This window comes from Saccostrea echinata, unplaced genomic scaffold, assembly GCF_033153115.1.
Source record: "Saccostrea echinata isolate AGI-Se365-2 ecotype Australia unplaced genomic scaffold, CSIRO_AGI_Sech_v1 ptg000016l, whole genome shotgun sequence".
Taxonomy (NCBI): Eukaryota; Metazoa; Mollusca; class Bivalvia; order Ostreida; family Ostreidae; genus Saccostrea; species Saccostrea echinata.
Window position 1 is genome coordinate 7491056 of NW_026889765.1, and position 144179 is coordinate 7635234.

Sequence of the window (144179 nt, forward strand, 5' to 3'; positions counted from 1 at the left end):
ATTACTATAGAAAACAGAAATTGCTTCCTACCCTACGGGCCTGTGTACATGTATTTTGAGTAAAGGATGACTGCTCTTAACGCCTGTTTTGGGGTCTTTTTCGGTTGCTTCTGTTGCTTTTATATCTACGCCTTATTTCACTTTTGTATGTTTATGAAAGAATCCTGTCAATTTGGAACCAAATTTAAATTTTAAAATCATTTTAGACTGTGATATAACAAAATGATTCAATGTTTTTTGTCCTTACTGCTTTCCAAATATAGTGAATTTACACTTACCTGCCCTTGATTGAACATTAGATATGCATGAGAAGTGGAGCTAACATTGTAAGAATTGGTCTAAAATTAGACTTGATAAGTAACAATGAAATGTTTGAAAAAAGAACGTGAGCACTCTTTCCAATCTCCCTCTCCATTCTGTATGGCACAAATACACTTCTGACAAAGGTTTCAAAACGAAATTAATGATATGAGCACGTCAATTTAATTAAAGCAGATTTTATTTCAATGCCAGATGACTTAACGTGTTCGAACACAATGTCCTAGTGAGCACAAAACATGCTACCTTACAAGTCACGTGACGGAATTTAGTATTCAGAAAGTTACCTGAGGTAAGAAATCACGTGGTGAATTATAATATTCAACATGTCACATTGGTTACAACACATGGATGTAAGAAGAAGCAGTTTTTTTCTCTTTTTAACCATAAGCACAAGTTTGTCTATCAATCTCCTTTTGACACATTATTATTTATGCAAATATACAACTACTGTTAAACATAGAACAATAGACAAACATGCGCTGACTATGCATGAAGTCAGTAAAAAAGTGGGCGTCCTCATTATCGAACGGAGATTCAAGAAATTGTGATGACCCCTGCCTTTGAAAACAGATTCAAACTTCGTAAATACACACTTTTATTAAACGTAATTAAATAAAGTTGTAGATTGGATGTTGGCCATTCTTGCAATGAAAAGAAAAATGCTTGTTTTGAAAGTTTATTTTGTCGCAAATTTCCCATGTCCTTAAGTGCAGTCATCCTTTCAGAGGCGATACGCTGATTGGCTAATTAAGATAAGTTCATGTGAACATGACCCCTGGTCGGGTTATGTCCTTCTTAGGCATAGTGATCACGCACGGATCATACGGCTCTGATCTAAGGAGTCTGATTTTAATTAGATTGAGAAATTTTTATCTAAAAATCCGGGAAAATACACCGGTATAAACTAGAGTAATAAACATCGCTACGCTCATGAATCGCACTACCGGTATACTCATATACGGGTACAGCGGTATATGTAAGCTGACAGATACTGGTGCCCCACAAAACCTTTGGCAGATAACATAACAAAATCTGTTTCTTGTTAAACCCTTTGAACCAATGAGAAGACAGCTTTCATGTCACATTACGTCATTATAATAAAAACAATAAACGAACAATCATTTATAAACATTTTGTTCCTGTACACATTATATTCTCACTTCGTATCTATTTTTCGTTGATAAACCTTTAATTACCTCATGTACTTCTTCTACCTCTGGCTTTCGTGTACATCTTCATTTCTTGTTTACAGTGTATACCAAACAACAATTTGAAAACGGCTATCTGATTGGCTGGAATGCAGAGTATAATGTAGTGCGTCCAACAGCTGACCAAAAGATGTCGCTTATGTCCGCCACAGTTTCAGTGGTGTAATCTGCCAAACGGTTTGGGGAGCGAAACGGAAACGGAAAATCCTTGGCTTGCGAAGATGATGTAGAGAGTGCTCGAACGGAATTGTAGGAAGGGTACCAGATTAATATTACGTAAGAATTAGGCAGGTTGCACAAATTAGGCGGTATTACGGGTAGATATATAATGAAAATCTGCAAATTCATTAAAACTGTATTTGATGCATTCATTTGGGTCTAAAATGAATGATATGTAATGATTTTGTTATAATTCTTTTATCAAACAGTTGAGGATTAGTTTCTCTAAGGGGGTATGTTGTACATTTAAATCATGGAAATTGTATGTTAATAGTGCATAATATCATGAAATAATTTCCTAAAATCCCAAGAGAATTTGGGAGAAATAAATATATACTTAAGGTAAAGATGGAACATGGAAAACATATTTTTGTGTAAATTTAAAGGGTAATCATGGAATTTGCTACTTGTTAGGAGTTATCTCCCTTAAGATGTTTATATAGGTGGCGCAAGTAAAAAAAAAATGGCAGCCTCCATGGCAGACTGTACTTCGCGTTTTGATGCCACATATATCGTTCATCGCGCATATCTTAGTGAAGTGACATAAATTGCATTAAAGATTGTACAAGAACAAAAGTTGTGCATACGTTCACGTGTAAACTAAGTAAGCCTGAGAGGTGAGCTTGCACAGCAATTTGTTTATGGCCATGGAAGTACTGTCCTAGTGATGATCAAGGTATTGACAATTTGTCCATACCACTTAATGTCGGAAGTTAAGTTTGCAAGGCCAAGCAGAATCCAAGAGTAACCCCCCAAAGAGGGATGGCTGTCCGAATGTAACCACTATGACCCCTTACTCAACTTGGAGAGGGAGAGTTTTAAGAGCTCTAGGTAAGATTTAATTTACAGTGTACAGTGACAGTTATAAATGATTATTGATTACATTTCAAACAGTAAAGTATATTTATTGGGGATGGCCAGTTGCTACCTGGCATAACATTGTCTAATTTGAAAAGTGACGTCATAAGCTCAGTGATTGCTCATAAACATTATTCATGTAAAATCATTATGAAACTTGACCAGATTAAAGGGATTATTGGGGAAGGTGTTAAGTATTTGTACATGCAATTAATTTTTATAAGTTGTATTTAGTATAAAAGTGAATAACTGAAGCAAATTTTGTTTATTAAAAGTGATAAATATCATAGGTTTTCATTTTTTTTTTTTAATTTAGTATCTAAACTTTTCTTTGGTAGAATCCCAGGCATATGCAAGCAATGTGTGATGAAGTTTCTGAAACAGAAGAGCTTGTATCTCATAATTTCTGTCTCAGCTGACATGAACCAGAAGATGCCAAAACAGATCAGGGTAAGGATAAGTCTATTTTGTATGCAAAGATACTGTATGTGTACTTAATTGACATATTCAAAATTTATCGCAATCACTGGGTATGGAGTGGTTGACATTATCTTGAATTAGTGCTAACAGTGTGCACCAAAAATTTTTTCAGCACCAGCCCAGTCGGGCTAGCAATTAACAGTCAGGGGTGAGACTGAAATCTGTCATTTCTGAAAAATGATGGATAATCGTCATATTTACTAACTACGTATTTTTGTCATTTTTGTCAATATGACTTACTATCGTCATATTTTCTTTTTCAACATAATTCTTCTATCCTGGTTACATAAAAGCGAAATTTCAATTTACCGCTGAAAGGAGAGTGTTTACGCAAGTTTCATTTCATCCGGGTCACTAATTACGGCCGACCACGTGCGTTAGAACATCAACATGGAAGGTGAAAGTTATTATTTAGCGGTAAAATGTCGAATTTTGGTAGAACTAATTCGCCATTTTTACATGGCTTTTAGCCCTATAAAAACATATAGTACACCGTCTGGAAGAATACGTACTTGTAGAGAAAAGTCTCGACAAAAAGTGTAAGTCATAAAAAAGTAGTGCGCCCCGTAAAACAAGCGAGATATTTCAGTGCGCCCAGACCCTCCAATTTGAAAAAAGACGGAATATCATCATTTTCGTCTTCTTTCCTATTTAATGCAAATAAATTGACAAATAACTCTTCCACTCTTATTTTTGCTTGGGAAATTTGTACTGTCAACATAACCAGTATTGTAGTCAACTGTATTAGAGAAATGAAGTTTGTTTACGATGTTTTTTGTCCTTTTTTCGGTTGGTGGATCTAACATTTTTCAAGGAGAGGTAACTTGGTATTCTAGAAACACTCTAAATTTTAATGACTGTTTTTCGTCATTTTCTTAAAAATGACGAGTTTAAGTCATAATAAAAATTTTATTTTATGACTAAAAATCGTCATTTTAAAAATGACGGATTTCAGTCTCACCCCTGACTGATTAATGGCAAAATTCTATTAGCCTGAAACACTTATAGTGATAAATATAAGCAAACTAGCATGGTGCAGTACCGTGCCCTTTTTTCCAGCACCTAGCTGGCCTTTTTTTGCTTGTCAAAAATATATGAAATATGCCCAACAGTGGCGAGATTTAATAGCTGCTCCTGGGTATTATTTAAACAAACTAAGTGCATGGTTATGATAAGCAAGGATGTTTCTTCCAAAATTGTGAGATTCATGGGCCCAGGGTCAGGGGTTCTAGTGAAAGGGAGGGGGGTTCATTGATTATTTAGTGAAAAAGCATAATTTCTTTCAAAATATTCTTTCTGCTCCTGGTTATAAAGCAAAGAAACTTGAAGTGTATAGTTATGATGAGCAAGGGTGCTTCTTCCAGAATCGTGAGTTTCATGGCCTCTGGGTCAGATGTTCTTGTGTAAGGGTTGGGCTCTACTTATATTTGTCCAAAAGTATATTCATTGACACTTGTGCTGTGATGCAATAACTCAAAACGGTTTTCAACATAAAATTTTCAAATTTTGTACAGAAGCTCTTTACTATAAGAGAAAGAAACCTATATATTTTAGGGTTACATCACATAGCCTGTTTGTCTGTATGTACAATCGAATTATATCTATTGACACTTTTTGTTATGATGCAATAACTCAAATAGTTTTCATTGTAATGTTTTCAAATATTGTACTGATTCAGAAGTACATGTAGTTAACTGTACGAGAAAAACACCTAGTACTTGGTCATGCAGGTCTGTCTATATATGTATGTTTGAATGTATATCTGTTGTGACATGATAAGTCAAACAGTCATTTTTATTTAAAATTGTTTTTAATTATACTTAATTGATTCAGATGTGATAAAAGATTTGCAAGCTAAATATTAGTCTCATAATTAACGAATACTGACTATCTGATACTTCAATTTTGATTGGGGAGATTGCATGTTTAAAGTTATTTATAAATTCAAAATGAACCTTTAATTAACCTTTATATCAATTCTTTGGTGATAATTGATTTCATTATTATTTTAGGAATATCAGGAAATGAAATCATCACAGCTGTCACAAAACAAAGACTGGAGTTCAGAGATTGGGTTCAACACTTTGGATAAAATAACGTTGATTGATCTTGATCCACCCCTCAACCCAGACAAAGCACTTTGGAGACTATGATGCAAATAAGCATGTGTGTGAACACGCATTTAACAACAAGACAGATTCCGGTTTTTCACTGTACAGATCGAGAAATCCGGTGGTTACATCTATTTAACGAAGTTAAATAATACAGAGTGTTGAAGCCAAAGCTCAAATTTTCTCTTTGTGTAACAAGTATACAGCAGTATGCTAATTTAGAACAGATTTTTAATTTTGATATGTCTCGTATGAATAAAAAATGTCGACATAAAATCAACATGACACTCAATGTGTATGGAGTTAAAGGGTTAAGAAGGAAAGTATGGCATTGTTAAATGGTAACAGCTAGGTGGTTAGTGTATGTCATGGAAGCCTCAATGTTGCCTTTAGTTTTGAGGCTTATGGGGATAAGATTCATGATGTGATGATACTTTGCCATTATATGCCAATACATCGTCATATTACTGTAAACGTATTACAAATGGCAGTGTATTCTATTTAGCCCTTTTGGAGGAAGGCAGCTTCCGCTTAATCAAGTACGTTGCTAGATGTCTTGCCAGTGTATACATATACTTACATCTAGCACATTCATAATGCTCTAAATCTAATCTACACTAGCTTACTGTAAAATCAATTTCTTCTGAATATTGCTAAATATGGTATATGCTAAGTGTAAACTGTATAATTCACTGTATACCATGTACAGTATGTTGATACTCTGTATTTATACACAGATTCTTCTCCATTATATGCTGATACTTTGTCTTTATATCTTTTTTTTTTATTGCATGTACATGATGATACCTTCATATTACCTGCTGTCAGCAAATATGTTTATTAACTTCATTCCATGCATTTCAGATATAAAAGATACAACATGAAGTACTGCAAAGACTTGAATTTCACTCAGACTTGGGTAAACAAGGGACTGAATCCATGTTTCATCAATACTGTCACCTCCAGCGTATTATTCCTTCAGATTTTGATATGCAGTTGTATTCAATGTCCACTGTATAGAAAATATGCCACCAGACTGCCCAAGAAAAACCGTCCAAATTCCTGTGGCTTCACGCTGCAGGTCATTCTGAGCTTTATTCTCATGCTGGAGGCCCTGATTCACACAATTCTCTCCGACACCTCTATACGTGATCAGAATGTAGCGGGATACCAAGTGTTTACTGCCATTGCCCTTGTTTTCTGCTGGATAGCATCCATCAGGCTTTTGTTTTACGAGAGGAGACGGATGCTGCCCTCAATACCGACTCGAGGTCATGGCTTAGTTTTACTGGTCTTCTGGAGCCTTGCTTTCATAAAGGAGAACCTGCCCTTTATATCTTGGGAGAGTCCAAGTTACTGGTGGTCTTTGAACGGGTTAGTTTTGACAAATAAGATCACATTTAATGATTAAAACATCGAGAAATGTTTGTCTCTTACAGTATGGTTTTGAGATTTGTTAACTCGTGTAGAACTGCTGCATGTAGCTCATTGACTGTAACATCAAAAATGAACAAAAGATTTTATGAGACATGTACATGTATATGAGCTTCAGTTTGGCATTTTTTAATATAATAATTAGCAACTTGATTATTTCAACTTTGACTTTACAGTAAATATTGGTTAATAGCCACTTACTTATAAAGATACATGATACATGATACATGTATCTCAGCCATAAGGAATTCAAATGAATCCTGAAGAATATGTAAAGAATCTCTCAGTTGTTATATGACAGCAAAATTTGAAGTCCCTGTGATTTCCTTTTAACTGTCATTATTCAGACGTAAAGAATCTCTCAGTTGTTATATGACAGCAAAATTTGAAGTCCCTGTGATTTCCTTTTAACTGTCATTATTCAGACGTAAAGAATCTCTCAGTTGTTATATGACAGCAAAATTTGAAGTCCCTGTGATTTCCTTTTAACTGTCATTATTCAGACGTAAAAAATCTCTCAGTTGTTATATGACAGCAAAATTTGAAGTCCCTGTGATTTCCTTTTAACTGTCATTATTCAGACGTAAAGAATCTCTCAGTTGTTATATGACAGCAAAATTTGAAGTCCCTGTGATTTCCTTTTAACTGAGTTTTACTGTATAATAAGTATAAAAAGAAAATATTAGTTAGTGGTATTTTGATAATTGTCTATTTTACAGGTACTCAGATCACATAGAGTTTGGTCTGTGGATTGTTCGATACAGCTGTTCTTTGATGCTTCTGATTTGTGGATTTTTGGCTCTGGGTCTGAAAAGGAACCGGTACCATCTTCCAACTGATATGCAGAATGTAAGTTGTAACACAGACATTAAAGTGATAGCATGTCAGAAAGAGAGTGTGAAAGAGAGATCAATAAGAGTTTTGAAATGATATTAATGGGGACTGTACAGAACAAATACATATTTAAAACTATCCTTTTTAGGACAGGGTATGCACTCAGGGCATGCAAGTGGCCTGTCCCTAAAGCTACATCCCAATTCTCCATTTCCAGTTACATGTAGGACACCTGGTGTCAAATTTCAACAAAACTATTTTTTTTAATTGTTGATTTATTTGATTTTTTCCATAGCATGTTTATTTGATTCAGTGCTTTATTTTACTGTTTACCCGGTACATAAAATTTTGAATATACATGTAGTTACAATGTAACAAGGAAATTGAAAAAAATATGTAATACTGTTACTCATAAAGACAATTCTTTTTAATACTGTAGCCATTATGACGGTTGGTAGAGTTTGTTCACCTGTGGCTGGTTGGTAGAATTCATGTTTAGAGTTCAAGAAGCTATGGTTCAAATCTTGGCTGGTTCACTGCAGTTTGTTCATTCCTGTAACACTCTTATAAACTTATTTTTTTCCCTTTACAGGGCCCCACACCAGAGCTACCACAAAACCAATCCGCTTGGAAGAATGTGTGGCGAAAGCTTAAGATAATGATTCCATTTGTATGGCCTAAAGGGAGCTATTGGAGGCAGGGGCTGGTCCTTGTCTGTCTGCTTCTTCTAGGGGCAGGGAGGGGGATAAATGTACTGGTCCCCCTCTACAGCAAATATATCAGTAAGATCTTTTAGAGAAAAATAATAATTACAGTCCCTGAAATGTTCTACTTTTTTGAATGGTGAGCGAACACTGAACAAAGTGAACGGTGTGTGAATGAGTCTGTCATGAGGTTTTCCTTGCATTGTTAACAAAAAAAGTTAAATAAATCTCATAAATAAATAATTTTTGTTGTGCTGACATTACCAGACCAGATAAAAATTGTTTGAATAATTTTTTTTATTTATTTACTGTATACAGGGTTATTTTCGCCCTTTCACACTTGCTAACAATTTTGCCCCATTTTAAATTCGCCCAGTCACGGCTCTGTTTAAGAAATTATACTGTTTTCTTTGAATTCGCCCTGTCTTAAATTCGCCCACTTGTGTCTAGGGCGAAAATAAAACGGAAGCGAGAAATTTCCCTGCATACCGTATTTATTTTTGTTCCTAACACTTCCAGAATAAATAAAAAGGTGTAACAGGATGGCACTCAGTGACTATGTCACTTGGAGGTATAAATGGTTTTTTGAATACCCAAAAGTTTACTGTAAGTTGTATACCAAAAGATTTAAATTAAATGTTGGACTCGTATAAATATGAAAAAAATAAGATTCAAATAGCTTGAGATGATGGTTTATTCTGGCTTAACCTCTATTGAACAAGTTAAATTCAATTTAATCAGTGATAAAGATAAATAAAGAAAATAACGAATAAAAAAAATTATATTATGATAAAATTATAATAATGGCTGCAGTCGTCTTGACTCTAAATTCCCAAAAATGTAACATTTCCTTGAGACTAATTTATGAAATGACTCTAATAAATAAATATAGGCCTAGCTTTCCACAAGTTACTGTGCGATAGAAATTAAGAAAATATCCCAAAAACTCTTTAAAAGCTTAGTATATACATGTACCTACATCTTAACCAAACAACCAAAAAATCTGGAGATCCTGGCCGTTGTACAATGGGTGCTCCCTTATATATACTTATATATATACAAATGGCCCTTTCGTTCGAGATCTTCGAGGAGTAGTCAACCCCACCCTCAACCACGAGGATTGTTCAACAAGGGTGGATCAAAACCACAGCAAAAAGGCAGTGGAGAAAGCTTCAAGACCAACAAAAACAGGCACTTGCATGCTAACAGAGAATTTACATGTGGTATCAATCAAATTCCTATGATCAAATGGAAAAGATGAGACTGGTTCACTGCAATCTCCACTCTGCAATTCTGAATTTGAATTTTGTTTCAATAGATCAAGCTCATATCCCATTAGGGGGAAAGACTAGAATTTTTCATAAAAAATTGGGAAAAGGTTTCTTCAGATCAAAACATTCTGAATCAAGTAAAAGGATTCAAAATAGATTTTGTAGAAGGACCAATTCCAAATTTCAAGCCAAAAGAAATCAAATTATCTTGAAAGGAAGCAGATATTTTGGATGTAGAAATCGATATTAAAATATTAATAACATAAATTTAAATTCCAAAACCTGTAGACCCTTGCCGATACATTAATTCTGTTTTCCTTTCACTTTGGAGTTCTGAATGACAGCTAGTGAATAAACAAGACTGAATGCAAGGTGAACACAAAGTGAACAATGGCAAGGGAATGCTGCATGAATGCTGAATGCAAAACTGTGAACACTGAGCGCAAGCTGGACGAATGGTGAAGACATGCTGAATGAACAGAGAGCAAACCAAAAAATGGGGAAGTAGAACATTTTAGGGACTGTAATGAACTCGATGGGACTGAGGAAAATCTTTGAAATATCAGAGGCTTCGAGAAAATGAGGTTAAAATACATAGAACAAAGGTGGCTAGGACTTCCAACTTACTTCAACAAATTCATGATGTTCATTTAAGATACTGATGTTCAAGATACCAAAGTTCAAAAGTATTTTATAAATACCAAAGTAGAGATGTTTTGAAAATCATGAAAAAAAGATTGTAGCATTAGAAACATATCCTAAATGTCATTTTTGTCATTACATGGTTAATGCTAAATATAACTTTTCTTATGTATAGTAAACAGTCTGAATGAACAACCCAAAATTCGTGGAGACGACCTTGCTGAACTGAAGGTCAGCGGGCCAGAGTTTCCCTATGATTATATACTTATTTATTGCTTACTTATTTTCCTCAAGGGAGGAGGGTCAGGTAAGTATTTACATTTATTTATTTTATATATATATATATATATATATATATACAGTAAAGCTCAGTTTTAAAGAACTCACCTTAAAGATAATTATTTAAATTATAAGGAAACTTTTACAAATCCTTAGAAAACTTTGCACTGAGTCACTCAGGTGACCTATTGCGATCTGTTTTTGTCGTGCTTTGTGCATCATCCATTAACATTTGAACATTTTCAGCTTCTTCTCTGGAACCGCTGAACCATTTTCAACCAATTTTGGCATAAAGCATATATGAGTGAAGGGGAACAAAAATCGTGAATTTCATGGTCCCTGCCCCTCTGGGGCCTGAGGGGTGGGGCTAAAACCATCAAAATTAGTGCTATCCTAAAACTTCTTCTTTATGGGAAGTCTAGTGACTTAGTTATAACTGAGTTTTATACTCTACTTGTAAAAAGTGTACTAGCTGTCTTCATCAATATATATTTATACATGTAGGGAAAGAATGATATTGTACCTTTCATTCCTGAAATCTCTGGCAACTTTTTATTTAAGTTTTAAGTTGCGCATTTGTAGGAGTCACAGGGTTTTTAAACAATGCCAGATCGTTCCTATGGATACCAGTTCAACAGTACACAACCAGGAGAATCCAAGTTCGCTTGTTCAGTCATTTACACAGGTATAGTTATTGTGTTATTGCCATGTTACATGTTGGTTTGATTTTAATCAGGATCAAGTAAAAATGTTTTTTTAAAAAACTTAATGGAAAAATATGATCTCTTGATTCAAATTGACAAGAAGATTTTTAAAAAAACAAGTTCTGCACACATCTCAAAAGTTATAATTCATGTTCTCTAATAATAATAATGAGTTAGTTTCTAAGCTTTTTTACTGTTATAATGTACATCTCCTCTTTAACAGATTGTCTCTGAAATGGCATCTTCAAAAAAAGACGGGGGAAGTGTTACGAGTGATGGACCGAGGGACGAATAGTATCAACAATCTACTCAGGTATTCTTTACTTAAAATCATATGTATACAGTCAAAGCTCATTATCTCAGACTTTCTGAGGCTGACAAAAAAAAAACTTTGAGATATTCACTGATTCTAGATATTGATGTTAAAATCATAAAGAAAATGTGTTTTTGATTCCCAAAACACTTTTTATAACATATCCATGGTATTTGAGATATTGATGTTTAAGATACCAATTAAAGTTTAGCTGCATTAAAGTGATCTAAATAAAGGATTAACTGATAATCAAATATTTACACATTCCATAAAAGCACTGATTTTACTATAGATTCTAAGATGTAGGACAATGACTGTGACAGTGTATGTAAAATTCTAAAAATAATCAACATTCTATGGCTTATCTCAAGAGAAATAAAATCTGCTATGATAGGATTAATTTATAATGTCACCTGAAAATGTTGTGAAGTGTGGTGCCGCCCGTCCTGATTTTGTTACTTGTTTCTCATAAATTCAGAAGTTACCTCCCATTTTACACATATTTAGCATGTGAAGATGTAGAAAATAATTATTTTAGCATAATCTGACCATTCAACTAAAACAGAAAAACTTTCAGAAGTCATGTTTAATCACACTAGTCTGAAAATTAGTTGGCAGGATTGACATTGAAATAGCGCTATAATTTATGGCTTTCTGAGGAATTAAACTTCCAAAATTGACAAAAAATAATAATTTTACCATCAATTATATCATCACACATAATTTTTGATATTTTCTACAGACAATTTTGAATTAATAAAGCTGATTTACATGTTGAAATATCTGTATTTTCATTTACACCTGCTTTTGCCTGGAGTATTTCTTTACAGAAATTTCCAATCTGAATTGTGTTACTTAATAAGTTTGAAAATTCTATTTTATTATGAATCCAGTGATATATAATTCATAACGTGAATGAAATATTTGGATCCCTGATAGTTTAATTTTAAATTGCACTCCAATTCTTCTGAAATGGTCTAAGGGTTAGCCAGGCAAACACTCTAAGGATACAGACAGTGCGTCAAATCGTGGGATTAAGGAATTAATTTGTTCAACAAAATGTATTTTTTACAGACATATTGTGGATAATCTAACCTTACAGTATTTTCGAAGAAAGTCAACACCTCCTCTTTATAACAAACAAATAAGTAGAATAAGAATGTCTTCACCTAACCTTGAAATTGAAACTGGGCGTCATAGAAATATTGTAAAGGAACAAAGATTTTGTGGATATTGTCAAACAAAATAGAAGATAAATTTCATTTTTCAAAAAGAATTAATCGGTAAATATATAAAAAATTAATACTGAAAAAAAAAACCCAGCCGTATTTAAATTAGTACAATTACTGAGTGTCCAAAACTTTTCTGAGCTTTGTCATTTTGGAAAATTTTTGCATTTAGCAGAGTATATTGTTATAAAGAAACAGGAATTTATAAACTGAATTATATTTATTACCAAATTTTTGATCTTCTCTACTTAGTTACGTGGTATTCCAGATCTTGCCAACAATCGTCGACATTATCATCGCTACCGTCTATTTCGTCACTGTTTTCAACTACATCTTTGGGCTTGTTGTCTTTCTCAGCATGGTTCTCTATCTAGGTCAGCAATAATTGATAATTAATTAATATAAAAAAGTAGTATAGGTTACATCATAGACGTTGAGTAGTATTGAATATACAGTTTCTTTGAGCGTGGAAATCAAGGGCCAAGAGTGCCCGAGCTTTCAATGCCCCATGAAACTGATATCCAGTAATACGAGAGTTCTATGATGTAAGCAACTTGTCACATATCTGATGACGTGTGTGTCAGGAGTAAAAAAATCTAGCCATTTTAGGAGTTGTGAGGGAACAGGTCGGACGTTATGGAATTGGATAAGATCAGCTTGGAATTTCTAACTCATTTCGATGATTTGTTGTGTAGCAAAGCGCTTGATAAGTATGATTTTTATGCCCCACCATGAATATGGCCGGGGCATATAGTGTTTGTCATGTCCATCTTCTGTCCTTCTGTCCTTCCGTCCTTCCGTCTGTCCTTCCGTCACACTTTGCGTTTAGCTCTGTTCAAAGCTCAGTTTCAAAGAAACTATCCAAGATATTTTTATCAAACTTCATATGCTGATAGATACTGATGAGAGCTATGCAACTGCATCAACTTTTTTTGACCTTGACCTTTCTTTTGACCTTGACCTCACTTTTCTTGAATTAGTGTTTAGCTCAGTTTTTAAAGATACCATTCAAGATAGTGTTATCAAACTTCAAATGCTGATACATACTGATGAGAACTATTCAACTGCATCAACAATTTTTGACCTTGACCTTTCCTTTGACCTTGACCTCACTTTTCTTAAATTAGTATTTAGCTCAGTTTTAAAGATATCATTCAATATAGTGTTATCAAACATCAAATGCTGATACATACTGATGAGATCAACATGTTTTGACCTTGACCTTTCCTTTGACCTTGACCTCACTTTTCTTAAATTAGTGTCAAACTTCATATGCTTATACATACTGATGAGAGCTATTCAACTGCATCAATATTTTTTGACTTTGACCTTTCCTTTGACCTTGACCTCACTTTTTTTTAAATTAGTGTTTGGCTCAGTTTTAAAGAAACCATTCATAATATTTTTATCAAACTTCATATGCTGATACATACTGATGTAACCTTTTCAACTGCATCAACAATTTTTGACCTTGACCTTTCCTTTGACCTTGAACTTACTTTTCTTAAATTAGTGTCAAACTTCCTATGCTGATACATACTGATGTAAGCTATTCAACTGCATCAATATTTTTTCACCTTGACCTTTCCTTTGACCTTGACCTCACTTTTCTCAATTTGTGTTAAAATATTGCATTACTGATATACCCTCGGCGGGGCATTCATGTCCTATGGACATATTTCTAGTTATTTGATTTTTTTCCCTTCATAAGAGATTTTGTTTTGAAATATTGAATCAAGTAGGGTTAGAATTCATTCTTACATTGTTTGTAACACTTTTTACCCCAAGTGTCTTGTGCAGTGATATATGAGGGGGCGTGGGAAGTATTATCGCATATGTGATATTGGATATATCACAACTGAAAGATCAAAGGAAAAGCCGCAGATATGTGACAATTGATAATACAGTAACAACTTTTCTTCTGTTTATAGTCTAATAAAGACTTCCTTTATCTCTAGAGACTTCCTTTATATCATGCCCTCATGTATTTATGAGTTGAAGATTCAAATTCCATTTAGCCCAGTATTTTTCATTGACATATGAGGTTGTATTTTTTTTTTTTGGTCAGAGCAACTTAATTTTCTTTTTTAATGTGCTTCAGCACTAAAACTGCTATTTTTGGAGGCTGGGTATTCTTGTAAGATTTGAAATTGAAAAGACAAAACAGGTAGAGGCATGCATATGCTTGATTAAATTGCTTCAACTTGATAAAGTCATCATTTTCAGGAATTTCAAGCAAAAACTCTTCAAAGTGCTTGTATGTGCGCTTAGTTAATTATTAATTAGTTTCTTAACCATCTCTTAACATCAGCTGTTACTTTCTGGATCACTGAGTGGAGAACTAAATACAGACGAGAGATGAATAAACTGGACAATGAGAAAAACTCCAAGGCCGTGGATTCCCTGCTCAACTTTGAGACAGTAAATAAGAGAGTTTGATTAAGGTAGCTCGCGGCTTTACTGTCTTTCTGAAAACATACTCTGAAATTTTTTTTGCTGAATCCATTTGCTTCAAAAATTTTTTTCTGAATTTTTTTTTCAGATTTTTCTATGTGATTATGTTTTAATCATATCTCAAATGCACCAATGTTGGTGAATACAGATGACACCATTTCATTGAAATATATAGTAAAATACACCTTTTACACTGGTAAATGCATTTCAAAACCATGCTCATAATTTTGAAATGAAGGACAAATTTTATCTTATTTAACACAATGAATGTGAAGATAATTTAGAATCAATTCATACAAAAAAATTAATACGTGTTCTCACTCAATTTCTTGCAAAAAACTTTAAATTTTTACAATTTTCCATCAAACATTTGATTTTTAAAATGTAGTTATATTACGTTATCCCGAAGTCATTATTTTCTTATGCCTGTATGACTAAAAATATGTGCGTTGTTAAACAACTCCTGCAAAATAAAGCATGCAATCCGACAATTAATATGTTACTGATTGATGATATTGCATAATTTTATTTAAAAATTTGCTGTAAATTGCTAGTTTGATCACAGAATGGCACTATTTCATTGAAACATAGAGGAAAATTCATGTTTTTCCCCCAAATAACTCAAACAATGCGGAGATAACTGGAAAAAATCTATATTAAAAAAAATGAGCATTTAATTGGGTTTGATTATATTTGCAAATCAATTTTAAACTATTGTAATCTGTTGCAAAAAGTGCCTATTTTTTAATTGTTAACATAACAAAGTATATATGCATGAATCTCTATATGGTTAAAGGTAGCACAATTCATATGGATGCTCATACTTCATAGAAAAAAATAACTATCACTGAATTAACAGATTTCAGCTTTCCCTTCAGTACATAATGATGACCATCTCTTCCCCTCTCTGCAGCGCCAGTGTTAAAACTCCGCCAAAATGAACTAATAATAATACATGTATTTATATTTGCAAAGAATGACAAAATATTGCAGTTTACTTTGAAGAACAGTATTCATTTCATCCATCTCATTTTCTACCATAAAGAAAGCTCATAATTTATTTGTATACATGTCCTTTACTTTTAATTAAATTTAAATAAACTTATAACTAATGTTTCATTTTATACTGCTAAAGATATTTTTTAGTTGTCTGTATTTTGATGTTGTAATAATGGTGAGCTTTTAACGTAGATACCTATTGTAACGTCAGCAACCCGCGAGCTACCTTAAGGGTGGCTGATGAAGAATAAAATATCATATTTGCATCATTCAATAAAGTCAAATCTTAAAACAATTTATTTTGGTACAAAATTACCAAGAAGTGTAAGATGGAATAATTTGTTTAGTGCCTTAATTATTGTTATCATTTAATTAATGAAACTGTACTTAAGGACATAATTTTTATAGAAAAAAAAATGTATTCAATGTAATTTAGAATACTTTGTTTAATCAAGGCAACACAGCTGGTAAACTTTAGCTGTACCCCTTATAGGGCCTCTTAATTGAGTGTGATATTGAACTAGTTGTTTTAGTTAGTAGATGTTCGGGGAATAAGCCCATGAACTATATTTCATTGCATTCTGTGATAAATGTACTTTCCATTCTAGGTTAAATATTATGGTGCTTCAGAGTTTGAGACCAGTAGATTTGATACAGCAATAGAAGATTATCAGGTATATTTATCAATTACATACATGTACATGTTTAAGCAATAAGAAATGTATTTCTATTTTATCACTCAGAAATATGAAGGCTCCTTCTGTATGGTGACGATCAGTAAGCCTTAAGTTGTTTGGTTTGAATGTATTTCTCTCATAAGTTTTTTTTTTGGGAATTATCAATCAACCAACAAATCCTTTAAATTTTGAACATCATTTGCATTTAAAATAAAAAACTAAAAAAAAAAATTCAAATTGCTGTTTACTTGCACAGGTGATGTTTGAAACAACTTTTACTAAAATTAATTTTCAGGTTGCAGAGTGGAAAACGAACGCCTCGCTTAACCTGTTGAATTCTCTCCAGAACACAGTGAGCACCTTTGGAATGATTAGCGGCTCACTGTTGTGTGCGTACGCAGTGGTGTACTCCATTAGTGACCTTCACCTCACGGTGGGGGACTACGTTTTATTCGGGACATACCTCAGCCAGCTGTATGGACCACTCAACTTTCTAGGAAATTATTACAGGTAACTATGAGTTCAGTGAATTAACTATAGTCATTGACAAATGTGATTTCTCAAACTCATCCGGATAGAACTTGCCCTAGAGATTATCAAGGTTTGAAATATAGAAGTTGAAAATGAAATCAAGAATAAATCAGGAATATAGATTTACTTTTGACATCCATGGTTTTTGACAAAAAAGTACAGTAAAACACGCTTATAACAAAGTGCTTCTGTAGTAAAGCTAGTCATGGTTGAATACTGATAACCATGGTCTTGCAGTCATCCCATAGTGGGATCCCATATTGTATAACTGCAAGCCAAAGAAATTTTACCATGGGCATGGCTGAACATCAAGCCCATTTGAAAAAAAAAACATTTTATTTATTGAAATATTTCCACACCGACTCAAAAAGTCCTTAACACAAGTTGACACAACATGTAATTAAGTCCGTTAAACAGTTGAACTGGCCAAAACGTACTTTTCAGGCATGTATACCATTATTTATGAATTGGGGGAGAGGGGCATAAAAATAATTAATGATCTATTTCAAGTCTTTGGGAAAGTTTTCCCTACCAATCCTTTCTGTGGAAGGGGGGGGGGGGGGGATTAGGTTCTATCTTCAACAAGAAAAAAAATGCAAAATACATTACCAATAAAATCTGACCAAAAAAGGGGGGGGGGGGAGCATGCCTATCAATGAACATTTTCACAGTAAGTTAAATTACACTGAAAATAGTGTTTGAAAATGACTTACAAGATATTAAAGTACAGAAGAAATTGAGAAATAAAAAAAGAAAGTGATATGAGTATAATCTACACTAAAACCAATTTTCAAAAATTTTAAAGCCTCATAATTTATGAGGCAAATTAGTGAAATTTAAAACTCACATGAATACACATACAATCTGATAGTGCTCACATAATATCAAACTTATATTTTGAACTCAGTATGACTGAGAGAAAGTCTCCCAGATAGGCATGTGTTCAAGTAATCAAAATAAAACTTGGATTTATAACAAATTATACCTGAGATTAAGACAATAATTTAAGGCACTTTTGGACTCACTTCAGAAAACCTAAGGATTTGATATATCATTGTCCAAGATGCTGATATTCAGCCATATTTTATGTCTACATTTCAGAATGATACAGCAGTCTCTCATTGATATGGAAAACATGTTTGAACTGTTGGATGAAAGCCAAGAGGTACACTTTTTATCCCATCTTTTTTTTTAGCTCTACTCAGTACTGGTTAGGGATCAGAAGAGCTTATGTGATAATTAAGGTGTCCGCCTTCCATCCGTCTAGCTGTCCTTCTGTCTGTAAACAATTTATCAAAACGCTACTCCTCCTACAGTTTTGGTCAGATTTCAGTATAACTTGGTATACAAGTAGACTACACTCATACATCTTTCTGTGTATCAGTTTTTGATTTCGATGAACGATGTTGCCATGGTTACTCAAAATAGAAATATCTTTGAAATACTTTCAAAATGCCACTCCTACAATTTTGGTCTGATTTCAATATAACTTGACACACAAGAAAACTACACTAAGATACATAATTCTGTGTATCAGGTTTTTTTAGATCTCGATGAACAGTGTTGCCATGATTACTCAAAATAGAAATATCTGTGAAATACTTTCAAAATGCTACTCCTACAATTTTGGGATGATTTCAATATAACTTAGCATTTAGTCTGATTGCAATAAATCTTGCCACAAAAAAAGAGAGACTATAAACCAAGGATCATTATTCTATTTAGTGCTGTTGCATAGTTTCATTGACAAGTTCAAGTACTACTTTTCTCTTCCTTTGTTGTAAGTACAAACCAGTAGAGCTACAGTCCACTCGGTGAATTTTGGTTTCTGCAAATAATCATTTACCATCAAAAGTACAATTTACTATTTGAGTTTTGGCCCTGATGATATAAGTTAATAAATGAATTACTCTGTATGTTGACATTGTCACAATATTAGTATCTTCCCTATCAAAATGTCAATTCTCTTACTGTCACCTCCTAATGAGATGAGAGTAAGCGAATCAGACACTTGGCTAGCAAAGATGCAATATTAGATCTGACATTGAATTCATTTTTTTCCATCATGCAGATTAAAGATATCCCAGATGCTAAGAATATTGCAGTTACCAATGGCAAAATAGAATTCAGAAATGTCAACTTCCATTATGAAGAAAGGTACGATATAAATTCAGTTGTTATTTGGAAGCTCTGATTTCTATATGATTACACAGCAGATCAAGTAGCTCACTTCAGAATTAATAGATAATGACTTAATTATGCTCTGTAAATTAGATAAAATGTACATATTACATGTACATGTAAAAATCCCAAAACATGCAGAATTTTTAAGAAAGACATTAATTACACAAGTTTACACCACAGGCGCTTGACGTTTTTAACCTTTCTTTCCATAAATAAAAAATCCCCCATACTATAATAATAACAAGGTTCGTCACGGTCGCCATCTTGAATTTTTCAGTTCAGCTACTTCGCCTCGATTTTTTAGTCTACAATGTGTTTAAAATTAACGGATACAACCATTTCCCTCAAGTACTTACTTTAACTATGCCTCCACTTTTGGGCAATTCAGCTCAAATCACATTAAATCCTCTCTAATTCTTAAAATGTCGCTTCAAACTCAGTCTACTGCTACCGATTCCGTAAAACTTAGAAAAGGGAGGCCGGAAGTTGATGTTGTTATGTAAATAGGAATTCCCTCTACATAAATTTCATTGGTTAAAAGAAATATGACGTTTCGCGGGAAAAATCATGCAAAGTCAGTTACAAACTTTTTCGACATGTTGAATGCTGATCAGGCCGATGCTTTCCATAATCATCAGATATAATATGTGAAATATTTTTTTTCTTTTATTTTGTTGAAGAAAAAATCATAAGGAAATAAAAATTATGCCTGGTCCTGGAATTCTGGTTACTAATTTCTCGTGTAAACCAGACCCCTTGCATTCTGGCATAAATATTTCTTCTTTATAATGGTACTATTTTCAGTGTTTGGAAGCGATGAAAATTATATATATATATAAAAAGAAGGATAGATATGTGTATGTTTTATTTTTCATCACAGTGGTGAGCTGGCCCAGATCACTGAACCTCCATGCCCCCTCTTTCTACAGGCGCGAAGCTGTCTTTGCAAGTACGCAAGTGCGTTACTACACATCTTTTTTTTTTTTTAAAATCTAGGTCTGAGAGAGAGAGAGAGAGAGAGATTGTTGAGAAAAAAAATATTAGCATCATCCGGCAAATATTTTTGTTTCAAATTATTAATTGTCATTATTTCGAATCAAATTTTATATTATTACGTCTATTTGAAATCTTTTATTGAATCATTGCCAAATCCAAATAAATCATTAATCTATAGTAAGTGTTCTATAACACATTAATAATTCTATAAAAACTTTGAGAAATTGAGTTTAATTATCGTCAAATGGCTTGATCAAATAGTTTACTGGCGGATTTAGAGGGGGGCAGGGGACCCGCCCCCTCCCTTTGTGTCCAAAATATACATAAGATTTAATAAAGCAATTTTTTGTGTATGGCTGTGAGCCCCTACCTTGACCCCAAACTGGTCGCCCCCCCCCCCCCCCCTTTCAAGATTCCTGGATCCGCCACTGTAGTATATGATTTTAAAATTATTTTTGCTACCAACATTTAAAATACTTGTTGCTGAACATTATTAATACATATTATAACAGAGAGCAGACGATACAAATGTAGCGGTAAAAGATTCTGCATGCCTCAAGTACATTTACAATAAGTTTCCGAGAAAGTTAAACTTCATGTTAAAAACAATATTTCTGTCTTGTCTTTCATAAGAAAAGCCAAATACCATGCTATTCCCTGCAAGAATGTGATTGAAATATTTGTACAAGCCAGGAGCTCCCCCCCCCCCCCCCCCCCCCCCCCCCCGAATCAAGGCTTCGCCTAAGACCTACGGGTGGCCTCACAGATTATATTGCCATTCATTTATTTTTAAGGGAGAACCAATTGATTCCGGAGGGGGGGGGGGGGGCTGGGCTTTCAATTTTTTTCCCAGCTTTATTTCCATGTCAGTGAAGGACAATTAAATTTATTTTCAAAATCTGCCAGACCCCCCCCCCCCCCCCCTAAATTTCAGAATTAAATTGTAAACGCTTTTATGTTTTGACAATATAATTGAATTTTTATTTGGATTTAAGCCCCCTTTACTTTCAGGTGTGTAACTACGCCTCTGTATGTAAAATACAGTGTATACTATTCAGCCTAAATATTTCACTTTTTCTTAAATAGCAGTTGAAAAAGTACACAGTTTTAGGCTAAATATATATTTATTTGCAAACAGTTGGGGACTATAGATGTATCAATATATATTACTAAGTTATTTATAAAATACGTACCAGTAGTCTAGAACTGCTCAAACTCCATTTTTAAACAGCTCTTAATATTAATATAACTCTCAAGATATCCACCAATCAGAAAAGGGCTTTCCCGTATTGTGACGTTCTAACATCAACTTCCGGCCTCCCTTTTCTAAGTTTTACGGAATCGGTAGCAGTAGACTGAGTTTGAAGCGACATTTTAAGAATTAGAGAGGATTTAATGTGATTTGAGCTGAATTGCCCAAAAGTGGAGGCATAGTTAAAGTAAGTACTTGAGGGAAACGGTTGTATCCGTTAATTTTAAACACATTGTAGACTAAAAAATCGAGGCGAAGTAGCTGAACTGAAAAATTCAAGATGGCGACCGTGACGAACCTTGTTATTATTATAGTATGGGGGATTTTTTATTTATGGAAAGAAAGGTTAAAAACGTCAGGCGCCTGTGGTTTACACCATCAGAAATTAATATATATATATAACCTTTAAATATTTTTGCTGATTATTGAAAGACTTGATTTAAAATAAAAATGATAATACACAGTACTTTTTTCTGTTTATCTTGTTAGTAAAAAGATTCTGAGGGATGTTTCCTTTGTGGTACCTGCAGGACAGACTTATGCACTAGTATGTGGCTTTTTCAATATTTCATAGCTTTCACACACTCATCTTACTATAGAAAATCAATTTTTTTCAGTTTTTTTTTCATTTCTTGTTGTTGTTGTCCCCCCCCCCCCCCCTTTAGATATTGCTGTATTTAAAACTTTCATTCCAAAAACAAATTGACTATTTTTAACTACATGTAAATCTGTCACAATGTATACACAGTGATTTTCTTTGAAAATTCACAGCAAAAATTCTTTCTCTTTGTGGATATCATACATATTGATACACTCATGAATGTTCATTATGAGATTTATAAAAATTACTTTTTAAGTTCAGTTGTTTTTATAGGTAGGTCACTCGGGCAGTGGAAAGAGCACCATTATCAGACTGCTATTCAGGTTTTATGATGTTGTTTCAGGGAAGATCCTTATTGATGGTCAAGACATTTCACTGGTTAGTTTGAATTAAAATATTCTGTTTGTTTAATTTGTCATAATGGTGCAGAGAACAGTCTTTAAACAATTTGATATACAGTCAAACCTCGTTATCTCAAACTCAATTGGACCAAGATTAATCTTCTAGATATCCAAGGATTTGAGATAACGAGGATAAAAATCAGAGAGAAAAAGTGATTGGGACAGCCAACACACTCCCACATATCCCTGGTATTTGAATAAAAAAAACTAATTGTAAGAGGCATGTCAGTGCTGATACATGTCCATAGGATAACACATGTACTCACTGCATAATTGTACATTTAGTGCATTTTGATTTTGAAGGTCAAGCAAGAATCTCTCCGACAACAAATTGGTGTTGTGCCCCAGGATACTGTCTTGTTTAATGCTGATATTGGCTATAATATACGTTATGGTAATGTTGACGCTAATGACAAGCAGGTGGAAGAAGCAGCTGATAATGCAGATATTCATGAGAGAATTTTATCTTTCCCTGATGGTAAGGATGCATTCATACCTCACATTAAGTTTGTAGAAAACAACAACATGACAATGTACATATCTAAATGCACTGTAGGGTTGTGCTTATCTTATGAAGATGATAAGGGTTCCACTTGGTAAGTGCTGTGCAGTGAAATATTTTCCTCATGTCTGTCCCATGAAATATGAAGAAATGAAGCTTAAAAATCCATTGAATTAATACAAATTTGGAGCAGAGCAAACACAGACCTCTTAAAGCATCAGAGGTGGGATCAGGTGCCATGGAGGAGTAAGCATCCCATGCCGACCAGTCACAACCCCCCCCCCCCCTTGTAGAAAACAACAACATGACAATGTACATATGTATTAAGCATTTTACAAGTATGCTAAATGCAATGTAGGGTTAGGCAAATCTTATGATCTTTAAGATAATAAGGGTCCCAATCTGCAAGTTCTCTGCAGTGATAAATTTTCTTCATGTCTGTTCCATAATCACCTGTTTGCCAATATGTCTGTCCCTTATCACTAAACCTATATCTCTTGTCTTAAATACAAATGTATATCTATTCTCCCTCTGATTCAGTATGTCTCTTACTTACAGTGTCTTTGAGTGAAGGGTGCAAATAGCTCTCAGACTAACTTTTAAAGTACTGTATTTAAAATACATAACATAAGAGTAAATTGATTATTATTGGCTATTATAAGATACATTTTGGTGAACAAGAGTTAATCTATACACCTACATCAACACCCTGCCATAATTACCCAGAATGCATGATACTCTCTTAGTCAATTTCCTTTCAAACAATGTTTATAAGATCTTAAGTGATATTAATTTTTGAGGCTACATACATTATTTTAAAACCATTCTTGCAGGTTATAACACAGTGGTTGGGGAGAGAGGACTTAAGCTAAGTGGTGGAGAGAAACAGAGGGTGGCTATAGCCAGGACTATTCTAAAGAACCCCCAGATTGTCCTGCTGGATGAGGTAATATTATACATTGTGAATTTGTACTTGTTTTAGCTAGAGTGAAATCAAAGGAAATTTTTAATTTTATTTTTGTTAACATTTCTGACATTACACATTTAATGACTGTCTTCCCGGCAACAATGCTTTTTGTCGGACCCAAGAACAAAACTGTTTGCCCTAGGCCAAATGCAAACAGTTTGGTTCAAGGTGTCAACAAAACACATTTTCCCCGAGAACACAGTCAATAAATGTTTTGTTATACCTTATATTTTTTGACATACATGTATATGTATCTTGTGCTGGCTTTCATGATGTAAATTTCCTTTATCTGCACGAAAACTCAGTCTATTTTGACACTGTCGAACAGAATGATGAATGCAAATAAGATTTAGCTGATCCCGCCCACAGTGTGACGTAAGGGGTCCTATATCTCATCAACAGGTCCAATATCTCACTCTGCAGTCAAACATCCATTTTTATACCCCCGCTCCGAAGGAGAGGGGGGTATACTGTTTCACCCTTGTGTGTCTAGCTGTCTGTCTGTCTGTCTGTGTGTCTGTCTGTCCATAACAAATTTTTGTCACAGTTTTCTCAGCAACTACTCATCGCAAATGCTTGAAATTTGAGCACAAACTTTGTTTAGATATGCCATATGGTGGGGTCTATTTTTGTACGAATCCGATGTCAACTTCCTGTTTATCCGTGCGTCTGTCCGTACCATACATAACACATTTCGGTCGCAGTTTTCTCAGTTACTACTGATTGCAGATGCTTGAAAGTTTAGCACATTCTTTGTTTAGGCATGTCATATGGTGGGATTTATTTTTGTATGAATCTGATGTCAACTTCCTGTTTATCCATGCGACTCTCTACGTACCATACATAACAAATTTTGGTTGCAGTTTCCTCAATAACTACTGATTGCAGAAGCTTGAAATTTTAGCACAGCCTTTGTTTAGGCATTTCATATGGTGGGATTCATTTTTGTACGAATCTGATGTCAACTTCCTGTTTATTATTGCGTCTGTCCGTACCATACATAACAAATTTTGGTCGCAGTTTTCTCAGCAAGTACTGATTGCAGATGCTTGAAATTTTAGCACGCTCTTTGTTAAGGCATGCTATATGGTGGGATTCATTTTTATACGAATCTGATGTCAACTTCCTGTTTATTATTGCATCTGTCCATACCATACATAACAAATTTTGGTCACAGTTTTCTCAGCAAGTACTGATTGCAGATGCTTGAAATTTTAGCATACTCTTTGTTTTGGCCTGCTATATGGTGGGATTCATTTTTAGCTCACCTGAGCTGAAAGCTCAAGTGAGCTTTTCTGATCACATTTTGTCCGTCGTCCATCTGTCTGTCCGTCTGTCTGTAAACGTTTCACATTTTTGACTTCTCCTCCAGAACCACTGGGCCAATTTCAACCAAACTTGTCATGAAGCATCCTTGGGTAATGGGGATTAAGTTTATACAAAGGGAGGGCCACGCCCTCTTTCAAGGGGAGATAATTAGGAATTAGTGAAAAAATAATGGCATCATTTAAAAATCTTCTTCTCAAGAACCACTGGGCCAGGAAAGATGAAACTTTTGTGGAAACATCCTCAAGTAGTGTAGATTCAAGTTTGTTCAAATCATGACCCCTGGGGGTTGGGTGGGGCCACAATGGGGGATCAAAGTTTTACATAGAAATATATAGGAAAATATCTTTAAAAATCTTCTTCTTAATAACAGCAAAGCCATGATTGGTCATATTTATATGGATGCATCCTCAGGTAGTGTAGATTCAAGTTTGTTCAAATCATGACCCCCGGGGGTAGGGTGGGGCCACAATGGGGGTCAAAGTTTTACATAGAAATATATAGGAAAATATCTTTAAAAATCTTCTTCTTAAGAAAAGAAAAGCCATGATTGGTAATATTTATATGGAAGCAACCTAAGATAGTGTAGATTCAAGTTTGTTCAAATCATGACCCCCGGGGGTAGGGTGGGGCCACAATGGGGGATCAAAGTTTTATATAGAAATCTTTAAAAATCTTCTTCTTAAGAACAGCAAAGCCATGATTGGTCATATTTATATGGAAGCATCCTCAGGTAATGTGGATTCAAGTTTGTTCAAATCATGACCCCCGGGAGTAGGGTCGGGCCACAATGGGGGATCAAAGTTTTTCATAGAAATATATCTATAGGAAAATATCTTTAAAAATCTTCTTAAGAACAGCAAAGCCATGATTGGTCATATTTATATGGAAGCATCCTCAGGTAGTGTAGATTCAAGTTTGTTCAAATCATGCCCCCCTGGGGTAGGATTGGGCCACAATGGGGGATCAAAGTTTTACATAGAAATATATAGGAAAATATTTTAAAAATCTTCCTCTTAAGAACAGTAAAGTCATAATTGGTCATATTTTTATGGAAGCATCCTCAGGTAGTGTAGATTCAAGTTTGTTCAAATCATGCCCCCCTGGGGTAGGGTGGAGCCACAATGGGGGATCAAAGTTTTTTCATAATAGTATATAGAAAAAAATTTAAAAATCTTCTTCTCAAGATCAGCAAAGCCATGATTGGTCATATTTATATGGAAGCATCCTCAGGTAGTGTAGATTCAAGTTTGTTCAAATCATGCCCCCCTGGGGTAGGGTGGAGCCACAATGGGGGATCAAAGTTTTTTCATAATAGTATATAGAAAAAAATTTAAAAATCTTCTTCTCAAGATCAGCAAAGCCATGATTGGTCATATTTATATGGAAGCATCCTCAGGTAGTGTAGATTCAAGTTTGTTCAAATCATGACCCCCGGGGGTAGGGTGGGGCCACAATGGGGGATCAAAGTTTTACATAGAAATATATAGGAAAATATCTTTTAAAATCTTCTTAAGAACAGCAAAGCCATGATTGGTCATATTTATATGGAAGTATCCTCAGGTAGTGTAGATTCAAGTTTGTTCAAGTCATGACCCCCCCCCCCCCCCCCCAGGGGATAGGATGGGGTCACAATGGGGGATCAAAGTTTACAGAGGATTATATAGGAAAAAATCTTTTTCTCAAGAACAGAAAAGCCATGATTAGTCAAAATAATATAGAGGCATCCTTGGGTAGTGTAGAATGAAATTTGTTCAAATGAGGGCCCCCGGGGGTAGGGTGTGGCCACAATGGGGGATCGAAGTTTTACAAGTGAATATATGAGAAAAAATCTGCTGCTCAAGAACAACAAAGCCATTTGTTATATTGATATGAAAGCATCATTAGGTAGTTTAAAATTCAACCCCCCTCCCCCATAAACTTTTCAATACTGAACTGACATTTGCTTTTTTCCTAGCCAATGTGCTCAGGTGAGCAATGTGGCCCATGGGCCTCTTGTTGTACAAATCTGATGTTAACTTCTTGTTCATCGTTGTGTCTGTCCATAACTGAACTTGTGTACATTCACATCAGAATGTATATTCACATCAAAGCAGGGGTATTACTAGTGAGCAATGGCTCACAGACTTCTTGTTTTTTTTATGATCGCTTAGTGAAACATTGGAGATGTTGGACTTTTTAGGTCACATGAGTCACTCAGTCGTGTGTAAACTTTTCAACTTCTTTTCAAGAACCACTGGGCCAATTTCAAACAAACTTTCCACAAAGTATCTTTGGGTGAAGGTGATTCAAGTTTATTCAAATGAAGGGCCATGCCTTCTTCCAAGGGGAGATAATTAAAAATTAGTGAAAATTTAATGGCATATTTTAAAAATCTTCTTCTCATGAACCACTGGACCAAGGTAATATGAAACTTATGTGGAAACATCCTATAAAAGTATAGACTCAAGTTTGATAAAATCATAACCCCCAGGGGTAGGGTGGGGCCACAATGGACGATCAAAGTTCTACATTGGAATACAAAGGAAAAATCTTTAAAAATCTTCTTCTCCAGAACCACTAAGCCAAGAGAGATGAAACTTATGTGGAAACATCCTATAAAAGTATAGACTCAAGTTTGATAAAATCATAACCCTCGGGTAGGGCGGGGCCACAATGGATGATCCAAGTTTTACATGGGAATACATTGGAAAAATCTTCTTCACTAGAACCACTTGGCCAAGAAAGATGAAACTTATGTGGAAACATCTTCAGATAGTGTAGATTCAAGTTTGTTCAATTTATGATCCCCAGGGGTAGGGTGGGGCAACAATGGACAATGAAAGTTTTACATTGGAATACATAGAAAAAATCTTGAAAAAATTCTTTTCTCAAGAACAGCAAAGCCATGATTGGTTACATTTACATGGAAGCATCCTCAGGTAGTAAAGATTCAAGTTTGTTTAAATTATGACTCTGGGGGTAGGGTGGGGCAACAATGGATTATCAAAGATTTACATATGAATACAAAGAAAAAATCTTGAGCAATGTTCTTCTCATGAATAGCAAATCCATGATTTTTTAGCAAATCGGGATTAGTAATATTAATACAGAAGCATCCTTAGGTAATGTTAATTCAAATTTGTTCAAATCATGACCCCCTGGGGTAGGGAGGGGACACAACAAAGTGATCAAAGTTTTAGTTAGGAATATATAGAAAAGATCATTTAAAAATCTTGTTCTCAAGAACAACAAAGCCATGATTAGTCATTTTAATACAGAAGCATCTTCAAGTACTGTAATTCACTAAATTTTCATGACACCTTATTTTCACAAAATAGTCATTGACTCTTTATTAGCAAGACAAATTATTCATGAATTGTGGTTATTGCTCTACATAATCTTTAAGAATACTAATATACATGAAAAAGAAATTTTCCCGTGCACACTGTCTCGCGTAATTATGCGAAAATAAAGTTCTCCCAAATAAAAAGTGATTTACAGTAGTGTAGATTCAAGATTGTTCAAATCATGACCCCCGGGGGTAGGGTGGGGCCATAATAGAAAATAAAACTTATTGGAAAAAATCTAAATTGGGGACAGATTAGAACTTAATTTATGAGTTGTTACTGAATACTAAACTAATTATTTTGATGATCCTGATCATCCTATTTCTCTTGCTTTTTGGGCAACAAAGCTTCTTCTATCAGTTAATTTTATACTCTATGGATTGATGTTTTATACTCAGGTGACCGTTAAGGCCCTTGGGCCTCTAGTTTTAGTATAGATTTATATAGAAACCAATTTTTAAAGATATAGCAATTCTTTATATGGCTGGCTGTCTCTTCCATTGGTGAAGAAACATTGAAGGCCATGCTTAACACAAAGATTATTTAATATACATGTATGACATCTAGGTACTCTATAAAGGAAAATTTTCGCTCCCATTTTTTTTCACCCCCTTTTGCCCTCGTCACAAATGGGCAAATTCAAAACAGGATGAAGTCAAGAAAGACAGCATGAACTGAGTTGGTGAAATTGTTTGTCAGTGTAAAAAGGCGAAAAAAACATGGGGCAAAAATAACCCAGTATACATTAGGTCATGAACTGAACCAAGGTCAATTTGACAAATGCCACCAGGAAATATACAGTATTTATGACAGAAATACATTGGAAGCCCCTTCCAGAATAAAAGAATTGCTTATAAGAGGTTGCAATTGGGACTACATGTATATATCCTAGACCTAATTAGGCAGTTCATGGCTACTGGTTGAGAAAATGTGAACTTTATTGCACAGAAACATGAACTTAAATGTTTTGTATTACATGTCAAGCCATACATAAATTGGAATAATATGTTGTAGACCTGACATAGGTTTTTATGCCCCCGGATCGAAAGATCCCGGGGGTATATTGTTTTTGTCCTGTCTGTCTGTTTGTCTCTTTATCTGTTCGTCTGTTTGTCCATTTGTCTGTCTGTCTGTTGTCAACTTTAACCTTGCCCATAACTTTTGATTGGTTGGTGCTATGACTTTCATATTTCACATGTGTATTCCTTATGACAAGACCTTTCTTTGGGTACCATTATATTTGACTTTTTGACCTTGACCTTGGAGTTTGACCTACTTTTGCAAAATTTTATGAGACTTTAACCTTGGCCGTAACTTCTGAACAGTTGGTGCTTGGGGTTTCAAACTTCACATGTGTATTCCTTGTGACAAGACCTTCCACTGGATATCAACGTCTTTGACCCTTTGACCTTGACCTAGGAGTTTGACCTACTTTTGAAAAACTTTAACCTTGGCCATAACTTTTGAATGGTTGGAGCTAGGGCTTTCATACTTCACATATGTAATCCTTGTGACAAGACCTTCTTTTGGATACCAACCACTTTGACCCTTTGACCTTGACCTAGGAGTTTGACCTACTTTTGAAAAACTTTTACCTTGGCCATAACTTTTGAATGGTTGGTGCTAGTGCTTTCATACTTTACATATGTAATCCTTGTGACAAGATCTTCCTTTGGATACCAACCACTTTGACCTTGACCTTGACGTTTGACTTTTATTTAAAAAACTTTAACCTTGGCCATAACTTTTGAACAGCTGTATCTAGGTCTTTCAAATTTCACAGGTGTATTCCTCGAGACAAAACCTTTCTTTGGGTATCAACATTTTTTATCTTTTGGCCTGGATTTTGACTTGCATTTGAAGAAACTTTAACCTTCGCCATAAGCTGCCATACAGGGGCATCAGTGTTTCACAAACACATCTTGTTTTTTTTTGTTTTTACAAAATGTTGGAAATGGCAGAAAAGAATAGATAGTAGTAGATGATATCATTTTTTGTGTGTGTTCACAAATCCCTATTCTTATTTTGTAGGCTACATCTGCATTGGACACAAAGACAGAACGTAACATACAAACATCCTTGGAGAGAGTTTGTGAGAATAGAACAACCATAATTGTGGCTCACAGACTCTCCACCATTACACATGCTCATCAGATCCTAGTTATGAAAGAAGGGGTGATTGTAGAAAGGGGAACGTAAGTATTAAAGGGGGGAGTCAATCGATTGTACATGCTCATCAGATCCTTAGTAATGAAATAAAAATTTAGCATTTTATTATAGGAACTTGTGTTTTTACCAAAATATCTAAGTGTTTTTTCAGCAGGTTGGTTTAATCAGCAGTAGGCCAGACTTTGCTTATGTGCATGATAATATGGAGTAGAAAAATAATAATTGTCTCATGGATGTATATAACATGTACATGGACATTTTAGTACATTCAAGATTGTATCATCTGATATATCACATTCAGTATTTAATAATTATTAAAGCAGGTTAACTTGGCTCAGGAGCAGAAAAATTTTTAACAAATGAATCAGTGCTGCACACTTCTATAAAATCCTGTCTTTATTCAGCATTTCTCTTTACAGTCATGATGAGCTTCTCCAAGTGAATGGTTTCTATGCTGACATGTGGCATCAACAGCTGACTAGGAAAGAGGAAGCTGGCGATGAAAAACACAACGGGAACGGCACTGTCGAAACAGGAAGTATAAACAATGATGCGGATGCTTCCTGATGGCAGAGTGCAGTTTATTTTGTCTTTCATGATCAGATTTTAACTAGAATTTTTTTTTTCAAAATCAGTTTTTATACCTGGTTTTGTGTTTATGTAATATTTTGTAATATTCACTTGTCTTAATTTGTGTGTTATTTTTTTTCTTTTTAAACAAAGGATCTGGTTTTAGAGATATTGAACTATACCTTTATTTCAGTTGGCCAATGTTCAGTCAGTTTTTAACCATATTCTGTCAGTTTTTAACCATACAATTTAAAACTGGGGTTTTACCTTGTTTATAATTGCATCAATTCTTAAGTAACCTCTGAACTGTTTCTAAGTCATCGTATAAGAACTTGTAGTTTATAGAAGTTATTTCGTTTTTATGTTTATTTAAATGTACTTTTTTTTAGCTTGTTACAACCTAACAATTTCTCTTCAGAGCCCCTCTTCACCCTTTATATTACATAATTAAGTCTCACTTTAGTGTCATCTGTGATGTCATTGCAGGTGCATGCTTCCAAAATATCCATTGTTTACATTTAAATCTTAAGCCTTTTTAATGCCATTTTTCTTGCCAAAACATATAAATACACTTCAGTACTGGATGTGAATGCATACTGCATACTTATTGTGTGGACCTATACTTGCCAGTGTAGCATAATATTTTGATACCACGATATATTGAACTATCAAAATATTGGGGATGAGATACAAAGAACATTTTATAGTTCTTCTTATATAATCATAAATTAATAATTGTCTGAAGAGAAGTGAAAGTGAAATATAATAATAAAAATTTAAAAGTGGTAAAAGTGCATGATGAATAAAAATTTTGAAAAGTTGTTCAACAAGTAGAAATTGTTTTGAATATGCTACAGCTGCAAATGACACAAGGATATTTTTTTTCTAAAATTGAAAAGTTGTTCAACAAGTAAAATTGTTTTGAATATGCTACAGCTGCGAATGACACAAGGATATTTTTTCTACATTTTGCACTGTGCTGTGCGGCATAGCCTACTCTGCAGAAATCATCAGCATCATAATGTGACAAAGATCCTGGATATCAGCACCAGTGAATCAATTTTGATGAACAAACGTACTAAAATTTCTATTTATTTATTCTTATTTTATTTCTATTTATTTATTCTTATTTTATTTCATTTTTTATTTAGTTTTATTTTTTATTTAGTTTTTGTGTTGAAGACAGTCTGAAAAGAAACTATCCCTCTTTCAGCTTCAAATATCTTGTACTTTCCTTGGATAATTAATTGTGAAGTACTTTTTGAAATGCTTCATTTTGTTTGCGGCTGATGTGATGCTTTGCATCAATTTAACTTGTATTATATCTGTAATTGCAGAACATTTGTGTGTCCTCAGTTTTCCATATTGAGTTGTTGTGAATATTTGCAATGTGTGGTTATTTCTGTGTTTTTTGATACATATAATAAATATGTATAGCTCTAGTAAAATGTTAATTTTTTGTTTTGTTGTAAAGACAGCTGGAAACAATAACTAGTCTATAAACTCCTTATTTGGTCTCATGTATACCTTTGAGGTTTAGAAAGAAAGAGACAGAAGCTAGAATGTAGGAGGTGATAGGTGATAATACAGTGTTTAATTATAGTTTTTGGTGAAGTATGCCTAATTATTTATGTATCAAGTTTCATACAGACACGGTTTATAATTATGAAGGTTAAAATCTCAGTATAATTTAAAAAAAAATGTCTGTTTCTAAGCATCAGGATGTTTAACAAAGTGGAAATGTGTGTTGATTTCTAGCATGTCTCTTCACCACTAATGCAAAGTACTGTGGTACCAAATGTCCATTGTCACTCAATATACTCACTATAAATAGACACATTTCTTATTTAAAATTGTTTGTTCTCTGTCTATTTACATGTAGAAGTCCCTAGAACTTGGGTTAATCCTGTAGTTACTTTTATAGCAATGTAAATATTAATTACTGTGAAGATTATAAAAAATGCCATAAGATGGTACATGTACTGAAAATGTTGGATGATTAGAGGTCTCTGTCAACACGCTTTTAGAATTAATTATTTAAAAAAAAATTGGATATTAGGCATTTCCTTTTATAATCTAGCATGTTGGTTTGTCTGTGATATGCTGTTTAAAGTTTCCATTATAATCCTTTAAATGAAAGTTGAAAGGGATATACAAGAGCAAGGTTCACTTTGATTTCGAGAAAAGATGTTGCCATGGTTACTTAAGATAGAAATGTTATTGAAATTCTTTCAAAATGTTACTCCTCCTACAGTTTTGGTTTTAGACTTTCTACACAAATAGACTTTACTAAGAAAAATCTTTTTTTTTATAAGTACACATCAGTGGAGCTACAGTCTCATCAGAGACAGATATCTGTGGGAAAAAAAATCAGAATTTCTATAAACATACATACTGTATTAAACATTGTCTTTGCTTTTCTCTCTTATGTCAATGTGCTAAACTTTGTGCTTATATAATACATGTATACTATTTCAAAGTTGTTTTTTTTTCTAAAGAAAGGAAATTGCTAGTAAAGATAATATGTAATGTATATATGCCGAATACTGTTCTATATGTAAAATTATCAGACTGTTTGAGGCCTGTTAGGGCCGAAAACAGTCTGATAATTTTACATATAGAATTGTATGAGGCATATATCTTACTTAAAACATTGCCATTTAAATGTCCAAAAGTTACCTGGAGGAGTCCGATAATTACACAAAAGCAGTTCAGGCATCAATAGTTTTCTACCTGAAACCATCTAATAAGTAGACAAAAGAAAAGAGTTAGTGAACGCTTTTGTTTCATTCATTCATTCAATGGCAGTCGTAGCAGGAAATATGGACAGTGGTCAGGTGATGAAGGATATTTTTTAATGATTCGGAATATTTTTTTTTTAAGTGCGTTTGACATTGATACAGATACAGTGTTTGGATGATATCTTCAAAATGCATTAAAAGTAAAAGTGCGGATTTTTATCTAAAATTTTGATTGAATGATATAATGAAAATCTTGGGTTTTAAAAGTGCGGTCATTAGCGAACAAACCTCGTTAAATGAAGAGATTCGCAGACTGGATCTTTATCAGAAATGGATTTAAATTGGCTTATTCACAGTGCTGTATCGAAAACGCTTTGCAAAAATCCGAATGGAAAGTGTTACTTTTGAGAAAGGTTAAAACTCCAGTTTCTTCTTCTTGGATTTGCTATTTTTAACAACTTAATTTCCTCGCGTTCGCTTTCCCTGAATTTTTTCTCCGTAACTTTTTTTTTTGGTGTCTGGACATATTAAACCTTGATCTCACCCTAGTTGTTGTTTTTTAACTACTGTCTGATTTTGTTATCACTGCCGTCCGATAATATATTATTGGACTGTGAATTATTATTATCGGACGGCTACAGGTAAATTTTTAGACTGCAAGAACAAAGGCATGACGTCACAGCAATGTTTTAAACAATATTATGGACTGCAGTGTAGATCGATATATGGTTACATGTATAAGGACATATGTCAAGTGATATTGACCAAATATATAGAAAGTGATAGCTAGCGACTGAGCTTGCAAGGTCGCTATCATTTTCTGTGTCTGATGTCAATATCACTTGAAATGGATCTTTATATAATATAACCACATAATGACCGTTCAGTGAAGTCCGTAATAGTTATATATTATATAATTACTTAGGAGGAGAAGGACCTTGAGCTGAAAAAATCAACTTTGTTCATATTATGAAAGCCCTTAGTTCTAACCATTCAAAACTTGTGGCCAGGGTTGAAGATTTTAAATTAATGGGTCAAACTCCAAGGTCCAAAATATTTAAACCCAAGGAAAGGTCTTTCATAAGGAATACACATGTATAATATGAAAGCCCTAGCTCCAACCATTCAAAACTTACGGCCAAGGTTAAAGTTTTGAAATAGTGGGTCAAACTCCAAGGTCAAAGTCAAAACGTCAAAAATATTTGTACTCAAGGAAAGGTCTTATCACAAAAAATATGCAAGTGAAGTATGTAAGCCCTAGTACCAACCGTTCAAAAGTTATGACCAAAGTTAAAGTCTGGTAAAATTTTGCAAACATGGGTCAAAAGTTCAGGTATGTTGGTACCAAAAGAAAGGTCTTGTCGCAAGGAATACACGTCATGTGAAATATGAAAGCCAGAGCTCCAACCAATCAAAAGTTATGGGCAATGTTAAAGTTTTTGTGGACAGACAGACGGAGAGTCTGCAAAAATTATATGACCCTGAATCTTCGATTACGGGGGCATAAAAATATGACTCAATCTAAGATGATTTGAGGGATTTTTGGAAATTGAAGCGTTATTTATGGTAGGGTGGGGCCACGATAAGTATAACTGTAATAACAATGGGGGAAATCTGGAAAAGAACAGTTGCCCGCATGGCAACAGTGGCTGTCAGCTATCATCCGCAACTGTACTCGGCAATGCTGGTACCGGACATCCATGACTGTACCTGCTCACTAATATCAAAAACGGAATGTCAGAGCAAGACTTTCCGGATTGTTCAACGTATTAAACTGTATGTTGTTAATTAAGTATGGATTGTTTTTTTAATGAAACATACGAAATGTGTTAATAATTAATCTACTTTATGGAAGGCTGTAATCGCCAAAACGGTAACGATAACTAGCTTAGTGAATATATCGCGGAAAATATATTTGTAAGCTTGACTATGCCTAAATCCATTGCATAGATCGCTATTATCTCTAAAAAGTAACATTTACTACAGCGTACATTTTGTATATCTATGACTGTATAATACAACATCTGCGACTGTACCTGTGCCGTACATACACACTACCACTGACTCAACCCGCGCTTGATTAACTTAACCCGCGCTTGATTAATAACATCCACAACAAAAAATTCTGTGGATTTTCTCCGATTTAGATTTAGACTGAATTCAATCAAAGCGCAGTTAACGCTAATCTTTATATTACCCATGACAGTGATACCGAGACAAACGATGTCAGCAGTGATTAGGGAAGGATCCAAAACTTTTACAGATTTAAATTTAAAGCTTTATGTTCAGAGTACAATGTGAGCCAGGTCTTTAATTTTTTTTTTTTGGGGGGGGGGGGGGCTGGGGGCATGATTTCAATATCCTACATGCTCAATAACAATGATGAATTTAAAATGAAACATGCTAGTATAATTATAGAAAATATACGAGTAAACAATAAACAAAGTAAAATAAAAAAGGAAATTAAAATAAATATTGGAATTAAATTGTAATCCTTAATTTTATGTTAGAAAGTATAAGTACGTCACAATATTATTAATTTCACCCATTTCATTGATCACGCAAGAGGTGTCAATGAAAAGCACAGGTTTTTTCCCATAAATATATGTCTTACGATATATACGGGTGGAATGGGCTTATCCACCCGTTTTCAATGTGTTATATATAAACATCTCAAGTGCACCCCAGGAAGTAGCCTCCTATGCCCCGAAAAAGAATAGTTCCTGACAAAAAAAAATATTTATTTACAAAGTACATAAAATTTACTAGGCACAGGTAACAAAGTTGTAAAAATAGGCTGGAAGACCCCCCCCCACCCCCCCCCCCCCAAAAAAAAAACTCTCAAAAGAAATAAAAATTAATTTCATATGCATGAAACAATTAACATCTTGACTGGTCGATAACCGTGGTGTGATACCTGGAATATGTAGGGTATGGTATTAAAATAATTGCTCATATTAAAGGAAATTAATCCTATAATTATCGATAACATCCGAAGAAAATATTTGTATAAGTAAATATTTTTATTAGATCCACCTCTCTAAGATTCTGCTGTGCTGTCCAGACAACTCTAGAAATTTTACACCATGACTGTACCGGTGCCTGATTGACAACATCCACGACTGTACCTGTCCAGTACACACACTTTATTCTACATCCATGACTGTACCAGTGCTTATAAACAACATCCATGACTGTACCCATGCCTTATAAACAACATCCCTGACTGTACCTGTGCCTTATAAACAACATCCCTGACTGTACCTGTGCCTTATAAACAACATCAACGACTGTACCTGTGCCTTATAAACAACATCCATGACTGTACCTGTCCAGTACACACACTTTATTTTACATCCATGACTGTACCTGTGCCTTATAAACAACATCCCTGACTGTATCTGTGCCTTATAAACAACATCCACGACTGTACCTGTACCTTATAAACAACATCCATGACTGTACCTGTGCCTTATAAACAACGTCCATGACTGTACCTGTCCAGTACACACACTTTATTTTACATCCATGACTGTACCTGTGCCTTATAAACAACATCCCTGACTGTATCTGTGCCTTATAAACAACATCCACGACTGTACCTGTACCTTATAAACAACATCCCTGACTGTACCTGTGCCTTATAAACAACATCAACGACTGTACCTGTGCCTTATAAACAACATCCATGACTGTACCTGTCCAGTACACACACTTTATTTTACATCCATGACTGTACCTGTGCCTTATAAACAACATCCCTGACTGTACCTGTGCCTTATAAACAACATCCGCGACTGTACCTGTACCTTATAAACAACATCCATGACTGTACCTGTGCCTTATAAACAACGTCCATGACTGTACCTGTCCAGTACACACACTTTATTCTACATCCATGACTGTACCTGTGCTTTATAAACAGCATCCACGACTGTACCTATCCAGTACACACACTTTATTCTACATCGATTACTGTACCTGTGCCTTATAAACAACATCCACGAAAGTACCTGTGCAGTATACACATCTTACTCTACATCCCTGACTGTATCTGTGCCTTATAAACAACATCCACGACTGTACCTGTCCAGTACACACACTTTATTCTACATCCATGACTGTACATGTGCCTTATAAACAACATCCACGACTGTACCTGTGCATATATACATACTTTATTCTACATCCATGACTGTACCTGTGCCTTAAAAACAACATCCACGACTGTACCTGTCCAGTACACACACTTTATTCTACATCCCTGACTGTACCTGTGTCTTATAAACAACATCCACGACTGTACCTGTGCATATACATACTTTATTCTACATCCCTGACTGTACCTGTGCCTTAAAAACAACATTCACGACTGTACCTGTCCAGTACACACACTTTATTCTACTTCCATGTCTGCATCTTTGCGTTATTAACAACATCCAAGAAAAGTTACTCAAGGCTCTACTAAAAGTTTGTTCTTTTGTCGTTTGTGACCCGAACCCCCACCCCCAATGCAACCCCCACTCCGTCAAAAAAATTGAATCATATAATCCTGCAAGAAAGCTTGGGATTTAGTCTTTTTTTTTAAGAGGAAATACTCCTTCTTTCGATATACTCCATCCTCGCCTTCACAACTTCTGCCAAGTTTTATTATTATTGTAGAAGAGTTTATAGGTAATGGATTAATTATTTTAAAACCAGTGTCAAAAAGTTAACTGTTCATTTAAAACTCTTCTCATAAAGAGGGGGAAGGGTTAGACAATTTTATAAATTGAAATCGGGTTTTAAACATAACAAGTGATCCAGATTTTCAAATACTCATGGAAATGGATAAATAACCATCAAATCTCTCCGTATGTTTAACTTATGTAAAAGTCAACTGACATATTAGATTCATTGGCAATAAAATGACTATTTTTGCTGCTTTTAGTATGTAAATATATGTTCTATACCCTCATACCCCCCCCCCCCTCCTCCCCAACAACCCACTCCCCTGAAACAAGAAACAATTGGTATAAATTTGAATTTCTGAAATAACAATTCATAATACTTTAAAAGGAATTGTTGTTTCAGTGAAGGGGGGGGGGGTTAAAAATATTTTCCGTTGATTTCTATAGAGATGAAGTTTTACCAAAATTATAGACTTATCTCTCTTTGTTTTCCCAAGTAAGTTATGTTTTTTGATAAAATTCACATAAATATTCGGTATATGAATATGAAAAAATCATTCCAATATGTCACCTTTCTAAATTAACTCTGCGATAGGTGGCAGAATTTTACTATCATTCTTGCTATCATATGGTTTATTCAAGCATGCGTATTAAAGCTATTGAGACAAGCTTTCTGCATTAACAATACTAGTCCACTACCGGCAAGTGTAATCTGGTTCCCATTAAAAATGGAAAATGCTGTAATTCTGTCAAAAAATCATTGAAGCGGAACATAATGCAAACTTGATCTGTGACTCATCAAGATACACTCGTATACCAAAAATCAACTCAATATCTGCAAACGTTTGGGAAAAAAGTGTGGAAAACCCTTAAAAATTAAAAAGATTGTAATTCCCTCAAAAATCAATGAAGCAGAACGAAATAAAAAAACTTGATCCGTAACTCATCAAAACACACTAACATACCAAAATCAGCTTAATATTTGCAAGCGTTTAGAAAAAAGTGCGGAAAACCAAGTGGGACAGAGGGACAGCTAGGCGGACAGTTTGACAGACAGACGGACGGACAGACTCAGAGGAAACCTATCGTCCCCTCCGGTTTCAATTTATTTTATTAGTCCCCTACCGGTGAAGCCGGAGGGGACTATAGGTTTCCTCTGAGTCTGTCCGTCCGTCTGTCGGTCTGTCTGTCTGTCTGTCTGTCTGTCCAACTTGGTTTTCCGCACTTTTTTTCTAAACGCTTGCAGATATTGATGAGCTGATTTTTGGCATGTGAGTGTATCTTGATGAGTTACAGATCAAGTTTGCATTTCGTTCCGCTTCAGTGCTTTTTGACGGAATTACGACCTTTTCATTTTTTCGGGGTTTTCCGCATTTTTTTCTAAACGTTTGCAGATATTGAGCTGATTTTTGGTATGTGACTTTACCTTGATGAGTTATAGATGAAGTTTGCATTTCGTTCCGCTTCATTGATTTTTGACGGAATCATGGCATTTTCAATTTTTAACGGGAACCAGATTACACTTGCCGGTAGGGGACTAGTATTGCTAATGCAATACTCTCAGAATGCTTGTTCTTATTGAAAGGGCAGATTACTCTATTTGCATAAATGTACCACAAAATTAGAACTCTTTAGTGTGCAGTGTATAGAGGGCTCTTAAGCACATGAAAAAAAATCCAACTTTTTCCTCATTTTCCCCTCCTGTTTATGTCATGTTTCATCATTGTTATTATTGTCATCATTATTATACCCCCGCTCCGAAGGAAAGGGGGGTATACTGTTTTACCCTTGTGTGTCTGTCTGTCTGTCCGTCTGTCTGTGTGTCAGTCTGTCTGCCTGTCCGTAACAAAATTTTCGTCACAGTTTTCTCAGCAACTACTCTTCGCAGATGCTTGAAATTTTAGCACACTCTTTGTTTAGGCATGCCATATTGTGGGATTCATTTTTGTACGAATCTGACGTCAACTTCTTGTTCATTCTTGTCTCTGTCCATAACTGAACTTGTGTACATTCACGTCAAAGCGGGGGTATTACTAGTGAGCATTGGCTCACAGACTTCTTTTTTTTTAATTCTTTTGAATGCCATTTAAACATTGAATTGTGAAGTGTAGATACATGTAGTATTACATGTACTGCAATAACTATTTTCGATAGGTCTTTCTTTGTTAACACGATAAAATGCACTATTCCATCCTAAAATGTTTTCAACTATGAAAACATTTTTATACCTTCTTCTGTGCCAACCCCAAAGTTGAGGGGTATTATTATCATAGTTTACAACTGATTATACGTCAAACGTATACGACAAATGTTTATTAAAATTAATTAAAATTAATAATAGTAATTGGCTATATGTTGACTTATAGATTTGAGTTTTCCACCTGTACACTGATGATTAATTGTGTCTCGAACTTGATTCTAATTGATTTTCATGGTCAAATTTCAAGAGTCAAGTACACACTTAAAGATCAAAATTTGTGAGTGAAAGAAAATTGTTTAAATATTGTTGTTTTTTATGGTAGGATGGTCCAAATACAGTATACAATACGTACCTCTTAAACCCTGAGAAGTTTATTGTGTGTAAATCTTGATTATAAGGCATAGGAAGTCATAGATGTAGTGTGTGTCATACGCAGGTACAGTTGTGGATGTTGTTTATAAGGCACAGGTACAGTCATGGATGTAGAATAAAGTGTGTGTACTGGACAGGTACAGTCGTGGATGTTGTTTATAAGGCACAGGTACAGTCATGGATGTAGAATAAAGTGTGTGTATTGCACAGGTACAGTCGAGGATGTTGTTTATAAGGCACAGGTACAGTCATGGATGTATAGTAAGATGTGTGTACTGGACAGGTACAGTCGTGGATGTTGTTTATAAGGCACAGGTACAGTCAGGGATGTAGAATAAAGTGTGTGTACTGGACAGGTACAGTCGTGGATGTTGTTTATAAGGCACAGGTACAGTCATGGATGTAGAATAAAGTGTGTGTACTGGACAGGTACAGTCGTGGATGTTGTTTATAAGGCACAGGTACAGTCATGGATGTAGAATAAAGTATGTATATATGCACAGGTACAGTCGTGGATGTTGTTTATAAGGCACAGGTACAGTCAGGGATGTAGAATAAAGTGTGTGTACTGGACAGGTACAGTCGTGGATGTTGTTTATAAGGCACAGGTACAGTCAGGGATGTAGAGTAAGATGTGTGTACTGGACAGATACAGTCGTGGATGTTGTTTATAAGGCACAGGTACAGTCATGGATGTAGAATAAAGTGTGTATATATGCACAGGTACAGTCATGGATGTTGTTTATAAGGCACAGGTACAGTTATGGATGTAGAATAAAGTGTGTATATATGCACAGGTACAGTCGTGGATGTTGTTTATAAGGCACAGGTACAGTTATGGATGTAGAATAAAGTGTGTGTACTGGACAGGTACAGTCGTGGATGTTGTTTATAAGGCACAGGTACAGTCAGGGATGTTGTTTATAAGGTACAGGTACAGTCATGGATGTAGAGTAAGATGTGTATACTGCACAGGTACAGTCGTGGATGTTGTTTATAAGGCACAGGTACAGTCATGGATGTATAGTAAGATGTGTGTACTGGACAGGTACAGTCGTGGATGTTGTTTATAAGGCACAGGTACAGTCAGGGATGTATAGTAAGATGTGTGTACTGGACAGGTACAGTCGTGGATGTTGTTTATAAGGCACAGGTACAGTCAGGGATGTAGAATAAAGTGTGTATATATGCACAGGTACAGTCGTGGATGTTGTTTATAAGGCACAGGTACAGTCATGGATGTAGAATAAAGTATGTATATATGCACAGGTACAGTCGTGGATGTTGTTTATAAGGCACAGGTACAGTCATGGATGTAGAATAAAGTGTGTGTACTGGACAGGTACAGTCGTGGATGTTGTTTATAAGGCACAGGTACAGTCAGGGATGTAGAGTAAGATGTGTGTACTGGACAGATACAGTCGTGGATGTTGTTTATAAGGCACAGGTACAGTCATGGATGTAGAATAAAGTGTGTATATATGCACAGGTACAGTCGTGGATGTTGTTTATAAGGCACAGGTACAGTTATGGATGTAGAATAAAGTGTGTATATATGCACAGGTACAGTCGTGGATGTTGTTTATAAGGCACAGGTACAGTTATGGATGTAGAATAAAGTGTGTGTACTGGACAGGTACAGTCGTGGATGTTGTTTATAAGGCACAGGTACAGTCATGGATCTAGAATAAAGTGTGTGTACTGGACAGGTACAGTCATGGATGTTGTTTATAAGCACAGGCACAGTCATGGATCTAGAATAAAGTGTGTGTACTGGACAGGTACAGTCATGGATGTTGTTTATAAGCACAGGCACAGTCATGGATGTAGAATAAAGTGTGTGTACTGGACAGGTACAGTCGTGGATGTTGTCAATCAGACACCGGTACAGTTGTCAGGACAGGTACAGTTGTTGATGTTGCATCCCAAGAAATTCCTTACGTTTTTATAAAGGTGCTATTGACGCTTTTCACCGATATTCCCTATAGATTGATTCCAGACAACTGATTGCAGAATCTTAGAGAGGCGGATCTAATAAGAATATTTACTTATACAAATATTTTCTTCGGATGTTATCGATAATTATAGCATTAATTTCCTTTAATATGAGCAATTATTTTAATACCATACCCTACATATTTCAGGTATCACGCCACGGTTATCGACCAGTCATGATGTTAATTGTTCCATGCATATAAAATTAATTTTTATTTCTTTTGAGAATTTTTTTTTTTTGGGGGGGGGGGGGGGTCTTCCAGCTTATTTTTACAACTTTGATACCTGTGCCTAGTAAATTTTATGTACTTTGTAAATAAATAATTTTTTTTGTCAGGAACTATTCTTTTTCAGGGCATTGGAGGCTATTTCCTGGGGTGCACTTGAGATGTTTATATATAACTCATTGAAAACGGGTGGATCAGCCCATTCCACCCGTATATATCGTAAGACATACAAATGTATATATATGGGGAAAAAAACCTGTGCTTTTCATTGACACCACTTGCGTGATCAATAAAATGGGTGAAATTAATAATATTGTGACGTACTTATACTTTCTAACATAAAATTAAGGATTACAAATTAATTTCAATATGTATTTTAATTTCCTTTTTTATTTTACTTTGTTTATTGTTTACTCGTATATTTTCTATAATTATACTAGGATGTTTCATTTTAAATTCATCATTATTATTGAGCACGTAGGATATTGAAATCATGCCCCCAGCCCCCCCCCCCCCCCCAAAAAAAAAAAAAAAAAATTAAAGACCTGGCTCATATTGTACTCTGAACATAAAGCTGTAAAAGTTTTGGATCTTTCCCTAATCACTGCTGTCATCGTTTGTCTCGGTATCACTGTCATGGGTAATATAAAGATTAGCGTTAATTGCGCTTTGATTGAATTCATTCTAAATTTAAATCGGAGAAAATCCACAGAATTTTTTGTCGTGGATGTTATTAATCAAGCGCGGGTTGAGTCAGTGGTAGTGTGTATGTACGGCACAGGTACATTCGCAGATGGTGTATATCAGGCACAGGTATACAGTCATAGATATACAAAATTTAGGCATAGTCAAGTTTACATATATTTTCCGCGATATATTCACTAAGCCAGTTATCGTTACCGTTTTGGCGATTACAGCCTTCCATAAAGTAGATTTATTTAAAATCAGAAATTTTCTTTCCTCCATATTAACACATTTCGTATTTTTCATTAAAAAACAATCCATACTTAATTAAAAACATATAGTTTAATATGTTGAACAATCCGGAAAATCTTGCTCTGACATTCCGTTTTTGATATTAGTGAGCAGGTACAGTCATGGATGTCCGGTACCAGCACTGCCGAGTACAGTTGCGGATGTTAGCTGACAGACCCCACTCCCGCATGGCGCAGTGGTTAGAGCATCTGCTCTAGAGTCGCGGAGTAAGCTAGGAACTAGTTGATCCTTACGTCGCGGATTCGAATCCCACTGCTGGATGTGGAAACCGGTCCTTCGGATGAGACCGTGTAAACCGAGGTCCCGTGTCGCAGTAGGTGCTGGCACGAAAAAGATCCCTCACTGCTTAATGGCCCTAAGTGCCGAGTATAGGTCATAATTTGTAGCCCTCCACCGGCAAGTGGTGGCGTATCCATATGAGAGAAAAATTCTCGAGAGGGACGTTAAACAACAAACAATCAATCAATCTGTCCAGAGAAGGACAGCAGGACCAAATTTACTCAGATGAGCGTTGTGGCCCATGGGCCTCTTCTTGTTTCTATGAACACACATGATGAAGTCACAAACTATTGCTAAAGTTCTGCAATTTTTTTTAAACAGTAATAAAAACAATGTTATTAAAGTTCATATCTAAATGTAGCGAACAATTTATATTAATAATTTTTAATAAGTTTTCCGCTTATGGTGACGGAGTTTGGATAGTCGGGGATACACATGTAATTCGGAGTTAGATACCTTGTGCTATTATATTATAGGCCTATAGGATAGAAAATTATTACAGAAGCAAGTGCCTGTGGCACGTACATGTTCAAGCATACATAGTAGCTACGCCACTGATCAATGATCTTGATCCGCCCCTCAACTCAGACAAAGCGCTTTGGAGACTATGATGCAAATAAGCATGTGTGTGAAATCAACGCAAACATCGAAAAAAAGAAGTGTGTAGGAAATGATGATCTCACATTGAAAGCATTTAACAACAGCACGGGTGTAGGTGTTACATTGTACAGAGAAATCCGGTGGTTAAATCTATTAAACGTAGTCAATATAGAGTGTTGAAGCCAAAGCTCGAATTTTCTCCTTGTGTAACGACTATACAGCAGGATCCTAATTTAGGACAGAAGATATTTACTTTCGGTATGTCTCATATAAATGAAAAATGTAGACATGTATAAAGTCGACATGACATTCAACGTGTATGTAGTTGAAGGGGTAAGGAAGGAAAGTATTGCATTGTCAAATGATACTATACTAATATAAACAGGTTGTTAAGCATGTCAGCCGTATGTTATGGAAGCCTCAACTGCCATTAGTTATGAGGCTTCTGTTGACAACATTAATATTGTGATGATACTTCACCATTATATGCTGAAACTTCGTCATAATATGATATTTTGTATTTATGTACTGATTCGTCTCCATTATACATGTATGCTGATACTTTTTCTTTATATCTTTTTTTACATTACATGATGTTACCTTGATATTACCTGTTGTCAGCAAATATGTTTATTTACTTCATTGCATATATTTCAGATATAAAAGTACAACATGAAGTATTGCAAAGACTTGAATTTCACTCAGACGTGGGTAAACCAAGGACTGAATCCATGTTTCATTGATACTGTCACCTCAGGCATATTATTCCTTCACATTTTGTTATTTGGCTGCATCCAATGTTCACTGTACAGAAAATATGCCACCAAACTGCCCGAGAAAAACCTTCCAGGTTCCTGTGGATTCACCCTGCAGGTCATGCTGAGCTTTATTCTCATGCTGGAGGCTGTAATTCACACAATTCTCTGTGACACCTCCATACGCGATCAGACTGTAGCGGGGTACCAGGTTTTTACCGCCATTGCCCTGGTTTACTGCTGGATAGCATCCATCAGGCTTTTGTTTTACGAGAGGAGACAGATGCTGCCCTCTATACCAACTCGAGGTCACGGCCTAATTTTACTGGTCTTCTGGAGCCTCGTTTTCATTAAGGAGAACTTGTCTTTTATATCATGGGAGAGTTCAAATTACTGGTGGTCCCTGAAGGGGTTAGTTTTGACAAATAACATCATGCGTAATGATAAAAATTATAAAGAATATTATTGTGTATGCTGTCCTATATTGTCTCATACATTGTGAAAAGTGTTAACTTGAATGTGTAAAACTAGCTCAGTCATTGTTCTAAAAAAATCAAAATTGAAACAAGGGAATATCCATATACATGTACATTAAATTTTTAAAGATATGCATCTGAGCTTTATTTAAGCAACTTCTATATTTAAAACTTACCTAATCTATTTAGGAAATATTTTTACTAATTTTTATTATTGTCAATTTTACAGGTACTCAGATCACATAGAATTAGGTCTGTGGATTGTTCGATACAGTTGTTCTTTGATGCTTCTGATTTTGGGATTTTTGGCTCCTGGTCTAAATAGAAACCTGTACCATCTTCTGACTGATGTAGAAAATGTAGGTAGTTATTAAGTAGGGAACTTGAAGTGATAGCATATCAGAAAGAGAGTATGAGCATGTCTGACAGAGAATGATAGCATGTCAGAGAGTAATATCATGTCAGACAGAGAGTCATAGCATATCAGAAGAGAGTATGCGCAAGTCAGACAGAGAGTATGAGCATGTCAGAGTCATAGCGTGTCAGACAGAGAGTGATAGCATGTCAGACAGAGAGTATGAGCATGTCAGAAAGAGAGTGATGGTATGTCTGGAAGAGAGTTATAGCATGTCAGAAAGAGAGTGATAGCATGTCAGAAAGAGAGTGATAGCATGTCAAAAAGAGAGTCATAGCAAGTCAGAAAGAGAGTATTAGCATGTCAGACAGAGAGTGATAGCATGTCAGACAGAGAGTCATAGCATGTCGGAAAGAGTCATGTCAGCATGAGTGTAATAGCATGTCAGACAGAGAGAGAGAACATTGAAATTCTTGTCATAATTTGGAATGTATTTGAAAAATATGTATTTAAAACTACACTTTTGGGCACAGGATATGCAATGTAGGCAAATGGCTGTCTCCAAAGCTGCACCCACATCCACAAGCCTTTGATTCAATACTTTAACTGTTTATAAAAAGATATGATAAATATAACAAGGGATTGGACAGTTTTTTAAAAATATGTAATTGTTTACTCATAAACCAATTTTTTTAAATACTTTGACTGCTGTGGCAGTTGAATGTATTTGTTCACCATTGGTCAAGTGGCTCAGTTGTTAGAGTACCTATCCACTGTCTAGAAATCAAGAATCCAGGGAACAAGTCCTGGCCTGGTCCATAGCAACTTCTCCTTTTCTATTACACTCTTAATGAACAATAATTTTTTTTTCCCCTACAGGGCCCCACTCCAGAAGTAGCACAGAATCAGTCTACTTGGAAGAATGTGTGGTCAAAACTTAAGGTTATGATTCCATTTGTATGGCCCAAGGGGAGCTATTGGAGGCAGGGGCTGGTCCTTGTCTGCCTGCTTCTTCTGGGGGCAGGGAGGGGGATAAATGTACTGGTCCCTCTCTACAGCAAATACATCAGTAAGATCTTTTAGATAAAAATTTATCTTATTATTTACGTACAGTCAACCTCATTATCTTGAACTTGATGGGACTCAGAAAAATCTTTGAAATATCAGAGGCTTCAGGAAAATGAGGTTAATATACTTTGCATAGAAAAAAGGTGGTTGGGACTTCCAATTCACTTTGACATATTCATGATATTCATTTAAGTTATCGATGTTCAAGATCCTGAAGTTCAAAAGTATTTCATAAATACCAAAATAGAGATGTTTTAAAAATCATAAAAAAGTTTGTTGCATTACAAACATATTGTAAATTTCATTTTTGTCCTTATATGGTTTATGCTAGATATAACTTTTCTTATCTACAGTAAACAGCCTGACTGTCCAACCCAACACACTTGGAGATGACCTTGCTGAATTGAAGGTCACGAGGCCAGAGTTTCGATATGATTATATACTCATTTATTGCTTACTTATTTTTCTCAAGGGAGGAGGAACAGGTAAAAATATCTACATTTATTTATTTTATATAATATACAGTAAAACTCAGTTTTAAAGAACTCACCTTAAAGGAAATCCCAATGATAAGGAAATTTTAATGAAATTTGTAGAAAACTTTACACTGTGTGACTTTTACAGATGTAAAGCCACTTAAGAGTCTTGGTTATGAGGAAAATGGGAAATCTCAGTGACTTTGTTTAGTTTGTTATAACCCAGTTTTGCTGTAATTGTAAAATGTGTACTGTATACATGTTTATGCATGTAGTGAAAGAACAATTTTGTACCTTTCATTCCTGAAATCTCTTGTAAATTTTTCAGTTTAATTCTGCTATTTGTAGGTACCACAGGGTTTTTAAACAATGCCAGGTCATTCCTATGGATACCAGTTCAACAGTATACAACTAGAAGAATCCAAGTTCGCTTGTTCAATCATTTACACAGGTATAGTTATTGTAATATTGCCATGGAGTTATATGTCAGTTAAAAACATTTAATTTACAAGCAGGTTCAAGTAAAAAAAGTGCATATGGCAGGGGCTGACAAATCCCATTGCCCGACACCCGGGACTAGTGAATTTTGGGGATGGGCATGTGAATTTTTATTAACCACTTGCGCGATGGCAAGTGATTTTTCAAGAAAAAAAAATAATACGTCTTAGTTTTAAGTGGAAATGGGCACTTGTAATAATCATTTTTTGTCTTCCTATTTTCATAGTTTATGGTGGGGCAAGTAAAATTTCAGGTATGGCAAGTGAATTTTGACCATGTACTCGCTCATGGGCAAGTACTTGAAAAGTCTATTTGTGTCAGCCCCTGTATGGATGTTTTTTTTAAATACAGCCTTAACCAAAACATATCATCTTTTGATTGACAGTAAGATTTATAAAACAAGTCCATCAAAAAATCATTTTTAAATTGCACACACTTCAAAAGTTATATTTCATGCTCTCTAGTAATAATTATTATGAGATTGATTCTAAGCTTTTTACTGCAATACTTTCATAATCCATCTCCTGTTTTAATAGATTGTCTCTGAGGTGGCATCTTCAGAGGAAGACGGGGGAAGTGTTACGAGTGATGGACCGAGGGACGAATAGTATCAACAATCTACTCAGGTATTCTTTACTTAAAATCATACTTATACAGTCAAAGCTCAGTATCTCAAACTTGCTGGAGCTGAAAAAAGACTTTGAAATATCCACTGATTCTAAATACTCAGGTTAAAAAATGGTTTTGATTCCCAAAATACATTAAAAACATATCCATGGTTTCTGAGATTTGATATATAAGATACCAAGGTATAAATGTATTTCACTTTTCAGTGATCTGAATAAAGGATTAACTAATACATGTGTATTCAAATATTTACATATTACATAAAAGCTCAAATGTTACTAAATGTAGATTTATAGCTGTAGGACTGTGTATGTGAAGTTCTAAGAATAATGAATATTCCATAGCATATCTCAAAAGAAATGAAATATATGCTTTAGGATTATTTTTATGCCCCCCCTTCGAGGGCATATTGCTTTGCTGCTGTCTGTTGGTCGGTCTCTGTCTGTCTGTCTGTCTGTCTGTCAGTTCACCAATAGTTTCCGTTCATTTTCTTCAGAGAGGTTGCACATACTGAAATACAATTTGGTATACAGATTTATCATAAGAATATCTAGGTCAAGTTCTGGTTTGGGTACGATCGAGCAATTTTTGACAGAGTTATGCTCCTTGGACTTAGAAAAATTCCAATTATTCGGTGGGGGGAGGGGGGGGGCATAAGTGTTTCACATACATCTCTTGTGATTATTAAATTCTTCCTAGGTGTTATTATAAAGAAACAGGAATATATCAACAGAATTATATTGATTTCATTATCAAATTAAGAAACTTTAAAATGATTTTGATCTTTTCTACTTAGTTACGTGGTGTTCCAGATCTTGCCAACAATCGTCGACATTATCATCGCTATCGTCTATTTCGTCACAGTTTTCAACTACATCTTTGGGCTTGTTGTCTTTCTCTGCATGGTTCTCTATCTAGGTCAGCATAACAAATTTATCTTAAAGAAAAATATTGACAATGCAGTAGCAATTTTTTTTTGTTAATCTATATAAAGAATTCCTTGTATCATGCTTCATGTATTTGTGAGTCAAACATTCAAAATTCCATTTTCTCTTTTATAATTTTCATTGAAACATGGTAATTTTTTTTGTTAGAGTATTTAATGTTTCTTTTTTATGTGCTTCAGCACAAATGTGCTACTTTTTGAAAGCTTGGTACACTTAGAAAAAAAAATAGAACTGAAATGATGACATTTAGGGGCATGCAATTGATGGATATGCTTCATTAAATGCTTCAGCTTAATTGATTTGGTCATTCATTTTCATGGAGCATATAATCATCAGAATGCTTTAATATGGACTAGGAAGTCCTGTTTGTCATCATAATTAATTATTAATTAGTTGGGCAGTAACTAAATTGTCTCTTTTACCTTAGCTGTTACCATTTGGATCACTGAATGGAGAACTAAATACAGACGAGAGATGAATAAACTGGACAATGAGAAAAACTCCAAGGCAGTGGATTCCCTGCTCAACTTTGAAACGGTAAATAAAGTTTAATTAATGATGGTTGATGGAGAATGAAATATAATTTTTTTATTTTAAAGTACATTAATTGTTGTCTTGGATATTTGAGAGGTCATCATATCCTAAAAAGGAGAATAATTATTTGTACATAATTTCCCAGGGTTTTTTTTAATCTTAATGAAATGTTTTAATGTTTGCATCACTTTATCTCTCAGGATATATCTTTGTCTTAAATTCGCTCTTTTAAGGTGCCTTTGTCCTACATGACTGTATATTGCTTTTCTGTCCACGTCTGTCTGCCTCGAAAGGTCTGTATTTTGTTGCATTCTTTAATATAATGTACTTTCCATTCTAGGTTAAATATTATGGAGCTTCAGAATTTGAGACTAACAGATTTGATACAGCAATAAAAGATTATCAGGTATACTTATAAATTACATGTACATGTTGAAGCAATAAGAAATGCATCTCTATTTTATCACTCAGAAATTAATTTGAAAGCTTCATATGTGTGGTAATAATCTTTAATTTTTTTTTTATAAAGAAAGTACCTAATATTTCTTTCTTTATTTTGAATGGATTTCTCTCATGAATGTATGTCTTTTTGGGAATTATATTGTTCAACCAACAAATTCTTAAAATTTTACACATTATTTGCATTTTATTTAAATTTAAAAAAAAAAAAAAATTCAAATTATGTGTTTAATTGGTGTGTACTTTAACAGGTGATGTTTGAGACAACTTTTTACCAAATTCTGTTTTTAGATTGCAGAGTGGAAATCGACTGCCTCGCTCAACCTCCTGAACTCCCTCCAGAACACGGTGATAACCTTCGGAACGATCAGTGGCTCTCTGTTGTGTGCATATGCAGTGGTGTACTCTATCAGTGACCTTCACCTCACGGTGGGGGACTACGTTCTGTTCGGGACGTACCTCAGTCAGCTGTATGGACCACTCAACTGGTTAGGAACTTATTACAGGTAAATACGAGTGCTTAGTGAATTTTTAAACTTACTAATATATGTATAAGAAACTAAAGTCAAATGTGAGTATCTTGAACTCATCAGAAATTGAACTTGTCCTTGAGATATCCAGGGTTTGAAATATTGAAGTTGAAAATCACAATGAAGAATAAATCAGAATCATAGATTCACTTTTGACATCCATGGTTTTTGACACATTAGTATTCAAAATATAGAGGCGTAACTGCAGAAAGCAATGAAATCATAGATACACTTTTAACATCCATTATTTCTTTGACATATGTGTCCTCTTACAAGATACATACAAACAGAAGCAAATGAAAAATAAAAAAAAATGATATTAGTATAAACTACACTAAAACCAGTTTTCAAAAAGTTTTAAAACATCATCGTTTAGGAGGCAAATGAGTGAAGTTTAAACTGACATGATTTTACCATGTGATAGTATTCGCATAATGTCAAATTTACCAGACTAGAGTGCAAGAAAGTCTCTGAGACAGGCATGTGTTCAAGTAATCAAAATAAGACTCAGATATACATGTATAATATACTTGAGATTATGGACTCACTTCAGAAACCCTTAGGATTTGATAAATCATTGTCCAAGATGCTGATATTCAGCCATATTTTATGTCTGTATTTCAGAATGATACAGCAGTCTTTCATTGATATGGAGAACATGTTTGAACTGTTGGATGAAAGTCAAGAGGTAAACTTTTTATCGCATCTTTTTTTCTGCAAATAATCTTTTACAGTGTACTATCAAAGGACAATTATGAGGGGTGATCAAAAAGTTTGCGAACTAATTGAATTACTTCCTTAAAAGAAATAAAATGAGGTATCAGCGTTCATTATTTTTTAAAGTAGTCCTCTCCAATGCTAATGCACATCTGCCATTGTTCTGCTCATGCACAAATCTTCAATGCTTCGTAGCGTTCTGTTCACAAAAGCTAAGAGATTAAACTTTACAGCCGTTCGTTGCTTGAGTACGACTGAGTCAACCGTTTTTTGTCACAAGTCACCTACATATTGATGTCATTTTCACATTGTGACGTCACAAACAGGGAGCAAAACTTTATATAACATCTGCTATTTATAGAACATGTGTATGACTATGTGTGTGCCAAATTTCATTCTGATCTGAATTGTGGTTTTGTCAATATAGAGATAGTTCGCGAACTTTTTGATCACCCCTCGAATTTTCCGGAGTTTTGGCCCTGATGACTTTTAATTATTAAATGAATAAATCAACATGTTGACATTGTCACAATATTAGCATCTTCCTTATCAAAATGTCAATTCTCTTACTGTCACCTCCTAATGAGATGAGAGTAAGCGAATCAGACACTTGGCTAGCAAAGATGCAATATTTGATAGATCTGATGTTAGATTCATTTTTTCCATCATGCAGATTAAAGATATCCCGGATGCTAAGAATATCGCAGTTACCAATGGTAAAATAGAATTCAGAAATGTCAACTTCCATTATGAAGAAAGGTAAATAATTGTTATTTGGCAGCTCTGGTTTCTATGTCATTACACAGTAGATCAAGTAGAGATCTAGTTCTCCTCAGAATTAATTGATAAATGACAAATTATGTTCTTTAAATTAGATATATTGTATGAAATCCCCAAAACATGTAGAATTTTGAACAAAGAAATTTAAGTACTCAGATATAGAGAAATTATATAGAAATATTTTTGCAGAATATTGAAATACTTTAATGTGAATTAAATATGCAGTACTTATTTCTGTTTATCTTGTCAGTAAAAAGATTCTGAAGGATGTTTCCTTTGTGGTACCAGCTGGACAGACTTTTGCACTAGTATGTAGCTTTTTCAATATTTTATAGTTATCACACACTCATCTTACTATATAAAATTAAACTTTTTTTTTCAAAGCCCATATTTTGTTGTCATTGTCAATTGCTTTCTTAGAAATTGCTGTATTTATAACTTCCATTCCAAAAACAAATTGACCATTTTCAACCAAATCTGTCACAATGATTTTCTTTGCATGGTAAAAAATCTTTCAATTTGTGGATACCTACATATTGATTCAATCATGAATGTTTATTATGAGATTTATGAAATTTACTCTGTACATTCAACTGTACTTGTAGGTAGGTCACTCGGGCAGTGGAAAGAGCACCATTATCAGACTGCTATTCAGATTTTATGATGTTATTTCAGGGAAGATCCTTATAGATGGTCAAGACATTTCACTGGTTAGTTTGAATTGAAGTGAAATATTCTCTTATTTGTTTAATTTGTCAGCCTTTAAACAATTTCATATACAGTCAAATTTTGTCATTTCAAACTTGATGGACCAAGATAAAACGTCCAGATATCAAGGATTTTAGATAATAAGGGCGAAAATCATAGAGAAAAAGTAGTTGTGACTGCCAACACACTGCTACATGTCCCTGGTATTTGAGATAATAAAATTCAACTGTTATTGTTAGAGGCATGTCAGTGTTGATACAAGTGGTAATACATGTACAATGACTTAATACTTATTGCAATATTGTACCTTTTAGTGCTTTTTGATTTTGAAGGTCAAACAAGAATCTCTCCGACAGCAAATTGGTGTTGTGCCCCAGGATACCGTCTTGTTTAATGCTGATATCCGCTATAATATACGTTATGGTAATGTTGACGCTAATGACAAACAGGTGGAAGAAGCAGCTGATAATGCAGATATTCATGAGAGAATTTTATCTTTTCCTGATGGTAAGGATGCATTTCTTCTTCACATTAAGATTGTAGAAAATAACTATTTAACTTTGTACTTTTATATATGTCTTTTAAAGCATTTCAGAAATATGCTAAATGCAATGTAAGGTTATGCTTATCTTATGAAGATAATATGGGTCCCACTTGAAAAGTGCTATGCAGTGATAAAATTTCCTCATGTCTGTCCCATATCACTTGTGTGTGAATATGTCTCTCCATATCATTTGTCTGCCAATATGTCTGTCCCATATCACTTGTCTGCCAATTTGTCTGTCCCATATAGCTCTTGTTTGCTGATATGTATTTCCAACAGAGCACTTGTCTACCAATATGTCTGTCACAGTCACACATATCACTTGTCTGCCAATATGTCTGTTCCATATACCACTTGTCTGATTCAAAAGTACATACATGTATGTACTAGTATATCTTTTTTACCTTTGATTCAGTATGTCTCTCACATCACCATACATTGTCTTTGAGTAAAGGATGTGTGCTGATGTCAAACCAAGTTTAACAATTTTAAAATGCATGACAAATGAATAAATTCATTTTTTTTGGCTATATTATAAGAAACATTTTGGTGAACTGGAGTCAATCTTTACACCTAATTCAACATCCTTCCAAAATAATGCATTATACTCTCTTAGTCAATTTAATAAGATCTACATACATTATTTTAAAACTGTTTTACAGGTTATAACACAGTGGTTGGGGAGAGAGGACTTAAGCTAAGTGGTGGAGAGAAACAGAGGGTGGCTATAGCCAGGACTATACTGAAGAACCCCCAGATTGTCCTGCTGGATGAGGTAATATTTAAATATTGTGGATTAATCTTATACTTGATTTGTTAGCATGTAATCAAAGGAAATTTTGAGTTTTATTTTTATCAGTTCTGACATTTCTTTAAATGGCTGGCTATTTTTTCTGTTGATAAAGAAACACTGAAGGTCCATGCTTGACACAAAGATTACCTTACATTTATATAAATTCATGACATCTACAGGTATGTCATAAACTGAACCAAGGTCAATTTGAGAAGGAAAAAGTCACTGACAGAGAAATATGTCTGACAGAAATATATGTCCATGTACATTGGAAGCCTCCTTCCAGCAAAACAAAGGCTTATGAAAGATTGGAATTTATATATGTTTGACCTAAAGACAGTTAATGGCTACTGGATGAGGAGATGTTAATAACTCTATTGCAGAGAACATTTAGTACATTAATGTTTTGTTTCACACATCTCAAGTCACACAGTAACCATCATAAATTAGTCGAATATGTGAATCTGACATTTGAGGGTTATTGTTTTATTACTGGCAGAAAACTCAAAAGAATAGATACAATGTAGTAGTAGATAGTATCATTCTGAGTGTGTGTTTATACACAGACCTCCATTCTTATTTTTTTTTTTCAGGCTACATCTGCGTTGGACACCAAGACAGAACGTAACATACAGACATCCCTGGAGAGAGTTTGTGAGAACAGGACTACCATAATTGTGGCTCACAGACTCTCCACCATTATACATGCTCATCAGATCCTAGTTATGAAAGAAGGGGTGATCGTAGAAAGGGGAACGTAAGTGTTACAAGATGGGAGTCAGTTTATTATACATGATCATTAGATCCAATTTATGAAACAGGGGTTGATTATTCAAATAAAAATTTAGCATTTATTTAAGGAATTTGTGTTTTTATCAAAAAGTCAAAGTTTTTCAACAGGTTGGTTTAATCAGTAATATGCCAGGTTTTTCTAATTTGTATGATATTCTGGAGAAAAAAAATTACATTGTCTTATGGATGTACATGTACATATTCATACTATATATATAATATAATATATGTACTATATTCAAGATCATTGTATTATACATTTATTGACTGGATTCGAGGGCAACATGCATGTTTTGTCGGACCAGAGAATCAAACAAATGTTTTGTTATATCTTTTACTTTTTTGGGGGGGAGGTATCTTGTGCTGGCTTTCATGATGTAAATTTCATTTACCCGCACTGGGGTTTAAACTTTTGGTCAATTCCGTAACAGTCAAACACCAATGAATGCAAATAAGAAATAGCTGATCCTGCCCACAGTGTAACGTAAGCGGTCCAATATCTCATTGACTGGGCCAGTATCTTGCTCTGTGGTGTCCAACATTGAGTTTTTTGGATTGCTCAGTAAATCACTGGAAATGTTAGACTTTTTTCAGTATAGATTTATATAGGAAACAGTTTTTAATAGCAAAACAATATCTGATATACCACATCAATATTTTTAAAATTATTATTAATTAAGCAGGTTTACTCAGCTCAGCAGCAGATTTTTTTTATAATAAACTAGATAGGAAGTACTCATACTTTTATAAACTTGTCTTTTATACTCAGCCTTTTCCTTTACAGTCATGATGAGCTTCTCCAAGTGAATGGTTTCTATGCCGACATGTGGCATCAACAGCTGACTAAGAAAGAGGAAGCGGGCGATGACAAACACAATGGGAACGGAACTGTCAGTTCAGGAAGTATAAATAATGATGCTGATGCTTCCTAAGTGCAGTTTATTCTGTCTTTCATGATCAGATTTAAATATTTTTTTTTCTTCAATTCTAATAGAAGGAATAATAATCAAATATATTATGTATTTATACCAGGTGTATGGTAATGTCTTGTGTATGCACTATTTGTTTAATTAATATTTTGTGATATTCAGTTGTCTTATTGTGCTTTTTTTCATAAACAAAGGATCTGATTTTAGATACATATTGAATTTTACATGTACCTTAATTTAAATTTGCCAATGTTCTGTCAGTCATAACCATACTCTTTAAATCTTGGATTTTACTTCATTTATAACTGCATCACTTCTCAACTGAAATAACCTTTGAACTATTTCATTGTGTCCTTATTTGGTCTCAGAGGATTAGAAAGAAAGAGGCAGAAGCTAGAATATGGGAGGTGATAAGTGATAAAGCAGTGTTATAGTTTTGGTGAAGTGTCATGTTGTAAATTTTGAATTTACTGGGTGGCAGTAAATACAAAATTAAAACATGACAGAAGTAAATGTATGCATAATAAATCATGTATCAAGTTTCATTAAGATAAGGTTTATAGTAATTTAGGTAAATTAAAATGTTATTGTGTAAGTCAAAAATGTCCATTTATAAGCATGTATCAGAGTTTTTACCAATTGAAAATTGAAATTCGTGTTGATTTCTAGCATGTCTCTTCACCACCAATGCAAATTAGTGTGGTTCCACAATGTCTGTTGTCACTCCATATATATACCAACAAAAAATAGACACTTAAAATTTCTTGTTCTTTCTATTTACCTGTAGAAGTTCCTAGGACATGGGTTATTCCTGTAGTTATTTGTTAGTTATGTAAATATTACTGTGAAGATTTTAAAATATATGCCATAAGATGGTATAGTTAGAGATCTCTGTCAACACACTTTTAAAAACTCTACAATAATGAAATTTAGTGCCATAAATACAGATAACAGTATGTCTGTGATATGATGTATAAAGTTTCAGTTATATCTTTAAAGGAAAGTTGTAAGGGAAATTCATTTTACCATAGTTTTTAGCTCTACTAATCAGAGACTGTCTGTCTGTAAACAATTTTTTGAAATGCTTTTCCTCCTACAGTTTTGGTCCAGTTTAATAAGACTTAGACACAGGTAGACTATACTAAAATATATAACTCTTTATATTAGTTTTTGATTTCGACAAAAGGTGTTGCAATGGTTATTATAAAAAAAGAAATTTCTTTGATTTTTTTTTTCATAATGCTACTCCTACAGTTTTGGTCCAATTTCAGTAAGACTGTGATGAATAATTCTATGTATTTTTATATTTCTAAAAATGGTGTTGCCATGGTCAGTAAATATAAAAATTTCTTTAAAATTCTTTCCAATTGCTATTACTAAAGTCCCCCCCCCCCCCCAATTTCAAGAAAAACATGGTACACAAGTAAACTGTACTAAAATACATAATTCTGTTTATCAGTTTTTGATTTTGACAAAAGGTGTTGCCATGGTTACTAAAAAAAGATTTTTTTTGAAATTCTCTCAAAATGCTACTCCTCCTACAGTTTTGGTCCAATTTCAGTAAGACTTGGTACACAAGTATATACTAATTAAGGTACATAACTCTGTTTATCAATTTTTGATTTTGACAAAAGGAGTTCCATAGTTACCAGAACTAGAAATTTCTTTGAAATTCTTTCAAAATTCTACTTCTACAGTTTGGTCTGATTAAACTTTTTCACAAGTAGACTATACAGTGTGGATTCGTTATTACGGTGACGGTTTTATAAGATAAAACGCTTATTACGTTGTAAATTCAAAGCACAAAACCATTTCTTAACAAATCTATACAAAATAGAACCGTTTATTACGATGTCCTAAAATGCCGGGACTCGGTATTACGATGTAAAAATTCTGTCCAAAATTTTTTTTTCACTCCGTGTTTATTCAGTGTTGATCGACGGTAGACACTTAAGGAGACGCTAAATAAACATTGAAACACCTGTGCTCTGACAGAGTGTTAACTTGCAGGGCCGTTAGGTGATTAGTGACGCTTGACTGCACACACCTTGACTGTTCTAGCGAGGTCAGCAGAACTGGAGACATCGTGTCAAAGCCATTGTTAAACAATTAAATTTAAACTGTTTATTTAAAAACGTAGTCTCTAGTTTATCTATGTCTGTAAAGTTTATTTTATCTTTTATACTTTGGTTAATAAATAAAATTAATTTATTAAATAAAAGGTTACATTTAATCTTGTGCCTGTATGTTAAACACGTATTGTGTAATTTCGTTTGCAATTAAATTGCGGTAATGGACAGCTTGGGTATCAAACATAATTTTGGCCAAATTTGAACTTCACTTACGTTTTAACAGCTTTGATTGTGGCTTGGACTACCTCACAGGTGTCAGCAGAAATACAAATCGATAATTGCTGAACTGCTAATTGAACTCTGTTCAGTAATTTAAAAAATTAAATTTATTTTGACATATAGCTTGTACGTTGTCAAATTCCGTCCTTAAATATGCCAGTCACACTCTTTCATCAGTTGTTCACTGCTGCTCTAAGCTCATTGAACACCCAAAAGCTCACTAAAAATTGTTGTTTTTATGTAGTAAACGACTTTAAATTGAATACGAAGACGGCTTGTTGAATTTTTTACGAACGCATTATCTACAGAGTCAGAAACGAAAGTAAAAGTAAGGAAATGGCGGTAGATAAATGAAGATCCGATAGATCGCCGAAGTTTTTATAAGAAATATACGTATTTCTTTTAAAATGAAAGAAATAGAAGAAATATCACCATGAAGATATCTATTCAAGATAAGTTGTTAATAAATCATATATGTATCAGCGTTTTGATTAGGAATTAGAACAGAAGAAGGGAACAAAAGGGCAAAAATACACCTTCCACAAAAATAACAAACTTTCAAAACGATGTTTTAATGGATTTTATTGGGAACTTTTATTACGTTGCCCTCGGTATTACGATATTTTCCCGTGACAAAATGAACATCGTAATAACGAGACCGCACTGTACTAAGATACATCTTTTTAAACTCTAATGGTCAGAGACAAGAAGAGCTAGCTTATGCGATAGTAAGGTGTCTGTCGTCTGTAAACAATTTTTCAAAATGCTACTTCTCCTACAGTTTTGCTCCGATTTCAGTATAACTTGGCACACAAGTAGACTACACTTAAATATATAATTCTATTTATCGGTTTCTGATTTTGATGAACAGTGTTGCCATGGTTACTAAAAATAGAAATTCTGTGAACTAATTTCAAAATGCTACTTTCCCTACAGTTTTTGTCTGATTTCAATGTTAATTGGAACACAAGTAGACTACACTATGATACATATTTAAAATTCTTTATATCAGTTTTTGGTTTCAAGACTAAACTAAAGATCATTATTCTAATTCATTGCTTTTGCATAGTTTCAAGTCCAAGTGCTACATTTCTCTTCCTTTGATAAATGTACGAAGCAGTAGAGCTACAGTCTCGTCAGAGACTTCTGGTTTATTATAAGTTCACACCAGTGAAGCTACAGTCTCATCAGAGACTTCTGGTTTTTATTTTTCTTTGTATGCTATCTTAATATTATTCACATTATCTTCTTGTGTGCCAGATATTTGTGAAAAAATTTACAATTTTTATAAACATACATATTGTATTAAACTTTGTCTCACTTTTCTGTTATGTGTGGGTGTGCTAAACTTGGTGCTTCTATAATACATGTATACTATTTCAAAGATTATTTTTGTTTTAAACAAAGGAAATTGTAGTAGACATAAGATATTAAACCATATAAGTGGAATTTTTAGAGAGACACAAATTTAGTGATTTGTCTTTAAATTAATCGGTATAGGATTTTAGCGAAAAGTAATTTTAGTGATTTTATAATGCCCATAAAGATTATGCTTACCTCCAATGTGGAATGAACCGTTCATAATATTCAACATCTACATGTATAAATATTCTTGTACAAAGATTGAAAGAAAATAGTTCAATAAAGATGTAATTTCACTAGTGTCAAACTGAACTCATGAAAGAATATGTATGTAGCATCAGCTTTTTATTTCATTCATTTGATCAGCTTTCATTCCAGTGGCATTAGGAATTGTTACAAGAAATCCATGAAAAATCAGAAGTGTAGTACATGCATATTTACATGTATGTGCATTTAAGCTTAACAAGAATTTACATTTTACTAACATAAATGCATGCATTTATTTACATGTTTAATTTATGTAATTTGTTATATGTCTTTAAGTTACCAGTAGTAAATCTTAATTAGTGCATTTATTTTGCAATAAAGATTTCTCAACAGTACAGCAAGACTTCTTTGTTCTCTCAGTCACAATATGTATGAATATTATTCACCACTATTTTCAGAAGTCGACCAATTGTTCATCCCAAACGTGGATTGAAATCTACAGATAATGAAACGTCCATGAACTGAGAGAAAAAAAAATGTTTGCCATACTGACCTTAAAGACACCTATGAACCTGAATATAGAATACTGGTGTTAGACCTATGATCACTGGTTTTGTATCAATGGTTACTTGACTGTGCTATACTATTAGTTACGGTGCGATACCAATGATTACTGGTTTTGTATCAATGGTTACTTGACTGTGCTATACTATTAGTTACGGTGCTATACCAATGATCACTGGTTTTGTATCAATAGTTACTGGCGCTATACCAATGATTACTGGTGCTATACCAATGGTTACTGGTGCTATACCAATGGTTACTGGTGCAATATCAATGATTACTGGTTTTGTATCAATGGTTACTGGTGCTATACCAATGGTTACTGGTGCTATTCCAATGATTTCTGGTTTTGTATCAATGGTTACTGGTGCTATACCAATGATTACTGGTTTTGTATCAATGGTTACTGGTGCCATACCAATGATTACTGGTGCTATACCAATGATACCAATGATTACTGGTGCTATACCAATGATTACTGGTGCTATACCAATGATTACTGGCTTTGTACCAATGGTTACTGGTGCTTCATGTATACCAAAGGTTATTGATGCTATATACCTGGTTATTGAGAAACAAGACTGTACTGCCAAATCTGCTCAGAATAAAATTCCTCCAAACTATTGACACAAGTCAGAAAGGGTAAACAGGTTTATTGCCAGGAGGTAAATTGAAAAGTAATTTTTTTTTAAATTTCAAGATATCTTAAAAGTTTCTTACACTCTACATTCCACTAAAGTACAGTGCATATTGCTGATTAATAACTACATTTTCAAAATTAACTCTAATAAGTTTTTTAATGTACTTGTGAAGTCGTCTAAGAAATTACTATGTTTAATCAAAAGAACACACTCATGTCAATCAGCAAACCTGTCATTTGTGGGGAAAATGGACATTAAATACACATGAAGCTGACAGTCATTCAAACACCATATTTTTATAGCAATAGTTGTTACAAATGATAAAGAACTCCTGAAGTATTGCACTACTGATAACTATTTAACACATACTTGATTTTGCTAAAAAAAAAAAAAACCACTCTCCAAGCAATGACATTATAGAACTAAACACATTACATAATATATATATATATATATATATATATATATATATATATATATATATATATATATATATATATATATATATATATATATATGTAAACAACCCAAAATTTTTTTAGCAATCATTTGTATGTGTTACAAGTAAACTCATCTTGCACTATACTATATATACATGTACATGTATTAATCAAAGTTAACAAAGATCACATATTTATTTTTTCCCATTAGAAATGATTTGAGTAAATGTATGCATGGAGAAATTAAACAAATTCATTGCTTAGGTAATCCTGAATAAATGTCATGTCTGCCTCTTTTTGGATTCTTGATCTTCAATCATCCTTAAAGGGTCGATCACTACACCAAATTCTATGTGATCTATTTTCATATTACCGGGATTTTGTCAATATAAATGTCTTTTACATCTAGCCGCGGAAGTTGTTCTTTTCATCTCGCAAAAATCCCATGGTGGAAACAGGGTCACTCTTCCCACAATGCTTTTGCACATGAGAATCTCTAAAAATTGAAAATTCAATTACCAGGTACATTTGCATGAATTAAGAGTATCAATTATATTTTTTGTGCATTAACATGATCCCCCCCCCCAAATATCTTGATTATAACTGAAATGGAAACAATTTCAGAATACCTTGCAGTGCAAAAATTCACAAAAATGGCCTTTTAGTGAGAGTTATCTCTCTTATCGGAAGGTCGTTGAACCTTAAGCTTCAAATTATCTTATCTTTACAAGTTAATTCTGTACTTAGATGTATAATAAGTTTCCTACGTACTCAACTCTCATGAATGGGTTGAATTTTAGTTCTTCGTCAATTGTGGAGGGAATTGTTGGACAATTCTTGGCTCTCTGGTCCTGAGAGACAGAATTTTCAAAATTAAGTCATGAGACAGAGACAAACTCTGAAATAATTGTATGTACAATAGGGACCCCCATATTGATGTGAGGGTGGGACCCTGATAAAAAAGTCAAACATATGCATAATTTCACAAGTGATGGAACATTAGCATTAGTTGGAGTTATTTTGATTTCATAGGTTTGATTATGAAAGTGATGTATATACATATAGTGATTTTGTATCAAAATATGAGGTACATTGGTTCAATAATTAATTATTCAATAGCACAATCTTGAAAAAATAAAGAAACACACATGAGGAATAAATATGTGTTTTGCAGTTACGTTTACCTTGGCCCATGCAAATTTTTCCTTTATAGTTTGATTCTCTGGTTCCACATGGAGGGCAAATTTTAGATTATTCACAGTGTACTCATGTCCACAAAACACGCGCTATGGTGAATGCAAAAAAAAAAAAAAAAAAAAAAAAAAAAATCAATACTGAAATTTAATTATGCCTAGATGTAAGACTATCTGAAGAAATGAGTGCTTTTAACAAGATTATCAAAATCAAAAATACATTTCAATCACTTAAATATTTAAAATTAAGTGTTCTTAATTGATTTAAAGAAAAAGTTAGGTTTTCTTAAAAATGATTAAATGCCATTATGAACTGAGAGTTACTCCCAATTAATATGCATTAAATTTCAATGCACTTTGGTTAGGATTCTGACATTGACATTAATTTTTAAAAATTTACAATAAAATTTTTGATGATCTTTACAGAATGCTGAACTTCATTTTCAATCTAATATGAGCAATATTTTATACAGCTTAATTAAATAACATTCTGATAACTACATACATGTACATGCATATTCAGGCCTCTAAGTGGCCTCTAAAATTTAGGTGCCAGCTGGCACCTTATCAGATAAAATTTAGTCGCCATTGCAAATTTTTCAGTCGCCAGGCAATTTTTCTAAGGCACCAACTTTCAAAATTAATAGAATATATAGGGTCCCTATAAGTCCCTCTAGAATATAGGGAGCCATGACGTGCCTAAGAAAACACGGCATGTCCATTGCTAAAAAATAATTTCCTTTTCTTTTAAATTTCTTTTCACTTTTTCAGAAAAATTGTTAAAAATGTGAAAATTTCCGGAATTCCACGATCACCAAGTCAATTTTAAATGGTCGTCAGTTTGGCGACTTATGAAAAAATTTTAGGCGCCAATCAAAAATTTTAGGCACCATGGTGACTAAATTAGTCGCCAATTAGAGCCCTGATATTAAAATTGATATTAATGGTTACCGTATTTCCGGGCAGCTTTGATAAAATTGTGACGAGTGCTGAATACATCATGTCTGCTGTTCCTTCAAAAAACTTACCACACCCTCCAACAAACAAGGTGTCCCCTAAAACATAAAAAATATTTACTAAAACTGGTGTTCGAGGGAGACATTTCATATTCTAGAATAAAAGATTTCAAAAAAGAATGAAATTTCAATACACATTTTTCAAAAAAAAAAAAATCCTGTATCTCTGAGAATCATACCTTGGTACATAAACATAGACATAAACATGTGTACCTTACCTGTAAACATTGATGTCTCTGTGTACCTTACCTGTAAACATTGCTGTCTCTGTGTACTTAACCTGTAAACTTTGATGTCACTCTACCTTACCTGTAAACATTGATGTCTCTGTAAACATTGATGTTTCTGTGTACCTTACCTGTAAACATTGATGTCTCTGTGTACCTTACCTGTAAACATTGATATCTCTGTGTACCTTACCTGTAAACATTGATATCTCTGTGTACCTTACCTGTAAACATTGATTTCTAGGTATATATCTTACCTGTAAACACTGCTGGCTGTTCTCCTTTGGGGCTTGTAACAAAGTAGCAGATGTGGCCTGTTGTGTGACATGGAGTAAACAAACACTTCACATCTAAATTTCCAACCTTAAGAAATAAAAATGTCTGACAATTACTCTCCTGGGCCTTATATAAACATCATTTAAAATGAGGAACTCAGTGGTCTCTAATACATTTCAGATTGTTACATGCACCTTCAAATGCCATTCTCCAGAAAAAAATAAGGGATGTTTACTTTATTTGATGGCATTATTTAATGAGATCTACACCTACAAGTATCTTTTCACAAAGGATGACTGCACTTAAGGACATGCGAAATTTGCGACAAAATAAACTTTCAAAACAAGCATTTTCCTTTTCATTGCAAGAATGGTCAACATCCAATCTACAACATTATGTAATTACGTTTAATAAAAGTGTGTATTTACGAAGTTTGAATCTGTTTTCAAAGGCAGGGGTCATCACAATTTCTTGAATCTCCGTACGATAATGAGGACGCCCACTTTTTTACTGACTTTATACATAGTCAGCGCATGTTTGTCTATTGTTCTCCGTTTCACAGTAGTTGTATATTTGCATAAATAATAATGTGTCAAAAGGAGATTAATAGACAAACATGCGCTCATGGTTAAAAAGAGAAAAAACTGCCTCTTCTTACACTCGCTCTCCGTGTTGTAACCAAGGATTGTGACATGTTGAATATTATAATTCACCACATGATGTCCTACCTCGGGTAACTTTGTGAATACAAATTCCGTCACGTGACTTGTAAGGTAGCATGTTTTGTGCTAACTAGGACATTGTGTTCGAACACGTTAAGTCATCTGGCATTGATATACAATCTGCTTAAATTACATTGACGTGATCATATTGTTAGTTTCGTTTTGAAACCTTTGTCAGAAGTGTATTTGTGCCATTCAGAATGGAGAGGGAGATTGGAAAGAGTGATCATGTTCTTTTTTTCAAACATGTCATTGTTATTTATCAAGTCTAATTTAAGACCCATATTTACAATGTTAGCTCCACCTCTCATGCATATCTAATGTTCAGTCAAGGGCAGTTAACTGTAAATTCACTATATTTGGAAAGCACTAAGGACAAAAAACATTGAATCATTTTATTGTATCACAGTCTAAAATCATTTTAAGATTTAAATTTGGTTTCAAATTGACAGGATTCTTTCATAAACATACAAAAGTGAAATAAAGTTTAGATATAAAGGCAACAGAAGCAACCGAAAAAGACCCCAAAACAGGCGTTAAGTGCAGTCATCCTTTTTACAAATGGAAGCCAATTTCTTTCATGAGCATTGAACAAGAATGTACCTTGAACTGGTCTCCGTGACCCACTTTTTTATTCAGAGCTGGTACTCTCTCATCACCTCCACAGACAACGATCTTTTGCCTGGGAACTAATTTCACTAATTTATCATTTCCATTGGCATGATCCCTGAAAATTTCACATTTTTCCCTTTTCAAATGTTGCAATGCTACATATGACCTGAAATATTTTCAATATAATGTATATCTCTTTTAAAATGATCAATGTTTTGATTTTAAACATGATTGCAATTTTATTTTTTGATTTCCCTTTATCAGTATACTGTATCACTGTAAATAACTTTCAAGAACTTAATGTCATAAGAAACGTATTATCTGAATTTTACTTGCATTGAAGCTATAATTTTAGAGCATCCTTTGTTTTAAAATGAAAATATTTTTCCACAGAAAAAAATTAATGTGATTCACACATGAGGATTGAGGGGAGGGGGTGGGAGGGGATTGGAACCTCCCCCCTCCCCTGGGAATTTTAAGAGTTATAAATTAAAGTAGCTAAAAATGCCCCCCTCCCCCTGGAATTTTCAGAGTAAATATTAAATTTACATAGTAAAGTAGCTGTAAAATGACGTTGGAAACCCCCCCCCCCCCCCCCCCCCCAAGGATAAGAAGTGAAAAAGTGGAAAGTGCCCCCCCCCCCCATTTCTGGGTCTGATTTTTTTAGAGTAGGATGGACCATCCTGGAAAAAAAAATTCTGCATCAGCACATGTTACAAGACTTAGGGAGTTTATACAATTAGAATATGAAGATGATTTATCATTCTGTTACCAGTGATGATGTGTTGTGAGAATTGTTGTTAGGGTACAGTTTTCTTCCTTAACAGCTTCTATTATCTGCAAAAGTAATTGATTAATAAATATCAATATCTAAAAGTAAAAACATGTACTCCATAATTCATATATATATATATATATATATATATATATATATATATATATATATATATATATATATATATATATATATATATATATAGCAGATAAAGGATGGACAGACAAGTAAACAGCATGCACAAACCTTCTCTGGTTCCACTGGGTCTACTGCTGCACACTGTTTTGTCTCCTCATCTACCAGAAGGTACATATAATTATCCTCCAATGCTGGGACTAACCGAATCTTCATGTCTGGTTGGGATACAGTGATTGGTTTTGAATGAAACAGCTTCGATGTTCCTGTGAACAGTGCTACCGAACTGGCTGTTAAAGTATAATTATTGTGTTTAAAATTTATTTCTACTTTTAAGTTCTCTTATTTTACTGTATTTACTTTTGTATTCTTCCCCTTAAAAGGAAAGTTCAGAATTCAGAACTTTGAAATGGAAACAAAGTCACTTGACTGTATAAGCCATTGCAAAAATATTTACACAAGCAGCTATTTCAAAATATCTATATCACCTAGCTAATATTTTATTTTTATTTCAGTAATTTGTAATAACTAAAGGAGAAAAGTACTCCTCTCTGGTATATAAAGATGGGACATATGCTTCTCTTTGCGTACTGATAAAAATTCTGAGAACAGTGATTCATGGATTGACCACAGGAGTCGGCAGTTTTATCCATAAAACAACGTAAACAACAATCAGTGAGCTTCGCGAGCGTAGCGAGCGAACGCTTGCTACGCTCGCGAAGCTCACTGGTTGTTGTTTACGTTGTTTTATGGATAGAACGCTCGCTACGCTCGCGAAGCTCACTAGTTGTTGTTTACGTTGTTTTATGGATAAAACTGCCGACTCCTGTGGATTGACAGATTTAGCTATACAATAGCATAAGCAGATAAAAGCAGTCTGCCCCTTATAAATCTCGGCTGAGTTTCGGCTTGGCCGGACTGACCTCTTCACCAGTGAAAGTGTCAGTCCAAATATCCAGCTAAGGAGAATCTCCGCGTGAACGCATCAGTCTAAATATCTAGCCGAGGCGAATCTCAGGCGAGATTAATTATCTTTCCCTTAACTCTAAAATACACCTAATTAACTTTTGAATCATAAATTTAACTAAGAAAAACAAATTTTAGAAGCTAAATTTTACAAAGTTACATAGATTTAAATGCATGACAACAAATTACCTCGAGAAAATGTAGCTTTCGCAATATATGCGAAGTTAGAGGAAATTCGCGCAAACATTTATGATAGTTAAGTCAAACGTAGTTTATTCGTTAGGAACTTGTCATACAAAAATCGAAGTAATGGAATACTATTTAGTTTTCAAATTCGGAATCGTTGAAGACTAAAATACAATTTCCAATAAGCATATGATATAATTCTTCACTCCATGCACTTTTTGAAATTATTTCTGCATGTGCCTAAAAGCAGGGACCTATATACTAGTATATAGGTCTGTTACAACGCGAAATGTTTATTTTGATCATGTTAATGATTATTACATTTTGCGTTGTTACATTTTGCGTCGAGGTTAAGCAAAATGCAACAAAGCAAAATGTAATAACACATTTTAAATAATTAAAAAGTCAGGTTGAGAATAATTTTCAATTGAGTAGTGGATGAAGAAAATAGATGAAAAAGAATTAACAAAAGGAAAAATAATCATATGCTAATTCTTTCATTAGATCTGATTTCATCGTATTTCGATTTCATAAGCCATTTAAAATCAGTTGATATCCAAATCATAGGTATTGCGTATTAGAAACGCGCGTGCTCACGTATGTGTGTGTGGGGGGAGGGGGGGGGGTATTTCGTTGATCAGTGTATCAGTTTGCTTTTACTGTTTGATAGGCACATGCCTGAAATTTAGACAAGAAATCTATTTATTTTTACTGGCAGGTGTAAATATAGCGGGAAGGGGGTTTCTTGACAATTAAGATTTCATACTGTTTTACAAATCATGTGCATTGCAGACCAGCAAAAATAAAATTCTCTCTCTCTCACTCTCTCTTCAACAATAAAACGGATAGTTTTTGCATGTGCATAAAAATACAAGGATCAACGTACGAGTAACCCCTACCCACCACTTCACCTCACCAGACACAAACACATGCACTTCTAATTTTCTAATCAATGTACACATGCACGTCGTACATGCATATCAAGATTTTAATGGACCCATGGTCAATCTTTGGTAATTAAGAATGTCAGTGATAGATATATAATACAGACTGATTTATAAATAGACATGCCAATCAAAGTTTAAGTATTCAATAAAAGTGTTAGAAACAGCGTTAAAATATAAACAATAAGATTTAGTAATGTCCTTAAAAGCTCTAACATTAAACTTTGTCTCATGGTCATAGATATGTCTGTCTATTTAGTGAAGCGAGTTTCCCCATTGTTATATGTTTCAATCAATGTGATGTTTCGCGTTGAACACAATGCCCCCCCCCCCCCCAAAAAAAAATGTTTTATTACTTTTGTTTTATTACATTTTGCGTTGTCCTCAACGCAAAAATTAAGTAACGCAAAATGTAACAACCAAAAAGTGCATTATAACATTTCGCGTTAATTCCAACGCAAAATGTAATAACGCATAATGTAACAATCCAAAAATCGTGCTATTACATTTTGCGTTATTACATTCTGCGTTGATCTCGACGCAAAATGTTATAACGCAAAATGTAATAAATCCAGTTGATTACATTTTGCATTGTTATTATATTTCGTGTTGTAACATAGGTCCCTGCTAAAAGTTAATTTTATAAAAATATCAGGAAATGCATTGTCGCTAATCACAGCCATTTAAAGTATTAGGCGCTTGTTTCAGGGTGGTGTATTTTGTGTATTGTGTCTTTTGTCTATGTCTGTCTAAATACACTCATGAAAATAATAATTAAAAAAAACTCGCTGAAATGAAATTTCTTTAAAGATATATTTCTGTATATAGAAATATGATATCTTCAAAAAATGCCAATTTCAGCGATTTTTGATTTTTTTCGTAATGCATGTATAATTAGACACTCAGTACACAAAATACACCATCCTCAAACCAAGCGCCTGTGTCAAAATGTACGTGATCCTTTCTGAAGAGAATTAAGATATGTTCCTACTTAAATGGCTTTTCATGCTTGAAAGGCATAGTTTCCACCCTCACAATTTGAGGGTTCAAATTAGGAAAAGTCCTGTTATTTTCAATTAATAGAGCTGAAATTAATTAATAATCACAAAAAATGTATAGGTTGCCATTTTTTTTTGGATGACAGAAAATATATAATAGTATACAAGTAATAGTTATTGTATATTTATTATGGTGTATCCTGATTTATTTGGACGAAGGGCGGTGACGAGTGCGAAGCACGAGTCTCCGCCCCTTCGTCCAAATAAATCAGGATACACCATAATAAATATTCAATAATTTTCTTGTATCATGGCCAATCAAAACGTCAATAATTGTTACGTCCCAAATTTTCAAGCATGATTTTCAATTACACCAATAAAAAATATAGTTTTTGTCAGGTGACCGCATGGATATTCTCTCCTTCCCGCCAGTATTTTTTGATTCGCACAATTTATGTGTGTGTTCATGAGAAAAGACGTCGGATTGCAGCTCTCCAACTTAATATAAAAACGGATTGTTAATGAAATTCATAAGAAAACCTTTGGATATCATGGATGAAAAATTCGAAGTTGAAGAAGGGAAATTCAGGTGTTAATTGAAAATCAAGAAAAAAAAATACCCGTTGATCATTTGACATATTCGAGAGCTGTGGCATGAACAAAAACGCTGTGTTAATAACTCTTCATCTATGGATGCAGTACAGCTGAACTTTATTCTACAAAGATGGTATATCCTGCTAAAAATTCCTATTACAATAGATGTGACATTTTAAGATATTTATTTGTGGAATTCATGTCAAGAACTTGATTTCTCGATGCGGTGGATCGAATATTTGCAGAGTTCCGTAAGACATTTCGAAATTTTGTCTCTGTATATAACAAAGCCCATTCTGTAATTCATATTCAATATACAATGTAATTTAAAATGTTGAAATCGCCTTGGTGTTCAATAATTTAATTACACGGCACAGTTTTGCAGGCTCCGCCCATCGGTGTATCTCCAGTTATTGTACACTTGACTTCAAAGGAAAAACACCACAGCCATGATTCAAAAATATATGTCAGCATAAAAGAACGTACATTTTTAGTCAACAGTATTCATAAAATTATGTAAAAACTGGTTCAAATACATAATTCTGCTACTGAAAGTTCCAAAATATTTTGGGTTTTTTTTTATGAATATGTTTGAATCGTGAATATCAGAGAACACATTTTAAATTAGAAGTACAACAATTAAGAAAATGCCTGTATGAAGATATATGAGAAGGAGTTATTGCCTTTTAAGCACCACTTTTTAAAAGATTAAATAATTGATTAAATGAAGAAAATATTCAATTTTTGAATTCCTTTACTTAACAATATTTTTCATTACACCCACTGAAAAGCATTTTTCCGAAAGATATATTTCTATTGGACGTGAATTTAAATTAATACATATTTGGCAAAAACCTATACATCACAGGAGGGTGGAAATACCTTTATAAGTTGCGTTTTCTTCCTTGAATCAATGATTACTTTTCATTAAATTTCAACCAAAAATTCTCATTTAAATGCAGTATTAATGAACAATAACTTTCAAAACTATCTATTTACAGTGGCGGATCCAGGAATCTTGAAAGGGGGGGGGGCAGTTTGAGGTCGGGGTAGGGCCCACGGCCACGCCCCAAAAAATTGATTTATTAAATCTTATGTATATTTTGGAGACGGGGGGGGGGTAGGGCGGGCCCCCCTGAGTCCCCCTCTAAATCCGCCAGTGATTTATCAGAATTGCATGTGTAAGGAATTCATGATTACATCCTCACAATGTCCAGGTTTTGTGATTTCGGAACTCCACACAAACCTTGACATTGTGAAGATGTCATGATTAGTGTCACCTACATTTATTAACTGATAAACAAGATGTGTTTGTAACACACTGATGCCCCCGTATGGCAACTTATAGCAAAGGTTATACTTTCTAAAATGCAAGTCAAATATATTGGTACCCATTAAGTAAAGTCTTGTCTCGAAGAGTATACCTGTGAAATATGAAAGCACCTGCAGCAACCATTGAAAAGATATGGAAAAGGTTAAAGTTTCTCAAAAGTAAGTCAAACATCAATGGTCAAAATTAGTTGTACCCAAGGAAAGGCCTTTTCACAAGAAATACACAGGTGAAATATGAATTTAAAGCCGAAGTACCAATCGTTCCAGTCCAGAAGTTATGACCAAGGTTAATATTTTTCAAAAGTAGGTCAAACTCCAAGGTCAAGGTCAATGGATTACAATTGTTGGTATCCTAAGAAAGGTCTTGTCACAAGGATTACACATGTGAAGTATGAAATCCCTAGCTCCAACCGTTCAAATGTTATGGCCAAGGTTCAAGTTTTTCAAAAGTAGGTCAAACTCCAAGGTCAAAGTTGTTGGTATTCAAATGGAGGTCTTGTCACAAGGATTACACATGTGAAGTATGAAAGTCCTTACACCAATTGTTCAAAAGTTATGGCCAATGTTAAAGTTGGGTAAATTTTTGCAAAACTGGGTCAAACTCCAAGGTCAAGGTCAAAAGGTCAAATATGATGGTCTTGTCACAAGGAATACACATGTGAAATATGAAAGCATTGCTCCAACCAATCAAAATTTATGGGCAATGTTAAAGTTTTTCGGACAAATAGACAGACAGACAGCTAGACGTACAAGGCAAAAACTATATAGCCCCGAATCTTCGATACGGGGGCATAAAAAGAATAAGGTATGATATATCCCCTTTCGGTATAATTATAGGGCATCTGCGTTTTGATTAAAAACAAAACCATTATCTACAGAAACGTGTAAGAATAACTCGATATAGTCACTTCTGAAAACTACAGGTATCATTAGTCAATGAACACCCTTGTTTGACAAACTCCAGTCCCCCAAAATACTACTTATATTAAGAATCACACACATTGTCAAGCTTTACGGTGTAAGGAACACAAACTGGTACATGTATCAACCTATGAAACAGACGGAAAAGCAAATTTTCATGCGTCACAGATTCCATTTGTTTCACTAAATTCTTCATCGTGTACACGTCTTTAGAATTATACACTATGGGCCAGTTTCTGCATGAATATCAGCGTTGACAAGGCTTCAGTCAGAGATAACGAATTATTATTTCATTTCTTCTCTTCATGGTTTGGGCTGAAAATACCACAGGTGTTATATTTATATATGATACATACAGCAATACACGATATACACAACTGAACTTCGGTATCTCGAACACGTATATCTCGAAGTCCCATGAACGTTTTTCTTCCGGTATTTTGCCCTCAACATCTCGAACCCTCGGATATCTCGAAGCTTTTTCTGGGTCCCATCGAGTTCGAGATAACGACTTTTGACTGATATGATAGTATATGATGTATACTATTGATAACGTTAAGTATATATGTACCTTGCAATTGCTTGTATATCGAATGAAAATATTACAATGTAAATATAATCTATATCATCATTTTTAAAGCTTTTATGCATAAATATATAATTTTTTTGGTAATACAGCAACTAAAGAGACCGTTTCATTGGCATGGTTTCAACATACTGACATGCTGAATAGACTACTACGGGTACTATTGCGTTTATCGGTATATAAATTTGATTTTACATGTACCTATTTTGAAGTTTTAATGGATTTCATTTTAATCTTTTTTCCTCGACAACATTGAATATTTGTTAGAATAAAATGCAAAAATACCTTTTATAAATCAAAATTAGAGATTAAAAAAACGGTATCAACAGAGCGACATTTAACTCCGGGCACGACATTGTCCAGTATTTTTACTACCATTTCTATATATCCCATAGATTATGATAATGATATCTGACTCATCATAATCTATGGGATATACCCCATGTTTAACAATGTATGGAAGAAAAGGACTCATTGTCATTATCCGCGGGATTTATCCCATCTGAGCAAATTTGTGGGAGAAAAAATCCAAAGGGGAGAAAATATCCCATCTGTCACTTTTTCTCCCATGGGAGAAAGGTGGGATAGTTGTTAGGACTAAAAATCCCACCATTCTCACATGGGATTCTGACTTTTAAGGACTTAATATCTTTAAAAAAAGAGATGTTTGAGAGTTCAACATGAGACCCTGTGATACTGCTAAGAAATCCCACCAAGTGCTATAATTTATTTTTGGACATCACAATTAGAAATGCTAGTAAAAGGTCTGGACAATGTCGTGTTCGAAGTTAAATGTCGCACTGTTTATCGGAGATACTGGATCATGCATATGCATTTTATTGATAAACAGGTAATTTTAATATTGTATATAACCAGATGCAGTTGCGTTAGGTTAAGCAATAGACTCTACCGTTGCGTTATGGATCACATTCTTAATGCAACCAATGTGGAAATAAAATACGTTTTATAAAGAATTAAATATGGTATTCGGTATTTCTATACATGCAGTTGTAGTTGAAATCCTCGTTGTGATGACTATTGGTATTTGCAATCAGCAACTTCTTTTTGTGAGAATCAACAATCTTTCGAATTTTCAATTTGATAATCACCTAACTCTCGAATCTTCAGCCAGCGATTTAGAAATCTGTGCCATGCAATGTGAAATTGAAAGCACATGTCTCTCTGTTCAGTATAATTCCAGCACAAACGAATGCGTTCTATTGAGAACTGTACACTACAGTAGCTTAAAAGCTGTACAAGTTGATGGTTGGAATTACTTTGTTAGAACTGGAGGTAAGAGATCTATAAAAATCAAAATCATCTATATTAGTCCATGTTTATGTGGCTCTTTTTGCTATCAAAATACATGTAAGTGTGTATTTATCGATTCGATATTTTAAAAAAAAAATGGAATCCTGTAATTTTAAAATTATCTCAGATATTGTCAGCAGCTAACATTCGCAATTCTTGACATTGCCAGACGTCAATATGCTCTCAGTTTCTGAAGTGATTTCATTTCAACCTTTATTAATTGAATACTGTATGCAGGGAAAATTTCGCTCCCTTTTTATTTTTGCCCCTTCTGCCCATTGTCCATTGGCAAATTTAAAACGGGACGAACTCAAGAGAGACAAACCTATCTCTGTAAATACAGCTTTGAGCGAATTTAAAATGGAGAGAAATCGTTTGTAAGTGAGATATAGGGCGAAAATAACACGGGGCAAAAATAACCCTGTATACAGTAATATTTACATCTGCAAATGTTTTCTTTTATATAACACTACTAAAAGCAATGCGTATCTATATCCGTATAAACACGGGTTCCTCGCGTCATAAACGTTCGACGTAATTTCTCAGTGACGTCACAAAGGGTCGACGCGCAATCAGAGGATCAAACACGTGCCGTTGGGTTTGAAAAATAAAACGTTTCACGCGTTAAAGATTATAATCAGGCAAATATAAAATATGAATAAGTCACAAATGTAAATATAGGTAATAAGGTATCATTTTAAAACATCTATCGGGCTATAAATACGGGTTGGTACGAGATCAAATTTACCATAAAGCCCTTCGGGCTTTGTGGAATTTGATCTCGTGACCAACCCGTATTTATATCCCGATAGATGTTTAAAAGCGAGACCTTATTTCTTAAATAATTAATAACATTCACATGTCGACATCAAATTAATATCAAAATGACGTAAAACAACAATAATTAATTAAAGCTCTTAAAATAGTAAAAACTTAGATGAGTAAATTATATGTTTTGTTGACGTAAACCATACTTCAGGCGACGGAATGCATATGAAACGAGAAATAATACCCAAAGTGTGCCAAAAAAAAGTGTCGTTGTAAATGAAAGGGTTTCACAGTTTGGTAAACCTGTAACCCTCTGGTTATATATATATATATATATATATATATATATATATATATATATATATATATATATATATATATATATATATATATATATATATATATATATATATATATATATATATATTTGTCCGAATTTTCTTTCCCAGAGAGGCACAGTTGTGATGCTATGCGAATTTGTGAAAACAGCAAAATAAAAGTTTCTTTCTTTTTTAGGGAGATGTCAAGAAGGATTCAGTGATGCCAGAACATTAAACATTTGTTTTACCTTTGTTGGTAAACATAAGGTTTCTGAAGGCCGTAAAGAGTGCTCCATTAGAAATTCCAGTATCATAGCTCTCAGGTCAAATGAAGAAGAGGACCTTCTGGAGAGATTAATGTGTAAAGCCGAATTCATAATATTTTTTATAAACTTCATTCCTGAAGCTTCTTAGATAGGCTTGATTTGAATTATATGGGAAATTAAACTTTAATGTAAAACCTATAGAGAAAGAAAAATATCAAATTGTTAATAGTAATTTTCTATCATTGACATCATTCTAATATACATGTTGAAGTTTCAGTAACAATACTAATGTAATTGTAGAGATCACAATTGGTTTAAGTTTACAAAAAGAGAAGAATTAGATATATAAATAAAAGAAAAAAGAATGAATGTTATGATTTTTGCAAAAGATATTTATATTCTCTAATGCCTCTTTAGACTTTTATCACATATGTTGAAGATGTACACCATAGCTAGTGCCTTGTTTTTTTTTCTCGAAAAAGTCTTTTAAATACTTTTACCTTAATTTTTATCTAGGTGGTGAAAATATCCATAAATATGACCCATAGTTTCATGTACACACCTCCCTATTTGTAGATTGCGAAGAAAACTCATACAATGAATAATTTTATTAATCACTTGAAAAAGACCCACCATGTTTGGCTTTGCAGGTTAAGTACAAAAAGAAAGGGTTTTTCCGAAGTTAAGCAAATTATATTTGAGTATATTCTTCAATAGTATGTGTTTTATTGTTGTAAGGCAAGATGACTACATGTATTTCAACCAAAATCTTTCCGCAAGAAATTTTTTTCATGATCATCATTATAATAATCGTGATAACAATTACTTGTGCAACTTATGAATATTACAAATACATTTTTAATTTTTTTTTTTAGTTTCTTTGTTCGACAACAGTTCGAAGTCATTTGCAAACAAACCATACATCCAAGGTCGATGGAATGGATCACACTGGGTACTAGATGACGGTAAACCTATAGAATACAATATAGAGTGGACACCGAGAACAGATCTCAGTGAAGCTAATTATAATGACAACCTTAGATATTTTCCAGGACGTAATAAGATTGGATTCTGCAATGGTAACTTGATAAGACCAATATTTTGCACGTATGACATAATATGAAATTATTGTTCAAGTTTTGATTTTTTTTTATCGTACCCTATAACATATTATTTATCGTTTTGATAGCGATTTTAATACAATGCATTTCAAAATATCTCCTTTAAATTAAGGAATTTACAATTTTAAAGATTAAGGATAAATAATCGATAATTATATTATATAGAAGTTTGTATCATGCATGCATCTGTTTTTGAAATATCCGTGGGCTAGTCGAAAATTATGCATAAATGCTTAAATAAATGCTTAAAATATTTTATGAAGTGGATTTTCAGTAGTTTTCCGGTATTTAAATTACTTAGATAAAACAACTATTCTTTTCTTTTTGTACATTAAAGAATCCCTCCTACCAAAAAATCAAACATACTTCATTTACATTACACATAACTAGATTGAATTGATCCAGATAAATTGATTGATAAATGAAATATGGAGACAACAACAGTCATCAAAAGTTCATTAAAACAATACAAACTGGGGACAGAACCAACAAAAACTTCTAAAAACATCAGAGTTGGGATCAGGTGCTATTGAGGAGTAAGCATCTCCTGTCGACGGGTCACACCCGCCGTGTGCTCCTTGTCATGATAGGGAAAATGGAAAAAAAATCAGTAGACAATTCAGTGTGTAAATAATGGCGTAACAATTACATGAAGTATTAAAAATAAGTCAGCATTCGACTTAATGATAGACTGTATTTGGTGACAAGGCCATTGTATCGACCATAGAACTCGCGAAATGACTTTAAAAGAGACTGTTGATATTCTTATTTAATCAACTTGTTTGTCAATAGTTTGCCTCGTTTTAGAAATTGTTCTTATATGGAGTATGCTCTTGCGTATCGAATCAAATGGAAGACATAAACTCCATATGCAGGTGATAAAGGTATATTGCTACATAAGTAAGGGAAGTTGAAGATAGAGAAGTTTATGTCTGATTTAATTTAGATTAATACATCTCGCCATGCTACCAAAATATTTTTTAAGTTGCATAGAAATTAATGGAGAACAATTAAATGATGTAAAACAGTGTATTTGATAATATGATTTTCGAAAAAGAGTCATATTTACTTGTGTGACATTTTTTTTCTTTTCTCGGTTCAGTAACTTATGACCAAAGGAAATAAAGTTTACATAAATTTTTACTATTTCATTTTTGTACTTAATTACTTATATGTACTAATATTATGAATAACTAAAATTGTTCTGTTGCATTTGGAAGTAATTGGAAGCTGTGTTTAACAAGATGATATTAAACAATATAATTTATTTACAATTATTATTAATTAGATATTTACTCTTGAATTAAAATATTTCTAACTCTTTCTTCTTATAGATCCATTCCGAAACCTATTTATTTATGCCAGATCACATTTAGAAAAAAATCAAAACAGATTGGGGGGGGGGGGGGGCTTCCTTTACTGTGAAATCACTAATTTTCGTAGGGGGTTAATTTTTGTTGTTATCAAGGTATGGAGAGACCCGCGAATTTATTACCACCACGAAATGTAAAATTTCATATGCATTACTACTAAAAATTCTCCAACCACGAAATCAAATCCCCACAAACCAATAGTTTTTTCCCCCAAACCTTGAAAATTTGACCCAACGAAAATATGTGATTTTACCGTATTCTGAATGCCTTTAAGCCATCACATTAAAAAAAAAACAATGCAATTTACAGACCACTCTTGACTGGCCATTTTACTCAACATGCATGTTTTAATTGTGATAAAAACACTACTCACGAGGTTTGTTCAACAGGACAAGCGATGCCGAGCACTCAAAAACATTTCTATTTGAGGATAAGAAATTCTGGTAAGTTCTCTTGCAAGCACTTGAGCTGTTGAACACGCTCTTGGTTTGATGGTGACTTCTTTTATGACATCATTATGTACTATGACAACTTACAGATTACTTTTTAACTTATATTACTCTTTACCTGTGTGAAAATGGAAGAAAATAATATAAAGACAATGCTTTCATAACTTGAATATGGACCCATAATTCTCCGTAAGAGATACATGTGTGTATTTTTTTTTACCTGATCTAGAGCAAACTACCCCTAGAATTTTTACGTATGATTATCTTGGAAATAGAGAAAATGATATGATGGGCCCCATAAAAATCGAAAGCAAGGGTTTCTTTTTCTAAATGTACAATCCTCTTTCTTCCCTAGTTTATAGAACACGTACGTGTTTAAAGTTTCAAACAATTTTAAACATAGGTTCTACAATTATGACGCAGACAAAATTTTACCGCAAAAAAAAAAAAAAAAAAAAAAAAAAAAAAAACCAGTGTCATTTAGGAGAAGAAATTTGCTAAAAGTGTATACATCAGAGTTTTTAGACTTATAAAAACTGTAATTCTGCTATAAAAATAGAATTCCTACGTTAAATATCATATTTCTGTAAGAACACTCAATAACAAGAGCTTGAGCTTTCTCTTGAAACAAAGTGATCCGGAAATTGAAAATATGGAATTACACTGTACATTTTATCACCCATAAAAAAAAATCAGCACTTGTAAACATAAAAAAACAGATATTAAGAAATCCTTTCAGAATAAGAGTACTTAAAAGGTTTTTTAGCTTTTAGGTGACTGTTTGTTCTGCTTTTAAAACGCCTCGTCAACTGCAAGTTCATAATTCATATTTCACCAACGTTCATTGTTGACGGTTTCATACAAGTAAGTGTAGATTAATGTAAATATACCAGACCATCCTATACAATAAATTTTAAAGAATTGTCTGATGAGGGTACTGTTTAAGGAATGGAGATTAATCGAAAACACAGTGAAATATGAACATATAAAAACCTGAATAGGTTTGATTTCGATTGTAAAGCCCCCTCCCCATTCACTCTCTCTCTCTCTCTCTCTCTCTCTGTGTATGTGTGTGTTCCGTCTTAAGTTGTGTTTCATTTCAAAGTATTTAAGGTTATTTTAGATTGCAAAGTGAATGCACTTTATTTTCATTGATATATAATATTGATATTTAATACAAATATAGATAATATATGCAGTCACTGTTAATGAATATTTCATTTAAGATTTTCTACTTCGAAAATTCCATATATAATGTTTTCCGAAAAGGGTATTTTGTACATGTTCATTTCTTTTCTTAGACGAAATAAGAATCATATGGGAGCGCCGAATGTGTTAAAAATATTTTACAAATTAATAAAAAAATGTTTAGTTTATGAGAGGTTTTTCACTATTCGTACGAAGTATTCAACATTATTAAAATATATGAAAAGGACTTACTGAGAAACCAACTTATTTTTGTGTTTTCACAAGTGCTTTTTTGTGGGGATTTGATTTTGTGGTTGAAGAAGAATAATGATACTGTAGTGTAAAATTTTAACATATCATGGAGAATATGAATTCGTCTCTTTATACCGCGAAAGCAACGAAGATTAAACCCAAACGAAAACTAAAGGAACTGTGAACAATGAGCTTACAATATGATACCCCCCCCCCCCCCGCCTCCAATGTGATTATAATGGCAAAGTCCATGCTTTGCTATGGGAGATCCGAAATAATTAAGTGTAAGATCAAAAGTAATATAGGAGTTGCACCATGGTACTATGTAATATAGATTCTGTGAGAGTATCATTAAATTTTATTCAGCGGTAAAGGACGAGTTGCAGTTAAGAGATGGGTACCCCTCGATATTATATAAAGAATGGCAGTGTCTATGTTTTGCTACTTGAAACCCGAAATAAGTGTCCGATCGAAAAGTAAAATAGGAGGTTCACAATGACACTACGTGACAAAGATTCTGTGAAAGTTCCTTTAAATTTCATTCAGTGGTATAAAAGGAGTTGCGGATAAGAGATGGGTACCCAAAAGCGTAACGTACGGACGTACAGGCAGACGGACGGACAGACAGAAGGACGGACAGATACCCCCATCGCTATACTCCCTTTTCAAGCGGGTATAATAAGCGATTTCACAGTGTTTATTTTCAATGTGTCTAAGTACTGAAGTACGACATTCTCCAACAGATTAATCACATTCGAGCATAAAACGAGTTTGATCGAATTGTGCCCAGAAACTGCCCTTCCATTGTCTGTAAATTTTGATATTTTCTCCTTCAGAACGTCTGGACCAATGATACAATGTAATTTTTTAAAAACTCTACATTCCCTCTTTTTGATAGGGCAAATAAATGTTTATAATTAAAATTAATGCAAAAAAGTAATATCATTTGTTTTTTTTCTTATTTATCATTGACGTAGAAATGATAAATTTCCATAAGGGTTCATTTCTGGTTCAAAAGATATCATATCGGTATTTGTGACGCATGCTAACATAAAAAATAGTATTCAGTTCATATACTATAATGATTCTGTTTCTCGGTATCATGTCTATTTCAAAAGGTAAAAGTAAACAAATTCCTTCTGTTAGAAAAAAAAATAGTAGAAAATTGAAAATGTCGGCTTGCATCAAATTCAATAAAGAGATTAAATTTTGAATGAAATTCTGATCAAAGATAAATTAAGTTTTAACAGATTAATGCTAAAAAGCAATCGCACGAAAACCATTATTCATTTGTTTCTTAGTATTAACTATTAGAAGAACTGAATTTGTGGTCCATGAAGCATTATCCACATGTACGTTAATTGTTAATAGTTCCTCGAGCACATAATTAAAGACCTTTCTTCCTATAAAGGTAAGAATTCAACATGTTGTTTGGTATCTGTAAAAACCGTTGGATTAAAGATTCTTTTTTTTTTAAAATAGCACATGGTTTATGCAAGAAGAAAATCTTTTTGTGAGGAAATCAGCAACTTTTCGAATCTAAAATTCGACAATGATCTCGAGTTTTCACCTGGCAATCTACAAGACAGTGCATTTGTGAAATTGCAAAAGCATGTTTCTCTCTCTTTTTTTCAATATTGTAATAGCAATAGCAAATGTATTCTGTATCAAACAGTACATTACAGCTGATAAAACTCTATATGATATTCTGGATGGAGTTAGGACTGGATGAAAGAGTTCTGTGGAGCATTTCATAACACATGTACCCTTTACAGTTTGGGAATCTGCCATTGGAGTCAACCCCCACCCCCACCTTCCGCCCCCACTCTATGAGTCCGACAATAAATGATATTTTGTTATCAAATATATCTAGAGGAGTTGGAAGATGTAAATATTGGATATCATGATAGAAATCTTTATACTGTAAATCATTTTTTATTCACGAGTACTTTATTTTTGCTTCATTACACGAGGCTTTCTGCTTGCAAAAATTTATTCTCGCGTATATTTTTATTATTTAAAATCATATATAACATAGATACATGTAACAGTTAAGAAAAATTCGTGAAAATTTTGTCACGCTTATAATTTCAGAATAATTATCTTGCAAAAAATAGGGTATCGCGAAAATGAGGTGAATTGCCGTATTTAATGAAATAAATTCTTTTTTAACATACTTCCCTAAATGAATTAAGCAATAATATACCATTGATTACATTTTTATGTGATATAAAGCAACCGGCAGGAAAATGAAAGAAGATTTATCCATCAACATTGGAGAAACATGTGATAAAAGAATATCTGACGTTTCTTAATCAGGGCTTTATCTCATTTTTTAAATTTCAGTCGCAATTAAGAAAAGAGAATATGTAATGTTGAAAAACATGCACGGATATTGTTATTTTCAATGATAACATTTAAAAATATAAACTTCCAAAAATAATTCCAATGATATTTAGATTTGATCCTTTGAGGATTTCCTTCAAATATGAATTAAATATAGCCTTTCAAAAATGCATACATATAGTGTGAGTTTATCGATAAAGTTAATGAAAATATTCATTTTCTTATAAAGAGATATGTCAAGATGGATTTAGTAGGGCCAGAATGGTAAACCTTTGTTTTACTCAGTTATGTTTTACTTATATGGGTTATTACAACGTTTTGGACGTGTGTAAAGAATGTTTGCGCAGAAATTCCACAATCAAGTCAAACGTGGAAGAGGGTTCTTTGGAAAAATTAAAATGTAAAGTCTTTGTTATAATAAAACAAGAAGTCCTGATGCCACAGCACTTGACCAGAGTCACCTTCGCCCTGCTGTTTTTTTTTTCAGAAAAGCAAATTAATGCAAATTATTTAATATATATATATATATATATATATATATATATATATATATATATATATATATATATATATATATAAATCTTTATTCCAATAAAAATGAACACATATTGTTGGCCCCACATACTCTCAAAAGGTTATGATATTATTATTAAACCAGATTCCACATATTGGGATGCTTCAATATCATTACGATTAACATGGCTCTGTTGTTCCCCATGAAAAAAAAGGATTTTTTCCCTGTACAAATGCATTAAGCGTTTTGATTTAAAGTAAACTTTTCCCGCTTTCAATCAAATAAACATACGGTCATGTATAATTCAATTTCAGTTATTTTCCTTGACAAATGTTGTTTAAACTACAGCCCTTTTGCCTACATTGTATAAAGAATAAGCCACTGCGCCCAAGTTCAACAAATCGTTGTCTTCATTATCAGACGCGACGTTCCCATGACTCTCACAGAAACTGTCGAATTTGCTGTAACTTTACCACCAGGTAAGCCTTTGACTAACAACAAGGAAGCGCCTCATACATGTCCAGTACGTCAAACTCCTGTATTAGAAAAAAAAGTGAAGACAACGAACGGTGACCGATCTAAAAAAAAACAAACCCTACAAGCAATTCAAAACTGTGAAGAGAGCATAAAAGACGGACCCCCGGAAATTCCAGAGATGGGATCAGGTGATTAGGAGGAGTAAGCATCTCTTGTCGCCCTGTCATACCCGCCATGAGCTAGCTCTATGTATTGATCAGATAGAATAATCTGTAGTAAAATTTAGTATAAAAACAAAGGTCTAACAATTGGTATGAAATACTTCTGTCGAAATACTACCCAATGATAGATTATATTTGCTAACAAGGTCATTATAACAGATCCAACTTAATTTAAACTAAAATAAAGTCTATTTTGGAAAACATTAGAGACTAGAATTAATTAGTGTAGCGCTAATGAAGCCAGGAAAAAATTACCGTTATCCTTGATTGACTGTCCATCCGTTATTTTCTGAAGCAGTAGCGAAATCATCTTTCAAAATATTATTGGTGGTGTCCTTAAGATGTCCGGAGGTCCATGTTTTATGCCCTGTCATAGATTTGTATTGTTTGTAGATTTTTTTAGATCGATCTCTGTTCGTTATCGTCACATTTTTCATGTACAATAAGGTTTTAGAATTTTCATTCTGCATCCTGGCTGCCAGTTACGGATAAAGAAAATAACGTTTTTCAACGAATACTTTCTTCCCAGAACTCCTCACATTTTACACAGTAGCAAAATTAAATTTTGGAATATGATTGGCGGTGTTCTGAAGATGTTAAATAGATTCAGAATTGTTTTTAATATTCTGGGGACCTTTATTAGGTGCTGGAAAACGATAACTCATTGGCTTGGATAGTCACCTGAGTGTTATGCTGCTCAATATAACAGAATTAGTATAATGACTAGGTTACCCAGATATGCAGATGCAACGTTTGTTTGTTTGTATGCTTAACGTCCCTTTGAGATTTTTCACTAATATTGAGACGCCACCACTTGCCAATGGAGGGCTGAAAATTTAGACCTATACTGGGAACTTAGGACGTTTGAGCAGTTAGGGATCTTTTTCGTGCCAGCAACACTACGATATGGGACCTCGGTTTATACGATCCCATTCTGCAGTCTGCACGTCCCGCACTGAGATTCAAAGCTGATCAACTCCATACTCTGTTACTCTAGAGCAAACGCTCTAACCACTACGCCAAGCCGACGAGGCAACATTTGCGTGAGCATCTAGATAACAGCAAGTAATTCTTTGGAACTTTTTAAAGATGATTACACTTTAGTATAAATACAAAAGTATTATTTTTACATGTTTTTATTATTTCATGTATCCCTCCTTCGTTGAAGTCAGCAGTGAAACCAACAGCAGACACTTTAAGGCGAGACTTAGTATATTCTCACTGATACATTTCGATGTAAATGTTTTAATTTATGTAATTGATTTTTTGCTAGCATTTGAAAATTTTCGACCTCATAACAACATTCTATGCAAAGTTTACATTTCACTGAAAGTTGAGGTTTAAACATATTGATGCTTAAAAGCTAATTGCATTTATATGAAAACCAATATCCATTATTTACTTAGTATTATTTTGAACCATATAAAACACCTGAAAAATTATCAACCCTGAAACATTATTTTAAAAAAGTTTATAATTGTTCCTCAAAAACATTATAATCTATTCATATTTCATAATTTTCAGCATGGTATTTGATTTTTCTATCCATGTCGTTGGAATCAAAATTCTTTTTATGATGGAATATGTTTTTTGCAACCAACAATTGTTATTTATCAGGATCAACAACCTTTCGAATTTGGAGTTTAATAATGAACAAACTCTCGACCCTTCGTCTGGCAATTTAGAGGATTGTGCAGTTCAATGTGAAATTACAAATACATGTCTCTCTTTTAACCATAATCCTAACACAAACGAATGTGTTCTGTTCAAAACAATACATTACAGCACTTTAAAATCTATAGGTCCTGGAGTTCCTGGATGGAATTACTTTATTAGGACTGGTGGTAAGAATTCTAGAAAATAAAGACAATTAGAACGTGTAAAACTTTTAGTTAAAGTATATGTCATTTGATATTTTTTTTCATATCACATACTATCCAATACACTGTACATTGTGACATCATGTGATATCTTCATATCAAATAAATGTGTGTTCAGAATTTGTGAATATTAGAGATCTAATAAATCATTCATAATTCAAATAATAAAATCAATTTTGATAATTAAAACACACTTTACTAGGTTGAAGGGATTTACAAATTAACGATAAAAATTCCATACTTTGCAATTTGATTTATTTTTAACAATTGATTCCGAAGTTTTCAGAATGAAATTAAAGGGGCATAGACACTTGCATTGTTGATTTGTTTTCAAGTTACATGTAAATTCCTCCATTTATTTGAGAAATATCGTAAGCTCAAAGAATGCATAAGATCAAGTAGTTTTGAAATTTTTCAGATATGAAAAGTATCACTCTTGCAACATGTAAGTCATGAAATTCTATCGCAAATTTTAAAAGATATTCAAATCTATGTATATGCCTCTTTAAAAATGAGCGTAAACAATATACAACATTGTGAATTTATCCATAGTTAAATCATTTTATTTCTGTTACAGGGAAATGTCAGGAAAGATTCAGTGAGGCCAGGATAATAAACCTTTGCTTCACTTTTATTGGATATTACAGCGTATTTGACGGTCGTAGAGAGTGTTCGCGCAGAAATTCCAGTATCATAGCTATCAGGTCTATGGAAGAGGGGGATCTTTTGGAAACTTTAATGTGTAAAATAATAAATAAATAAATAAAAAAGTAATAACTATGTTGATGATGATAAAAAATACGGATATATCTCTTTCTTTTTTAGGTAATGTTCATCTGAATATAATAATTTAATTATAATTTTACTTTTGATAGTAGACATCGCAATTATTTAAAAAACAAAACAAAACATTGGTATAAAATTTAGACGCACAAACTTTTTGTTACTAAAAAGCGCACCTAAGATAGTGTGTAATTTTAATAAGTCTTCTATGAAATATCTCTTTCACATATGGTATCGCTCATTAATTCATATCAGAAATTTTTAATGTTTAAATTAATCATTTAAGTCATCGTTTGGAAACGTAAGACGTTAAAAATTCTCGCTGAAAAAAAAAAATTAACATTCCAATAGCTGCCTTTCCCTTCATTTCACTTAAATAACAGTGTACATTTATTATTTCATAAATTCCGTTTACATCACATGTAAGTATAAAACACCCGTTTAAACCCAATCCTCACTATATTATGAGCTGCAATATTTATGTTGACATCTATAGCTCTTTAAACATCAGCTTAATTCAAAGCCGTGCTTTAGTTTACATCCGTGTGTTACATATTCTATTGCTGAACATTGTTTTTGTTTTACTCCAGTTTCTTTGTTTGACGAAATCAACAAGTCGAATGCAAACAAGCCATACATCCAGGGTATATGGAATGGAACTCACTGGCTATTGGATGATGGCAAACCGCTAGAATATACAATGAAGTGGTCAACAAACACAGACCTCAGTAAACTAGAATATGGAGACTGTCTTAGTTATTATCCAAGACACAATAAGATTGCATTCAGCAATTGCAAATCGTCGAGACCAATATTTTGTACGTATGATATATATTAAGTTGTAAAATTCTTTATTGTCAAATTTCCATGCCTATTTATCGAGTCTGATTAGTTGAGAGACATTTAATAATAAAAGTTGTTACAGAGTGCTATACATTTAATGCAAACTTCAAAAATTGGTTTTAGTCCTGGAAAGCTAATCCTAACAAAAATACTTTGGTAAACTATAGATAGTTTACTGTGGTAAGTTATATCATTTACCATAGTAAAGTGAAATATATGGAGATAACGAACAGTATTCAAGCTCAAAAGTCCATTAAACATCAGAAAATAGGTGCAGAACAAACACCGACCTCCAAAACATCAGAGGTGGGATCAGGTGCCATGGAGGAGTGAGCATCCCCTGCCGACCGGTCACACCCGCCGTGTGCTCCTTGTCATGATCGGGAAATAACGGAAAAAACCGTCGACAATTCAATGTGTAAATAATGGCCTTACAATTAGTATGAAAAACGTCAGTCAGCATTTGACTCAATGATAAATTGTATTTGCTGACAAGGTCATTGTATCGACCATAGAACTTACGAAATGATGACTTTAAACGAGACTGCTGATATTCTTGTTTCATCAACTTGTTTGTCAATAATTTACCTCGTTTTAGAAATTGCAATACGTAGAGCATGCTCTAGCGTATCGAATTAACTGAGAGATATAAACCCCGTATGCAGGTGATGAAGGTATATTTCTGCATAACGAAGGGAAGTTGAAGTTTGAAAAGTTAAAGTCATCAAGTATATCATAAAGCTTGGTTGTTAGATAACCATGAACGTCTTTTTCAAGTAAAATATCCAAATATGAAACAGATGTGTCAGACTCTGTAGTATCTTTTATCTCAAGCCCAACGGGATATATCGTATCGACATAAGAATGGAATATTTGTTAATTGACAATACATCGTCGATATATCTAAATGTCGCGTTGAAGGCCACAGCAAGTGTTTTCTTCTTATCACGTATAAGATTTTGGACAAATTTTGCTTCATATGAATACATAAAAAAGGTCTGATAATAACGGGGCGCAATTGGTACCCATGGAAATTCCAATAGATTGTTGGAAGACCTGGTCTCCAAAAAACAGCATAGATATTGTCTATCAGAAACTCAAGCATCTTTTTAATGTCAACTTCATTTACTTAAGTAATTCAAAACACCAAAGTATTTTACTATCGTTACTGAAAGAATCAAAGTTATACTATCGTAACTCAAAGAATCAAAGTTTTACTATCGTAATTCATAGAATAAAAGTTTTTACTATCGTAACTCAAAAATAAAAGTATTTACTATCGTAACTCAAAGAATGAAAGTTTTTAATTTACTATCGAAACTCAAAGACTCAGTTTTTACTATCGTAGCTTACACTAAAACAAAGTTTTTACCATCGTTACTCAAAGAACATTAGTTTTTTCGTTACTCAAAGAACCATCGTAAATCATAAAATCAAAATTTTTACTTTAGTAACCCAAAGTATCACAGAATTTATATAGTAAATCAATTTTTATTCTTGAAATTCACATTTGTTACATTTCATTAATTTCAATTATAAAACTGTTAATGGTTTCATATCTTTAAAAAATTAAAGTTTCTTACTGATTTAAATTCCCATATTAAATTTCAATATTATCATAGCAAAACAAAGCAAAGTATAAAAGAAAAGTATCTTATATATCTGAGTATATACTATAGTCAACTTTAGTTTTCTTTCGTAGCCTATAGTTAACTATAGTGATTTTTTGATAGGGATTAGATAAAAATGTGCGCAAGATTATCATGAACAATGATTCTCCCGATCGTATTTAAGTGATAAAAACTATGAACGTACGTTTTGTATTATACATAAAGCATTATTGTACAATTTTTTAACACCTTACTCAAAACAAAATCCATGAAATTTCGTAATTCTATAAGATAAGAAAGTAGTGAAAGAAATCAGGCGATCAGAATTGATCGCTAGTAAATTAAAGAGGGATAATTCCCGCACTGCTCTAATCAATATTTAATAATCACAGTACTTCTTTTTATGAAATCTGAAAAACACCGATTATTCGAATCTTAAATTCATATTCGAATATCAACCCATCGAATGAATATTCCATGCCATCCCTAGTAAAATGTGCTTGTACAGGCTTATCTTTTATAAAGAGAGCTGTAGCCATAATTATACAAAGTTCTAAAGAGAATAAATGAAAATCGAATGCGCTTCAAATCGGCAGGGCATCACTGTATAAATACATGTTCAATTACATCTACACGCAAGTGTGTTGTTCAAAATAGAAAGGCTACATGTAGGGATTAGATATCCCACAATTTATGAGACTTGTGCATATGCTTCAGACATAGAGGAATGGAGGATAGGTGGCATATTTTTTAAAAAAAGATATTTTAAATTACATTCTTCATAACAGCAAGAAGGCACACTTATTGCATGATTAAAAGGATTAAAACGAACGATAAGATCTTTATGGAAATTGTAAAATCTCAAACTCATCATGAAAACCAGGTCCAAGGATATGAGTTTGATAAATGTCACAGTTGTAATTTAAATTAAAAAGACATTTATGTTTTGCGGAATTTAAGTTCAGAATTCCCATTGGCTGGAACAGCCAATTAAATATAACCAGTTTTCCAGGTATGTAAGAGCTATGTACTAGTGCTTTGTACAGGTGAATTTTTATATTTGGTGCTGCTATACGTTTGACTGATCAGCGATCTACCAAGGACCAGTGGATTTCACTCTGTTCTAATTAATATGCATGTTTTACATACTCGTACTCTAGATAAAGTAAGAAACCCCCCATATACACCATCCAAGCCTTGTACCTTTACGGTAGCAGCAGATTGTCTATTTGTTGACCTTAGATCGATTGAACCTTAGATCGATTCAATCGATTTCTACAGTTTGTTTTTATATTTTTATACCAGATACTTGGTAAAATATAGTACATCAAACTTGTAATTCATTGATTATTAGCTAATTTTACCTGCAGTCTTGAAATATCAAAACGTTTAATGAATGTTTAACGTCTTTAGTTTTGTGTTTTGTCTATGTCTATTGCCTTTATGTGTGTTGAGAGAGTACATGTATTTCTCTATTTTGCAATTTTTTGATATCCATAATTAAAATACTGTCAGGGAACGAACCAGTTTTGTTTTTCAATTACGAAGCAAGACCATGACCCTGCAACATAACGGTATGTAGAACTGTAGTAGTTAAAAAAATCATTATAACTAGGAAATTATTCTTGACAAGAATCATACATTTTTGCATAACTTCAAATGAACATATCAATATTACGTAGTGCATGACATTTGGCCAAAGGTTCAAGGCCAGGGGTGTTTGGAAGTGAGAAAAAAGGCTTTGAACGCAATCTCTTTAATTGTCATCTGTTCGAATCTCGGCCGCGACTGACCTAAGTCGACAAAAAGTGGGTAGTAACTGTTCCTTCGCCATGCGCTCGGCACTTTGAAGTGAAAGTTGCGGGTCCTTCGGATGAGACCTTAAAAACCGAGGCCCCGTGTCACGGCAGGCGTTGGCATGATAAAGATCCCTCACTGCTCAATGGCCTTGAGTGCCGAGTAAAGGTCAAAATTTGAAGCCCTTCACCGGTATAAGGTGACGTCTCTATATGAGTGAAAAATTCTCGAATGGGACGTAAAAAACATACAATCAATCAATCAATCAATTAATTGTCATCTAATATTTCCATATATTTATCAGCATTCATGTTCCCATCCACTTTTAAAAGTCTCATATTTTCCTCTCTTTCCAGAGGTCCTCGATCCAAGGTCGGAGGCCTTAGAAGGTTCCCTTGGCATAGGGTCGCTTCTTTCATATAGTTGTTGTAAGATTAAAGTTCCGAATTAGTGAAGGATTTTAAACTTGAGAGTAAAAATGACCAATACAAATCCCAGCAACATGCTTGTGCGGGAGTCAGAAGAGGAAAGCTTTGATTTCGTTTTGTTCCGACACTTTCGGGGTTTAGAATTCAAAGTTCAGTCCTGGTGTTCCAAAACATGTACTTGTTGATTAGGTTTATTTGCAGGGCTTGGAGCTAGGCATCACTGATGTTTCCCTACATAGAATTTATTTGAAATTCAGATTTAATTACTGGATCTGTTACACTTGATGTTCGATCTACAATAACATTAGGTTAATTGTACCCTGCTCTCACTCTAGAATACTTATCAAAACTTTTTCCATCAGTAAATAGCTTTTCAGTTTCATTTCTAGCTCACCTGAGCCGAAGTGAGCTTTTCTGATCAAAGAGTGTCCGGCGTCCGTCTGTCGTCAGTGTCGTCCGTCGTCTGTAAACTTTTCATATTTTCGACTTCTTCTCAAGAACCACTTGGCCAATTTCAACCAAACTTGCCACAAAGCATCCTTGGGAGAAGGGGATTTAAGTTTCACAGGAAGTGCCTAGCCCTCTTTCAAGGGAGATAATTAAGAATTTTTGAAAAATTTGTGGCATCTTTTAAAAATATTCTTCTCTAGAACAACTGGACAAGAGAAGATGAAACTTATGTGAAAGCTTCATTACATACTCTAGATTTAAATTTGTTCATATCATAACCCCCGGAGGAAGGGCGGGGCCACAAGAGGGGGTCGGAATTTCATATAGGAAAAATCTTTAAAAATCCTTTTCTCGAGAACAACAAAGCCATAATTAGTCATATTATAATAGAAGTATCCCCAGGTAGTGTAGATTCAAGTTTGTTCCGATCATGACCCTTGGGGTAGGGCAGCCACTACAGGTGGTCAAAGTTTACCATAGGAATATATAGGAAATATCTTTAAAAATCTTTTTCTCGAGAACAGCAAATCCATGATTAGTCATATTATAATAGAAGTATCCTAAGGTACTGTAGATTCAAATTGTTCCAATCATGATCCTGGGGGTAGGACAGGGCCACAACAGGGGGTCAAAGTTTACCGTAGGAATGTATAGGAAATATCTTTAAAAATCTTCTCAAGAACAGCTAAGCCATTATTAGACATATGAATACAGAAGTATCCTCAGGTAGTGTAAATTCAAGTTTGTTCAAATCATGACCCCTGGAGGTAGGGCGGGGCCATAACAGTGGGTCAAGGTTTACATTAGAATATAGAGGTGTAATGGTTAAAGGGTGTTTGAGTAAAATGCATTGAAGTCTTCAAATAAAGGAATGACCTGACATCCGTTGGAGTTGACTAGCCTAAGGGTATATAAGGCAAAGCTTTGGGAAAGTCAGGCATTTAGAAGGTAGCTGAACATGATGATGAATCAGCAATAAAGAAGTTAAGGTATTCCATTCTTATTGCAAAAGATTCAATGATTGATTGATTGATTGTATGTTGTTTTACGTCCCATTCGAGAATTTTTCACTCATATAGAGACGTCACCATATACCAGTGAAGGGCTTCAAATTTTGACCTTTACTCGGCACTCAGGGCCATTGAGCAGTGAGGGATCTTTATCGTGCTAACGCCTGCCGTGACACGGGGCCTCGGTTTTTAAGGTCTCATCCGAAGGACCCGCAACTTTCACTTCAAAGTGCCGAGCGCATGGCGAAGGAACAGTTGCTACCCATTTTTTATCGACTTAGGTCAGTCGCGGCCGAGATTCGAACTCACGACCTCCCGATCACGAAGCGAGCGCTCTACCGACTGAGCTACCGTGAACGGTTAAAGATTCAATGAAACTGAATACATAACAGATTTGTAGGTGTTGAATACTCAGTATATTTAGACATAATTCCCATTTATTACTGTTAGCATGTAAGGTTGGGATGTGTCCTAATTTATGACCTTGAATTTTGGTAAGAGTTATCTCCCTCTGTTTTTAATTAATTAAAAATCAATTAAAAAAAAAAAAAAAACTTATCAGGTAAAAAAAATTGTTTTCAATTGTAATTCTATTTCTTATGTGTTTTAATGATATTTTTATTATTTGAATTTTTATTTTTTAAAAATTTCTCCATAGACTTCAATGCAATCTTTGTTAAGTACTTTCTGCCTAGTTAATTACATTTTTAAAACTTTCTCTTGGTAAATCCTTTTCTACTTAAAAACGCTTTGATTAATATCAGAGTATTATGTATGTGATGGACATTTAAGGATAGAGGATGGAAAACCTTAAGGGTTAAAGCAAAGTAAAAGTGTAAAAGTTATAAACACCAGTGGCAAGTATCCTAGGGAATTGATGTAAAGCTCTGGGTGTAGTACATCTAAAGAAGATTGAGATAACTGGTTCTTATCTCCATTGCAAGTAGTACGTTACACAGTCTCCATCCCTAGATACGAGGAAAGAAGTACTGTTTGATATACTCTCAGACAGAGCAATCTTAATAATCATTCCAATCATTAACGCAGACAGAGTGAAAGGAAAAAATATATATTCCTTGTAAGAACCTGATCATACACGTTACATAGGAAATACCTTTGAAATCTTCTTCTCAAGAAAAAGTAAGCCATTATTAGTCATATTTATACAAAAGCAACGTTAGGTATGTAGAATCAAGTTTTATTCAAATGATGCCCCCCAGGGGTTAGGGGCATAACAAAGGGTCAAAGTTTTGCATCAGAATATATAGGAATCATCTTGAAAAAAATCTTCTGCTCAAGAACAGTAAAGCCTTGAATAGTCATATTTTTATAGAAGCATCCTCAGGTAGTGTAGATTCAAATTTGTTCAAATTTACGGTGGGTAGGGTGGGGCCACAATGAGCAACAGAGTTTTACATAGGAATACATAGGAAAAAATCTTTAAAATTCTTCTGTTTAAGAACAACAAAGCCATGATTAGTAATATTGATAGAGAAGCATCCTGAGGTAGTGTAAATTTAAGTCCCCCCCTTTAAAACTTTTCAATACTGAACTGATTTTCCTTTCTTCCTACCCAGTGTGTTCAGGTGAGCGATGTGGCCCATGGGCCTTTTGTTAAGTTTGGTATTTAGAAAACTTTTTTGAATAAACATGCGTACATAATTTAAACATCTTGGTAGAAAAAAATACACTTTTTGCATTATATTAAAAAAAACCCCAGATGTATCATATAAATGCAGGATTTCTTTGGCAAAACTGATTCCAAACTATAAGCTTTTGAAGGGGTCATGATAGATCAATGTTCTGAAATTGAATTACAGTATCATACTGAGGAGTGTATAAAATTGTTTATAAATAGCGCCGTTAAAGTATATATATATATATATATATATATATATATATATATATATATATATATATATATATATATATATATATATATATATATATATATATATAAAACAATAAGTATGTACAAATCTATATACAAGTCGGAGGTAAACACAAAGTCTTCAGTCTATTTTACTAAAACACAAACCTAATAAATAATGTCCAAAAAATGCCTAAAAATTGTAAAAACAAGAATATTATAGAGAGTACAATTTACAAAAATATCATACAAATTTAAATTGAGGAATAGTCTAAAAGTTAGATGAGATCATTTACAACTAGATGCTATCGTGAGACAGTAATACCCGTACAGAAGTGTTTGCCTCTAAATTAACGCTAGTTTCTTTGAACCTGGGTAGCGAAGAAGCCACAAAAGTCATTCTATGATTTACATAAAATATGTATGCATGTATCATCACTCAGCATAAAATGCACAGGTAAGCATATGACCATGGCCGTATTTTATTAGTATTTCAATTAATAAATTTATTAACGGTCTGAAATTAGATTGTAATGAAGTAAATTCTGATTTTAAAAGAGGAAATCTCAGAAAAAATGATTTCTGAAAAGAGAACAAAATTTTGCCCTAATTGGAACTTAAAAACGTTTTTTTTCTCCCATTTGGCCCCAAGGGTGAAAATAATAATTCCGAAACCTTACTGCACATTTGTAAGACACCTCAACTCATCTTGCAAAAGATGATTTGGCTACTTCGTAAAATGTATGAGAAGTTCTGTGAACCATTTTTTTTTTTGTAAAACGAAAAACTTTTTGACGCCCATTTGGCCTCCAGGGTGGAATTAATATTCTAGAACCTTATTACACAGAACAGCCTCAATCACCTAGCGAAAGATGAGATGATAACAGTGTAAAATGTGTGAAAAGTTCTGGAAACTAGGTTTTTGAAAAGTGAAACGACATTTTTCGACCCCCAATTGGTCCCCATGGTGAAAATTCCAAAACTTTCTTGCACATCTGCAGGACACCCCAAATCATCTTTCTTACAAAATATGAAATTGCTACTGCATAAAATGTAAGAAGATTTCTGGGAACGAGAGTTCTGTACAATGAAAAAGTCGTCGATTTTCGACACGTATTTGGCTCCCAGGGTGAAAATGAAAACTCTGAAACCTTAACGCACATGAAAAGGACACCACCAATTACCTTCCAAAGGATGATTAGGTTGCTAGGTTAAATGTATGAGGAAATCTGGAAATCAGATTTCTGTAAAAAATGTTGTTCACGATCCCAGTTTGACATCCAGGCTGAAAATAAAAATTCCGAAACCTTATTGCTTATCTACAGGACACCACCAATCATCTTGCAAAGTATTATATGGCTACTGCGTAAAATGTAAGAGGAGTTTTGGGAACCAGGTTTTTTGTAGAAAAAAACATCGTTTTTCAACTCCCGTTTGGTCCCCAGAATGAGAATAAACACTCTGAAACCTTATTGCACATCTACAAAACACCACCTATATATTTTTAAAGATTAACTGGTTACTGCTTAAATTGTAAGAGGAATAGCATGAAGAAGAAAATGTGACAGACGGAAGGAGTTTCCACCAAAAAATTGTGAGTATGATGGGTGTAAGTCACAATTAAACCATGGCAAGGACACCCTCTACATGATCTCGATTCCGTGAAGCTGTACCAGAACTTCTTAAGAATATCAAGGCACGTACCATGTAGTGAAGGCCCTTGCCTGTTTTTATTTTTTAGGAGCACCTAAGATCATTCATTATGATCAAGGTTCGAATCTTATGTCGGAGTTGTTCCAACAGGTCATGTATGAATTAGGTTTTAAGCATGTGTATGCGTTGCTTGCCATTCTGAGTCACAGGAGGAGCTTGAAGGCGTTATCAGACTCTTAAAACGATTCTGCAAACATATTGTTACCAGTATGGAAAAGACTCGGATGAAGGGGTTCACCTTGTGGTATTTGCTGTTCAAGAGTGAGTCCCTCTTAATTGCTCTTTGCAATATTGGTCATACGGTCAGAGTTCCTTTGATAATGATGACGAAAATGTAGTTTACTTGTGATCACAATCTTTTAAAATATGTGTCAAAAAAGACTTTACAATGTTTGCAAATTAGTTAAAAAAAAAAACAAAAGTTCTGAAGCAAAAATAAATATTTGGTATGACAAAGCTGAGAGGACCAGAGTTTTAAAGCTGCGTAATAAGTTTCTTGAATTTTTACCGTTCCTGGTTATCGTTAAGTTTATAGGTCGGTTTGTAGGTTCTTATGAAACTGAAAGCAAGATAAAATATGTAAACTGCCCTAACAAAAAAATACTATAGTTAACTATAGTTTACTATAGTTAACTATAGTTAACTAGTGATAACTTTGACACTATGAAAACTTTGATTTACTATAGTGATAACTTTGACACTTTGATTTACTAAAGTGATATCTATGAAAACATTGATTTACTATAGTGATCACTATGAAAACTTTGATTTACTATGGTGAAAACTTTGATTTACTATAGTGATAACTTTGAATTACTATAGTGATAACTATGACACTATAGTGAACACTTTGAAAATTTTGATTTACTATAGTGATCACTTTGACACAATAGTGATCACTTTGAAAACTGAGTTACTATAATGATCACTTTGACACTTTGATTTACTATAGTTAACTATAATTAACTATAGTAAACTATAGTTAACTATAGAATTTTTTGTTAGTGTGTGCAGCTTAGACACTTGGTTGACCCAAAGAGAGACGTGTTTGTCACATAAACATGTCTTAAGAGTATTTTGAAAGAAAAAACCGAAATCTTGTAAACTACTTTGACAAAGATCTTGGAGATTTTTCCTGAAATGTACATAAACTGTAGAAATTGGTGAAAAAACTATAATCAAAGTGTCTGTTAGAAGATTCTCTAAACCTTGCAAAATGATGCAAAAATTAGACATTGGAATATTCACGAGAACAATTAACCCTCTGCTGCTTTAGTATCTTTCAAAAAGTTTTTTTTTAAAGTTTGCTGTTTGTCATGATGTAATAGTGGGCGGCTCTCTGCCTATCAAGCAGCATTTTTATACTTTGCATCCCAAAAACCTTCAGTGTGTAAGAAAAGATGTGCAGTACATACTGGACACACACAGTCTTGTGTAAAGTCAAATTCGTTGTTGTTAATTAATTTAGTATTCTGGTACCAAAACCAGACGTACCAACGGATTGTTTACGACATTAGAAAAGTAAATTCTGTCACTAAGATTCGCTCATTCCCAGGATCGATAACTGCAATGACAAATAAATAAAAAAAAAAAAACGGTCTGTGTGAAACTAGATAGGTTTTACCAGTACAAATCAAAGCCTTTTGGCTTGTATAAACTACATTCCAAATAATGATCCACGTACTTCAAGACTTCCGAGGGTGTGAGGCCTACATTGATGACATGTACTGTGACTTGTAGAATGAAAATAAATTGCGTAAGTTTTAAATTGTGTATTTGATATGTTGCTGGCATTTAGGGAAACTCTGACAGATAACAGAATTCTATTCGAAGTTTTCATTTTAATCAAAGTTTAAGGGTTTTAGAGATTGACCTTTAAAAGCTAATTGCTTTTCTGTGAAAACCAATATCTATTTGTTTACTTTAGTTAGTATTAATCATAAGATCTGAAAATTGTTAATCAGGTCAATTATTTTAAAAACGTCAATTGTTTATATAAGGTTTCCTAAAATCATTGTAATCCATTCTTAATTTATAACTTTCAATCTATAGAAGTAAAAATCAAACATGGTCTTTGGAATCTTTCTACAAGTCTTTGGAGTAAAATTCTTCTTTATGATTACCTATAGTCTTTGCAACCAACAACTGCATTTTGTGAAGATGAACAACTTTTCGAATTTGAAGTTTAATAATGAACACACTCTCGATTCTTCGGCTGGCAATTTAGAGGACTGTGCAGTTCAATGTGAAATTTCAAATACATGTCTCTCTTTTCAACATAACCCTAACACAAACGAATGTGTTCTGTTCAAAACAATACATTACAGCACTTTAAAATCTTTCGGAGTTCCTGGATGGAATTACTTTATTAGGACTGGAGGTAAGAATTCTAGAAAATGAAGATACATGTATTCGAAACGTTTTTAACATTTAGTGAATGGATATCAGTCAATGGACATTTTTTTCAAGTTACTTTATATTCCAAACACCTCGTGATCTCACATTAAATAGAGGTGTGTGAATCAGATTATTAGAAATCGATATAATTCCATAATAATTTCAAATAAAAAAATCAATTTCAAAACAAATTTCATAAGGGAATTAAAAGAAGGATTAACCATTTAACAAGTATTCCCTGGTATCCAATGTTTACTTATTAGATATAAATTTTATTTTTTAAAAAAATGAATATTTTAAATTCATAACAAAATTTAAAGCGTATGAAATTCTATCCGTTTGAATAGAGCTTATTCATTTGTAAATATTCATTGCAATTAAAAATTAAAAAAGAAAGATCTTGGTAATATGTTGAACTAAAATATGCAGGAATGTTGTTACATATACACACAACGACAATATTGAAAAGTTAATCACCAAAAATAACAAATCATTAGAATGTTATGGGCATACAATGTATAGCATTGTAAAAATAAGCATTTAATTAGAAAAAAATCTGATTTCTTCAACAGGGAGATGCCAAGATGGCTTTAATGAGGCCAGGAGAGTAAACGTTTGTTTCACCTTTGTCGGTTATTCCAGTGTATTTGACGGCCGTAAAGAGTGTTCCCGCAGAAATTCCGATATCATTGCTATCCGATCAAAGGAAGAAGGAGTCCTTTTGAAAACTTTAATGTGTAAAGTCATAATAATGATAGATATCTTTTTTCCTTTAATGAATGTTGATCTGAGTATGATGATTTTATTGTAATTTTACTTTTTACTGTATATACACTGTATCTTAATTGGTTAAAAAATAAGGAAAACTTATTCAACATTTTTTTTAAAAAAATATCCCTGTCCTACAACACACGATGATTTTTGTGCTCATGTACCTTTTCAGTTTCATTCATAGAAATTCTGGGCACATCATGGGTATACCATGCAACACAGACGTAGAGTTTTTTGGTCACTATATAGCATAATACATTGATAACTCTTTTGTTGGACAGTTAGTAGTATTCTCAGGATGGGGACTTTGTTTTAATAGTTTTGAACTGGATACTCTTATAATTTAACATTTGAACAGTTGTACTGGGCGAGAATCCATAAATCTTAATATAGTCACCTCCTGTAAACTCTCTGTCAGCAAGGTATTGCTCATTGATTTATCCCAAAAATGTTATAATTCATAACTTAAATCATTGTTTAGAATTCTTTTAAAAACACAAAAAAACACAAATAAAAAAACTAAAAAAAACTAAAACACAAACTCCCACAGGTATATAAAAGTTAACATTTCTACGGGTTACATTAATTAACCCGCTTCTAATTAAAACTGAACGGTTAAAAGAAACATTAAACACCCGTTTTAACACTCATTCCTCATAATAGAAGAATCTGGAACTTCTGATGCTGACAGCTAAAGCGCTTTTGAAACACCTGCATAATTCCAAGCCCGAGCTTTTGTTAAACTTTGTGTGTTATATATTATTGCTGAAAATTATTTTATTCCAGACTCCTTGTTCGAACAAGGCAAGAAGACAACTGCAAACAAACCATACATCCAAGGTCGATGGAATGGAACTCGCTGGGTGTTTGATGACGGCAAAGTGCTAGAATATACAATGGAGTGGATATCAGGCACAGATCTCAGTAAATTGCAATACAACGACCGTCTTAGTTATTATCCAAGACGCAATAACATTGCATTCAGCGATGGTAAATCGTCTAGACCAATTATAGTATGTGCGTATGATGTAATCTGAATTGTAACATTGCCCAATGATGTTCTTTTATTGTTAAGGACTCATACCAATACATCGATTGGTTGAAAGACATTTGATAAAAACAGTTGTTACAGCGCGCCTTAAGCCACGCCTACCAGGGTGACAATTTATAGCAATGGATTGTAATGCATGAGGACAGATGAATTGATACTGTACAGAAAGTATGTCCGTAAAGATTCATAAAGGTTCATTTTATGCGTAAAATGGTCCTTTAGATATATCAATTTATTGATTTAAACACTTTATGTCCCATTTAAAGCTTCTAAATGAATTAGAGACTTACTGCTTTCATTTCCTATAGAAAAGTCTTTTTGAAAGTCCAGGTACATGTATTACGTGAAGAAAATTGCAATGTTGTTGAATTTTATAGAGATTGTGTGTATATAAATACTTTCAGCAAAGAATCAAAATATAAGAACACCCCTCGATCCAAAAAATAAAACATGTTTATAATCTCCAGAAACACTTCTTTCGTCACTTACAAATGAGAAAAAATGTTTTGAACGCTAATTTTTTAAAGAGTATATACGTCTACCCAAATCACCTACAATATTGTCACAATAAAAAGATAAAGAGATTGTTTGGATTATGACTTTTTTAGCAGAGCAACGTCAGGATCTAGTGTATAAAACACAAGTGGTGTAGGTCTCAGAATTTGGAAATACTATATAAAATACTCAGGTGAGCGTCAAGGGCCATAATCCTCTTTTTTCCTACAAAAGATGCGCAGAAATATAATCAATTTGTGAATATCAAGCAACTCCAATATTTTTTCTGGGGAAAGGGGGATGCATTATTCCTTGCCAAAGATTGCGATCCTGTGATTCGCTCCTCGTCAATCTTATGGAACGGAAGCGGGTTGCATGAAAGGAAGGGAGTAGATTTTGTAATCTATACAAATCAGCGTGCTAAATGTACAAAGGAATGTGTATATAACATAAAAGTACCATCACGATGGATGAAACAGATTTCACATGAGATTACAATGTAATCAAAAGTATTTTATCATTTTTATGTAAATCAATATTAGTTTAATTAATTTACGTGCAAGTGTTAATTTTTTTTAAAAATTCTTTGAATATTATCTTGTTTATCTAAATCTATCCTCCAAACAATCCCATCTAAACCTGCTTTATTAATAGGATTTTGTTGATATATGAATATTATTTGACATTAGCAACACCTATACTATTTATGTCTTGTTGATATACATGTACATGTGTAAGCTTTTTCATAATAAATGTTCTTAAATAACAGAAATTGTCCATATTTTCTAGCCAAACGGAAAATATAATCTTGGTTTAAATTCTCATTCCTAACTTTATTTGAAAAAAAGGGGACAGAAAATGGCATGAATTTTAAAACTGAAGTGAAAAAAGCTAAAAAAAAATTATACAGGTGCAAAATCAAATCTCTTTATCTCTTCATATACCCTCTTTGAAATACCATAAAAATTTAAGTGCAAAGAAGTTATGTTACATCCATAACATTACATTCACAATCATAATTTTACACACATTTCTCTCTCTCTCCTATCATCTTCTGTTGCAGCGCAAAATTAAAGATATATCTCTCTTTGTTAATATGGAAAAATCGACCAAATATATGTGGTAAAGATATCCTTTTATTCAACAACTCATCTTCGTATCGACCATTAGATGCCGTCCATATGTTTCCAAATTTAATTGTTCCTATTGTTATAAACTTGAATGCAGGACCGAATCTTCCATTAATCCATAGGTTTTAATTTTTCATCTATGCTGAAACTTTGTATGCTTTTCGTAAAGAGTGTGCCTTGACATGGTAATTGCGGTTTGTGTCGCAAAACAAGTGTTTGTAGGAAATTGTGTTTCTGAATTAAATATTGAAATATGCAGGAAAGACATGAGAAAAAAGTTCATAAATTGTTTGTCTTAATTATCGGTTTGTGTTACGTGCTAATTTGCAAACGGATAACCTCTGTCCTACTTTGTGAGGAAAATGGCACACTTTCGTATCAGGTAAGTGAATGAAATTTTAAAGCTTAAAAGTGGTTTTTCATTTTAAAAATTTTAAAAAATCATACCTGCAGTATTATAAAATTTTATAATACCGCGGGTATGATTTTTTTAGTAAAACGTTAATTCTGCGTTATTTTTTGGATTTTTCATATGGAATGCATTGTAAATGTGTACTAGAAGAATAGTTTATGAAAAAAGACGGGGGGGGGGGGGGGGGGCGGGGGGGGGGGGTCCTGTCTACAAGTACCTGTGTGATCTTCCAGTCACTTCTTCCTTTGTTCAAATGTTGAAATTGGTTGATAGTTGATGAAATGTTAAGACATAATCTCAGATTCTTTTCTTCAACTAAAAGTAATACAGTTATGAATTTTACACGTATATGAATAGAAAATGTTTCATAAAGTATCTTTAAAAGCTGTACAGATGCAAAGAAGCAGTTAGAAAGTGTGTGGAGGATCCGTCCACCCCTTTAGTGTCATTTATTCTTGAATCCGACGCTTCATTAGAAGATACAGATGCAGCGGAATAAATATGAACATTGGAATGGTTTAAATCAGTGCAATCCAAGATACTTTACAATTGGCGCAAGTTGCCACTGAAGATTACAAAAGAGAGCATTGAGATTAAACGATTGTTCAGAAATTTAATAGTTTTCTTGATGAACTTAAAATAAGATCAGAACAGTAGCGTCAAGAAGACGTAACGTATCAAGTACCATTGTTGTCCAGCAGGTTAGACGTAGTCTAATTTCGTGTTTTTCTTTGTATCTTAAAATTATCTGAAGGAAATTTCAAGCTACAGTCAAAATAATTAGAGGCGTTAATGCATAAAGCTTTGTTGATGAGTTCCTATTATTAAAGATTTCATATCATTTGTGACATTACCTTTAGGTTAACCCTTGTAGTAATCACAAGTACATCAAATATGAAGATAAGGAGCAATAATCATGCTCAAAAATCGAACTAGTAAACATTAAAAATTAAGAGCAGAAAAAACACGGACCCACTGAAAACATAAAGAGGTGGGATCAAGTACCAGGAGGAGAAAGCATCCCCTGTCGACTTTTCACCCTCGTCGTGAGCTCCTTGTCATGGTCGATTAAACGGAGAAATCCTAGACAATTCATAATGAAATTAATCCCCTGACTATCTGTATGAAAAACGTCAGTCAACATTCGACCTAACGACAGACTGAACTTGCAAACTTGATCATGGTATTGACCATATACCTTGCAAAATGTTAGCTCTAAACAAGATTGATATATGTAGATGTACCCTTGTTTCATTAACTTATCTGTCAGTAGCCTGTAAGGACAAAACTCCCACTGCGTTTTCTCTATCATCAATAATCAGTTTTCAATTTATTTTTTGTAGATACTGGAAAAATAAACGGCTGTTGTGTCTGATATTGCCCCTAATACTAGTATTTCTTACGACAGACATATTTTTCAGTCGTACAGCAACGCTTCTTACTGGGGAGACCAATTTGAACACCATTGCCCGACATCATATCGCCTATATCAAAGTTCATAAAGCAGCAAGCTCAACTATTCAAAATATTCTACTGAGATACGGGTACATGAGAAATTTGACCTTTGTCCTTGGTCGTAATGCTAATGTGTACCCTAACGTCATCAGTATTACCGAGTCTGTTACAAAATACAACATAGAACCTCCTCCAAAGAACAAAACATTCGACATTTCGTGTAGTCATGTGATATATAATCGCCAGTCTTTTAGCGCCATAATGCCACGTGATACAGTGTACTTAGCATCTGTTCGAGAACCCTTCACAGTTTTCATATCAACTCTTCATTATTTTCGGCCACCATATATATTCAATATCAACGTATCAGATCCAATATCAATGTATTTGAAAAACCCTGAAAAATATGAACCCGAAGTGAAAAATTCTTTAACAAATAACAGAATGGCATTTGAACTGGGCTTCCCACTTCAACTGTTTCACTCAAAAAACTGGGCTGGGATTAAAGAGTATCTAAAAAAGTTGGATAAAGAAATGGATTTAATTTTAGTGGTAGAAAGATTAGAGGAGTCTATCGTTCTACTTAGAAGACTTCTACATTGGAAACTACAAGATATTCTTTATGTTCCGAAAAATAAATTTGAAGCATTGGACAAAAAGACAAAGTCAAAGCTTAATGAAAAATTTTACCTCCGAAAAGATGCAAAACGAAAATTTGAGAAATGGGCAGTTCTGGACTACATTTTATATAAATTTGCTGTTAAAAAACTAGAGCGCCAAATTCGAAGCCAAAACACAGACTTCCAGAATGAAGTTGCGTATTTCAAGTTTATTCGGATGAAAGTTGAGGAGTTTTGCTTGAAGCAAAGCAAGCCCTATAGAAATGTGACTTTTACTGTTTATCAATCAGTATGGAACGACAAATTTGTTGTGGATTCGCTGATGTGCTCCCAGATGATATTAAGAGAGTCGTACTTTATTAAAGAAATAAGGTACCAACAATATGGAGTTTTGCCCAGTGAGGACAATTAACAAATAAATATATTTTTTGTTACAAGGCTAAACGTTTACTTCCATGCTTTGACAATTGAAATTAGAGAAACTACTATGACGTTGAAAATACATGTACGAGTATATCTATATAATTCTTTTTAAAAATATGCTTTTTGAGCATTTTTCGTTTTTTTAAATTGTAAAAAGTACAGGTAATTTTTACATTTTTTTAAGTGCAGTATTCTGAGGACTCTGTGCGTCTGTGATACATTTATATACAGTTACTTTTATTATAAGCTTTTATCTGCACACAGTAAGTTGACCAAGCATAGTTCACTTAAAATAATTATTAAGCCATTCTACTTACCAATCACAGAAAAAAAGCATGAGCCAATAAATAGGATTTTTTTTTTGTAAAGAAACAATATTTATATAATACAGAAGGTTAAAAAATAATTAAATAAATAAAAACATTAATACATGCCATTACCCCTAAATTTTGGAACCATGCATATTAATCCAAATTACACCTTGTCATTGCCTGTCAAGTAAGTACAGTGTATGCCTGCACAATATATTCTTGCTTGTGTCACTTAATTACCTCAACAGGCAATGGTATGTCTTGTGCACATTATAATGAAAAGACATGAATACATCACAAGTTTTTTTTTGTTTTATTATCTAGTCTCCATATCTTATTGCTACCAATTAAATGCAGTCACTACTCTGACAAACAGGAACCTTTATGTAACATTAACACAAAAGCACAAAATGACCAACAAATTCAATATTATCACAGATATCTCATTTCAAGTACATGTACCACCTACATAATCAACAACAGATTATCATATGGTGCAATTTGAATTCAATTGCACATCAGTCAAGAATTAAAATCAATGCAATTTTTGAAACATCCATCATGAAGTTTTTGATTTTTTCCATGAAAACATCGATTTAATTTGTTTCCATACTTCTCCCCACAAAATCACATTATCATAAGAATTAGACATGGGGTCTTGACTCCTGAAAGAGCCATCAAAACTGTTAATTTTATCTCTTTCTACAGAAATACTGTATGACTCGGATGAAACACTCTTAGAATGGGCACCAGTTAAATACTCTCTATGATTTTTCATTACTCTGTCTCGTTCCTTGTCCCAGGAATAAGGTATAAGTTGCTTTTTCATTACAGGGACAATAAGGTTGAATTTTTTCACACTGTCATTGATCAGAGAAATGTTGGCTTTGAACTTTTCACATTCATACTTCCAAACCTTATCTAAATGAGAGGATGGAAATGGAGGGGTTCCTATTCTTTCTAGTACTTTGGCAAGGTTATGTCTTGAATCTAATATACCATCCCTACAACAAGTAAAATTCTTTCTGTAGTTACTTGAACAATAATGGAATGTGGGAATAGAATAATGTTAACAAATAACACATCAGATCTGCGAATGATATAGTAATGTTCTGCTGCCTAGTAATAAGTCAATTTCTCAGAAGCAAATATTGAGATATTTGAATGATTTTCATATTAATATAGAGATATTTAAATAAATTTTCACAAAACATATCTTACTTGGGAAAATGAAGTGAGATAAGTTAATTTTGGTAAAATTTGTGTTTTTCAGTAATTTCATCATAGATATCAAGAGAAAATGGAAAATATTTTTTACACATCTGTCTCTCTCTGAAACAAAATAATTCCTTTTTACATATTATGAATTATAATTTAAAAAATATACAAAAGCTTCTGTTGTTGTTGTTGAACTGGGGGGGGGGGGGGGGGGGGCATATACTTGCAGAAAAAACTCAAAATGTTTATTTTATTTAACAACTTTAAATGAGATTTCAACTAAAAATTGTACTTTATTAATCATATATGTTTAATTTTACATAAGTTAAACATATGGAGAGATGTAAGGGTCATTGATATAAATCTATATCCATAAGTATTTTAAAATATATTTTAAAGCCTGCTTTCACTGGATAACATTTTCTACCCCCTCATAAAAAGAGTTATAATTATAAGAGCAACTAATTATTTGACACTGATATTAAAATTATCATGATTATTAATCAATTACTTATGAACACTTTTTTTGATTTAAAGAAAAATGTTTTCTATGGTGAAATTTCCACTCATGTTGAATTAAATGGGTGTAAAATGTAGGCAGGAATATCAAACTAGAGGGCATAGTTCTTTCCATTGCAGGTACAGAAAATTTAAGAATGGATTCCTAAATAACAATTGGAAATATTTTCAGTTATACACAGGTATGCAGTGCAAGAGGATTGCATGAGTGACATATATTCATCAATAAAATACTGTCATGATTTTAACTTTTAATTTCCTAACAAACTAGACCAATAATTCAGTATGAGAAGTACATGTGATGTGATGCAATGTACCTGTATTTAAGAAATAAAACTTGAAAGTGGAGTAAGAATCCGCTTTCAAACACATGTACTTAACAGTGTTTTTCACACATATTTTTTAAAAGCATCCTTTTTCATCCATTTTTGGAGGAATTTTACATTCACCTAGAAAACAATTGGTAAATATCATTGATTTTGGGAAAAATGACCACTTTTCCTACAGTAAAAAATGTCTATTTGGCTGTAATTTTGGGTCAGAAAAACAATGCTATATTGGCACGTACCTTATGTCTTTCTCTAGCATAATCCAGTCTGGTGCAAATCCTTCATCTTTTAACATCTGGTTAATCTTATAAGTGGTGGCATCCACAAGTGGGTTTCTGTCTTTGTATTGAATAGGTTTACCATACCCAGCCAAATTGTCAAAGTCACCCCTCTGCATGGATTCTTGAATCAAATCCTCAACCACACGGTCAATGGTTTTACTAGAAATAAGATCAATCATTACATGGCTTTAAGGGTATTTCAGGGGATTTCAATCAACTACTCTAACAGCAATGGGGGGGGGCAAAATTTACTTTTATTTGTACATCTACATGTAATGGCTCTTTATACTAGTATGCAAAGGGAATTTTTTATGTTACCACTTAAACTGTAGCTTAATATTTTGAAAGCATGCCCTTTTCGGCTCATGAAGACATCTTGGATCAAAATCTAAATACATATATCACAACCTGAGTGCACATCTATAACATACATACAAAATATTATAAATTTTTTTTTAAAAAACTTGTTTTATCTTAAAAAGTAGGAGAAAGAGACAATATACCTGAAACTTTAAAAAAAAAAACTGCATGCATAACATACTACAGTCAAACCTCGTTATCTCAAACTCAATTCTACTTATCCATTGTATTCGAGATTAATAGAATCATTCATTACTACGAGTGTGGGATAGTGAAATTCCACCGAGGGGACAAGATTCACGGTTTAGGACGAGGCTTTGCATTTCACTATCCCACACGAGTATATAATGAATGATTATTTTTCTCGCATTATTTTATCCAAAATAACGTCATGTCAATGATGTCATCACCATTGAAAAAAAATATATTTATAGTTTAGCATCCAATTAAAAATCTAAATACACCATCAAAGAAATCGTACCTGAAAATGGTTTACACATTTGTGTAAACTCAGAAAATAAATTTCAGTCCACTCAAATCATTCTGAGTTATATAAACTGGATTTTAAAAACAAACGATAGCGTAACATTTTATAAGAATCCTTCCGTGAGATACAAATAGTGCCATTTAGAAAGTGAAAATACGACAATCTTTTGAATTAAAACAAGTTTGATTATATTAATTAGACATCTACAATTTAAGTATATGTGATTTTTTTAAACATTATTTATTACAAGTATTCTATAAGAAGGAATGTTTACGTTACTGTTCGCAGCGTATTTATACACAGTGTAAGACAAAAAAATCTCACACTGCTGTCTCACACTGGACAATCTAACACCGGTGATTATGCGAGAAATCGGTGTTTGAGATACCTAATTTCAACTGTATATGCATTAGATTAGGAAACAAAAATGCACCTCATTTTGTTTCTCCGAGCTATTGATTTGGTTTTATTCACCAAAGCTGTTTCTGAAGGCTTCATCCATCTTGCCTTCTTGTGCTCAAACAAATCTTCAGAGACTTTTCTTACTCTGTGTTGGGCATATTGTTTTTGTCTTTGTAGTGGTGTGCCAAATCCAACACCCTGTAGATTTGATTAAAATAATTTAATATGAAAGCAATTCAAAAAAAAAAGAAGTTATTTAAGGTTATGACCAATGTGTGAATTTGAAATATAAAATCTGATAGCTAAAAAGTGTACATGTATTAATATAATTATGTAATAATCAACCAGCTATTATTAATTGTGAGCATTTTCAAAGAAATTGATTTATAGCTATTACGATTTTCTTTTGCAGATACATCCACTGACACATTTGGTCACATAAATTTCGATGGCAATTTTGATCGGGCCCTTGCTAGACGACTTTCGAGCTCTAGAGCTCAACACCATAAAAATGGCTTGTATCTTTATAATTCCATCACACAGTCTTTCTTCTACTAAATGCAGTGATCATGATATTACCTTTTTTTGTTAAATACCAGTTTGCAAGCAATCATTTATACAAATGTTACCAAGATACCTCAATGAACACTTCAAAGAACTATATGTATATCCCATTCAATGGATATAAATAAAATATATCCTCTATATACTTAATCAATGTATTTAGAAAAGGTGATCAGAAGATGAAAGGAAAAATTCTACTTGTAACACACACAACAATCAACATAGATCAGTCATAACTAGGTTACGAATATCAGCTCACAGGCTTAAAATTGAAATTGGACGATATCAAAAAATACCTAAAGATGAACGATTTTGTTCCCTTTGTGATCTCAAGGAGATTCAGGATGAAATTCATTTTCTCCTTGTATGTCCTCATTTTAGTGTACAAAGACTTGAACTTATAAATATTTGTAATAATAAATGTAAAAATTTCCAGTCCCTATCATATGATAATCAATTTCTTTGGCTCATGACTAATGAAGACCCTGAGATCCTAAGATCTCTTGCTAGATTCCTTGATAATCTACCATAACTGAAAAATTTAAATATATTTGGGGATAAATCTTGTAAATCTTGTAACACACACAAGAAGTCTCCATGCAAAGAGAGATAACTCTGAATTTTTCCTCAAAGCAGGTGTAGAAAAATAAATAAGCCAAAGGTTTACTAAATTTCAAAATCATGATAATCAATATTAGTGTTATTTTGAAGCAAGCAGAAATTACATACATCATAGCTGAGGTACTGACGATGCTGTGGAACAGTGTGTTTTATGTCAAAGTCAAGATCATCCTCCATTTGATGGTCTGTGTCTGCAGGGGTATTTCTATCAGTTCTATGACTCTAACATTCAAACAAGATTAAAAACAATGCATAAATATTCACAGCAATTTTTTTTTTACCTAAAAAGTTATTTTTGTCTCATTAGTGAATGCAATTTATGAAAGAATTATGATAGACATCCATTGTTTAATTATTCACTCTTCATTGTATTGAAAAACACAAGGAAATCTACTAGTATATGCATGTATGAAATTAATTCCATTCTACATACACATATTTCTCTCGAAAATATAATTCATGTTATAAAAACAAGAATGGTACTATTTTGAATGTACATTGCTTACTTAGAGAGCCAACATTAAAGGCAAGTAATTTTATACCTTAATTGCAACATATGCCTCTTTAATTTGATTAAATTTTCTAGGGTCAGCTGAAGAAGTTCCAGAGTCAGGGTGATAGACCTTGGCAAGCCTGAGATACGCTTCCTTCACTTCGTCATCTGAACTGTCATCAGTAACATTTAGAATGCTATAGCAGTCTTTTATATTGCTCCTTAACTGGTACCCAATTAATCTGCAACTTATATTCTGGAATCGGTTCCAAGAGAGGAAATAGGCATGAGGCCATCTGCGGATCATCCTAGTAAGAACTAACAACAGAAATGAATTAATTACACTGCATAACCATAATTGTTCTACAAGTTATAAAAATAAAAGAGTTATAAAACAATGGGCCAAAAACGTAGGTGAAAGCTACTATTGAAATGTTTACATAAAATTATGACCTTACTCACTTAAACAACTGTCTTAGCAATATGCAAAATGAAATGGTGGATAGAATAGATCTATCATTAATCAAGATCAAAAATATATGTAGCTGAAATTTCATATCCGTGTGATGCAAATATAGCCCTAAATAAAAAATACCAACCCCTCTATCTGTCTATAGGGCGTTATTTTCAAGTTATTGATAAATTTTCAGGCCCGAGTTTTACTAGGGGTCGTATTATTTTTACCGACTTATGTTACGCCGATTACATTTTCTCTATATTGTCGACAACCATCAATCACTAATAAGTATATTATTTCCAATCCAAATATACAATTTACATACACTAAATAACCATAATATCACCTCATTCCACAGTGACTCCACAGACCACCGAGTTGCGTAAACAAAATCTACACCGGAAACTGAAGAGAGGAATGTAAATTTAAACTTTTTATTTGCGACATTATTTTCCCCGAAAACACACAGGCGCTTTCATTGTTAGCTTGATGACACGACCTGTCTTCTATGTAAAGAATGATACATTTTAGCTCATTTGATCCAAAGACTCACATGGAGATTTTCTGAGCGATGACTACTCAGCTTATATTTATGTACGTATGACTGTACATATTTATCCATTTATGAGTTTTCAACTTCTTAAGAACCGGACAAATTTCAGCTCCCACAAAGCATCCTTGGGTAAAGGTGCAGGGTCCTTAGAAGCTAGCTTTGCGGGTGGAGTGGGTGGGGGATATATGGGTCACAACCTTTCAGAAATTCTTGACAAGACAGGCCCGTAGGAAGCAATTTCAGTTTGGGGGGGGGGGCACAGCTATACATTTTCAGTTGAGGAGCATTATCAACATGATCAACTATACCAAAAATTCCTTGACAATCAAAAAAAAAAAAAAAAAAAAAAAAAAAAAAAAAAGGTCATCAGACGTTTTTATTGAGGGGGCACAAGCATATAATACCTATATTTTCTATAGTAAACTATATATCGGCAAAATTATTGGGGGGCGGGGCACCCCCCCGTGCCCCCCCCCCCCGGTTCCTACGGCCATGCAAGAGCAATTATGGTTTGGGTCGTGGATATAGTCGGTATAGAGCGCCGGACAAGTGGTGCAGGAGTGCCGGGTTCGATTCCGGATCCAGACATACATGTACATTAAGTTATTGTTTCCAGCGACATAATTTGATAACTTGGGTTAATTAATTGTGTCTTCACCTTCGAAGACAGTTTAAGGAGGTGGAAATGTAATGGTTTGGACTGTGGATACTGGCCTGGGTTGCTCAGTAGGTAGAGCACAGGTCTGACTATTATAGTAATGTAGGATTCAATTCCCGGTTTTCTCCTTTCCTTTTACACAAGCTAATAAAAAATGGTCATCAGACGTGTTTGAGGGGCACAGCAGTCACATGTTTTTTGAGTATATACTGGCAAATTTATCGAGGGGGCACAACTGTATGTTAGCTTTTTTATAGAGGTCGCGTCATCAAGCCAACACTGCCTTAATAACGTTGTTTTGAACTTTATTTTCCTTTCTCCCTGTACAATTTATTAAGAGTTCCAATAATTAAAGGACCTTTGTGAGATTTGATGATTTCTGCATGGTCTTTCCTGAATCAAATATTGAGGAGATACAAGCTAAAATTAAGTATTTTTGTTGTTGTTAATTTTTCTTTTCAAAAATACAAGGATTTTCATAATTAATCTGTTCGATCAACACTCCTGGTAAACAATGCTGATTTTTTGTATAAGAACATCTGATGCCCGTAAATGGTATAACGATTTTAAATTAGAACATCTCGAAAAACTATCTGTCGGAGAAGTGTACTTTTTAAAGTACTTGTACATGGAATACATGGAGATAACAAACAGTATTCAAGCTCAAAAGTCCATTCAAAGAATACAAACCAGGAGCAGAGCAAACGCGGACTTCTAAAACATCAGAGGTGGGATTAGGTGCCATAGAGAAGTGAGCATCACCTGCCGACCGGTCACACTCGCCGTGTGCTCATTGTCATGACTTGGAAATATTACGGAAAAATCCATCTAGTAAGAAAAACGTCAGTCAGCATTTGCCTTGATGATAGATTGTTCTTGCTGACAAGGTCAATGTATCGACCATAGAACTTACGAAATGATGACTTTAAACGAGACTGTTGATATTCTTGTTCTGGACATCAGCTTGTTTTTCCATAACCTACCTCGATTTAGAAATTGTTCATACGTAGAACATGCTCTTGTAATATGCATGGAAGTTGTATGACGATGACCTTAAAGCACTTTAATGTCACAGTGGGTAGCACTTGGCTTCTGTGTAAATATTCTTTTCTATTGTTGAGTATATAGGATTATTGTTTTTCTTAAATGTAGAAAATTATTTCACATTTAAATGTATGTATTGTCTTCCATGATATATTTTGTAAATGAATGGGGTACATATTTAAACGTTTGGTGCCGATGCTTTAGTTTTGAAAGAATTGTAGAAAAAAGAGTTGATTAGATAAGAAATCATGCTTAATTATCACAGTTTTAAGGAAGACCTCATAATTATAATAATGATATCAAATGCTCACTTAGATCTCAGTCAGTTGAACTGGCTTACATATATAAGTAATATCTTCTGAAAATTTTACAAACAAGACTGGGTTTCAGAATTTTCTAATAGTAAAATCTATACTATTACTGTAATAAATTCACAACATGTGAAATTTTATTCCACCGCATTTAATCATTTTTTCAACCATACGCATAGTCTTTGATCCGTATGAAGTACATTTAAAAAGTATTTTCCGTTTTTATTAATATGCTGTTTTACTTCAGTGATCATGATTTTTTTCCTTTCATTTTCACATTAATCTGATATAAATCATCTAAATTATCACACACTGCAGCCAGGGCACAGTTAGATATCTTCGTTTTCACCTTGAAAGAATTTTTTTAAAAAAAAAAAAAAAAAAAAAGGAGAGATTATGAAATACAATGTACTTTAATGCAAAATTAACATTTGTTTATCAAATAATTGATTTACTTTTTATTTAATTGCACACAAGGTATGACAAGGTATTACAAACGGCAATCAAACTAGTACTACATGTATTGAAGACGGAATTTTTTTTTCATGAGTGATTTTATATCAATTCAAATATTATTCGATCTAACCAAATCATCTTCAAAATTTAAAAATAATTTTTAAAAAATTTTTTCTGTTTTTTTTTTTCCTTTTTAAAGTAAATCATTTCACATTTAAATCTACAGCTGTACATATTAAAGTCTTCCATAATGTACATATATGATTGTATCTTGTAAATTCATGTACATAGCCAATGTATTAATTCAAAAAAAAAATTTCAACTCTTTGCATATGTTTCTGATTCTTATTTGGCAAGCCATAATTACGCAGTTCTGTGCAAAAGTGGGACGCAGAAGAAATTTCTTTCCACCATCTTTTTTAATATTTTCCTCTTTATTTATAAGTCAGAATGATCTCAAATGCTGACTTTGACCACAATCAATCAATCAATCAATTGAACGGGCTTACAATTCTTCAGCTTCATATTTTTTACTCTTCCTGCCAACTTAACAGGGGTTCGTGTTTTCCAAACGGGGGTGGGGTGGGGGTCCAAGTTCATTTTTAGTTACTTTACTATGTACATTAAATATGTAACTCCGCAAATTCCAGTCCGAACCCCCATCTAGATCCGGTATTCATTATGAAAAAATAGGAACAATTGAGTAGAATAAACGTGAGACGTTTTATAAAAGTGAGACTGGGATCAAAATTGAGCTCATCTAAGTTTTATGGCTCCGGAGCCAGATTAATCACTGATACAACTAGCATTTGATACAATCGAAAAACCCGCTCTTTGATTTTTTTTTTTTTTTTGGCCAAAAGCAGGTCCCTTTAGACATTTTTTTTTCAACTAAATTGGTATATTTTTTTAATCATATGAAGCATTTTAGACCCAAAATACCTTCAGATCTGTAGCACACTAGTAGAAAATGATGTTAAGATAACTAAAGTTCCATGCATTCTTTTTGAGCACAAAAATATACAAAATTTTAGAGCTAATTCTCTGTATTTCAAGACAGTCATATAAATATGTAACTAGCACTTTCCCCTAAAATATTGCTTTACTACATGTATATGCTTTCAAAACCAAATCAATCGTATGATATAATTGTTAATAACCCTTTTGTGCATTTGCCTGAAACTATTGCCAATGTCATTTTTTTTTTCAAATACATTAATTACTAGTATGCTTGTAAAAATGTGTAATACCAATGAAGTGCATAAATGGAATTCAAACCATTGTTTTCATTCATATTATTTTTTAAAAGTAAAAATTGAATTTCCAAACTGATTTTAATTCTTTTATTTTAAATTACCCCAAATCCAAGTACATCATAGCCACTTCAATCATCACTTTAAGAGTCCTTCAGTTAACGCCTGCCCGAAGCAGCCGTGTAGGAATGTCATATTTAAAGAAAGGCAATTATACCGCATTCTAAAATCTGACTTATCAAATAGACAGTGGATTAGGGGATGTATGATTTTAGTGAAGGATTTAATCCAGCAATTCAAAATCTATAGCTGTAAGGTTTCACTTTCGAAGGGAAATTATGGATACAACTATCAAAATACGCTTCTATTGTTTGGGATGGCTGCTTTAAACACGATGCTGATAAGCTTGAAAAAGTGCAACTAGCTGCCGCTAGAATTGTCACAGGGCTTCCTATTTTTGTATCTTCAGAAACACTTTATTTAGAAACTGGGTGGGAAACTTTAAAATCCAGGCGCTATATTGCAAAAATGACTACTATGTTCAAAATTCATAAAGGGGATGTTCCTATGTATTTGAGTAATATTGTCCCCAACACGCATGAAAATGTATCAAAATATAATACCCGTAATAAAGAACAGTTTATTGTCCCACGATGTAGATTAGAAGTATACAAAAGGTCCTTTGTACCAGATGCTGTGAAGCAGTGGAATTTATTAAAAGTAGAAGCGAGAGAAGCCATCTCAATTAATTCATTCCGTAAAAACTTATGGTCTATTACAAAAGTCAGCAATCCGCCAACATATTTTTCTTTTGGTAAACGCTATACAAACATAATTCATACCAAACTAAGACACAACTGTTTACTTAATTATGATCTTTATAAACGAAATATTATCGATAATCCTTTTTGTTCATGTGGTAAATACGAAGATGTTTATCATTTCTTTTTTGCATGTAGAAATTATCCAAATGCTAGAAATAAGCTTTTTAACCGCCTGTTTTTGCTTGACGAGTTGGTCAATATTGACACAAATTTGTTACTTTGGGGTGACACAGATTTGCCTCTACAAACTAATCACACAATATTTGCTGCTGTCCATAAATTTATTGATGAAACCTATAGATTTTAAATTGCTATGTTATTGAACACAACTTTCAATCATGTTACTTGTTAAATTAATATTTCTATGCAATTTTTTTTTCTTTGCATGACAATTGTTATATTTAAGGAGAGGAACCAGTAAGTTGTAAGAACTTGTTTCCGATCCATTTGCTTATGTCAATAAAATATGTTCAAAACCAATCAAAATACTTTGCATAAGTGTAACGAGGGGACAAAAAAATTATATACATGTAATTACATTTTTAAAAATTATGGAAATGCCACTGACTACATTTGAAATTCAGCATTCTGTTTTAATTGCTGTTAACCTTCTTTTATGGAAGATTTCACTTACAACACATTCATGTACATAATTGCTTCCGCCACAAGCCCATCCGCGACTGAAGATTTATATACATGCATTTTAAAAATTAAAAAAAAAAAAGATTAACAAGTTTCTTAAACCGTTAGATACAGAAAACAAATTTGCAAACTCAGGGACCAACCTACTTATCTAGACCCAAAATTTAGGGAGACATCACTTCTCCCTCAGAGAAATATAGGGAGAAGATTTAAATTCTAGGGAGACTTCTTAGTGAACATTGATCATTATTTAAACTTTAAAAAATTAAATACATGTTAGTTTATATACATGTACCTTAAATTATTTTAAAACATTGTTCTTTTCTAATCTCTCCATATTTTCAAGCCTTATCAAAGTAGCAAACTTGTAACGTTCTCCTCAAAGTTCATTTTCAAATTGCTTATTATTATTTCTTTTTTTGTGGATGTGTGTTTATTGATTAATGAAAACAAAGAATAATAAATTAATTACTATATTACGACATGTAGTAGATCTATTACGGCATGCCGACTGAGCGACTTGGTCATGCAATCAGCCTTGTTTTTCACATGTGTGATCGCCAAAGACAGTTAATAGCTTTAAAATGTATGTCTGTATTCACAGCATGAATTGATGTTTTGAAAATAAAAATAGTCGAAATTCATCTCCTACGTCTTTGGTATAACATCGATAGAGGTCCAGCTGTTTTGCGTCTTGCAGTGTATCACTTCTAACAATGTACTTTTTAATATGTTCAAGAAGCGTAAATGTTAGATGAGTTCCGATCGAGTATTTGATGAAGTGGTCATTGGCAGTGAATTAAATAGGTGCAAGCGCACTGCTATTATTCATCGTTTTCAACAGTGATAACACCGAACAGATACATGTATATAAAATAGTGACAATATTACATTTGAAGCGTAGAAATACTTCATACCTTATTCCCACTCAGGAACTTGTATTTAGTATTTGTAAATCAATGAAAATACTACTTATTGCTTGAAAATTACATGAAATACATTTTCGATCTTGTTTTGTAACCGAAATTCTGATTTCAGTGCATGTATAAACAGAGGACTATATTTCTTTGTGAACTGATAAAAAAATAACGTTTTAACATTTCCAATCAATCTTGCAAGTGCTATTGTTTACATATTAGCAACCTATCTCTGATTTGATCCTTGCTTTCCAAGGTATCACGTGTTGACATAAAGAGTAGTGATCGAATTGTCCCGAAGAGTGAAGATAAATAAGAAATTGCAAATGGTAGTGATTTGAGGGAGGCGCAATTGAAGCTAGTCAGCAGCTTACGAGGCTGACTTACGTCACCCCGAAAAAAGGACGTACATGTACAACTTCACGTGCTGACATCATGGATCTTTGTCATATGATAATGCCAATGTATGTGAAGTGCAAAAAAAAAAACAAAAGATAAAAAACAAACAAAACAAAAAAAAAACAAAACAAAAAAAAAAAAACAAAAAAAAAAAAAACAAACAAACAAACAAACAAAAAAAAAAAAAAAACAAAAACAAAAAACAAAACAGACGTTGTGTCATTTGCAACTATAATTAGTGTATTCAAAACAAAATTCGCTTCCTCTTAAAAACTTTTACAATTTATTAGTTATTTTAGACACTGTAATTAATATCCGGAAACTCAATACGTTTTGTTCTATATTTTATGCACGCCCATCTTGAGGAGCAGTTTATGCAACAACTTTTTTACAAAATCATAAATTAATATCTGATGAGAAATGAAAAAAAAAAAATCCCAAATCGAATCCTAATAACAGTCACTAAGGAAAAGTATAAAGCAAATTTTTTAAACATTTATCTATGACTTTTATATTTGTTATAAATAAAGAATGTTTTCATTGAGGCAATGAAAAAAAATGACGCCTCAATTCCCAATGTGCACATTCTTACACAACTACAAAGAGATCGGCCGCTCCTGCGACCGATAATAATGAAAAAAGGTCTTCTAGAACTTTTCTTATGGATTGACCTCAATTTCTGTTCATGTTGATCAATGCACTGTAGTAACTTAATTTTTCTAATTAAAAAAAAAGATGAATGTAAAATCACACAGTACACGTGCATTTCACCTTCTAATAGTATGAAAGTGCGCATCATTTGGTAATTAGACTAATCTAAGTCAAGGGGGACTTTCCATGAGGCATAAAAATCATCTTAAAAGTTTTTCAGTGTTGAGTTTGTATTTGATTCGTTGATTGTTTAAGATCTGCAGGTATACATGTAGATTGTATGCTTGCGATGATGATTGAGAAATATCAACATTTGATATTATGCATTGCATTATATATGCATGTCACCGATGTACTTGATTAAATTTTTTCTTTACTGGATCATCTTTAAAAATACTGTTCAATCTTTTAATTTAAAAAAATCTATTTGAAGTATGTTTTCCATATCATTTTTTTAATATGTGAAGTAAAAGAGCGATTTACCTAATACTTCATGGATTTAGCGCATATATTTTTTCAGCCAAATGTAGAAAACGAATATCCAGCTAGAAAATCGCTGATTATCAAGAATGCAAGAGTTTTTGACATACGGTTAGCATAAATGGCACCTAGCTATAGTTTGTATAATCTAGTGTTAACCGTGTAAAAGCTTATAATTATTCACCTTGGAACTCACACACCAACACTCCATAAAAAGACATCAAAGTAACAATATATACCGTATAGCGGGTTTCTTTGGCGGGTTTAAAATTTTGCGTATGTCAATAATTTTGGAGTAACTTGTTTTTTGCGGAGTCACTCAGTTTCTTGACATTGTATGAGAGGAAATTCATTTTCTAGATGATTTTACAGTGTGATTAGTACTAGTAATCATTTGAATACCGATTTAGGCAAGAGTTTGAGTAAAAATCAACGCAAGATAAAAGATACAGTGTTTAACAACAGACCAACCAAGGGTGCAAATTTTGCGATTAAAATTTTAGTGGGCTACTTCAAAACCGCTAAAATAAGCCAAAGTTAGCACCCCGCTAAAAAAAATTCCCGACATACGGTAATTGTTTCAAGCTACTGGAGAAAATTATATCTTTATCACCTTTTTCTTGCTCAAATTTTTGAAAAATAATTTGAACGTAGTGTGGATGCCATTTGTAAAATACATGTATGCACAGTCCTACCTCGTGTGATATTAAAACAGAGGAAAGAGTTTCACATGAAATTCACGTCAATTTCTCATGATTTTTTTTTATGTGGAAGAATATATACCTACATGTATGATTCACAGTTCTCGTTTGTCTTACTCAAATTCTGATTGTAAATCGATAGCGAGAGGATCACAGTCATCCTGATTTTTCTACAAACAGTAATTAAAATTTTAATAAGACTTTAATAATACGAGGGTTGTTTGGAAAGATCGCGGACCTCTGTCATAATTCTTTTTACTAAACCTCTTAATAGTTGATAACAAAGCATTGTCACACACTGCCTTAATGTTGCATAAAAGTACATTTCACATTCTTAAATTTTTTTTTCAAGTTTTTTTTTTTTTTTTTAAAAATTTCAAGGTTGAAACAAATGTATCTCCATGAGCTCTGAGTGTGATAGTTTAAAGGGATTTAGATGATTTGTATCAATTTAATGTGAATATGAAATATGGAGATTACGAACAGTATTCAAGCTCAAAAATCTATTGAAACATTAAAAATTAGGAGTAGAGCAAACACGGACCTCTAAAACATCAGAGGCGGGATCAGGTGCCATGGAGAAGTGAGCATTCCCTGTCGACAGGTCACTAACACCGTGTGCTCCTAGTCAAGATCGGGAAAAACGAAAAATTCCGTAGACAATTCAGTGTGTAAACAACGTCAGTCAGCATTTGACTTAATGCTAAATTGTATTTGCTGACATGGTCATTGTATCGGCTATACAACTTGCGAAATGATGACTTTAAACTAGACTGTCGATATTCTTTTTTCATCAAATTGTTTGTCGGTAGCTTGCCTCGTTTTAGAAATTGTTTGTTCCTAGAGTATGCTCTTGCGTACATATCAACTGAGAGACATAAGCCCCATATGAAGGTGATGAGGGTATCTTGCAACATGAGTAAGGGAAGTTGGCGATTGAAAAGTTGAAGTCATCATGTTTATCATAAAATTTGGTTGTTAGGTTACCATTAACGTCTTTTTTAGTACATTATCCAAATTTGAAACAGATGTGTAAGACTGTGTGGTATCTTATATTTCAAGCTCACTGGGTTATCGAGTCGACATATGCATGGAAGTAACTATTGTTAATAATATCTTATATATCTAAATAATCTAGTTGAAGGCAAAAGAAGTGTTTCTTTTCATGTACAAGATTTTGAAGAAATTCTGCTTCATATGAATACAAAAATAGGCCTGCAAATATCGGGGCGCAAGTGGTACTCATGGGTATTCCGACAGATTGCCGGAAGACCTGGTCTCCGTATACTACATAGATATTGTCAATCTGAAACTCAAGCATCTTTTTAATGTCAACTTCAGAGTACTTGTATATACAATCAAATGTTTTTGAACAAAATATTGTTGCAAATGTCCAATGACAAGGTATATAATTAACGATTTCCAATTTTATTGAAAAAGCAACTGTCAATGATATCAAAAAGACTGGGCTTTAATATATTCGTGGGGAAATAGTTGTTAAAGTGTGATGTTATTAATTTTGGTAAAATTTGTGATTTCAAATTTTCTAAAAGTTCCTTGGAATTTTTAAGTATTCACGTCTGATTTACACCCCTTCTTGAATATAATTTTTTTCAGTACTCCGGAGGTTTCTCCTTAATTGACTGCTGTTAATATTTTAGTGAGGAGTAAAGAAAGAGGCTTGGTAGAACATTTCCTACGAGTGCAAATTTAGGATCTACCAAAATGAATTCGAGTAACGAATTGTCGAATTTGTTAAAACGAATTTGATTAATTCGTTATCATTTTTTTTATTCGTTATAGCGAATTCATTTTGTAAGAACAGATTTTTTTTTTTTTAATTCGCTTTAACGAATTCAAAAAGAAATGTTATAATGAAAAAAGGTGAAGATTACGAACAGTAATCGCTCTACAAAAATCTATAAACAAGACAAATCTGTAAAGAGGACATAAAGCAAGGTGGGATCAGGTGCCCAGGAGGAGTAAGCACCCGCTGGTGACCGGTAACACCCGTCAATTAACAGATTAAATTCATTTAAACAAAATCTGAAATCTTTTAAAACGAATTGAATTCGTTCAAACTAATCCGTAAATTTGTTTTAATGAATTAAGTTCTTTTTAAATGAATTCTAAAATTCGTTAAATCGAATTCTTGAGAATTATTCTATATGCCCTAAATGTTGAATTCGATAAAATGAATTTCATTCTCAATAACAAATTTAAGAATCCGTTTTAACGCATTTGATGTTTTTTAAAATTTGTTATAACAAGTCTTTTATAACGAATTTTATTAAATTAAATTAAAAAAAATTGAAAAAATTATGAATTAAACTTGTTCTAACAAATTCGGCAATTCATTTTATCGAAATCAGAAATATTCTTGGAAGGTCCTAAATGGGCTTACGTATGAAGAAAGTCAGGTATATAGAATGTTCTGAATCATCAGCAACCAATTCAAGGAAATCTAATAAGCAAATAAAATACTAAGATCGCTTTATCTCAAAAAGATCACTCTTGTTTTTTGGATAGGTACTAAGAAGTACTAGTCTTTCATTCTGACTAATCGCATTATGTAATCTAATCTCTTCATTGATAATGACATAAAAAGAAGGAAATTCATTTTCCATAGTAGAGCAGGGCCAACGTCCGAAGCGAAAGGTAAAAATGTTTTTCCCTTGATAATCTTTATGCTCTATAAGGTGAATTAAAAAAATGACCAGCAAATTTGAAAATTTCTGTTAAAATCTAACTTGCCTTAACATTTCTTCGATTATAATTTCAAAAACAAACTGAAGAACCGGTACAGTTTTGTTGGGTGTATTAAAAATAACCTCCCCCTGAAAAAAATCACAAAATATTTCCTGCAAGCGCTTTCTCCATGTTAGGCTCTTCAGACAGTTATACAAATGTCAGTTAAGTTATATAAAGGTCCAAAATGGAGGAGGGTATTCTAAAATGAAGTGGATGATGTACAAATGTACATATATATAATCTAGTTAAAATTTCTAAAGTGGCAGTAGAATAGCCAGTAGAATAGGCAGATGCCTAAAAAGTTTCAGAAAATCTGTTAACAGAACTTTAAAAAAAAAGAAATAATCAAAATACACATTTTAAAAGACTCTGAAAAACATTATCAAATGAAATGTACCTATGCTAGTTTCCCTTCCAGAATTGTGTCATGGTTATTTAAGCATTGTAAAAATTAGTCTGCACGATGAACTTTAAAAATTCTCATACTTATATTGTACATTCATCGATTTAAAAGTAGATTAAAAACTATGCCTTTGTTGTGTTTGATTAAATGAAACACACCATACTTGTGTTCCTAAATTAAGCAGCAACCGTTACTGTTCAACGTGTATGTGAATTTTGATTTCGTTTATGACGTTGCAATGGAACGGCGTTCAATGTTTGTGAAGTCAAACTTAATATCATTAAATTACCTTTTGATCTCTCCGTCCATGTTATACGAGGAAAGTTTTTTTTTTTTCAATTTTATGTGAGTTATTTGTGTGTTAATCACACAAACTTGTCAGTAGGCATTTGTCATAAAGCTAACGCTTCATGAAATATGCATGTATGTCTACGTGCAAATCTGTGTGATTTACACACCAATAACTCACTCAAAACTTTAAAAAAAAATTCTTAATCTTTACATTTTATATGTATATAACAGCACAGAATTACACACTTTATATTGAAAATACATATCAAATATAAATATAAATGATTAAACCTAAACCTTGATTGTCTTCTTTTGTACATATGAAAGAAGCTACATTTTTAAAATTGATATTTAACATGTTTAACATTACTCTAATTTGAAAAAAAAAATTGATACAATAAAAGTCCTAAAAAATATTCTAAATTTGTCTATTTAGTCAATTCGGATCATAATTGTAAATTGAACGCATGAACACGTTGAACGTGAATTAATGTGAATATATGTCCATCTTTTATGAATTAGCAATGTACTAGTATTTATGGTGATGTGACGAAGGCTTAAATATGCCTTGTTTAAATATTGTTTCATAAGGGAAAAGAATTGCAGATGTATATATTTCATTGTATATGTTTAAAGGGATATGAAGGTCATCGATAATATAATTATATTAAGTATCCTTTTGCTTACTGTGGTATTTAAAATCAAAAACTTAAAACAAAAAAATAATACATTTTAAACACATGAAAAAGTATTGAAATTTGGCTTAATGTAATGAAAAAATCTCTGTTAATGTAGTCATAAATGATACTAATAAATTTGTTTTAATAGATTAACGTTATTTTATCGTGCATTTTTTTTCATGGAAGAAATGCTGATAGACATTTTATTTGTCATATTTAGTCATAAAAAAGAAATTAAATGAATTGAAGAAAGAGACAAATTCCAAAAAATAACACATTAATTTAAGTTCTAAATGAATCAAAAAGATGCTAATTGATCAAAATATAATAATTACAAGTATGAAGTAGCATGAAAAGGAATCCTTTCATTTTTAAATTGGACCTTGAAAATGGCATTGCACTTTTGAGAGTGGAAAAGGATCTAAAACAAAGAAAGATACATATGATGCTGTAATTGATAGATTCATAAAGTAAAAATGTTATTTATATGTGTATTTTCAATAGAAAAAGCACAAATATATATACTGATAAATGACTTCGCAAGATGGGGAGCAAAGCATACATTGCTGCACTCCTGGCATAAATGCGTATGCACAGACTCTTACAGTACTTGACTCTCATAAATTGTGCTTTTAATTCATAGATATAAAACTTTCAAATTGTTTATTAATTATTGTTTACAGTTAAAAACTTCTTTGGTTTACCCAAATGTCATACAGCTCTTTAAAATCAATATATTTGTCAACATAATATTTTCCCTTAGTTTTTACTACTTACGTAGTAAAAAAAGTATCAATTCTAACTTTAAAAAAATTATCAATTGTAACCATTACTTGGTATAAATTTAAGTTAAAGTTCGAGTTTTATCAGAAAAGTCCCTATTTCCAGCATTAACCATTAGTTTTTAATTACCATATTTAAAAACAGGAACAGTTTTAAGTGTCACAAAAAGATGTTTCAAGAAAGATGGTCCTATCAAAATCACATTTTTATCAAGAAGCAGGGTCTGATAAAACAAACGAAAATATTTTTTCAGTGCTGCATGTACAAAATTAGTATTTAGAATAAGTGTTACATTGTACGTGTAACAATGGTTTATGATCTGGCTGTAAAATGCGCTCTGACATTTAATCAAGAAGAATCAAAGTCTCGTTATTCAAAATTTTCTTCAGAAGAAGCAGTGTCAACAATGCAGCTACGAGGTATTCTTATCATTGTATGTTGCTGTCTAGTGGTCCATTCGCTTGGCCTTACTTTTGATGTAGGAAAGATTTTCAGAAATGCTGTACAAAATGCTGAGCGCTTCATAGAAAAAACAACACAAAAGTGTCTGAGACATAGTAAGTATTGTTTTGCTTGTTTCTGTGTTATAAATATGTAAAAAGAAATAAAAATTCAATGTCAAATCAATTTTAACTTTTCTATTTTATACGTATATTTTTGCCTTGTTTAAAAAAGACTATGATGAGAATAATTATTCAACAGACAAAATACCGGAAATCGGCAATAGATTCACTTATCTACAGCAACAAGATGAAGAGGGAAATAATATAATAAAATCTGGAAAGAAATATCTTAAGATTGTCAAATACTTAGTTTCCATGTAAGTACATTGTATATTAAAAATTTTTAACTATTGAAAGCATGTTCATACTATAATGATTTGTTCTATAAATAAACTTATGTCACAAATATAAAAATGACTTTATTTACAGTCTAAGGGATATGTGGTATATAAAAATTTAGATAAGAAAGATTTTAGCATAATGTAAAAGTAAATTTTAAACCTGCATATAACATGCCTTTCAAGAACGATATACATTGTACCGATCAAATTTTGAAAGTTTCAGGATTCTATTTCTATTTGAAATAAGTAGTGATACATTTTAGTATGCAGACACTCTTCAAAAGTATTAAAAAAGACATGACTGTGAGAAAAGAGTTGGAAAATGAGTTTTGCAAGCCAAAAAAATCTTGTAAAGGAGAAAAGAATTCCAAATACAGAACTTTAGCAGGAGAGTGTAATAATCTTAGGAATCCATCTTGGGGAATGGCACTCACTGCGCGCATGCCCGATATCTTCCACCTCGATACGAAGACGGTTTGCTGAACTTTTATTACATATATATATATATATATATATATATATATATATATATATATATATATATATATATATATATATATATATATATATATATATATATATATGTATATATATATATATATATTAATGAACAATAATACGCAGAGGACCCTACCTTTTGCTATCAAAAATCGATTTCTTAAAAAATTCGATGGTATTTTATGCTTCTTTTTCTTTCTCTTTAGTACACAAGAAATTGGTTTTGTTTTATTATATGTATCAATCTGTTTGGGATAGATTTAGCAAAATCAAAATAATATTACACGATCATAAATACTAAAAAAAATTATTTTCAATAAGGTATCGGAAAACCCGTGAAAAGATCTGTAAATGGAAAAAATACTTCCCAGTCCACGAAGAATTAGCAATAAGATCTTCTTTGCCAGGAACGATGAGACTCCTGCAGACAAACTTGTGTCTCTATTATTTTTTGCTTTTCGACAATTTTTGAATCACGATTTGACCTTCACTCAAGTTTCCCTAGGTAATTCTGTAACTAACATTAACATATAATAGTGTATGGAACAAATATCACATATCAATTTTTTTAAAAAAAAGTTTCCTTAACAATAGAGTCAATCGAATCTGCTTTCGATTGAAGATTATTTAGATTAAATAGTTTTCACTTATTAATTCACAAGGAATCTAAGTCGTTAAATAGTACAGGAAACAATGCGAGAAAAATTATGTGGAAATATATATACGTTCATTCAAAAGAGGATCATTTATGATGGTTAGCCATATTTTAATAAGTTCTTTGAGATATTAAAAAAAACTACTTTACTTTTAAAATTGATATAATTTGTGTATCTCCAGGTAAAGACAACTCGCCATTGGATTGTTGTGTAGTGGACAAATTTAAGTAAGAATATTGTGATTAGTCTATAGATTTTATTTGATATAAAAATCTTATTATTTTTTTTTTTAAATGATATATTTATTTTCAATAACATACAACAAAATATTGAGGCAAAACTTCCGCAGAAGCCCTCTGTATATACCTCACCTGGGGTGCCTGGAGCTCCCTGGATCGGTATTTTTATTATAATATTTAATTTACAAAATAATATACATTAAATGAGAAAAAAAAATTACATGTACGTATACATATCATTGCTGACATTTCATTTCTATACATATGCTTATATATCATTGTATAATATTTTTTTTTATAAATAAAATAAGTATCATAGATGAAATATCTTAATTTATATACTTCTCAAAATACATACACAAAGAAAATCATATTTGGTCAGCTAACTTTTTTAAAAGATGGTAATTTAATTGAACACTTTTTGCATCCTTTGCTACTAAATAATACTGATATAATGATGATTTTAAAAAAGATGACATTGCATGTGCATTTACATTTTCATTTTGTAATCTACATTTCATTTTATACTTGTATATTTTGTAACCTACAATTGATATGACATTATTAAAAAATTTTGTTGTTTCGTTAAACTCATTAAAAAATCCTACAACAATATTTTTTCCAGGATATATTTAATTTCAATATTTTTGATATTTTTTCCCATAATCTTTTTGAATCCGAACATTCTAAAATTAAATGTTCAATATATTCTACTTGTCCACAACTTGTACAATTTTTCCCCACCTCTTTATTCCATTTACTTACATTATAATTACAATTCAGCTGGTTATGTAAAAGTTTAAAATTGAATTCTGCTATCTGTTTATCAAATACATTTAATATCTTAGCTGTATAAATATTTTTCCATTGACCATTTGTTATATTGAATTCTTTTGACCACTTCGTTTCCATTATTGGCTTTTGCTTCTTTTTAGAAAGTAGAATTTTATAATAAAATCCTGATTTTTCAAATTCTGGGTTTCTACTTTTTCCTTGAAAATAAAAATAGGGTTTTTGTATATTAGTGTTTTTTACATTACAGTAATCTATATTTAGCTTTTTAATTGCTTTTTTCATTATTAGATATTCACATAAGTAATTACTTTTTGATTCAATGATCTCTTTTACATCCGTAATATCTTTCATACCTTCTGTTGTAAACAGATCTTTTACGTATAGAACACCACTTCTTGCCCAGTTTTTTAGATATAGTGGTTTATTGTCGTGTTTAATGAAACTGTTTAACCATAAGTTTTCTGTAATTTTATTACGCGGTGATAACGATTTACATTCGTTAAAACTACAGAAAATATTCTTGTAAAATTTCGAGAATTTGTTTAAAACGTTGAAATCATTCGGATTTATAATATTACTACGTAATAGATATTCAAAGTTTATTCCATAACTTTTTAATGCGTTATCTAAAAAAATTCTAAGCGTAGAGTTCTCATTGTATAGCCTTTTGATCCATCCGGCTTTTACGCTTTTAAGTTTGCATTCGATATCTATTAAACCAAGACCACCCTCATTTATTGGCCTTACAAGTGCATTGCGTTTAATTCTCTCTCTCTTATTCCATAAAAAATTGTAAATAATTTTATTTATACTTTTAATGTATTCGACATCTGGATTTTCGAGAACTGTAAACACATATAGTAATTTAGACACTATGAGTGAATTAATAACGGTACATTTTCCGAAAAAAGTTAAGCTTCTTGTTCTCCATTAATCTAATATTTTTTCAAATTCTTTAAGCTTATGCAACCAATTTTTTTCATTATTAGATATTTTGTCGTGTCCTAAGACAATTCCGAGTGATTTAATAGGTTTATTTGTCATTTTAATTCCTTCTATATCCTCTCGTGTGTTTTTAAGGGGTCCCAAGAGAATATCCTCTGTTTTTTCTAAATTTAACTTAGTACCAGACATTTTCCCAAAAGATTGTATAACTTTAATAGACGCTTTTAAGGATTCAATATTTTTCATTGGCAAAGTGCAATCATCTGCATGCTGTAAACATTTTATTTCGTCTGAGTGTCCAATTTTGAAACCTTGTATACTTTCAGAGGCATTTATTTTTAATACCATGATTTCAATAACAAAAAGAAAGAGCAATGCTGAGACGGGACATCCTTGCCTAATGCCTCTTGACATTGTACATTTTCTAGTTAACCAGTTATTATTTTTAACATGAAAATAAGGTTTTGTGTATAAAATTTTTATCCATCTTAGGAAATTTTCTCCAAAATTGAATTTTTTAAGAGTTTGAAATAAGAAGTTCCATTCAACTGAATCAAAAGCTTTTTGGAAATCGGCAAACAATAGTATTCCTTCTTCATTATTTTCTTCAGAATAATCGTATATATCTAGTATTAACCTTGCATTTTCACCAATAAATCTTCCTTTGATATATCCAGTTTGATTTTTATTAATGAGTTTGTCCATAATCATTTGTAGTCTCTTTGCAAATACGAAGGCTATTATTTTATAGTCGCAATTTGTTAAACTAATAGGACGATAGTTATCAAGATTTATTAAGCTCCATTTTTTGTGTATGAGTGATAGAACAGAAGATCTCTGCGTAAATGATAATTCGCCTACCTCGAAGGATCTCAATAGGCTTTCATATAAATAAACTTTTACATATTTCCAAAACATCTTATAAAATTCCACGGGAATTCCGTCTAATCCCGGTGATTTATTCAATTTCATATTATATACAGCTTCTGCACATTCTTCAATTTCAGGAATTTTATCGCAATTTTCTCTATCTTCATCAGATAGGTAATTAGTAAGTTCCGTTTCTTGCAAATATTGATTAATATCGTTTACTGATATATTGCTAGACGAATATAGTTTTTCATAGTAGGAACTTAGTGCGTTTAAAATGTCTTGAGTTTCATAAACACAGTTATCTCCCACTGATAATTTATTTATGACATTATGTGATTGGTGTTTATTTTCTAATCTTAAGAAATAAGATGTGTTTTTTTCTCCGTCGTCAATCCAACGAGCTTTGGCTCTCACCCTGGCCCCTTTTGATTTATATGCATATAATTTAATTTTGTTTGTATTCTAGCCCCTGATTGGTTAATATCCAAAAAGGAACACAAATTATTTCTGTATAACCTGGTTTGGTATGGGGACACACCCCCCTGACAACCAGCTGAATCATCTGTATCCATACAATCCTCTCATTTCCAGTCCTAGGGATTCATGGAAAATTCCAGATTTAATAAATGTACCTTAAACTTCAAACAATAATTCGATCTTACCACATGTAAACAAGCTGCTAGGCCTATGTATCAGTTTTTACCTCCCCTCGCTTCCCATCACTTCCGTTACTTCCGTTACTACGGTTGTATTATTGAGCGGCAAATTTGAACTAATAAAAAGCAACGAAATTTTACACCCATAGTTATTTAATGATTTTAAAAATAAATTATAAGGAATGACTCTAATTCTTGGCCAAATTATTCGAGTATAACCTGGTTTGGGTCAGTTTACGCTGTTTTATAATCCGCTTCGCGGATTATAAAGCGTAAACTGACCCAAACCAGGTTATACTCGAATAATTTGGCCAAGAATTAGAGTCATTCCTAAAATAACTTATCTAGTTCTTTTTCCAAATTTCTTTTATATATCATATTTATATCATCATACTTAGACATTTCAATTTCTTCAATTTCTTTTTCTATTCGTTTAATTCTATTTTTTACGCTTTTGTTTTTCGATTCAGAATATTCAATGCATAGCTCTTTTATTTGATATTTGATCATTTCCCATCTTATTTGTGGATCTGTTTGGTTGCTAATATTTTCAGGTAGATCTTCAAAGAAGTTTTTGATAATGTTACAAAATTCCACGTCTTGTAAAATCGACGCATTCATTTTCCAGTAACCATTACCTCTATTATTTTTCGATATAGTACAGTAAAAAATAAATGATCTATGGTCGCTCATTCTAGTATTTGAAACATCTTGAGGTTTTCTAAGTAATATCTTTTCAACCGGATAACATAAATTCTCCGAAGTGAATATATAATCAATTCTACTTTTAGGTTTATTACTTGAATCGCACCATGTATTTCCTTCTTTTTCAGGATTAATTTTTTCCCATAAATCTATCAGCCGAAATTTTAACTTTAAATCATTAATCATTTTAGAACTTTTGTTCTTTGCATTGTACAAGGAATTAAAATCTCCAACTAAAATTATGTTTTGTTCATTTAAACAATATTGAGAAACCCATGATGCAAGTTTTTTGAAAAATTTACATCTCTCATTTTCTGAATTTGGTGCATATATATTAACTAGAGTTATAACATTTTTTTCATACTCAATATTAATTAATATTCTCCTTCCATCGTCTGATTTGTGTACATTATGTACAGTGATAGGTAAACTTTCATGAAATAAAACAGATACCCCTCTACTATGAGATGAATTAGAAAAACAATGGTAGCTTGAACCATGCCATCTAGCATTGTAAATATTTTCTTTGTCAGTTACATAATAAGTTTCTTGTAGAAAAACAATTTTGCAATTAATATCATTAAGCCAATCATATAAAGTTTGCCTCTTAGAATAGTCATTAAGCCCGCGAGCATTTAACGACAAAAACTTTAAAACTGACATATACAGAAAAGTTCAGTTTGTTCATTCATTTTAACTTATTAATTACCGTTTCTCTGTTGATCTTTTTTTCCTGCTTTTTCTAAGGTTTTCGGCGGCGCAAGCAATTATCTCCCCCATCATGTTTTTTCCTGGCCAGGCCGTTGGTGATGTTTTGATTGTTTCTTCATATGACAGGGCAGTTCCCCAGTAAGGATCATAAACTGGGTGTCCAAAGAACACAGACGGCTTAAAGGAATTCAGTGTGTCTCTCATTTTATCGCATTGTTTTACCTTTTCTGCGATGATTTGTTCCATGACTCCCTTTTCCGTTTCTTTCCATTGATCTGATTTTTGGACAAGGTTGCCGATGCGTTTTGCTTCTAGGGCAGTCTTGGCATTACGAATGCGCTCCGCTGCAACAACATCGCCGGATCTTAGCGCCTTTGCTGTTTGGAAGGCTTGCTCCGCCGACTTAAAAGTCTCTCCGAAAATCTTTAACTCACATGGGAAGAAATTTGACAAGACATTGTTTTCTCCCTGAAAAGTTTCCAAATTTTTTGGTTTTACGGGAATGTAGAAATCACATGATTCACACCCTGGTTTATGTCCAGATTTTTTGCATACTGCGCAACATGGCTCGTTTTCGCAATGAAACCTATTGTGCCCACTTTGCCAACAATTAGTACACGTGAGTGCTGGTTTGTCTATGTGTTGGTCTTGGTGAAACAGCTTACATTTAAGCCCGGCACAATACACGTTTCTGGGTAAGCATGCATTAGGCGGCAAGGGTTCTATGTACAGAAAACGGTTTCCGTTTAAAACACTGGTCATTTTCTTTGTTTCCGGATTTCTAATTTTTTCATAATATATTTCAGTTTTCGGTGTGACTTTTAATTTTGAAAGCATTTCGAACACGGCACTATCATCCACTGATAGAGGGACGCCGCAAATGGTGATTTTTAAAGACTTATCATCGGGAGCTTCAGGGCCTGTTGAATAGGGATTAGAGTCATACACCCTGACATGTTGGCCCCCAATATCTAAGCCCTGCAGAAGAAGACCATCTCTTCCCTCTTTTGTGTTCAGATAGATCCGCCACAAATCCCTATCCAATTGAATACACCGGATGGTATCACCGACAACCTTTGTAGCACACTGCACAAGTAGAAAATTAGATACCTTGCCCTCCTTCGGAGCAAGGATTTCACTGTTCTTTAAATAAACAGGCTTTAAGATTTGCGACATTGTTCAATGAGCACTAATCGCTGATCACTAACTCACCGACTCAGGTACAAATAAACAAGAAATATAAATGCACATAAATCCAACAGTTTTAGGAAATTCACAGAAAATTATATCTATATAGCCTATTTGTCTATATAAGCCACATAGAATTTGAAATGCGGAATATAAATCCAAGAAAATTGATCAAAATACGGAGCTCGAAAGGTAACGTCCATACACGTAAGCCCGTCACGTGATCTCTATAAAAATCTTATTAAAGGCATAGTCTTTTTTTTAAAGAAAGAATTCTACAGTTTTTGATATGGTAGATATTTTCCTTTAATAATATGTTGTTAATTTTATTTTATTTTAGTCTCATGGATGATAAACAAAAAACCTTAATTGAATCAAATTATTTTTATATTGTATTTGTCATTTTTTCTCTTTATATTGTTTTAATATACATGTCCAATGTGATTAATAGAATTTTAATGAATACAAATGACCACCACAGCAGAAATAAATGTTTAATTGCTTATAGATAAGAGTGTATAATAAACATATAACACAAACTAACGCATTAAATGTTCATATCCAAATACCTGTTGCAATGAAGTTAAAATTGACATATTTTATAATACTTGCACTATCAGTATTCAATGGGAATGTTTGAATCGAACATTAGATTATATAAATCTGTAATCTGATGTTGTGCAGTACGCTGTGCAAGGTGCCAATACATTATTAAAGATACAAATTTAAGTCGCAAAACTTACATAAGCTACTCATGTAGTTCATAAAGGATAACTTGAAATTTGAAAAAAAAATCTTCTCTCTCTCTCTCACTCACATATATAACTTTTAGTGCCTTACTTTGAGACGGGTATTTCAAGGAACAACAGTAAGTTATAACTGCAAGAAAAGAAATATATTCGGTAACACAATTATGAAGTAAATCATATAAACTTTGGATTATTTCATAGGCGATAACCTTTGTCGATTTATTTGTAAACCATTCTACCTATAAGCTTAATCTACCATATATTGAAGGGATCTTTTTTATTTTTTGTAGTGAAGAGTGCTTTCCTATAAAAATCCCAAACGGGGATTCTCAGTTCAGCAACCAACAATGCATGGATTTTGCTAGATTCGCCCCTACACCTCCTGACGATGATTGTCATATGGGTAAAAATAAATCTATTCCCTATTTAATGCTTCTTAATCAGCACAAAAATACTTAGATCAAAGACAAGATGGTTGAAAACACATGAGAGATTAAAAAAAAGGTGGGGACAACGCAGATTTATGTATAGACAAAAAATGTGTTTCATTGTAATAATTGTGATCGGCTTTCGCCAGTCATAATAAATAAGCATTTGCGGTTTACTTTGTTTACTATGGATTAATGGCTTCCAAAAATTTTTTCTTAATGTGAAATGTACTAAAAAGTTATCATAACATACACTTTCATGATGAAAATATTTAATCATTTGTAAATATGTAAGCAATATACAGCTGAAAAAAAAAAAAAACTTTTAAACCTAATATGCTTTTGTAAATTAAGTGCACATTTGGAAATAATATATATGTCTACTAAACAATAGCGGAAACAAAAGTTAAAATAAATTTTGCACATTTATAACTGAGGGTTTTAACAGTCATGATTGATTTTGTATTTTTCTTTTGTAGTATTTAGTTGCACGAAAACAGCCTTAATATCACTAGGTTTGCTTTGAATTAAGTTTGAACAGAACTTTATTTTTTGAATTAGCATTTCCGCGTAAGTGCCTTCTACATGTCGTTTTTAGCCTTTGGTATGTTTTCACCAAGTCCTCTTACAATGTCATGAAATATGGAGATAACATATACTAATCAAGATCAAAAGAGCAGAGCAAACGCGGACCTCTTAAAAACATCAGAGGTTGGATCAGGTGCCATGGTGGAGTAAACATCCTCTGCCAATCTGTCACACCCACCGTGTGCTCCTTGTCATGGTCCGGAAAATGGAAAAATCCGTAGACAATTCAATGTGTAAATAATGGCCTAAAAATTAGTATGAAAAAATCAGTCAGCCTTCAACTTATTGATAGATTGTGTTTGCTGACAAGGTCATTGCATCCACCATAGAACTTGCGATACTGACTTCAAACGAGACTGTTAATATTCTTGTTTCATTAGCTTGTTTGTCAATAGCTTGCCTCGTTTTAGAAATTGTTCGAACGTAGAGCATGCTCTTACATATCGAATCAACTGGGAGACATAGACCCAATAAGCAGGTGATAAGGGTATATTGCTACTTAAGTAAGGGAAGTTGACGATTGAAAAGTTTAGGTAATCACGTTTATTATAAACTTTTGTTATTAGGTAACCATATCAATCTAAATTTTGGTTCTTTTCCGATTGCATTAGTGTTGAAAATGCATATCGTTTAAGAAACTTTATTGTGCTCATCAGGAGAGAATGAAATATATTAGAACAATATGTGCTTGTTAAGAATTTCCTAGGAAACAATTCGTATATATATATATATATATATATATATATATATATATATATATATATATATATATATATATATATATATATATATATATATATATATATATATATATATATATATATATATATATATATAGCTTAGCAGCATGTCATTACTAAAAAAAAAATAAACACAGGAGAGCTTTTCGGACAAAATGTTCTCTTTATATTACATGTACCATTGCCTTTTCACAAAAAATCTTACGACTAAGACAAAAATTTTCTTATACTCTTACAACTTTCTAAGCTGTAGGAGGTCACAAATATTTTACATTTCTATTACATTAGACTACAATTGCAAATAATATTTTAGAAAAAAAATGAATATCTTTATCAAACGAAACATTAGAGAGATGTCAAATTTTTATCTTAGTCGTAAGATTTTTTGTGAAAAGGGCCACTGATTCAAACCTAAATAAAGACAATTGGGACCAATAACGTAGGCCGGACCTTATTCAAACATGCCGAAAACTTTTTAATTAAAAGATATGTGGAAGAAACTTCAAATAGCAAACCCGATGACCCCCCCCCCCCCCCCCGCTTTTAACAGGCCTGTGAGAGTAAATTTCAAAGTTAGATATGTAGTTAGATTTTTCTTAAATGGATTTGAATATTTCCCGTAACGAAAAACAACACTATTGCAATTCTGTTGGTATAATATTGCCAATCAAGACAAATCTTCATCATACATCAAAAAGCAAATATATATATATATATATATATATATATATATATATATATATATATATATATATATATATATATATATATCCTATAAATATACATCGACTATTGCTTCCAAACTTTTTAATTACAAGAAAACTTTACAGGGCCTGGATATCGAATATCTGAAACATAATCCTCCATCGTGTTCATGTTCTTCTTCGCCCTATAACTATAGTCCTGCTGGGCACGTTATTACTGGTGACGTAAATATAGTTAATAATGAGGATCTTAGATCACTAATTTTAAAAGGTCCTTAATTTAGGGAACCCAGATCCTTCAACTGGCGTAAGAATTTCATAAATATTATGGATTCTGTAGAGGACTACGTCAGGCGATGGGCCAGACATGAAAAAGAAGACCTTGACACTTTGTCAGAATGGATTAAATGTATCAGATGTATGTTAAAATCACGCATTAAAAGATTGAGAGGCAATATGAAAACCATCTATCCTTCTGTATTCAATAATCCAGAAGTGAAAATAGAATTAGATAGATTACATGATCAGTACGTACTGGTTCCTGCTGACAAAGCAGGTAACAACATTGTCTTTGTTTGTAAAGCTCATTATGTTAAATGTATTTTAGAGGAACTTGGATTTAATTCTACAAGTGGTAATCCAACTTATACTCATAGTTCCCTTTCTAAGGAAGAAATTCTTCAAAATCATATGTCAGTTTTGAATATTTTTAATATTCCAAACAACCAAAATGAATTCGAATTACCATATTTATATTGGATTCCGAAACTTCATAAAAATCCTTACAAACAAAGATACATAGCGGGTTCCAGTAAATGTTCAACCAAGCCTCTATCTTTACTCCTCACTAAGATATTAACAGTGGTGAAGGAGAAACTTCAAGAGTACTGTGCAACAATATATTCGAGAAGTGGTGTAAATCAGATGTGGATACTTAAATATTCCAAGGAACTTTTGAAAAATTTGAAATCACAAGATTTTACCAAAATCAACAACTTAAAAACTTACGACTTTTCAACTTTATACACAACCATTCCCCACGATAAATTAAAGTCCAGGCTTTTTGATATCATTGACAGCTGCTTTTTCAATAAAAATGGAACTCGTAAATATACTTATCTTGTCATTGGTCATTTGCAAAACTATTTTGTTAAAAAACATTCTGATTGTACACACAAGTACTCTGAAGTTGACATTAAAAAGATGCTTGAGTTTCTGATTGACAATATCTATGTGGTTTTTGGAGACCAGGTCTTCCAACAATCTATTGGAATTTCTATGGGTACCAATTGCGCCCCGTTATTAGCAGACCTTTTTTTGTATTCATATGAAGCAGAATTTGTCCAAAAACGTGTACGTGAAAAGAAGAAATCACTTGCTGTGGCGTTCAACTCGACATTTAGATATATCGACGACGTATTGTCAATTAACATGGCTATTTTCATTCTTATGTCGATACGATATATCCTGGTGAACTTGAGATAAAAGATACCACAGAGTCCGACACATCTGTTTCATATTTGGATATTTTACTTGAAAAAGACGTTAATGGTAATCTAACAACCAAGCTTTATGATAAACGTGATGACTTTAACTTTTCAATCGTCAACTTCCCTTACTTATGCAGCAATATACCTTCATCACCTGCATACGGGGTATATATCTCTCAGTTGATTCGATACGCAAGAGCATGCTCTACGTATGTACATTTTCTAAAACGAGGTAAATTATTGACAAATAAGTTGATGAAACAAGAATATCAGCTGTCTCGTCTTAAGTCATCATTTCGTAAGTTCTATGGTCGATACAATGACCTTGTCAGCAAATACAATTTATCATTGAGTCAAATGCTGACTGACGTTTTTCATACTAATTGTTAGGCCATTATTTACACACTGAATTGTCGACGGATTTTTCTGTTATTTCCCGATCATGACAAGGAGCACACGGCGGGTGTGACCGGTCGGCAGGGGATGCTCACTCCTCCATGGCACCTGATCCCACCTCTGATGTTTGGAGGTCCGTGTTTGCTCTGCTCCTATTTTGTATTGTATAATGGACTTTTGAGCTTGAATACTGTTCGTTATCTCCATATATTTCATATATATATATATATATATATATATATATATATATATATATATATATATATATATATATATATATATATATATATATATATATATATATATATATATATATATATATACCAGTTTGAATAAAATTATTTATATATCCTTTTTATTTTTATTTATTTTTTTTTGTAGTACTGTTCATGACCTAGAAGTATTTGTTGGTGGCATTACTGAAAGATCAAGATATGGTTCCATGTTGGGTCCCCTATCTACGTTTCTTCTTGGGCAGCAGTTCAGAGATTTGGAGTATGGAGATAGATACTGGTATGAGAGACGTGAACCGGAGGGATTTACAGGTGGTTAACATCTTACCATACAATGATCCTCATGGTCAGCTCTGTAAATTCCTTTGACTCTCATTGGACATCTCAGATTTAACTACAAAGAGCAAATACCATAGCGTAACTATGCACTATGTTTTAACACAAATTGTTAATACTCATAATTATTATATATCAGGACCCTTTACATATAGATGAGACCCAAGGATCATGAAGCGATTTTAGACTTAAATCTTTTGTGAGTGTCTTAAAGTTTTATCACAGAACACGCCAATAAAATGAAATGTTTTTCAGAAGTAATGCCCTTATCCGTGTTGTTAACTTCAATTTCAATCATCAGTATTCAATATATATCTGTTCAATGATTGGCTGAAATTTTGACTTAAGTCTGAGACTGTTTCATGATCCTGGGGGTAATAAGGTTACAGTTAAGCTGGTCATTATAGAACGATTCTGTGTTTATAGAAAGAATTCTAATATTTTCACAGACCAGTTGGACGCCATAAGAAACGTCAAATTGTCCTGGTTAATCTGCAGGTTGATGAAGTTGGATCGGATTCAAAAACATGCTTTCATACTGCCATCTTCATGGTAAATACAACAAACGTAATACCACAGTCGATTATCATCGGATGAATGATCGAGCTCAAATTAAATAAAAAAGTGTCTCATATAATATGGTCTGTAAAAATTTCTCATATATTTTCTACTTCTTCGTAATTAAGATTTTTTTCATCATGATTTCGAAGTGCATCACACAGAATGCTGGTATACTTTAACTTAAGGAATTTATTATTGAAAACCCTTAAAAACTCTTAAATGACCACAACAGATACCGTTCCGAAAAATAGATGTTTCTTGCTGGACAAGAACACACACACAAATAGAGAGAGAGAGAGAGAGAGAGAGAGAGAGAGAGAATTCATTCAAGAAATTGTCATTTTGGTCAGAGGTTCCAATATGATACTAGATATATTGATCATAAGATGATAAACACATGTAAGTAAACGAAATCAAAAAGAACATTATGATATTATTCAAGTATCTACTGTTTGTGTTTTAGGAACCCTATCGTGGATTGTGACCCCATTCCTCAGCTAGACCTCTCTCCATGGATTCATTACTATGGATGAAAAGCAATAAATATCTATCATAAAATTCAATAAATTTATTTACTCAATTTAATCTTAATTGAATATCGATGCATATTGGGATTAAACAGGTAAACAAGCGAGAGAAAAACAATGTGTACATGAACTTAAAGCATGAGGTAGAGTATATATATATATATATATATATATATATATATATATATATATATATATATATATATATATATATATATATATATATATATATATATATATATATATATATATACTTCCATTCCATAAAACATGACAGTATATTTTAACACTAAACAAAACATTAAAAAACAAAATAAAACAGATACATTTAAGTTTTCTTTTAAACAGAAACTCCTAAATGTATTTATTGATAACTTTTTGAAAAACATTTTAGCAATCTTATTGTCTTTTGTTGGAGAAAAAAAGCCTAAATGACGTTTTTTTTTTTTAAAGGAAAATGTAAATATTTTTACGCTAAATAATTCAAACGAAGTCAATAATGTATAATCATATTGTCACTGTATTATACTTCTTCCGAGCGAATCCATAATCATGACAACATTGATTGCTGCTCTCTCGAATTTTTTTTGATAACCCGAGTCTTGTCAAATTGAAGTGTATACACTTCTGTGGAATAAGATTATATCTGAACATATTCCAAATTAAGGCTTGGGTTGCGAATATGAGCGGTGGGGTAAAATAGTTGAAAACATCTTTTAACACTTTTAAGCCTTGTTAAAATTGTATAACAGAATCAGTACAAGTACATTAAGACAAAAGGTTTGAAAAACATCTGAATATTCTAAAAAACAAAATTGTCTTTTTCTTCAACTTTTCTGCAAATGAAAAGGTCAGTAAACTCTTTTTTGTTAGGTATATCCAACAGTACATGTATTGTCAAAGATTTTTTGCTCTTAATTGACATAATTCCCAATTTCCTGTCTCTTCTTCGTTTGTCATAAATAAGATCAGCTCCTTACATTGAACCTCACTTTTACAATCACATCTGTATGTACACTGTGTTAAATTTTCTTCCTCAATCTTCATTCTGTTAATCAAGACACAAATCTTGAAAAATCCGTGGAAACTTTCTTTAATATCATTTGTCAGAAATGATACCTGTAAAGAGTTATTGGTAGTAATTTGTTTACTTGGAGCCACATTATTACCTTGTGTTTTTATTATACTTCCAAAACAAAAACAAATAAAAAAAAATTACACGTATCTGATAAAAAAAGACATAATTACCAGTAGATTCTGTTTTTCATGTGAAGCACAAGACATCCCATCACCCTTTATTTTCACTTCAAATTCCTTGGTCTCAATTCCAAGCCACGACGTAAGTATTTTCATCAAAAGCACAGGCGGCCTTTCTCCTTTCAGAGGCAATCTAAGACAAGTGTCATTACCATCCAACATTTGACGAAGGTTGGACAAAGCAGACTTGTTATCATCATGAAAAATCTCAGGCCTATTGAGATTGATACTTTTCTCAGTTGTGGTACTCCCTGCATATACTGCAACTACATAAGAATCGTCAAACTTCACTCTCTCATGATTGAGCCTTACGTCAAATTGTATCATCAGAGCTGAAGCATTATCACCATTAATATACGCTATATTTAGATATGCAGTATCCGCAGCAGACGGTTGTTCTTTGGATTCACTTTGGAAATATTTATCAAATTGGATACAAACCAGATTCTTGTCAACGCTTGAAAGACCTACATTTTCAATCAAGAAAGGCGTGTCTCTTTCCTCCGAGATTTCTTTGGTTATAATAGTCATATTTAAAGTCTCTGCTCGTCCACCAGGAATGGAGATTTCCAAAATAAAGGTCACGTATTCCGAGGGAGATAACTCATGAGATGAATTGCTCTTTATATATACTTCAATCGGCACCTTGGCGAAATTAAAGAAAACGAATCAAGACATTTACTTATAAACATTTTAGTTTATATGATTTATAAAGTATTATGACAACTCGTTAATGTATTTGATTGGAAATCTTTTATCATTGCAAATTGAGTACTTTTAGATATATAACAAAGGGACTATTTTATCTGATTAGTACATTATTGAAGAAAACCTAATAAACCTTGAGACTTACGTCTGGATTTGATGCTAATGCGACAATAGATACAGTTGAGGTCCAAACCTGTATATCATCTATAAATATACTGATACTGATGTTGCTTACTGTCCCAATAATAGCCGTCTCCGATAGAGCCACTCTAGCTTCGAACACAATGACGTCATCATCCGTGGTGTTTTCATTGTCATAATACCCTGTAAATTTTCACATTTAATTCTGAGGAATTATATTACATGATATTTGATACACACACTTTTGGAATGAGACTAGTTTGTGATTAAGTTCGGGTATTTAATTTAGAACATGCAATAAACGTATTGATGAATGAATATTACATATACAGATGTAATATACATGTATATACCAACCTCTATTAACCCAGTGCGGGGGAAATTGGATAGTAGCATTAGAATATGTTGCTCTACATGTCTTTAAAACGTGAAGTTCTGCACCCTGTCAAAACAATTAGTCATCAAATGACTTGTACCTACCAGTAATACATATAATTCAAACGCTTTGTGAGTTTCAAATTGGTTTTGATTCTAGAATACTTGAAAATCCCAATTAGAAAGTGCAGCTTCGTACCTAATCTATCTATAGAGAAAAAACACATGCAGAGAGAGAGAGAGAGAGAGAGAGAGAGAGAGAGAGAGCATTGTACTGTGTCATTTTATCGTGCAAGGTGACTTTGATATCATTGATCAGTGCTTAATAAACAATTATTTTATTCCATGGTGAAATTCAAGAAATGATCATTTTACAGTCAAGTTTGTATCATCAAGTCTTATACATACACTATGCACATTGTTTCCATTTATTTAAATTAAAAAAAAATCTTTCTTTTGATTTATATTTCCTAAATTTTATTATGACGAAGTCAGGCATGAATCACTATGACGAATTGTGTCTGCTAAAATAAAATATGCATGGAAAAATCAGTGATCAATTTAATAAATCC

The 144179-nt window shown here is 33.0% G+C and overlaps 8 protein-coding genes across 10 annotated transcripts; 5 read left to right on the forward strand and 3 right to left on the reverse strand.

Annotated features, from left to right (window-relative positions):
• Positions 1-2176: 2176 nt before the first annotated feature.
• Positions 2177-34044, forward strand: LOC133188387 (ATP-binding cassette sub-family B member 6-like). The gene is made up of 21 exons (XM_061323782.1): positions 2177-2579; positions 2945-3056; positions 5099-5318; positions 6062-6571; positions 7351-7480; positions 8058-8247; positions 10258-10389; positions 10944-11046; positions 11289-11378; positions 12860-12981; positions 14919-15028; positions 16669-16734; positions 17033-17247; positions 18370-18433; positions 19340-19425; positions 22190-22247; positions 22575-22679; positions 23006-23180; positions 24038-24150; positions 30858-31021; positions 31415-34044. Exons 3-21 carry the CDS (start codon positions 5236-5238, stop codon positions 31560-31562), a joined length of 2664 nt encoding a protein of 887 aa, XP_061179766.1. The 5' UTR covers positions 2177-2579; positions 2945-3056; positions 5099-5235; the 3' UTR covers positions 31563-34044.
• An 11660-nt stretch (positions 34045-45704) lies between these two features.
• LOC133188388 (ATP-binding cassette sub-family B member 6-like) lies at positions 45705-61948 on the forward strand. The gene is made up of 19 exons (XM_061323784.1): positions 45705-45903; positions 46303-46811; positions 47106-47235; positions 48111-48300; positions 48653-48784; positions 49124-49226; positions 49810-49899; positions 50697-50818; positions 51275-51384; positions 51722-51787; positions 52132-52346; positions 52995-53058; positions 53761-53846; positions 54118-54175; positions 54473-54577; positions 54908-55082; positions 55782-55894; positions 56506-56669; positions 57489-61948. Exons 2-19 carry the CDS (start codon positions 46318-46320, stop codon positions 57634-57636), a joined length of 2565 nt encoding a protein of 854 aa, XP_061179768.1. The 5' UTR covers positions 45705-45903; positions 46303-46317; the 3' UTR covers positions 57637-61948.
• Positions 61949-62269: 321 nt separating this feature from the next.
• Positions 62270-62866, reverse strand: LOC133188104 (uncharacterized). The gene is made up of 2 exons (XM_061323484.1): positions 62838-62866; positions 62270-62678 (listed from the first exon to the last, which is right to left on the reverse strand). Exons 1-2 carry the CDS (start codon positions 62864-62866, stop codon positions 62270-62272), a joined length of 438 nt encoding a protein of 145 aa, XP_061179468.1.
• Positions 62867-63374: 508 nt separating this feature from the next.
• On the reverse strand, positions 63375-69380 carry LOC133188880 (hydroxyacylglutathione hydrolase, mitochondrial-like). Of its 2 annotated transcripts, none has more exons than XM_061324364.1 (9): positions 69310-69380; positions 68266-68444; positions 68017-68081; positions 67236-67359; positions 65892-65997; positions 65343-65446; positions 64383-64484; positions 63970-64049; positions 63375-63694 (listed from the first exon to the last, which is right to left on the reverse strand). In XM_061324364.1, exons 1-9 carry the CDS (start codon positions 69365-69367, stop codon positions 63604-63606), a joined length of 909 nt encoding a protein of 302 aa, XP_061180348.1. In that variant the 5' UTR covers positions 69368-69380; the 3' UTR covers positions 63375-63603. The 2 variants fall into 2 exon arrangements, with proteins under 2 accessions (XP_061180348.1, XP_061180347.1); XM_061324363.1 differs by having other exon boundaries at positions 67236-67410.
• Positions 69381-75712: 6332 nt separating this feature from the next.
• LOC133188105 (uncharacterized) lies at positions 75713-78482 on the forward strand. Its single transcript, XM_061323485.1, has 3 exons — positions 75713-75974; positions 77277-77441; positions 78222-78482. The coding sequence occupies exons 1-3, from the start codon at positions 75713-75715 to the stop codon at positions 78467-78469; spliced, it is 675 nt and encodes a 224-aa protein (XP_061179469.1). The 3' UTR covers positions 78470-78482.
• Positions 78483-85022: 6540 nt separating this feature from the next.
• On the forward strand, positions 85023-101876 carry LOC133188106 (uncharacterized). Its single transcript, XM_061323486.1, has 4 exons — positions 85023-85068; positions 87745-87909; positions 88541-88768; positions 101626-101876. The coding sequence occupies exons 1-4, from the start codon at positions 85023-85025 to the stop codon at positions 101874-101876; spliced, it is 690 nt and encodes a 229-aa protein (XP_061179470.1).
• Positions 101877-103877: 2001 nt separating this feature from the next.
• Positions 103878-106414, forward strand: LOC133188107 (galactosylceramide sulfotransferase-like). Its single transcript, XM_061323487.1, has 2 exons — positions 103878-103897; positions 105271-106414. Exons 1-2 carry the CDS (start codon positions 103878-103880, stop codon positions 106412-106414), a joined length of 1164 nt encoding a protein of 387 aa, XP_061179471.1.
• Positions 106415-107033: 619 nt separating this feature from the next.
• On the reverse strand, positions 107034-112860 carry LOC133188882 (dnaJ homolog subfamily C member 28-like). 2 transcript variants are annotated; one of them, XM_061324365.1, is made up of 6 exons: positions 112793-112860; positions 112060-112328; positions 111626-111739; positions 110364-110530; positions 109042-109242; positions 107034-107740 (listed from the first exon to the last, which is right to left on the reverse strand). In XM_061324365.1, the coding sequence occupies exons 2-6, from the start codon at positions 112315-112317 to the stop codon at positions 107296-107298; spliced, it is 1185 nt and encodes a 394-aa protein (XP_061180349.1). In that variant the 5' UTR covers positions 112318-112328; positions 112793-112860; the 3' UTR covers positions 107034-107295. The 2 variants fall into 2 exon arrangements, with proteins under 2 accessions (XP_061180349.1, XP_061180350.1); XM_061324366.1 differs by having other exon boundaries at positions 112814-112851.
• Positions 112861-144179: the final 31319 nt, after the last annotated feature.

Bases quoted from the DNA above. Each gene is read 5' to 3' on its own strand.
- LOC133188387 (XM_061323782.1), top strand. From the start codon at position 5,236: ATGATGCAAATAAGCATGTGTGTGAACACGCATTTAACAACAAGACAG. The intron at 6,572-7,350 runs GTTAGTTTTGAC...TCTATTTTACAG, and splicing joins TACTGGTGGTCTTTGAACGG to GTACTCAGATCACATAGAGT. The intron at 23,181-24,037 runs GTAAGGATGCAT...CCATTCTTGCAG, and splicing joins AATTTTATCTTTCCCTGATG to GTTATAACACAGTGGTTGGG.
- LOC133188388 (XM_061323784.1), top strand. From the start codon at position 46,318: ATGAAGTATTGCAAAGACTTGAATTTCACTCAGACGTGGGTAAACCAA. The intron at 48,301-48,652 runs GTAAGATCTTTT...TCTTATCTACAG, and splicing joins TCTCTACAGCAAATACATCA to TAAACAGCCTGACTGTCCAA. The intron at 52,347-52,994 runs GTAAATACGAGT...TCTGTATTTCAG, and splicing joins TGGTTAGGAACTTATTACAG to AATGATACAGCAGTCTTTCA.
- LOC133188104 (XM_061323484.1), bottom strand. From the start codon at position 62,866: ATGCACTGTACTTTAGTGGAATGTAGAGT. The intron at 62,679-62,837 runs GTAAGAAACTTT...CTCAATAACCAG, and splicing joins ACTTTAGTGGAATGTAGAGT to GTATATAGCATCAATAACCT.
- LOC133188880 (XM_061324363.1), bottom strand. From the start codon at position 69,367: ATGTTTGCGCGAATTTCCTCTAACTTCGCATATATTGCGAAAGCTACA. The intron at 68,445-69,309 runs GTAATTTGTTGT...ATACTTTAACAG, and splicing joins GAAAGCTACATTTTCTCGAG to CCAGTTCGGTAGCACTGTTC. The intron at 68,082-68,265 runs GTTTGTGCATGC...TTACTTTTGCAG, and splicing joins ACCCAGTGGAACCAGAGAAG to ATAATAGAAGCTGTTAAGGA.
- LOC133188105 (XM_061323485.1), top strand. From the start codon at position 75,713: ATGACTATTGGTATTTGCAATCAGCAACTTCTTTTTGTGAGAATCAAC. The intron at 75,975-77,276 runs GTAAGAGATCTA...TTTCTTTTTTAG, and splicing joins TTACTTTGTTAGAACTGGAG to GGAGATGTCAAGAAGGATTC. The intron at 77,442-78,221 runs GTAAAGCCGAAT...TTTTTTTTTTAG, and splicing joins CCTTCTGGAGAGATTAATGT to TTTCTTTGTTCGACAACAGT.
- LOC133188106 (XM_061323486.1), top strand. From the start codon at position 85,023: ATGACTCTCACAGAAACTGTCGAATTTGCTGTAACTTTACCACCAG. The intron at 85,069-87,744 runs GTAAGCCTTTGA...TTTCTGTTACAG, and splicing joins TGCTGTAACTTTACCACCAG to GGAAATGTCAGGAAAGATTC. The intron at 87,910-88,540 runs GTAAAATAATAA...GTTTTACTCCAG, and splicing joins TCTTTTGGAAACTTTAATGT to TTTCTTTGTTTGACGAAATC.
- LOC133188107 (XM_061323487.1), top strand. From the start codon at position 103,878: ATGGCACACTTTCGTATCAG. The intron at 103,898-105,270 runs GTAAGTGAATGA...TATTTTTTGTAG, and splicing joins ATGGCACACTTTCGTATCAG to ATACTGGAAAAATAAACGGC.
- LOC133188882 (XM_061324365.1), bottom strand. From the start codon at position 112,317: ATGATCCGCAGATGGCCTCATGCCTATTTCCTCTCTTGGAACCGATTC. The intron at 109,243-110,363 runs GTGCATTTTTGT...TCTTATTTCTAG, and splicing joins GCTCGGAGAAACAAAATGAG to TAAAACCATTGACCGTGTGG. The intron at 107,741-109,041 runs GTACGTGCCAAT...TACTTGTTGTAG, and splicing joins ATGCTAGAGAAAGACATAAG to GGATGGTATATTAGATTCAA.